This window comes from Chlamydotis macqueenii, chromosome 3, assembly GCF_036417535.1.
Source record: "Chlamydotis macqueenii isolate bChlMac1 chromosome 3, bChlMac1.mat, whole genome shotgun sequence".
Classification (NCBI taxonomy): domain Eukaryota; kingdom Metazoa; phylum Chordata; class Aves; order Otidiformes; family Otididae; genus Chlamydotis; species Chlamydotis macqueenii.
In genome coordinates, this window is record NC_141558.1 from 49031529 (window position 1) to 49175707 (window position 144179).

Genomic DNA, 144179 nt, shown 5'->3' on the forward strand with positions numbered 1-144179 from the left:
AAAATAAACTTCCCTCTGCTTCATATGCAGCACTCCTGAGCTTGGAGACTGAACTGGATCACGAGGCTGCTGGCGCAAGGTAGCTGCCTTGGAGGAGAGTTGCCAAACATTTACTCTCTGCAATTTTATAGCATCCATTACCACGCATGTTAGTAGTGGGATTTTGGATGTACTCCATCATAAGCTGTTATTTCGCCACAACTCCATGCAGCTGATGAAGTTGAGCAGGGATAATGGAGTGGAATCTGGTCCATTTTCCTCTGTCTAGATTTTAATAAAGAAAACAAACAGACAACCATACACAGAGTACGAAGGGACTATACAGCATTCTTCACAGCTTCTGGCAAGGGTCATGTGCTAACAAAGGTCAATAAAAAAAAAAAAACTGCAGAAATACGTTTTCGAATGCGGGTTTGTCCAGGCATCTGCTTTCTCGCGCGTGGGCAAAATACTGGTCCCAGTCCTGCCTGCATACATTGCTAGACATAAGGGAATAAGCAATTTTCATGCTTTTATGATAAGCCTGGCAATGGCTGACATTTTCAATTTCATGCTCCTTCAGGCCGGTGATAACGGAAGACTCCCTACTCTCTCTTTTTACAGAGAAGACTCAAAGCCCTCTCAGCCTAAAGATGTGGTCCAAGAGCATCCTCGTAGCTCAGAAAATATAAGGCAAGTAAAGCTTTGTTTGTTACTACAAACAACCACAAAGTTTTACAAAATCTACAAACTATGACATCTACAAATTTCTCATTACACTTCAAATCTCCAAACTTCAGAGCCCGGTGTGATTGGATTGGTCAGAGCTGACATTGCTGGGAATGAAATTGGGGCTGCTCACCCACATAGTGGGAAGGGTGCCACTTGATAGGAGCCTCTGGTGACAAGTGTCTGCAGCTGGAAGCTTCTCTGCTTCAAACTTCTTTCCCTAAGTTAAAACTTTGTAAGCTTGACTAATGAGCGACTCGCTTCTCTAGTCTTATCCAGTCAGTAGTTTACACAGTCTGCTGTAGGGTAAGAAAAACAGAGAGCTCCCAGCCCTAACCTCCGTTAAATGCATTTATTTGCAATATTAAAAACTAGTTTATTTTTAATAACACTAGTAGTATCTGCTCAGTTCAGACAGATCTATTACATATGACAAGACTTACAGATTGACTATAAAATTTCCAGTCTTCAACATTGGCAACGTACAACTCTCATGCAAACACTGAACCTCTAACATCAGATCAGAGCAAACCTGCAGTACCGTATTTACCATATTGTCCAGTGCTGCTGTGGTTACTCTCCCCGGGCATGCTCAGCCAGCTCAGGAACCACCTGAAAGCCTGCCATGGGGCTCTGATTTTTACCAAATAAAAGTCTCATGTGACTGCAGAGAGTGTACTTTCAGGGTTAAAAGCAACAGGCTTGCCACAGCAGGAGTCAAATGGAAAGGCTCTGTCTATCCTAAGCATCAGTCTTTTCCTTCTGTCTTCAGCAGTGTGCATTTTCCTCCCCATAGTGCTTTGTGAGGGACACCCTCGGTGTCTCTTCCACCTTCCAAAATTAAACATCCCCGGGAACATTCCCAGGCTGGCTGCAGTCAGGGAAGGGAAATGCAAGGTTTACACTGGATTTGGCACAAAAACCCAATATGAAAGCTCACTGCTTCCAGCTTTACATTTTGGTCTGCTTTAAACAAAGCCTGGCACCACAAACTTTCGTGGAGGAATTTGACAGAAGCCGAGGAAGAACGCCCAAGCCCAGGTTTGCTCCCTGCCTGGGGAAAAGCACTGGTTTCTACGGTGTGGGCTGCTGGTGGCCATGAGGCTGCGGGACAGAGGATACGGACTGGCATTGAACACCACACTGCGTTGCCTTTATCATGTTCTCCTTTGATGGTAAAGGCAGCTGGTGGCACCTCAGAAACTCTGAGAGTTAACAGCTCCCGAAGGAAAAGAGCCACAACCTAGAGCACTCCTTTGACTGAAATGTTGCTTTCTTCTGCAACTATTGAAGTATTAAACATGTGGTGGTCAGGAAATATGTTAAATATTAGCAATAACAATTTTTTTGTCCTCTCTCTGCTCTTGATGCTTGTGACACTGTCCTTTGGCAAAACCTCTTAAAACTCCTTGCCACATGTGCTGACACACAAGACCCCACTGGAGCGTTCACAAAGTGATCTCAGTGTAAAGTATTCAAATTGACACAGCAAAGACAAGAAGTCAGTTGCACTATACAAGCTGTTGTTATTACTTAATTACAAGCCCAACTGTGACTTGATTCTCCATTCTTGTACACTGAGGGAAAAGTTTACTGTGTTACGCTGCTGCAGATTCCAAAAGGCAAACGTGCTTCCCAGCAGTGGGGGAAGACAGTAGATGAGCAAAAACTGCTGCTGTCTGACAGTGGATGGTGACAGCACAACATCCTCTTACAGCCAGGAGAAAGCTCTTGGGCAGGCTGGAAAAACATGCCATCAAATTGTGGGTTGGCCAGGGAGGCCAGAGGGACAGAAGGGTTTGTCTGATTGTCCCTCAAAGTCAGGGTGTTACCTCGGAAGGGCTTTCCTGGGGCGGCTCTGACTGCTGCCACAGCCTGGGCTTGACCCACGGCTCAGCAGCTGGAAAGCTTGGTGGCTTCAAGGCAAGTTATGACAACTCGATGCAATTTAGAGGGCAAATTCAAGGAAGCAAATTACAGGCTACAAACAAAGGCACTGCCTCAGTTCAGGAAATCACTGTAGTACAAAGAACCTGGGAAAGCATTTTGGGAGGGAATTCAGTATATGTTTGCCCTGTCCTTGTACTTGCCCTAAGGCACCAGCTTTGGACAACCAAGGATGGTGCAGCTCCAGTCTGACCCGGTTCTATCATTTTCTTATTCTTAGTTTAAAAATAACAGCAGGAAACTGCTTTACATTTATGGCTTCTCATCACTTAATGCAGGGCTAGACACAGGGTAAGCTTTCCCTACTTGTCTCTCAGACATTGTCATCTGGAAATATAATTTCCAGCCCTGCCTCCCACATTGCCCCATCAGATCCCAGAGAGGAGGGAGCAGGGAAACCCCTCTCCCCACCCCAATGCCTGGGCGAGCGCTGCAGGAAGGGTGAACTCTTGTCCCCTCTGGGCAGGAGAGGTTCTGCTGTGACTTCAGAGGATCCTAAGGAGCACCCTGTGCACAGCAGTCTGCCTCCGTGGAAGGCATGGGATGGAAAGAAACACTTGCCCTGGGATCAACACTGGTGACCCATAGGATGTTTCTAACAACTCGTGCTTTGCACTGTGCTTATCATCATAGAATCTTAAGGCTGGAAAAGATCTCCAAGATCATCAAGTCCAACTGTCAACCTACCACCACCACGCCTACTAAACCATGTCCTGGAGTGCCAGGTCTACAGATTCTTTGAACACCTCCAGGGATGGTGACTCCACCACTTCCCTGGGCAGCCTGTTCCAGTGCCTGACCACTCTTTCAGTACAGAAGTGTTTCCTAATATCCAACCTAAACCTCCCCTGATGCAAACTTGAGGCCATTTCCCCTTGTCCTAGGCCATTTCCTGCTTGCCCTACATCATGTGTTGGTGCCTCTCTTGTATAATGAGCAGCACAGCTCACCATGCTGGCAACTCTAGCTGATAGCAGAGGGAGCTACGGTGCATTTTCTCCCAAGATGAGTAGTTTTGATGGACTGCAAAAATCCACTCTTAATAAAAATAAATGCCTGCAATAAATGCAGCTTTTAACCTGCACTCCAGTAACTGCAAGGGCTGAAGGTAAAAATATCACATTACATTTTATAACAGTAATTCCAGAGAATGATCTTTTAAACTTGTTTTATACCAGATCTCATGCAAACCCGTGCCTGGACTAGCACAGGGATGATGCATAGGGAAGGAACAAGCTATTCATGCCTTAAGCCAAAGGAAGGTGGAAAAATGCAGTTGAGTAGAAAACGTGCCCATTTCACAGCAACTGAAGGAGAATACTCTTCAATCCCAGTAGGGCCACTGGTCCCAGCTGCAGAAGGACTCTAGTGACCCAGGAGTCCCTGCCAGCACTTGCAGCCCTTGCCTCCAACTCCTGACAAGCTTCATGTCTCCCAGACCTACATACCCAACAGCCATCTGTGGAAAAGATACAAACTTCTTGTAATCCTGTCTGTCTTTCCTTCAGCTGTTCAGGAAAGCACATCCTGCAGGGGAATTTCGCTGTCATGGTTTAGCCCCACTCAGCAGCTAAAATACCACACCCTTGCACACTCAACTTGCCCCTCTGCCTCACCCCCCGCCACCATCCCCATTGGGATGGTGAGGACAATGAAGAACAAAAAGAAGGCAGAACTCCCAGGTTGAGATAAAAAAGCAGTTCAAGAGAACAACAGAGGATAAGAAAACAGATGGAAAACAAAACCAGAATATACTTAAGCACTTAATTTACAGCACAACAGTTCACAGTGGAGCCTGATGCCCAGCTCCCTCCCAGGTAGCAAAACCTGCCCCTCAGCACCGTCCCCACTTTATACACCGAGCATGATGTCACAGGGTGTGGAAGAGCCCTTTGGCTAATTTGGGTAAACTATCCCAGCTGTTGGCTAATTAGGTGACTGTCCCAGCTGTGTCCCCCAGCCACAGGAGCCTCCAGCTCCAGCTCCTCTCCCAGCTCAGGTGAAAATTAACTCCATCCTAGCCAGAACCAGGACACTCATGTTTCTAAATGGGACATGGAGGGGATACTTTTCAGCCAGTAACAGGACTATTTTCCCCAACTTCTCTGTGCACAGCAGGGCAGCCCTTTGATTGTGATCACTCAGAGATGGTGGTCTAAAGAGCAGGTGAGCAAAACAAGAAGCATTGCCTGATCTGGAAGCAAAACTCTATACCTGTATGCTCCTCTTGGGTAGTATTCAGGGACATGAGGCATTACGCATCTCCTCATCATGAATACCAAAGCAGCACCACATAGTACATGAAAGGTAAGTGTTTAGTGAAGCAGACAGCAGCAATTTTTGCTAATAAAAGCAATGAACCAACATTCTCTGCATGTCTGGATGTGATTGCCTAATGACATTGCATGGAGAGCACCCATCTCATCATTGCTCAAAGAAAGGTCAGGATCATTTTCAGCCGCGGCATTAAGTTCTTCTACAGCAATTTGCAAAGCTCTTCTCTTCTTCACTATTGCCTTTGGGATTGAAGTGAGAAGAAGCTGCTTCTCTGAGGAATTCTCTTGCCCATTTTGACCCCAGGAAGACAATTTCTACCTAAACTCCTTGAGACAGTCCAGCCAATGAGAACTGAGTAGAAAGGCTCATTTTCCCAAACCAATCATTAGAGAAGCAAACAGCACAAATATCTGTGCTAGCTGTGGGAACCAAGAATGGGATTCACTCCACCTAATTTCAAACCTCAGTTTGTTCCTCACTTCAGTATAGGTGCCTCTGGTCATTTCAGGTATGATCTCTCTTATACCCGATGTCACATCTGCCAAAATGTCTTGGGCACCTCAGGTCATCTCAGGTGGCACTAGATGACTATTTTAGGCAACGAGGCTTAGCTATAGGGAATAATTCAATAACAAATTAACACACCTAAATGCCTACATTCAGACCTTTGTATAGAGATGTCTCTGTGCCAGATATCTGACCTCCCATGGTATCAGCGGAGATCTAGCCAATATGGTTGAAGGTCTGCAGTCACTCTGCTGGCCAGATACAGATGTAGTCTGTGGTGGGCTTAGTGGCCCTAGGGTCCACTGACCAGGTGCAATCTGATGATCATGGGAGCTTTATCACTTCCTTGTAGAGACGTATATTTAGGTGTCTTAATCCAGAACTAATCCAATTTCTAAAAGTTTGGTTTGACTTTTCTATTTTACACCCAACATTAGGGTGAGGTTAATCATGTCCTAAGTGTACGTGTTTCTCCTGTTTATAAAATGAACCCAGGAAAACAAGCTCATATCTAGATACCTACAATGCTAAGGTGAGTCCCACCCTTGATCTCTCATGCCTACCTGCAATGGCCATCTATCTCTTATCCTGCATTCAGGATATTTCTGGTTAATAGTACATTGCATTGCAGAAGAAAGTGTTGCCTTTTTGGAAGTGGAAACTCAAGCTTCACAGGTGAGAAAGACTTGAGATTCCTGCGCTTGTCGCAGCCTCCCTGTGAGATCCCAAGGGAGGAACTTCCAACCCTTTCAGTGTCTCACGTCTCCCACATGTCCCACAGCATCCCTTCCAGGAGGCAGGAAGACAACCAGGCATGTGAAGTGACTTGCTTGGGACAAGGCCAGCTGATGGTAGGGTCCAGGCTCCTCACACTCCCATCATCCATATCCCAACCACTGCCATGTGTTGATTCTCAGGTAAAAGTGGGCAAAATGTTTCAGTACTTCTTGTTTGGACAAAATAATGTGTTTCTCCTCTTTGTTCCTAAAGTAGTTGAATTTTGGCACCTGTCCTGTGTTTTAAACATTCTCACAAGCAGTTTAGAAAAAGCTGGAGAAAATACAAGCGCCTTTTCTTCTGCTTGGAGCCACTCCCAAGGAGATTGATCCTCAGGTATTCAAAAGAGGTGTTTGTGAGTCTTCCCTACACAGAGCCATGCTACAGCGAAGCCTGCAAGCAGATACAAGGAGGAGTGAATGTGGTTTTGTTGTAGGCTGTAAAAATATGGATTTCTAATGAGCTGTAGTCTTCTGTTAGAGCTGGTAGCCATACACCATTATCTTCCTGCAGCACAGCAGAGATTTAACTCTCCATGATAGAACCAAAAGTAGTAGCAGCATCCAAACCAACGTATACCAGCATCCATCACTGCGTAGACTCTGTCTACCTTGCCCTGGAGCCATCATGTCAGCCAGTGAGACTATGGGAGGTAGCAGTGCCAGTGAGGGTAAGATGGGTGAGTTTTCCTTCAGTGACATCATTTTGTGCCCGAGACATGCGTCACAAAAAGGTGGTTCATTGTTGCTGATTTTTAAGTCTACATTCCTGCAGACTAAAAGTTCATGTATTCACACACTCGGGCTCTCCTTCACTCCTCATATGACTTTTGGATTTGTTGGCTCATGTCAAACAGACCTAACAGGCCACAAGAGCAAGGGGTGCAAAGGTGGAAGTGGAAAGGTGTAGAAGGCAGAGATGTCAGACCCTAGCTGTGCTCCCCCAGTTTTGGCCACCTGTCTTATGAGACAGTGAAAGCAGCAGACAGAACATAAAAGCTTCAATGCTGGGAAAAGCTCTTGTCAGACCTAACACCTTCTCAGACACCAGAATCAGGCAGTGACAGGGCACAAACCTGTAGAAAACCAAGTGTACTTCTCTCCTCTGCTCAGGGAACTATGTGGGACAGCGCTTTTAATTGCCCTGTGTAAGGCTTTATCCCTTGCTTCATGGGTGCAGCAGCCAGACTGGACACAGCTGGCACACTGCTCCTTGGCTATTCGCATCTCAGGAAACAGCATGTTCTCTTTGCAGCTAGTTTCAGCCCTTTTTACCTGCATGTCTCTAGCTGCAAAATATGCTGAATGTTACACTGCAATACCAATTGCATGGCACTTTATTAAATAATTTGCCAGAGGATGCAAATCAAACTGAGTTCAAACAGGAAAACATCTTGTTACTCTTGCGAATGTGTCCCAGTGCAGCAGAAACCCAGCAATGTTTCTGCCGTGGGTGCTTTGCCGGCTGCTCCAGGCTCACCAGCCTCTTCAGATGGGGTCCTGCAACAGGCTTGCTCTTCAGCTCTGAGAGCAGGTCCTGCAGAGATGCAGCTGGTATTTTCGCAGTCACTGCATCAGGGTGGGAAAGGACCAGGCATCGTGCAAGCAGCGTCCGGTGCTATACCTTGCCCTCTTCTCCCTGTCACGGTCTGGGTGCCTTAATGAAAGAGCAGGGGGCTGGTAGGAAACAGCACAGGATTCTTCAAAATCCAGACAAAAATTATTGATGGAGTCTGCTCCTTTCCTTGTTACTAAGAGCAAAAGAAAGGAAAAATGGTTCCTGGTGTCATCTTACAGCCTGATTATTATTTTTTTTTTTTTAAGTGAAATTCAGCAGCAGTGACAGTGCTGTCCTTGAGGAGGTGTTCTTTTGAAGGATAGCACCCTGGTGACAGCAGGTAGAGCAGTAGCTGCGTGCCCCTTCTCACTCAGGTTTGCTTAATGAGCCAGAAGAACTCGAAAACCCTGGCGAGAATGGGACCCCCAGGAGCAGCCGAGGCCAGCCTCGCCTCCTGATCTTACCTTTCTTCATTTGGGCTGACGGTTTTGTTGCAGATGAGCAGCCTGTGGTGGGGAATTGAGGAAATGAAACTTTACAGATAGCGAGCGAGTGCGGGAAGAGCACCAAAGAAAAGATGTGAAAAATGGATGCGATGAGACCACGTGAGTGGTGAGGGTCGGTCTGCTGAGGTAGACAAGCCAAATGTGCACAAAAAAAAAGGGAGAAAACAAAGGCAAGTCTTTCCCTCTCTCTCTCCTACATGGAGCTAGTAGCACCACTTCTGATATTGCGGAGAAACAAGAAGAAAAACAGTACCTGTATTCCATCTCCCACCTCAACAAGCTGCAGGAGAGGGTGGAGTTCCTCTTGCAGATCTTTGTCTCAGACTGTGGTTTCCCATTTGAAAGTCCTGGTAAAACTGCTTGAGTCCCTTCCCTCACTACCCCGAGGCCTCCTGCCTCAACATCTGGATATGCAGAGGTGCCATTTCAGTTTGCTAGAAAGAGCCTCTTAAAATCCCCTCTCCTGAAATTCTGAGGGTGGTAAAATACAGCAGGCTGCTGGTGGAGCAACCCAGGACCTGTGCAAAATTCCCTCTGTAAGCTTGGAGGGGCGGGATGGGGAGCTGAGGCCGAGGGCTGAGTAGAGAGGGAACATAACCCCAATTTTTAAAAAGGGGTGCAGGGCTGGGCCCAGCACGGACCCCTGAGGGACGCCACTCGTGACCGGTCTCCACATGGACACTGAGCCGTTGACCACCACTCTCTGAGCGCGGCCATCCAGCCAACTCCTTATCCACTGAGTGGTCCGTCCATCAAACCCATGTCTCTCTAGTTTAGAGAGAAGGATGTCATGCAGGACAGTGTCAAAAGCTTTGCACAAGTCCAGGTAGATGATGTCAGTTGCTCGTCTCTTGTCCACCGATGCCGTCACCCCATCATAGAAGGCCACCAAATTGGTCAGGCACGATCTGCCCTTGGTGAAGCCATGTTGGCTGTCACCAACCACCTCCTTGCTCTCCATGTGCCTTAGCATGGTTTCCAGGAGAATCTGCTCCATGACCTTGCCAGGCACAGAGGTGAGGCTGACCGGCCTGTAGTTACCCGGGTCTTCCTTATTCCCCTTTTTAAAAATTGGGGTTATGTTCCCTCTCTTCCAGTCATTGGGGACCTCACCAGACCGCCACAACTTCTCAAATACGATAGCCAGTGGCTTGACAACTTCATCCGCCAGTTCCCTCAGGACCCGCGGATGGATCTCATCAGGTCCCATGGACTTGTGCACCTTTAGGTTCACATGGTGGTGTTAGGTTGATGGTTGGACTTGATGATCTTGGAGGTATTTTCCAACCTTAAAGATTCTATGATTCTAGCTACCAGATATGATTTCCAGCACCAAGGTCCTTCAGCCTCACTTTCCCCAGCTCAAACCCTGAATGCTGGAGATGCAATTAGGCCCAGGATGTCAGTTATTAATTAATAAGATGACACTGGAACAAATGTTTCCTTAAATACGTCAATGTTTGTAGCCCTGTTAGGACTTCAGCCCCTAAAACTGAGGCTGAGTGATTCTGAACCAGCAATTAAATTTAAATTGGGCTTTGTATTGTAGCAGGTCCTATTTCACATTTTCAGCCAAGCGATTGCTAGTTCAGATGCCCTTGTTTCTGATCACGCACTTTGCCAGTGTAATTTACAGATTGCTTTCCACAAGTCTCCTCCCACCGTAAGCTTTGTTACCAGGGAACTTGCACGGTTAACAAGCTAACCCTCCTTAAACTACGGGCACACAGAGCAACATCTTATTTATCTACAGCCAGCGAAGAAAGCACCAACTTCTCTTTTGAATGCAGTTACTTTCTTTCTCATCTTCTGTGTCTTGTGCAGAAGCCAGATGCTTTCATCACCCATAAGCCATGGATCCTTTCTGCTGTCTGTTAAATTTTCAGGGGGAAAGATTTGGAACAAATGAATGTGAAATGAGCAACATTTATATGGTGGGCATTTCAGTTCTCCAGCTGAGTCTGTAACTGGCTGATACTTGTATCTTTTTCTCTCTCACTTGTCTGGCATTACTCCAGCCTCTTCTTTTATAAGTGCTTGCCTTTTTCCCTCCCCGCTACCCCCATTTTTCTATAGTTTTTACATTTATGGGACATCTTCAACTGATGTCTACCATAAATGGATAAGCCTCACAAAGCTGGCAGCTCGCTTCAAGGAAGGATCCAAATACTTAGACAATTTCCTTGAACTACTTCCAATGTTTTCTCAAACTTGCTATACATTGCCCTTCCTGCAGGAACAAAAAAAAAAGTTTGACGTTTATATGTAGCAGGAAGAAGGACCATGTACCTAACTCCGAAAAAGTCAATTTATTCAAGTCAGATGGTGGGAGATGGGCAGGGAGAAGAGATAATGTCCCCATACTTCCCGTTTTTCTGGATCTACATGCCCTCTCACCACAGAGAATCCCTCTCGGTTGCATTTGAAACAGGACAAGTCAAGTAGGAATTTTGTACACATTTCTGTGGAGGTGACAGAGAAAAGCAAATAGAAATAGACAGCAAAGAGAAAGTCTCACCAATGTGATGCAAACAAGCAGATGTGCAAGAATTCAGGATCCTTATCCCACTTGCCTGATGCATACTGCAATGAAAGCTGCCTGGGAATTTTTGGAAACCACTGTGTATAAAAAATTATCCTTTTTGAGTGAACATTTTGCAGTAAAGAGCAAGGTGCAACAAAACCCTTGTCAGAAAGCAGCAAAAGAAGCTATGTCAGGATTGAAGAGCTGGAAAGCTGCAAAAGAGGCAGACTCTTTTAGGCAATCCCCAGCACACGGGAGCATGAAACTCCAATCCCAGTCACACTCAGGACCAAGCAGGATTCCTCTAACTACAGCTACACTACTGAATAAAAGAGGAGCAGGACTAAAGCCCATCTCCAGGGCTTGGGGGCACAGCAGAGCTTGCATCCATGTGGCTAAGGTTGGCCCCGGAGCAGCAGGTTTGTCTTGGGAGAGCTGGATGGAGCAGCCTGGATGAAAGCCAGGGAAAAAGTTAATATTAAACAGAGTGGAGAAGACTGAGAGTCGTCCCCCTTTTCTACTTATGAAACAAGGTGGTCTATGACGAGAAGATGGCCCCTTGATGGCAGACTGTTACACAATGTGAGGTCCTAGCTTCTCATCGCCTGCTGTCATGGCTCTCCTATGTTGTATTCATCACAGAGTGACTCCATCCTGAGTGACTCCATCCTAGGACACTGGCTCGGTGACTTTCTCCCATGTACATCAAAATGGCTGTGATTTAAACCCAGCGCGAGATGAGAAAGAACCCTCCACCTCCAAAACAATGGCAGGACAGCAATCTGCTTCCCATCAACCTTGCAACAGTGCCCCAGCCTCAGCCTTTCCCCAATGCCTGCTGCGTGGGGCCCGACCTGGGCTGATCCCTGAAATAATCTGGCATTAGCAGCAAGAGTCACTAGCACAGTAATTGGAGACAAGTTGAAAAACTACCCGTCTTCTCCAGATCCAGTGGACCTCCAGTGGTTTAATAAGAAATATGAGTGAACTTTATAGTGGAAAAGAGAAAATTGTAATGATGAGCAGCTTGAGGTGGTCTGGATGTTTTTTGCTGGCATTTATTGCCTCCTGTGCTACTCTAGGCCTTTCATTATGGCTTCTGTGCTATCCTCCTCTGTTACTTTGCCAAGTAAATAACATTTTTAACAAAGAGACAGCCCCTTCCCTGGGTACAACCACCATCACTCCCTACCTTTCTTGAGCCCACAATATGCAATAAAACTTCTGTGCTTCCTTCCTTGCCATATTATGTCTGCTGCATGAAATCACCAAGGCTAATGTGCCCATTTTGGAAAAAGAGGTAGGATACCCCCCCTTTCCCATTAAAACGTGCTGTCCAGACAGTCTGAGCACTGAAGCAGCAGTTCACTGTTTCTCCTATCCCACAAAAATGATATCCCAGCAGTGTGCAGCTGTGTCCAGTCCCCCTGCTCTCATGTTGCCCCATGCTCTGCCTCCCTTTCTGTCACCATTAATACCCAGTCACTGACTCCGAGATGATTTCTCTCCAACACCAACATGCTTGGCTGGACCGTGCGTACCAGCTGATGTGCCTGCCACAGATATCTGTCCCAGGAAATAAATTAACCGCCTAAATCTGTAAATGTGATATTACAAAAGTCAATAGGGAAATATCTTTTCTTATACAGAGGGCAGGAATTTCACACATTTCTCACATAAAGTTATCCTTATTCCTTAGGGACCTGCTGCACTTTTATATTACATTTTGAGAAATAATACTTATAAAAGATTCATCCTTTTCTGGCAAAAACTAGAGTAGCTCTTATGTTTCTGTCTTTAGAGATTTCAGGGACCGCAGATTCTGAAGACGCTCTAAGCTTTCACTTCCACACACGAGAGATATGTTTATATTCAAGCCACATTTTAACATTGTAATTGGACAGCATAAATTAAAGGACACCCACTCAATCATCAAGTTCAGGAAAAAGAAAAGCATGTGCATCACTTGCTAGAGTCCACTGTGTTACCCAGGACTGCTTGGGAACTAGACAGTCACCTCACTGCTACCGCTTCCCACTCCAGAAGAAAAACTCTGGTGCCTAAGTGACCACTGGGCAAGTTGGTAGAGGCTGGCCATCAGCTGAGATTTTGCCCTGGCGCACTCCTCTTTGGGAAGGCGAGCTCATGCCGCTCGCCGGCTTGCTGTCTGCCTGGATGCTGGATCTGCCTTTGGGGGAGGCTGCAGGTGGCTCTCAAAATGCAGAGCGGACACATCTGGAATAAAAAACATGCTGGGAAACTGCAAAATATCCTGGACCTAAGACTGAACCGTGGAAACATCATGAGGCAAGTTAGCAAGGTGTGACTCACTCTGACTGGGGAGCAGAGCTTTGCTAACTGGGGCCAGTTACTAAATCATGCAGCACTCCAGAGTAAAGTTTTCCCCCATTTGATTATATCTGTAATTAATTTTCTAAATAAATATATAACCTTCACTTTTCAGAGCTGTTTTGATCCATTTCCCCCTCCAACGAACCACTATTTCCTGTTTTCTAGATGACTTTTACATTATGATTGGCAACAACCCTGTTTTCATCACCTAGAAACTCAATACTCAGAACAAAACCATTCCAGCTGGCTTGTGTGTCATCATCTGCATACCTTGGGCAATAGGTTTTGCAAAATTGTACTGATCAAAAGTCTGCTTTCACTGTTCTTTAAAAAAAAAACCACATCCCAGTTGAAAGGTCCCACTGAATGAATTTTCAGTGGGTTTGTACTTGCAGGTGCTGGTCAGTAGAAGGCACACTTCCAAACCAGCTGCAAGGGCGACTAATAGAAAGCTTTCAGGCACGTTATGGAAACTAATCACAAAGTTTGACCCTCATGTAATTCCGACACTAACTGGTGAGAGCAACACAAAGCACTAGCAGAAGGCATACATACTCTCACAGACCAGGTTAAGCCTCCAAAAGAGCACTCTGAAGGACCAGGGAGCTCATATTGTACACCCCTTGCGCTCTCCCAGGGAAGCAACGCACGGCCTTGACCGGTGGCACCTGTTTTCCCCCAGGAATGGAGACATCCACCACCTGTGGAGCACAGCGGGCGCTTGGGGAGAAGCGCTCAGGGTGCCTGCTCGAGCTCTGGTCAGGAAGGTGGTCTGCTCTGCTCCCCCATTCCACAGATCTCCCAAACTCAGAAGCCTTCATAAGCACCTTCAGGTCCTGGGCACATTTCTCACCTGCAGAATAATTTCAAAATTGTTCAGTAGAACCTTTCGACTTTTAATCCCTTTATTCTGCCAGTGAGAAAGCACAAGTGATTACAAGATGGATAAAATATCTCCAGGTCACAGTTCACTCTGCCTGCCCTTGCATAGGGGATGGGGACATTGGACGGAGGTACATCATTCTTTTTTTGGTTTGTGTGTGTGACCACAGTGCTCAGGGACATGTTGTAAGCTCTTCGGGGCAGTACAGTGTTTGAGGCAATTAGTATCTATCTCTTCATGAAATGTCTGTGAAATTGCAAAGGAAAGAAAACAGCAGATTGAAACGCTCCTTGTATGTCCCTTGGCAATCCAAGGCAGTGTCTAAGTTCTGGTGGATCAGGTGTGTTTCAGCAGAACAGGCAAAGTGCCCCTCTGCAAACTCGTCCCTCTGCACCTTAACACCCAAAGTCAGATTTACTCTCTTGCGTTGTAATTCATACATGATCCAACATCACCGATGGCATCATTATGCCCCAAATTCTTTGTCTGAAGACATTTTCTCCACTCAGAGTTTATCCTGGTTTTCCCCCCAAGCTTTCTTAGCTCCTTTATCATCTCTGAGAACAGATGATTTTAACATACTTAATTCAGAGAGATCTTACGTGCTTGCAAGGAGCCTGCAAGGGGCTGTGGCACAGTGCCATCCACAGCACATGATGAATGGAGCCTCGTGAATACCTGGAGGGATTTCAGACTTTATTTATTTTATTTTCCTTCCTCTTTCCTCTAATTTTTTATTCTCTTACAGAGCACGCTGTCCTGGCCTTCCCAGCACATCACTTCTCTCCTGATGCCTTAACACTCCTATGTTCATCAGCCTGAGCGGCTCTTTTTGCAATCAGCAGGCAGCAGGACCATAGCATCAAGCTTTTCACTGCCCCAAAATTAGCATTAGAAACTGGCACATTGACTGTGACTGTAGGCAAATATGACCTTTTCAGAGGCTGACGTTATTTATTTATTCTGTTGCCAATTATTTCTCTATTTTTTTTAAATTTTTTATATCATAAAAAAGTAGTGCCCTCTTTCCTGGAATTACTAACAACAATTACTAACAACTAACTAGCAACACCTCTTAATCAAACAGTAAGAAAGGCTGCACTTGCAGCCTGGGACACAGGCTGAGCACATCCAAGACCAACATTCCTAGTTGCAGTCCCTCTGCCCTTTCACTTAGCTGTTGAAGTGCCAGACGCAAGTGCCCCCACAGTTACACGCATACCCACATACTGGTGATGGCAGAAATAACTCAGGGGAAAGCATGGCATTTCCCTCACCACAGGCTCCTGCAGCACTCGCTGTCAGCCGCACTCCCGAAGCTGTGCCCCGAGTCCCCACGGGCACACGAGAGGGGCTGGATCCTCATGTCTCTCCCCTCCTGGTTCCCTGCCTGCTGTGAAGCTTTCACCCAGGCGGGATGATGGGCTCCTGTGTGCTCATCACCCCCCCCCGTATGTCCCTGTGCCTGAGACCTCAGTATCTGCAGAGCTAAATATTAATGTCTGGGAGAACTTCCCAGCTTCCAGATTAATTAGAGCCTCACTCCAAGAGGCCTCAATCAGTCCTGCTCTCCTTGTTTCACAGAGGAGGATGCTCCTGCGTGCCTCCCTCCACACTGCACACCCCGACCACCCTTCGTTTTCTCCTCAGCGTGGGGCAACCTCCTGCCAACCCAGGTAAATAAATACCTGCGTCAGTCCTTCCCAGGACAGATCTGCTTGCTGCACGTCATCTAAGCTGACGGAGAGACAAAAGCCCTGCCATGAGGTCAATGGTAGCTCACCTGAGCAGGCCTTTCTTTTCAGCAATGACAAGGAATTGAGTTTCTTTGCTGGTTCATCATCGGTCCCTGTTGTCAACAAAGACTGTCACGGCTAAGTGTGTAAAAATAATGGGTAGGGATAAAAGATCAATCATAATTTTTGCAATATTTTCTTCCAGTCTAATAACCTCGTTTAATTAGAAATCATAGGTAGCAGCCATGGCAGGTAAATTTAATGTAAGTTGTGAAACACCTGAGATTGCAGGAATTTTATAATCTCTAATATTCTTGTCAATAAAAATGTCTCTGAAGTTGAAAGTTTGCCCCAGGATTCTCCTCCCACACCGCACAGCTCAAAACCAGCCATCCTGGAGGGCTGAGACAGGCCACCAGCCCGCCTTCGTGCCTGCTGCAGGGTGCCCTGACACACACGAGCTCCTGAGTGCTCCTGTAGCGAACGCACAAACCTGTGGCCATGCAGAGATGAGACGGGACACGGCCACCTACTCAGCCAAGCTGCGTGGCACAAACACTCCAGTGCCTAAGCACCTCACAACAGCTAAAACTGCATTTTTACTGGTGTACGTTTTCTCAGCTGGCTCTGGGACGAGGGACAATTTTACTGCCCAGGATGAGGGGTGCTGGGTACCCCACCAGGCTGGCAAGGACAAGAGGCTGCCTCATGTCATGCCAGGTAACGAGCCCATCTCCAGCGTCCGACAGGGATTTGGAGAGATAGCTGCGGCTGTATGGCAAGCAGGCCAGAATAGTAACATTGTGATCAGCCCCATTAGCCTAATCACTTGTTTGGGGTTTTTTTCAGAGCAAATTTACCTTCATCTAGTCAGCTGTAAAGAACAGAAGAGCTACATTTTCTGGGATTTTTTTCTTTAGCATCCCCCAAAAAGCCCATGCTCTGAGAGGGAAGGATATTTGCACAGGCTTAACTTCAGCAGCCTGATATAACTACAGCAATCCCATGAGGAACAAAACGCATTAATATGTGCAAAATAAACACAATCAAGGAAAAAGCAAGAAGTGATCGATACCCCTGGACTATTTAGACCTGTGAGATGCCTCCTGAGCAGCGGGGCAGTGGTGCCACGTGCACCCATATGAGGGTCAAGATGCCCGCAGAGCTTGTCCTCTTACCACGAGGTTCTTGTCGTTCACCTGCCTGGCTTCTGTCTTCTCTGGCCAACAGGAAAAAGAAGATGCTGAGCACCACACAGGGCTTTGTGGCTGAGCACAGAGGCCAGCAAGGAGCATAGCATGGCCAGAAAGCCAGGAGCATCTTTTTCAGCTCACTGCTCTCCCGCAGCCCAGACAGCCGAGGGGACAGTAACTGCAGCTGAGGTTTGTCTGCCCAGTCCCAGCACTGGTCCCAGCCCTCGCCGGCAAGCCAAGAGAAGGGCTTCCCGGGGCAATACCTGCACCCACACTAATGGAGCAGGGGTCTATAGGAGGTGAGCCGGGCCCAGTGAGCTGTAGAAAGGGCAAGTTCAGATTAAAATACACCTCTGAGAAATAGCATGGCTCCATCTCACCGGGACTTGTAGGTTTTTGGTAACAAAAAGGCTCTTGCCCCAAGGCAGGCACACTGTTGCCCTTCACCCAGATGGGAAAGGCAAAAATTAGACATGCGGAGGGAGAGCAAAGCTGGTTTCTCCCCAGAGCACACCTTGCCTATGCCTGCAGCCTTGGCAGCGAGGCAGAGCCAGTCCAGCAGCCCCCAAGGGCTCCAGACTCAGCCCTGTAAAACTTTCTTCCCCCATGTCCCATGGAAGAGGAGGCTACAGCCACCTCCAAGCGTGTGCCAGCTCAGGTGTGACACAACACCTTACCTGAGCAGCACCCTCCCTTCCTGCATTTTAAGGAATATTGATTGAGTATCAGCACCAGAGCAGTGTTTTAAACTACTAAGCATCCTCTTGAACAACTAAAAGGCAGTGAGTAATATGTATTTACATACATTATGGTCTATTCCCCTGTTGGAAGGCGATTTGTGTAGATAACTTCCATTAACGTTAAAGGGAGTCATTCACATAAATCCTCGGCGTGTTAATGGCCGACTAGCCTCCTCTGTGTAGTATTTCGTGTTGCTGCATTTAGCGAGCGCAATATAAACGTGGCTGACTTAACATGCAAATAAATTCAAGTATTTACTGAGCCATAAGAGACAGTTACTAGGCACATCTCTCATTCATTGTTTATAGGGAAATAGATGGAGGCTGCCAGATGAAATAGGGAGATAAATGCTATAAACATTTTTTTAAGGCAACAGGGGAAAGGGTACTGAGTCCCACACATACATAAACAATGATCATAAACAGTTTCTTGAAGACATCCACTCTTCTGTTGATTTTTACTTTGCGTGTGTGTTTACTACACACCGGCACTGAAGCTCTGTTTGTCTCATGGCTCTTCCCTGCTGTTGGCACTGGAGTCCCTCCTGTCCCCCGGGGACAGAGCAGGGCCGTGCACTGTCCCAGCTCGCTTACCGTCCCCTCAGCAGCTGCCCAGCTGCAGGAAGGGAGCCTGCTTGCCTTGAAAAGGTGGGCCACCCACTGCAGCTCTCTTTAATCGGCACCAAAATATGAGCCCTTCCTTTAACGGCACCCGGCACAGGAAAGGGGACCATTTGCACCATTTCTTCCCATGGATGCTCTCTTGAGAAGCTTAATTTGACATTTGCAAGATAGACACGCCCCCCCCCCCCCCCTCCCAGGTCTGTGCTTTTCCAAGGCAGAAGAAAAACAACTTCTGTGGTAAATAAATCTTAAAAATGCATGAGATATGGTACTACTGAAGTCCTCCTTCAGTTCCCTGTGTAAGATTTTGAAGATGCTGTGCCAAATGGAGTGTCCTCCACAAGACATGTCCTCCACAAAATATTTCTTCCTAGTGGTAATAAATTAAGTAACATTGATTCACTTGTTTATCTTCCAGCTGGACAACAAGGAAAAATTCTTGGTCTCTATTGTGGAGTTCAGTGGGATGGTTCCTATGCACACACATGCTCATGGAAATATGCAGGTACACATATTAAAAGGCCTTATCTACCATTAGGCTCCACAGCACTCTGCTGGGCTCACCCCTATTGAACACTGCGAGGCTTTTCTGTAGGAGTCACCAGCAATCCTCTGAGGCCTTTCCAGCATCCCCATGTCAGCTCTGAGCTGGTGTGTCTGTCCAAGCCTGAGGGTACGGCAGTACGGGCACGCAGGCATCTCCCCGCAGAGCCAGGTGAGAGTCAAGACAGAGCAGCGAGTACCACCACTGAGCTTGCCTGGCTGTCTGGCAGGACAGCCCAGCATGGCCAGGTGCAGCAGCAGCTCAGCCCCAAACAGAAATGATGGCTGAGCGAAAAAATACTGAGCAATCTCTGTTCTTAATGGGCAATCTCCTCTTGTAATGTTGCCCTTTGGGTTTGTCCTCAGCCAAGACTCCCCTTTCTTGAGTTCAGTTACTACCAGCACAGGGCTGTGAGCAACCTGATCTGGTCGAAGGTGTCCCCACTCCTTGCAGGGGGGTTGGACTAGTTGGCCTTTTAAGGTCCCTTCCAACCCAAACTATTCTATGATTCTGCCTCTTCCTTCAAAATATCTTCTGTCCAAGTACTGTTTCTGGCCAGGTTTGAAGCCCCTCCTGAATCTGTGCTCTCTCTCCTGAAGCATGTTTCTTTCCCCATAGTGCCTGCAGGTGCAGACGGCTGCAAACCTCCCATGTATGCTTTGGAAATCAGATCATTTCACACACTAATTCTATTAAACGGAGCCCCCACCCCAAACCTGCTTGTGCCCATCCCAGCATTGCCGTTCCCATCCCAGCATTGCTATGCCCCTCCGCTGCCTCCCTGGGAGAGCCTCCACCACCCCTCACAGGGTGCAGTGCCAGCCTCACAGCTGAGGTGTGCCTGCTCTGCCCCAAATCCAGGCTGCTCTGCGGGGCCAGGGAGCAGTGGGAGGCTCTCACGGAGCAGGAGAGCACCTGAGAGACTGATTTTGTGGTGAGGGGACAGGAGGTTGCAATGGGACACCCAGCAAACCAGACCAGTGATGGTCCCTCGCTCCCACCTTTCCTCTCTCCTGCCTTGATAGCCAGGCAGTGTTTGAGTGACACATTCCCTCTGACCCTAAGCTTATAGAGTGCCTAAACCTGCGCTGGAGCCTCTCAGGATCACAAGGACCATAACTCTCAATGAATCTGCCTATGGAATACTCTCTTTGGCCAGTCTGGATCAATTATTCTGTCTGTCTTTCGCCCAGCTTCCCACATCTGCACGTTAACGAGACTTGGAAAGCCAGACAGTGTCCTTGGTCTCATTAACAACAACTCGTATCATCAGAATGTTTTTATCAACATTCTTCACACACGAAATCCAAAACACACCGGCTACTGAGAAGAAAATTAACTCCATCCCTGCTGAAACCAGGACAATCACGAGACAAGGTCTTGGGTTAAAAACCTACCTGTCCGTGGTGTCCTCTCTGGCAGGCAGCAGAAAGAAATCTTTGGGGGCCAATGCTGCTTAGGGGCTTTCATTTCACCAAGGGCTTCTCCTGCGTTATGGGGATGTGGCAGCTAATGCAGACCACCACCAAGAGCCCCTTGCACAGGCAGCTGCCTGCAAGCCAGCCTGCTCGGCTATCAGTGGCATCTTCCTCCGGGGAGCTGTTTTGGGAGAACTTTCCTTGTAGGAAAGGCTCACTGCAGCCTGCAGACAGCCCTGTCGGCTGTGGGGAAATTGACTTTCGGGAGCCTGCCCTGCAAGGCCTGGGATGTGGGGACAGCGTGTCCTCACTTGCCATTAGATCTAAATCATTAAATCTAACTCACAATTCCCTTCTGTACTGAAACCTCAGGTGCATCACGCCTGCGGGGAGATGGGGTGGAAGAAGAAAGCATCTCACACCTTCCCTGCATCTCCCACCAAATAAAACATGCTGCATTTTGTGGAACCTCCTTCACCCCATTGACAGATGAGCGGAAGCATGGAGAGATGGAGGAAAAATCCATCAGGAAAAGGTATTTACAAAACAGAGAGGTAGAGCAGCTCTTGGAGTACAGTCCCTCAGCAAAAGACGCATGCACACATGCTGCTGACGTTCAAGGAGCACGTCAAAGACAAATACAGCTGATTTTTTTTTTTTAAATTACCTGTGCTGCTTGAGATCATGGAGGATATTGTGAGGAATTACCTATCATTGCACATGCTGCGACATTAACCTTCTGCAGCTCTCCCTGGGAAATCAAGGCTTGCAGAGGTGCTAGCAGAGCTCTGGCAGCCGAACTGCCCCAGTTCCAGATGGGGAGAAAAACATGTCTTTACTGGCATGCATTTAGGGTAGAGCTGCAGGTGGCCTCAGCTGGGACCCAGGACTTGCAATGTGGTGGCAGGAAGGGTTAATGGAGGAGCGAGACCTTGGGCTTCCCCAAGGGGCTATGACAAGTGCATCCCGCCCTAGCCGCTGCGTGGGCACCCATGGTCCACGTGTGCCAGGACACAGGTGGGAGCAGACCCTCTGCGAGGAGCATGGCAACCAATGCGCCAAAAGCAATTCAGGGCACAACCCTGAGGGCTCAGTTTCAGTCACACCTGTCATAAATCAAGAAAATGCCGGGCAATACTCCTGGGAGTCCCACATTATGTAAATATTCAAAGAAACAAGAGCAACAGCTGGCCCCTGCGAAAGCATTTGTCGGTCTGACATTTCGAACGCCGAGCACACCGGTGGCCGCACACGTGCCAGGTAAAAGGAGCAGGAAACCAGAGGCATATTCCTGGCCCTGCTGCTGACTGGGAGTGGAAAGGAAACCCCAGCTTTTCTCTCTCACGTCCAAATTCAGCAGAGCAACAAACTCAGACGGGTGGAGAGCAAAAGGCTGGCATTTATAGCACCATTTCTCCTGTACAATGAGCATCACCTTTAAAGATGGGGTTGCAGGGCAACGGCAAACTGTTCGGTTCAAGAGGAATTATTCATCCTTCAGCAGAACATAATTACACATCCAGACTCTCTCTGGGCAATTCTTTATTCAGGCCAAATTTACACTAGCTCCTGAAGGGAGCAGTCAATCTTAATGAACGACTTAGAGTTTCATCATCTTTATAAGGCTTTATTAAAAAAAAAAAGTATATGAGAAGTTTAGATCTTTAATTAGTAAATTTTAACCCCACCTTCACTGCACATCAGCCTGTCTTTTGCCGATTCCTTCGTTCTCATCAATAGGAAAACTCATTGCAAAGATGCTAGCTTAGATTGTAAATTATTTTCAATTTTGTCGGTCAATAGCAAATTGAGCCAGTACCTTTAATGCACCCATATATCGTGATGCTGTTTGGCAAAGCAGTCTGTAATCCCCTGATAAACAATTTTGAAGGAGATTTTTTTTAAGGCACAGCAAAATAAAGACAAAATTTTGCTTCCTTTGCACAGGAAACCAATTCCTCATGAGGCAACCTGTTATGACAGAATTAATACATGTAATTCATTTTTCCCCTTAAGGTCAGCCTGGAACATTTTTCTTTGTATAAGTAAACCAATTATTTGTTCATTCTCACTGCAGGGAGACTGGTGGTGACAGTGGTGACCATCACCTGTTAAATACTGTAGCTGCTCTTAATGGTCAGCTGGAGAACTCAGCAGGGAGTGTTTTATGTAAATAAAGCTGACTCCTCCTTTGCACCATTTTAAAGCTGTAGGGAGAGAAGTAGGGCAGGATTTTAGGGAATTGGAGTATTTCTTTTCATCCTTATGTTCTTCTTTCAAAAAACACCATGATGCCACTGAGTATACTTTATGAAAGTGAACTAAATCCCCCTGAAGTTAACCAGGCTTTGCTGACTTCAGTGTTATCAAACAAAAACATTTTGCTCCATTCAATTTTTTAACAGAAATCATTGCTGTCTTACTCTCACCAATTATTTCCTGGTGGTCTTCATTACCTGAACCATGCTTTTATGGTTTGTGTTTATTTGCCAGGCTTGTGTGGGTTCCCCATCACTTGCAGGAGCAGAGCATGCCTCAGTTTCTAGTTTAAAGTACCCTGGATATTTTCAAACTAATGCTAGGAATATTAACTAGCCTTAGTGATGTGAGTTTGGTCTGCAATAGGAAAGGAGCCCCTGGGTACCCCTGTTCAGAGCCCAGCAAGAAGTGGTGATGCTGGAGAATTGGTTAAATCATCCCCTTTCCTGCTGCAGGATTTGGGCCGGCTCTCACCAGAGCTGGGCACTGGGAGACCCTGCAAAGGTGCTGACAGGTCCCAGCATGGCCAGGGATGGGAGGGTAGACATGTCCCCACCAAGGGCAGCAGCCCACATCCCAACAGCGAGCCCTCACTCGACTGCCTCATCTCTGTGGGGTTAGGTGAGGGAGCGAGCAGGAGCCCAGGTGGCAGGGCTTGCCTGTCTCCTGCTCCCAGGCTGTGAATGGCAAACCATCCCACACTCCTCTTCCTCGCTTCGCCCTACAACCTGTGCCCTCTGTTGCTTTTTTTCTTTTTTTTTTTTTTTTTTTTTTTTGTGTTGCCTTAAATTCGAGGGAGGGAAGACATCAGAGAGACATCTGTGTAAGGTTGTATCTCAGGCTCCTGAAAGCGCCCAGTGTGTCACCCACGTACCATGATAGGGTGCTCGATGGTGTTTCTCTTTTAAACTTTTTTATTTTAATATGTATCAAAAAGCCAAATTTTTCTGTCAAGCACAAAACTAAGGGAATGGCTGAGGGAAAAGCATCCTACTGCAATTTCTTCTTTCTAGGTACCATAGCCACCATCAACCACCCGTACAGTCATGTGTTCTTAGCAGGTGAGAAACCTCAGGGCAAGGCACTGATTGCCCCAGAAAGAAAATTTTCTCTTTTTACTCACTCTTTTCCACAAATTACAGGAAAGTGCTCAAGTTAAACATTTCCAATAAACAAAATAACAGAAAAGTCAGAGTTACCCTACTGCATCAAAGGCTTTCTCAAGGTATACCCTCTGCAGAGTTTATGAGCTAATTCAGCACATGTACTTCTTCTGCTGGTAGATTTTTCCCAGTCCCTCTTTCACACTCCATTATTAAAGAGCTCATGTCCCTGCCAGCCTTTCTAGTCTGAAGAACACGTGCATCGGCTAAATAACTTTTATGATGGGGCAGAGGGACTCTGCCTTATCAGGAAAATCAGTGTGTCATCTGAATTAAAATAAAAAGTCACCTGCTGCCAGAGAGAACTGGGAGACACTGCATCTAAATAAGATTAAAAAAAACCCTGAACTTGCACATCTCCAAGCCACATCCTCAGCTGGTGCCAGGTGAGGCTGGACCCAAGGAAGCTGTGCTGATTTACACCACCAGCTGATTGAGCCCAACGTGCTTTGCTGGACCGGGGACCGGCACCACAGCAGTGGAGGATGCTCTAAGTACTCCTGTGGCACAAAGACACTTTTCAGACTCCAGCCCTGCTCCCACAAATAACAACACCCCTGGGCTGCCCAAGTATTTGTTACTTAACCCTCCTTTACATGCTTTACATTTCCCATTGTGCCTTTATTCAATTCTAAAAGCCCCTGGTCTATCCTTGAGCAAAGTGTCTTCAGAAGCCTCTTGAAACAAACCCAGGATTAAACAGAAATCCCCCTCCAAGCAGAGAATTCAAACAACTTTCCTCCTGCAGCTCACCAGATTAACTTTATACTGCTGCCACAAGCCTCGCATGCACCAAAACCAAAAGCAACTTCTGACTGCCAGACTGCTGCTGTCAGATGAACCCGAGGCAAAGAAACCATCGCTCAGAGCCATTCACCTGCTATGGAAAAAGAAACGGCTCCCAGATCTCAAAGGCTGAGGTACTCACTGAACCGCACCGGGCTTCACCTTCCGTCCGTCAGTGAGCGGTGGGCTGCGGGCTGGGGCGGTGGCAGGGGCTTGGAGAGCTAGGGAAGGACTGGCAGGGCACGCATACGCATTTCATCCCCGTGCTCTGTTCTGTCTCAAAGTTACCTTTAAGACACCTGGAAAGACAAAGAGAAACAACTCTGCTCAAGTACGCTTCTCAGTGACTCTCATAAGGTAGGTGCCTGTTAGTCTCGAAGGAAAAGCCCAGGATATAAACAGTATCACTTCCTTCAGCTTTCATAAAAATTCAGCTTAGCAACTGGTTTGAAGATATGAGGAGATTATAATTAAACTAATTGCTCTGTGAACTAAACTAGTATTAATACTGCCTGCTAAGTATATTGCAAAATAAGTTGCTTTTAAAATGGAAGAGGCATTTACCTGTCAGCAAAAAAAACCCAACACTTCTGCTTGGATTCAGGTTTGGAAAAGCCCGAAGACACTCCGCATGCAGAGCAGTCTGTAGTCAGAAGTCTCCATCAACTAGTGCGCTCACACACACTCACACACACGCACACACACACGTATGCACGCTCCCGCCGCCGCCCAGCGCAAGCCGGCGGCACACGCCGATCTGCTGCCCCTCTCCTCGCCCAAAGTGCTCCCAGAGCTAGGGAAGGGTGTGCTTTGGTGAAGCGAGGCTTCAACCGAGGAGCTGGAAAGTTACCGTATGGACGAGCGGAACGAGAGCTGCCCCGACGAGGCTCAACGACAAACATCAGGCAGAGAAGAAGAAGAAGCATGCTTTCCCCTTACCTATTGCTTAGGTTAAAACACTGAGCAGTGTCTTTAGAGAGCCCGGGCACTGGGACCCGAAGGGCAGAGGAGTTTCAGCACAGTCACACAGAGCCCGGCAAAAGCCGTCTTCTCCCTGTCTCTTAGCACAGTGCAAGCCTCCAGCAGCTCGGCTCTCCAGCTGCAAACATCTCATTAGACTAATGCATTCAGCACAGGCAGAAAACTCGATTTACCATAGCTACAGCAATGAATTTCCATTACGATGACAGCTTCAACCACATCATGTCCGGAAAAGCAGCCAACCACTGCCTTTTAAAGAACACACACGTTTTACACGCAGAAAACGAGGCCTGCGCGTCGGGTTTCCTTTCTCTTCGCAGCTACACCAAGAAAAAAATTTGCCATTTCTTTTTATTTCAGAAACTCCGCAAGCTGAAAGGTAAAGGCGTTTGGACTCTTTTTCCGCCCCTCCCCTCCCAAACAGCAGTATCTTTCGCAGTACTGTGCATTGGGTATGTGATGAGCAGAAGGGATGTTTGCAACATTTCTGGTTTCACTATCCCTCCTCTGTTGCCATGGAAACCGGAGTGTAGCATCAGCCCTTTGTCCCGCTCCTGCAGCAGCCTGGCCCGATGCTGAGCTTACGTGATGCCACACATGGGAAGGACCAGTCACTTCATTTTGGATAATTTACGTGGAAACTGGGGGAATAGTGGTGGTAACAGTAGGTGTGCATGTGCAGTTTTACTCATGCACACACACACCTGTACAGAAAGCCAGAATCATCTGCGTGGATAATGGTACAGGTATGGCCAGGCAGTGCTATACATGATATGTAGAAATATCAGTTATCACAGTTGTGCCATGGCATTTGGGCAGGATGCAGGAGTGGCTGTTCGCTGCATTTCCAGTCACTCATCGCAGAAAGCACTGGGTCTTCCTTTATTTAGCACAGCACTGGCAGCTCTTACCACTGAAAAAGAATATCTGTAATACATATAATAAATAATGATCATAATAATCCTGCCATGCTTCATTGACTGTGCTCGATCAAATTATACCAGCAAAGGGGTTTGTCCCAGTTGTTTGCGAGTGTTGCACAGCTCCCCGCTGCCCACTTCGCATGCTCACAAGTATTGTTATTCAGTATTTATCACAAGCCAAAATGTGCTCCTCACCTCTTTTTGCTCCCGCTTGTCTGAATGCCTCGTCAGATGAGCTTGCAGCCATGGCCACTGGTTTTGCTGGTTTTGTGGCTCCTGGTGCTGGTTTTGTGCTAGCCTGGCTTTGCAGGTTTTCCAGCAGTTACTTTGGGCTTGTCACCAAGGAAGATGAGGTGAGCATTAAACCTGTTATATTTACCGAGGAAGAAGAGGAAAAGCAAGGAACCCCAGATCCTGGACTGTTCACACCTGTAAGAGCTAGGGCTGTGCTGGTGCCCTTCCCCAGCTGCGGGGAGGAGGGCAAGCACCTGCCCACCAACAACTGTGAGCAAGGTGAGATGCTTGAGCTCACATCACTGGTCCCTTGCAAACAAAATAAGGGTGGGAGGATGGCTGATATGTTTATTTCTTTCTTTAAACCACAGCTAGAGAAAAACTTTGTACCTTTAAAGAAAAAAAAAATTAAGTTGGGTAGATTCAGGAGAAACAAGGCAGAATTTTTTCTTTTTTTTTTTTTTTTTTGCTTGCATTGCTACAAATTTGACAGAAAAACCATATTAGCAACACAGAATTGAAACAAACAACTGTTTTCTGTCTTCCACTACTGGTGTATGAAACCCATGGTACTTGCAAACACACTGGGTAAGGAAGTAGCCAAGCACTCCTTGGCCCAGCCTGCATCCTGGCAAAAATCTGTAATCTCCTTTTTTCCCCTCTTTCTTTTTCTTTTTTTTTTGAAAAAATCAAGGTCAGTGGGTGAGCACTAGTGGTCTCTCATACCAGAGTAAAATGGAGGGAACAGAAGCACCATGCAAATTCCAGTTGTAAGTTCCCTCATGGGATAAATGGGGAAAAGTATCAGTGATAAAGAAAAACCGTGACACAATCTTTTTAAAAGCCTGCCTTCTCTTTTAAGCTGTTTAAAATTTGGAGCATGAGTCTCAGCTATCCCTGTCATTTCCCATTGCCTCGGCAGCAGTGCTGCTGCTGCGGCTTGTCACACCCGCTGCCGTTGGTTGTGTCACACCATGTCACTGATGGTGCTGCCTGTGCGGGTGGCAAAAACTAATATGATATTAACACAATGCAACACAATAGCAAAGTGTTGGGAAGGGGATTGGTAATTTTTTTTTTTTTTTGACATTGTGGCTGTTAATGCCGTGCATAATTTTGCAGGCCTCAAAACAGCCAAATCTGTGGGAGCAAGTTTTGCTCAGGTAAGGATTGCAAAGTTCTTTGGACTGTGCTCTTTGCAGGGCTTATTTGACAGCCCTTAATTTAAAGAGTCTTGAATTTTGTTTTAAAAGACACAGCTGGTCTGTAGGGCAGCTCAAAGTGGCTAAAAGCAAGGAAGGATGAGCACGCACTGGAGGAACGGATCAAAGCATTTACATCTGCCATGAAGTCAAATGCAGGGCTCATTTCCAGATCTTGGGTGCCACAAGAGTGGGGCGAGGGGCAAAGGGAGATGAGCCAGAGGTGGGGCTGAGGGGAAGGTCTTGCCCAGGACGGTTTGGGGGAACACTCTGTTTGCACAAGCATCAGGCTCCATGTGAGCAGCCACGGTGGCCCATTGGTGGCTTCGACCCAACTCTGGCCCTTCCGGCCCGAGGATGGCCCGCGTCGCTCTCCCACGCAGAGACACGCCTGACTGCGGGGCCTGGGGGAGATGGAGGAGGCAGGGGAGCTTTAAATCACCGCGCAAGTAAATCTGCCCACTGAGCAATAGAAATGCGTTTGAGCAACATCATCACTCACTTCATTTCCAAATAGAAATAAAAAAGCTGATTAAGTGGAGGGAAAAAAAATAAAGTCTTGTTTACCTCAAGCCCTTGGTGTCAGCTAGCCTCAAAAATGCTAAAACGCTTTCCTCTGTAGGCATAGGGTTTGCAAATGAAGATGACACTGCAGAGAAATAGAAAGGATCTCTGCACAGAGAGGCAGGCACTAACAGAGCAAGGAGCACGACTGAAGTCTCCTGCCTCTTGTCACTGTTTCCCCAACTATTTCACCCACGGGCCACCGTCAATCTGTAAAATATTTTTTTCCAGATACAAATCTTTTTCATTGAGTCCTCCATCCCCCTCTGCGCTCTTTTCACCAGTGTCCAGATATTCATCTTTCACCTATTTTCTATCAGTTATTTTTCAACCCTTCCCTCCGCTGCTTGTCCTCACAGCCTCCTCTGAGGAGGAACAGACCTTATATGTGGGAGTGAAGCATTTGGGGCAGACAGTGGCATGGCGAGGGGTGCGGGACCAGGGCTTTAGTGACCAGCTAGGAGGCAGCCTGACACCCTGGGTTTGGACACAAATTTTTCAGTGCTGGATTAGCCCCTAGCTCACCCGGCTGCCTGAGTGCAAGGGCTTTGCTTGTCTGCCTCCAGACTTGCTGGGTACTTTTCTGTGCCACTGGTACAAATTTTACCCTAAATTTACCCTTGGTTGCCTGCAGTTACATCTGAAATACCAGCAGCCACACCAAAGCCCTGCCCTGCTGTCTGCTGTGGGCTCCTTTTTTTGCTAGCAACACTAGTTGGGGGTCGCAGATACCCATCACCATCCATGTGGATATGGGGAACGGGTACAAGAACAACCCTTATCCCCAAGGTAATCTCTGTCACCCTCCCATAGATGCCCTGAAACACTCGCAAAGAGGGACCAGCCCACCAGCTTTGCTGAAATGCCTGGGCCATTTCAGATGGAGGACAAACCCTGGGCTCTCCCAGTGAAGGCTCAGCATCACAGAGGGTTGCTGCCCATGACCTCACGCCATTGTCCCTCCCCGGCCGCTGGCTCCCTGGCACACACACCCCGCAGCCCTGCGCTGGGTGGGGTGGCACACAGCCCTCCAACTGCTCTCCATCCACCACCAGAACTCCCACAGATTGTCAGTTTATTTCAAGCATTACCCTATAATTTAAATAATTCAATTATTTAAACAATTACATTCAATTACCTTCAGATTTCTATGAAATCAGAAAGCATTCAGGGTAAGTGAGAAAGGAAATTAAATATCCCAAAACAGCCTATGTGCATGCAGCCCTACCTGTTATTTGGGCAGAAGATAAGAGGGGAGGGGGGAACTTGGAGCACTTCTTTCAGAAACTTAAACTTTCAGGCTGGCCCAAGGATGGATTGAGAGCAGCTCTGAGGAGAAGGACTTGGGAGTGATGGTGGATGAGAAGCTTAACATGAGCCGGCAATGCGCCCTTGCAGCCCAGAAAGCCAACTGCGTCCTGGGCTGCATCAAAAGAAGCGTGGCCAGCAGGTCGAGACAGGTGATTCTCCCCCTCTACTCTGCTCTTGTGAGACCCCACCTGGAGAACTGTATTCAGCTCTGGAGCCCCCAACATAAGAAGGACATGGACCAGACGGAGAGGGTCCAGAGGAGGCCACAAAGAGGATCAGAGGGCTGGAGCACCTCTCTTACGAGGACAGGCTGGGAGAGTTGGGGCTGTTCAGCCTGGAGAAGAGAAGGCTCCAGGGAGACCTTATAACAACCTTCCAGTACCTAAAGGGGGCCTACAGGAAAGATGGGGAGAAACTCTTCAGCAGGGCCTGTTGTGAAAGGACGAGGGGTAATGGTTTTAAAATAGAGGGAGGTAGATTCTGACTCAGTACAAGGAAAAGTTTTTTTACAGAGAGGGTGGTGGAACATTGGAACAGGTTGCCCAGAGAGGTGGTGGAAGCCCCATCCCTGGAAACGTTCAAGGCCAGGTTGGATGGGGCTCTGAGGAACCTGATCTGGTTGCAGATGTCCCTGCTTCTTGCAGGGGGGTTGGACTAGATGGCCTTGAAAGGTCCCTTCCAACCTTATCTATTCTATGGTTCTATGATTCTTTCAGCCACCAGCAAAGGCCTGTCTGCAGAGGTGACATTCGCCCTGTCAGTCATAGCTGCACAAAAGGCAGTGGCAGCAGCGGTGGGTCTTTCAGGGTGGCTGCCTGCCCAGGTTGTGCCCTGTATGCGATTTTTCCCCCCCTTTCTTTCTTTATCAGGCATTTCAGTTTAACAAGATTTTTACCTATAAATCTTTGCTGAATCAATCTTGTGACACCTGCCTCAACCTTCCTCAACCCCCCTTGTGCTTGTGTAGGTTTGGGTATGATGGGGTCCAGTTTAAGGGAATGAATTTAAACAATTACCTTAATTACAAGAGCGGTATCATCTTTCAAGCAAGCAGGTCTCCAGGGAGGAGGACAGCTGCGGAGAAGTCATTTAGATGTATGAGCCTTTGAAAACAGCGGTGAGAGGGGCTGTGACTCCAGCCCTGGCTGCCACCGCTCGCTGCTCACATCCTGGCTCCTTCCCGCTTTCCCGCTGGACAAGGCGAGGTGGGATGGCAGTGCCGGCGCAAGCAAGAGACCTCCAGGCCACCTGGAAGTCACCTCCTGCCCAGCCTGTCCGTGGAGGTCACCTTTTGTTTGGGCATGTTGCCTAAATGTGAATAAAGCCACGGAGACTTACTGATGTGCTCCAGCAATTTGCTCAAGGGGCTGAGCTGGAAGTTAAGCCTGTGCCTGAGCACGCTGCAGAAGAGGCAAAGGGAAACTCCCAAATAAAAGCCTGGCAGTGGCCTGGATGGGCAAGGGGCAGCAGGGCAGGGTTCCCACCCTGCTCAAACCCCCAACCCAGCCCAGCCTGCACCCCCCAGCTGCCCCGCAGCCCCCTTTGCCCCTGGGACGAGCTCCCTACCAGCTCTGCAAGCCCCTGCAAGGTCACCAAGCCACCCCTTCCGCCCCAACTCGCTGCTCGCTGCAGGACATGATTATTTCCCAAATCACTAAACATCAGGAGCAGCTTTGTCATTTGCTCGGTTCTTTACTACATTTATTGATTTTAAAATATTTTAATGGCTCATTTATTGCTGTGTTAAAGGGCTCAGAAAGGCAATAAAGTTGCACAGCATCCTTAGCGATACAAGAAATCTGCTGAGCTGCAGGAATCGTGTCTTCTCCCTTCCCCTCTGAGCTTCTTTCAAGCAAAAAACAAAGAGCAACAGCAGCAAAGAGGCCGAGGGTCTGGGCAAAATCCCCTGCAACCAAAGCAGGCAGGTAGAATAAGGTGTAATAAGCAGTAGCCGAAACTCTGGAGCACCAAAGCAACCTGCTGCAGCCAGGAAGTGAGGAGGAGGAGCTTGATACACACGGCCCTTTCTCCCCTCTGGCCCCTGGCCCCGCTTCCAGCCTTGTGCTGTGGGGTAACACCTTCACTGGTCAGCACCTGGGTGCAGCTGGAGGAGTCACCTGTGGTTTTCGGCAACCTAGCAAACCCTCCTGTGAAGGGGCAGAACTAGCAGAAGGATGGCCCCGCAGGGATGAGGTGCCAGCCTTGGGCCTCTGCGTTGGCAAACCTTTCTGTACAGCTGACAGAGCTCCCGCTGGCTCCAGAATCAGTGTCTCCGCAGAATTTTCCCAGGAGACCAGACACGCTGCTGTGGCATGGTGCTCAGCAGATGCTGGGCAGAGGGGCTTGCTCCAGGAACACTGAGATGGATTACAATTACCACACCTCATTCCATGTAAAGATGAAGGAAAAGTCAGGATTATTTTTTTTGCCTGACTTTCTGCCGCTAATTAGACGAGAAATGCCTGACTGGGGAAAGGAATTGAAAGGCTGGATTAGAAACTCTTCACAGACTACGCAGCAGAACTGTTATTTGTGAAGCAACACACTGAAACATTAGCTTTTTCTTGTAAGAATGGCAATAATATACAGACAGAGGGTTTTCAGGCAGCCAATATGTTGTGTTCAACCCCCCAGGTACTGTACCTGCCACCAGGCACAGCCAGCACCGCTCTCCCCTCAGGCCGGCCAGGGCAGAACCAGCGGTGACCTTGCAGCGGACGCAGCCCATTTCCCTCCCACACCCAGAGCGCAAGGCATGGCACAAAAGGTATTTGTCCTCACAGCAGTGCTCGTGCGATGGAGCTTGGGTGCAATTTGGGTGTGTGTTTTACAGCAGCTCGTGCCTTGCAGAAAAGCTTGTGTACTGCTTTTACAGGGAAAAATTCAGTCATTCTCTTACAATCGTGCGAAGCAAAATCGTTTAAACAGCATCAGGGTACCTTTCCTAAAAGGATATCTTTCCTAAATGGGATTTTCCCTGCTTTTGGGAAATTTCCAGGACTAGATTCACCAGCATCTTATTTCTTAAATTTTGACTTTTGTATATTGAGGGATTGTGAGCTGGGAAGTGTTATCATCTGGCAAATAAAAAAGATCTGTTTTAAGAAATATGATATCATAGTACAATAATAAATTCAAGTAATAGCTCAATGAAATCAAAACAGAAGCAGCGATATAAACATTTCCTCTTCTGAGTATCTTTCTCAAATAACTTCCCTCAAATACCCTAACTTTCTCCAGAAGAGATAACTGGGTCTGGGCAGTAATTAAAAAAAACCATCCTCCAGATGAGGGATTTTGTTCCTTGGATTACTCTACTGGTTTTCCAGCCCAGCGCCTCCCCAGGCACTTAACCAATTAAACACCCACAGCCCAGCAGCAACCGGCAGCTCCCAGCTCGGCAGCAGGAGACGGTGGCCAGCAAAGCCCGTTCCTGCGCAAGGTACCACCGGGTTTCGCTAATGGGTCCCGGGTCAGCACGCGGGCAGTGTAGATGCCTACGCGCTGCTTCCCTGCCTGCCTGGCCCTGCCTTACAGACGCAAAGCCTGAGCTGCTGGGCTTGCTGCATGGCTGCAATTAAAAGAGAAGCAATGGAGAGCTGTTCAGCAGATGCAGATATCGGTTGCCATGGTGCATGCCATGCCCTTGTGTGGGCTCTTCCCCCCTGAGCCAGGGCACCCTTCCCGCCTTCCCTGTCTCCTCCCTTCGGCTTGGAAAACTGCTCTGGCACTGGGAAAGCAGATGTTATTCCCTTCCTGAAAAATACAGCATTCCTCAGAGTGTATTAGCACAGAAATCCTGGAGGAAACCATGCTGAAGATGCTTCATGTCACACCTGAGAAAGTTGAGGGCCAAGAAAGCCATTCCTAGCCAAGGGTTCAGTCCCAAAAAGTTGGTCTCTGAATATTAATGACTGCAGCAGTGCCATGGTTTAACCCCAGCTGGCAACTAAGCACCACAGCTGCTCACTCACTCCGCCCCGGTGGGATGGAGTGAGTATCGGAAGAGTAAAAGTGAGAAAATTCACAAGTTGAGACAAAGACAGTTTAATAACTAAAGAAAAAGCCACACATGAAAGCACTACTTCCCATTGCCAGGCAGGTGTTCAGCCATCTCCAGGAAAGCAGGGCTCCATCATGCATAACAGTTACTTGGGAAGACAAATGCCATCACTACGAATGTCCTTCCCTTCCTCCTTCTTCGCCTTTTGGTCAGTTTGCATCAGCTGTCCTGGCTGTGTCCCCTCCCAACTTCTTATGCACCCCCAGCCCACTCACTGGTGGGGTGGTGTGAGGGGTTTTGCCTCTGTAAGCAAGGCCTTGGCTCTGTAAGCGTTGCTCAGCAGTAAGGAAAACGTCCCTATGTTATCAGCACTGTTTTCAGCACAAATTCAAAATGTAGCCCCATACCAGCCACTGTGATCAAAATTAACCTGTCCCAGCCAAAACCAGCACTACACTTCCATTGCAGGCTCTCTCCAGCAGCCTCTGCGGGACCAAGTCACGCAGAAAGCCTCTCTTCCCCAGCCTGAGCATTTGCTCGCACACCAGAAACAAGCAGAAGGCGAGGTGCGATGGTGCCATCTCCTGATTCCTGCGAGAGGAGCACTGCATCTCACTAGCTGGGGTGGGCTCAGCTGCCACCCTCAAGCAAAACTCATCAGGGAGAAAGCCATTAATAGGAATTGCATGTAACAAAATTTTATACAAATGTCCAAGTCCAGTAGATTTGATTTTTCTCCATTGCTAAAAGAGCAGTAAAGATATATATCTCTATATAAGCTGTGTTTGCATACTCCGTTTCCTTAATTCAATTGGAAAAAAAAAATCTGTCACTATCCAAATTCACTGTAATTATCTCTTTTTTCTCTTGGCAACTGTTATTTTTAGTCAATACGCATGCATAGTCATACTATAGCATAGCTATTTTTCAAATTACATATGCCAGTGTCATTTATAGATTTTAATTAGCCGGGGAGTTGGATAGCCATCAGCAGCCAGGAGCTGTATGTTGTTTGCATACAAACTCAGTTGAGAAACTTCCCCACGCAGCATCTGCTTGTACGACTGAGGAGGGGCAGAGCCTCTCCGGCAGCCGAACCCTGGTACAGTTTAGACCCTGTTGAATGGTCATCGGGATCCAAGGGCTCAAATGCCACGGCTCTTCACTTGGAGAAAGGGGGCCTGGGTAAAAGAGGGTACATCAGTGATGAGCGTGGATTTAGGAACACAAATGCAACGCTCCACTTCCTAAAAACCTGACAGATGGTAGGTGGGATGGGTGTCCTTCCTCTGCTAGTATGTCAAAATGCCATGGCCAATACTGGTCATAGAGGCCTGTTTCTGCCCAGGGCATGCCATGCATATGCCAAAGCAGGAGCCAATACAGACACCCCCCTCCGTAAACACATCGGGGGCTGGTGATGGCCATGAGCGACACAATGAGCCCCCGGCACGCTGCCGGTGGGTGCGATACCCACGAGTAGAGCTGGGGAGCAGGGCTGTCCTGCCACTGGAGTGAAATGCAGCTGCACACATTTGCCTTTCTGACAAAGACATGAGCTACATCTCTTGGCCATACACCATTTTTCTTAAAAAAAAAATACTAGCAGAGATCAGAAATACATCAAAGTTTCATCATTCATTTAGCTTCTGATGATGATCTGTATCTGGATTTTATGTTACTGGTAGTGGGGGAAGTACTTTGCTATAGCTTAGCCCCAAAGCACACCAAAGTTGCATGAAATCCAGAATCCCAGGACAGGCTCTGTTGTCCTTCATCCGCATGTAGCTCTGCAGAGACTTGTTGGATCCCATCGCAGGCGAGCAATCAGTCGACCTAGCAAAGGAGGTTTAAAGTTTACAAGTGGCCTCTGCTCTATTCCAGAGATGGGATATATTTTCTTTCCAACTGTGGAATAGCTGCCAACAGAAAAAAGGAAAAAAAAAATAATCCAGAACCAAAATATACTTCCCAGTGGTTATCTGAGCTACTTGATTAATTGCTAAACTTCAGAAGTCATATTGTGGTTATAATAAAAATAATCTAATTTTAGTGTGATTTAAAAAAAAAATAAAGACTTGATTTTAGCATTTTTCCTTATATTTTCCCTCCTCTGCTGTATTGTCACTTCTATCATTTTTGAGGCTGGCATGATGTGCATATCAAAAAGCCTTGCCTGTGTCTAACAAGCCGAATTATTTTACTATCGCCTAGCATACAACCTCGCGTCCACAAAGACCTGGATTACAAAGGCTGGTGTCAGCCTCCACATTGGTGCTGCTGTAATATTTAACACTGAGCACTTACATAACGATTCAAAGCAGTGTGGCGATTAATTGCTGTCATTCCTGTGAGTTTCCTAGGCTCACATTTGACCGAGAGGGCCATGCTTCCCTTTTAAGAAACGCCGGGGTCTGAACAATGTGGCTCTATTTTTTTGTGCTAATTGGCTTTTAGCAGTGAGCGCGGAAGACGCTGCGCTGGGCAGGGCCGGCCGGGCAGCATGCAGGCAGCTCATACTGACCTGCGGCTGCTGCCTGGCGCTAACGTCCCGGTGACATCGTGAAGGCACCACTCAAGGCATTTCCATCAACAGCCTTCTGGAGAAAAAGGTTAGAGGTGCACCGCGCAGGGATAGCTTCGGCGGTGATGCTGCAAGGAGGCAATGGACTGGACAAACTGTGTTGTTTTCATCCCAGTTATTTCTCTTTTAAGCCTTCTGCTTCTATTGAGCTCATAATGAAGATGGTCTGGTCTCCCTGGCCTCACCACTCGTTCTTCTCTTGCCTTTAATGCTCTCATTGCTTCCATAGTGCTCAATGCAGCACCCTGCCCACTGCTGCATACCTGGCAGAGCCAGCTCTGGTGTCACCACAGGAACGACAACGTCATCATGCGAGGGGCAGCAGCACCCAGCCATCCCCCACCAACACTCTCTTTCCAAAAGAGGCAATCCTTCAGGTGGTGGGGGCCATCATCCTGACGGCCATGGCTACCAGGCAAAAACACCGATGGGAGAAGAGGTTCTGCACTAGTCCAAAACAGCCCAACCCCCCCACGCTGGGACACAGTAGCAGAGGGTGTCTGGGGGTGGACGAGGTGGGGAACGAGCGGGTGACACGGGTGCTTGCACTCCACTGTAAGGTCCAACCCCATCTGCCCTGCCTGATCACCTCCAGGTCTTCTAATCTTGCTGAGAGATGGGTCAGACCTTTTTCAGGCAGTTTTTGCCAAAAAATGAAGAGCCTATGTATTTCAAATCACCAGTAACTTTTAGCATACATACTATATATTAAATGTGAATTTGAATGTAAAATATAATGGGGTTGCCTTTCATCATCTAAATGAACTATGCAGCCCCAATTGCAATGAAGGATGGGAAAAAAAAAAAGGATCAAATACCCCTAACAAATCTACGTCAGGAGGGAACCATAAAAAGATACAACCAAGATAAAACCTTATGTGAGGAACTTAACTGTGGAGAGTAAATCCTCATAACTTTCAGAAGAAGTACCTGTACACAGCAGCCCCTTCTACTATGTGATGCTTAAGAGAAGCTAACGATGTAGATGAGGCTGCTCAAATTGCCTGGTGATGGGAAGCTGCCACCCATGCCTTGTACGTGGGACCAAGAGACCAACAGGCTCTCTTGCATCTGAACTGATTTGGAGGGACCTGCACAGCCAGGCGGACCAGCAGCTAGGCGCAAAACGAAGCAAGAACTATCACATTTCATCTGGTCATTTGAAGAGACCAAAGTGATTGTCACCTCAGCCTCCAGATCTCGCCACTCTGTCATGGACAGTGTCTATTTTACAGCCATTATAACCTAATCTCAGCTAATGTGATTTACACAGAGTAATTAATGGAGCTTCAGCTGTAAGGAAATTGGTCATTCAATTTGAGTTTAATTTACTGCACGCACATACATTAGAAAGCACAAATTCCATAGCTGTGATCTGGGCACGGAGAAAGGATTATATGCTGGGAAGGAAAAAACAAAACATCCAATAAACAATACGCCGCTGGCCTTCCACACCTCTTGCCCCTGAAGTGTCTCCTTGATGGGAAAGTGGCACACCAGTAAATCCAGGCATCTCAGTACGGATGCTTGGAGGTACGAAGGCAAAGTCACTGCTGTCACTGCTATCCCGTTTTCCAGTTGCAGGAAACATCAGCCTGGCGTATTGGTGAGTACGGCATCGTTCTGATACCAGCATGTATCTGGGGAGTGTATCCGTCGGAAAGAGCAAGGTGGGTTGATAGGGAATAATGGTACGGGGTTTGATGGCACAGGGTGTAAAGGCTACAAAAGATGCTGTATCTGCGACATGAACAACTCCAGTGATGGAAAACCACGTCTAAAAGCCAGGACAACCTTTCACAGCAAGGACAGCATTTCATTTTCAGCCAAAGGTGGCCTCACACCAGCCTGGCCTTTGGAGCATCTAATAACCGTGCCTGAGCAAAGCCTGGGCAATCCTCACTGGCCCACGTGGGACTGAGAATGCTGGGGCGGCACCAGGGCTCTCCCAGGTCAGGGAGAGCAGGTCTCCTTCCCCTGCAGGAGACACCTGCAAGATGTCCAGCTTTTCTGGGGTTTATCCCCAGAATGCCTCCAGCTTTGTGCCATGAAGCATCTAGCTACATCGTTTGCATAAAAACGAAAGCACACACACCTTATTTTAAAGTGGACGAATTAAAAACAATTGCTCAGGGTGGTCCACGCAGACTCCTTTGTGCTACTAAATTCCACACATGCAACGTTACTGTCACGCCTTCCCTCTTTAATTATTAGAGCATACACGTGGAAGGCTTATATACAGTGAAAGCTTGAAAATACTTCCTGATTCAGCACACATTTGAAATAAATTCTAGGTAAAGTGTATGCAATTCAGCTTAAAAAATACTATCATTAGCTTTACAATCTATTGTGCTAATTAGATTTATTAATAGGCTTCATTGTCAGTAACAGTTTGTTATTTAACTGAATGATAAATAAAATAATTTTGGCAGAAAATTATTTCTACCAACTAAATAGTGTCTGTGTGGCTCAAATTGCATCTTTAGACAAAACATTGACATGAAAGAAATTAAGTGCACGCCACAAACATCACCCAGATGGACAGCGTGTACAAATTTGGTATCCTGACAAGAGTTCGATACTGAACACAAGTCATTCAAAGTTAGAATCACAGAATGGTTTGGGTTGGAAGAGACCTTTAAAGGTCATCTAGTCCAACGCCCCTGTAAGAAGCAGGGACATCCCCGACTAGATCAGGTTGCTCAGAGCCTCATCCAGCCTGGCCTTGAATGTTTCCAGGGATGGGGCTTCCACCACCTCTCTGGGCAACCTGTTCCAGTGTTCTACAACTCACATTGTGAAAAATTTTTTCCTGATATCCAATCTAAATCTACTTCCCTCTATTTTAAAACCATTAGCCCTCGTCCCGTTGCAATAGACCCTACTGAAGAGTTTCTCCCTGTCTTTCCTGTAGGCCCCCTGAAGTCCTCTCTTCCATTTGTTCCCTGACTTGCTAAGGCCCCAGCATAGCACAGCCAACAAAGTACCTGCTTACCTTACGGAATAGAAACGCGTTTACGCACAGCCTCAATCACTAATCCAGTACTCGGGTGCTCTGCCAAGTCCTCGACAAACCCTAAGGAAAGAGAATGTCATCACCCAGTGCAGGTTTTAAAGGTGGTACTGCTGAGGGCATTTCTAAATACACCTCTCAGAATGTAAAACTGGAGTGACCACGGCACGCTGCGGATGCGGGCAGCTGCCCGCGAGGCCCCCCGAGTACCCTGTAAATCAGCTCTTTGAGGTATGGGCTTCCTCATGGTAGAACCACCTAACGTGCTTCTCACTTTGCAGGGCTTAAAATACAGCTGAATTAGATACCATCACGATGTCCACCTTGCGCAAATGCTTTTCCAAAAATTACTACAAAGCAACATTACGGTTCAAAATGAACTCATTAACACTCCAAGTCTTGCTACAAAAGGAAGCTCTGCCTGCCTTTCTTGGCCAGGTTTTTATTTTTAAATAATTAAATAATAATAATAATAATTTAAATACATCTTAAAATGGATTTCCTTCAGCAGTTCTTTAAATGAAGTCAGCAAGGAGTTTGGGGAGAAAAAAAAAACCCCACAGATCTAAAAATAGAGGGAAGGCATATGTAACTGTAGACTTTCTTTAAAAGAAAAGAAAAAAGACAAAAGAAACCTCCATCTATGCTTTCCCCCTCCAGAAAGAGGGAGAACAAAACCGCACCTACAGCTCAGAAGAGGCCAGGTATCTCCGGGAGGAATCCCAGGGTTTCCTGCAGAATTCCATGCCCCTGCCTCCCCCTGCCGAGCGCAGCCCGGAACTGCACCCGCTCGCTTGGAAGAGCACCTGCTCTCCTCCACAGCTCAAGGGTTCCCACCCCTCACAATGCATTTGCGATTTAGAGAGGGTTTATAAGGTTTTGTTTTTGAGCAAGTGTAACTTTCTAGTCACCCAGCATCAGGTTAGAACAAAAGTGAAGTTTCCTTTAATATTAACCGGCCACTTTCAATATTTTGGGAGGGGCAGAAGGGTTAACTCATTTTACACAAACAAATCCCATTTTTATAACTTAAAACTGCTGAAGCCGTACTAGACGCTCCCAAATTATGCTTGGGCCACTATTGCACAAAGGGTGCAGAAGCAAAGTAGAGTTTATTTCTAGAACTTAGGACAAGGAGTAATGGTTTTAAAATAGAGGGAAGTAGATTTAGATTGGATATTAGGAAAAATTTTTTTACAGTGAGGGTTGTAGAACATTGGAACAGGTTGCCCAGAGAGGTGGTGGAAGCCCCATCCCTGGGAACGTTCAAGGCCAGGCTGGACGGGGCTCTGAGCAACCTGATCTGGTTGGAGATGTCCCTGCTCCTTGCAGGGGGGTTGGACTAGATGACCTTTGAAGGGCCCTTCCAGCTCTAACCATTCTATGATTCTATGAACTTTTTTTACTCTTCAGTTACTGTTCCAGGGTTTCTGAAGAGTTAGGTGTAAAATCAGTTGAACTAATTCCTAGACCCCATCAAAAAGCAAGACATACACAGCAGTGAACACAGAACGTTGCCTCTTTTGGTAAAGTTTTACCCATCTTGGTAACTGTTTTTCAAGAGACAGTTAACTGCTTATTTGAGTGACAGTTCAAATTTTTCTTCAAAAAAATGGTTATTGTCACACTACATGACAGACCAACAGTTCAATAATGTAGTAACACTCACAAAAGTTGTGCAGCTGCAGTTGGTGTTTTTAATTGTGTGAAGCTCTTAAACACATCCTCAGACCCATTTTTGCACCTGTCTTGGAAGGTGTTGTAAAATGGTACTTTTAGGAGAGAAAGTATCAGCATGCCTTCTTTACCTTATGAAGATTCCAATACCACTGCAATTCTTTTCCTCACATCCTCTGTTAAGTTACCTTGACTACAGAGGAGACCCACATTTGAAGAAGCATTAGATTTAGCCTTTGTTAGCTCAACAGAATTATCCTTGGTTTGCAGACTTTCAGCGTAATCCCAGCTGTCAGCTTCAATCTTTAAGAAGAAAATACTTCAGTGTTCAAACCAGGGATGTGAGTTTGTCATCTTTTTTTTTTTCCTTTTTTTTTTTTTCCTTTTTTTTTTTTTTTAAATCACATCAATGTATTCGCATCTTGCAAGTATACATCTTGATTTTCAGTAATAAATCAGTAGTCAGAGCACTCCCTGTCCCCCTGCTCTTATTATCAATTACAACTCCTAATTGTCACCACTTCCCAACTTTTAACAATCGCAGAAGTTCACTGTGAATTGTTCTGGCAGAACGCAGTAAGTTGAGCGTTCATCCTGTCTACTTGATAATAAGGAGTCCAGTGACTCTTCCTCAAGCATTACTCTCATCAGTGCAGTATTTCGCTTGAAAGCCTATGGAAGGCAACTAGTGCTTTTTTATTGTTATTTCGCTACTGTATTTTGCAAACAGAAAGTGGAGTTAACAGGAATAGAATTTAAACCTGGTCTTCATTCTTGAGTTTGAACACCTGACACTGCTTATGCTTTACAAGAGTTTTTCCTAGACAATACACACTTCCAAAGTCCTTTGAAAGATACCATAATCTCATTTACAATGTTTTCAAACTTTATTTGCAACTATTGCAATTACAAAGAATATAACAATGTAAATTTGCATTTAAAGTGACAACCCTTTCTAATATACAAGGTCACAAATTAGTGTACAACTATTCTGGCTTTGGGCAATTTTCACAGGTTGGAAATTTTCCTGCATGACAATTTGTCACGTTTCACAGCACTGCATTTTCATAGTTCAATATATAGGAACAGAATGCTCCTGTTTGCAAAACACTCATATGTATTTCTGAAATACAGAAATACAACTTTTAACTAAGCACTTTCATTTGTTTTATTGAGAAGAAGAAAAGGAAGAATCCATCCATGGCTCTTGTCAAGTCATATGATACACTAACAGCCCTGATTCTCTCCTCTCTGAATTTATTCTCTAATTATTTGTTTGGTTTTTTTTTTTTTTAAGCAGGGGTAGGGATAGAATCACTGTCTTGTTTACAGCCCTGCAGGAGGCTAAGGTAAAAAAAAAAAACTCGAGATGCACACTATTACAAATGCAAACAGCTATCAAATTGTCCAGTTTATTGATGGGAATTCAAAATTGATACAAAACATGCCCTCTTTGCATGTTGTATTTCACCCTTAAAATGTTTCCCAACACTGTCAGGTAGATTCAGAGTTAAGAATGAACTTCAGCTTTCAGCACGTACCTCTCAAAAAGGTACTACACAAAAGCCACCAAGTTAGATAACACATGGTCCCAAAATTGCTTTCAGACATTTTGTTTATCAAAAGACTCAGATCTTCTGCTGACCTGATGAAATAAAGGCTTAAAAATGTTTTAAGCCATTAATAAGTATCCTATGGCAGAGTTAAAAATCGATGATTTCCATTATAGTCTTGAGCATTAAAAGGCAACAGTCCTAAAAAAGCAGCCCTCCAGAATATATGGAACGTGGCAATGGGTATGATGCCAATTTATAATGATCTAGTTAAGTAAAACAGATTTTTTAAGCTATGAATGATGTGAGCAGTATCACAGCAAAATATTTAATGAATACCACAGAACCAATCAAGTTTGAAAGTCGAGCAGATGTTGTTTCAATCAACACAGATTTGTAATGTCAAATATACCAAAATGTTTCCTAAAATAAATTCCTAATGAGGAAAAATTGCTTTAAAGTTTGCTCCTAGCTAATAGTACCTTTTATTTAAATTGGACCCTAAACTGATCAGACAATACATAGCCCACACTTTTGGACATTTATAATAAAAAAGCTTTTATTTTCAATTGAAACAAATGCACCATCCTGCACTGGAAGGCTGTAAGGAGCCATAAGCATATTCCAAGGTGTATCAATGGCAACAGATTTGTTTCACCTCCACTGAGAAGTTATATAATGCACTCTTAATTGGTAAAGAAAAATTAAACTCAGCCTTCTCAAAGCTTCTGCACTGTGTTTCTTTGTTATTGTACAGTTCCACAGTTAGACCAAGAGTTTGCAGTGTGTGCAGATACCGTAGTCAATTAATAGCATTGTTTAATCATCGTCTTCCTCCTCTTCCTCCTCCTCCTCAAAACTGTCTTCGAAGCCCTCGCTGTCTTCCTGGTCCTCATCACCTTCTATTGCTGTATCCCATTGTGGATGATTTTCTGGCACTGGTTTTGCTTCATGAACTTCCAGCTATAATTGGATAAAGAAAAGGAAAAGAAGAAGAAGGGTTACAGACAATACATGTAAATTTGGGAAAACAAACAAACAAAAAAACCCCAAAACAAACCTCAAACAAATGACACACCACACAAAACTGGCAATTAAAAAAAAACCCACAAACAAAAAAAAACCCACACCAATTCAGAAAACCCAAAACAAAACCATCAACTGCTTACAGAAACAAAGCATGCCAGATTTTTCTCATTAACTGGACATATCTAGAACAAAGGGCAGGGAAAGAGCACAGCAAACCTTAAGGTATAAAGCCAGAGCCAACCATACTGCAGAAATTGAACAGATATGAGAAAAAGTGTATTCAAATATGCAGACACTGAAAAGCACTGCAAACTTTAGTCCCATTTAATTCATCATAAAATCATCACTATTGACATCACGCAGAAACCGCCTGTTCCTCCTTGCCACTGTTTTAAAATTAGGACAGCTTGAATTCTTAAAGATAATAGGACTCTTGGGGTTTTACTTGTCATACCAAGCAGCTTTCAATCTAATACAAATATATAACACAATTAAACATCACCTTCAATGGTTTAATCTGGTCCAATCCCATATATGAATCCGATCTTAAATAAACTGTGTACTGATAGTTTCCAGGCTTGCCTGGTGCTGGGAACTTCAGCTCTACCTACAAAACAGAATTCATGCCGTAAGTTCTTACTGCTTTCAAGTGACATATTAAAACAAGTACCTGAGTACTCTAATGAGCAATAAATACTACTACAGAATATTTTTTTTTCTTAAAGAGTTTTAGTTTCTTAGAAGTGACACTTTGACAATCTCTACATAATAAAATACCTGCAGAAAAGAGACAGAATAGGCAAGCACACCTTCCATGAAAGATGAATCATTGAGCTGCACTTTTTTCCTGAATTAGACCAAAGTAACTCTACATTAAGTACACAATTTCACCCTCTTGTATCCTTCTGAAATCTCAAAACCCCAAATAGGTTAAAATATTTAGTCTGCTGAAAGTATTAGCGTAACTCTACTGTTACTTGAAATGGAACACAAAATCTAGTTTGAAAGAACAAAATACATCAAATCGCCATTTTTCAGAAAAGCAAAGAACACAGCCAAAGGTTACAGTCTCAGAAAGGCTCATACGAGCTGAGGCTAATTAATTTGTCACAGCCTGTGCTTTACAGAAAAAGAACACTTAGTATTTCTCACATATTTGAATAACTTTCTTGAAGAATGATCATTGTGTATGGATACTGTTCTTCATCAGCTTTTGATATCAGGAAAAAAAAAACCATTCTGCAAAGGAACTTGAAAGTCGTCTTAAATTGTTTTGTTTTTTTTCATTCTCCATTACCAATTTTCACAGTTAAAAGGCTCTTCTCTACTTTTATCAGGAGAGTAAAATTTGTTTTCCATCTTAAGATACAAGTATGAAAAAATTAATATCTAAATGTATTTGCATACCATAAGACACTTCAGTACAGTTTTGTAATACACCAGAAGAAAATTCTTCAAGTACTTTACCTCTTCTTTATCTTTTAGTGTACAAACATGGTATGGCATACATATTAGCATCTGCTCCTTCCGATCTGCAATATATAGCCACCACCACTCTTGTTTTTCCTTTCATAAAAGAAAAAAAAAATAATAAAAAGACACACAAAAAAACCCCAGGATTAGTTAAGTCATATAAAACAATGTCCCTACACTTTATAACAGGTAATTAGGATTCACTGGTCCTTATAACACAGATAGAAAGGAGATGGACTGGAGGGTGCTGTCAGATGGAGGGGTTGGTTTGTTTGGTTTTTTAAACTCTTGGATGTGTATGAATAAAACATACAGTATTTCCTGCACACTGAATACAAACAGGCTACCACAAGTAACTTTCAGCCTCAAAAGGCTTCATTCTGTGTATTCAGCCTAAGCTACTATGTGAGACACGGAATCATTTTGAAGAATTGTGTCCACTGAGGATTAATGAGCAATTTCATGCAGTGTAATACTACCTTAGGTCCTTCAACAGAAATCCATCCTGGATAAAAAGGTCAGTATATAAAGCAAGGTATGCCAGAAGACAGATAGAGTATTTCTCCTAGTAAACAACCTTCTTTTCAGGAAAATACGTTTTGCCCCACCACTCTTCTCCTCCAAAAAGTGGGAATCTGATGAAAGTTGGAATTTGGACATAGAGAGATTTCACTTCAAGGAAGCATGAACCACAGACAATATTTGTATTTGTAAAGGATACCAAACAACTACTGCCTATCAGGCAGAGCTTCCAAATAGCTACAGATCTCAGAGGTCTTGCCACTGCAGGCATTAAGGCAGAGATCCTAAACTAAATGAAATTACATGAGTGCAGTTCTTCATAAAAGACAGCAGCACTGTACAAAAATAATAGTTTATCCCTGAATTAGAATCAGATTTTTAAGACTGTGGTGCAGTTCAGCAGCATAGACACAATTATTCTCAAATGGGAAAGACAATAGCTCTTCACCATCAACTGCCCTTCATCTAAACACTTTTTGGTTAACCCTTTCTACTGCAAAGAAGTTAGTTTAGTACTGCAAAGCAAGTTTCCGTTCCTTCACCTCCTTAAGCCTTTTCCTTAAAAAGGTACAGGAGGGGAGGGGGAAGACTTATTTATGAAGTATTTTAGTCAACAAGTAACAGTCATAATAGCATAATCTTACCCCTAGGGAGAAACGAAAAAAAAAAAAATTGAAAAACCCACACCTTTTAGACAACCCAAATGTTAGATTACTGAACTGTGTTCCAAAACAATTTTTACCCACTCCTTCTGGTCTGGTAACTGATCACCTTTACAACAGACTGGAGCCCTAAAGAGTGCATCTTATAGCAGCTACAAGTCAAGCTCCAAAACAGGAGGTTAATTTTTATGTATTTACACCAACGAGGTAGTTGCTTCAGCACCACACGAAAGCGTCTATTTTGTTTCAGTTTTAATCTGAGAGCATTAGAAGGAATGAATGAAAGGATACAGTGGACTTGAACACCACCACTGAGCCCCTTCCAAATTCCACAGGTGGGAAGCAAATGCCATTAATATGTAGAATTTGAAAAATTTTTGTCACTACTGAAAGAATCAAAATTCAGTAGTTTTCGTGTGTTGTTTTGTTTTTAAACACTTCAGCAGCCAATGTTTAGTGATCTAGAATTTAAGTAATGCAGGTTGAAAAATTACAAAACCTAAATTAACTCCTTTTCTCTTTTGAAGTGACTATTTGTTATGCTAGCAAATAATTACCACCATCTCACTGAAATATTCAGCTAGTAAACTGCAGATTTACAACAGCAAGACACTCACACCAGCAACCAAAACACCCTGATTAGCACTGCTGAGGCCCAGAGCAGAGGAGTGTAAGATTAACTCAGTATGTTAATACCCATTTTATAGCATATGAAAGTAAAAGCAATTGCATCACAGTAAAGCAACAGCACTCACATGTTTAGGCGCTGAGAACTGAACAAAAAACTATTCATACACTATTTAAGACCAGAATGTGTAGAATTACAAGAAGTCCTTTTTACAACTATTCCAAGTGATTTTCTTCATGAAAAACCATCCCATGTGATTATAAGGCATAAGTTATTTATCTGTAAGTTTCAACAATAAATATATTGTCAATCTGCTTGACAGCTGTAGCAAAGAAGAATCTTATGCAGCTGAAGTGTTTATTTCCTAGCCAAGTGGCCTCCTAGGAACAGAAGGATAAACAGTGTAAATAGTACAGATGAACAAGAACTACAGAAGCTAGATCCATTACAGAAATGGCTACTTACCATTCTGGGCCTATAATGACCCTGAACAGAGAAAAAATTATCTGCATTTGTATCAATACCTTATTTTTAATGTTACCAAAACACTGTGCTGACTTACTATCCAGCGTGTATGTTTCTATCACTTTCAATGGCAAGGAATAATTTTTTAGCACAAAGATCAAAACTGCCAATTGGATTTCCACGAAAACTGGTAAAAGTAACATTCAAGGGGGGAAAGAAATACCAGAACGAGTGACATTCATTGATCTAAGGCTCAAAGGAATCCACAGAGTAAACTCTTTGGAAGTAAAGCTCCTGACCCCAAAGTACCACTGCTTTTTTATAGAAAGGACAACTGTGCAGGAGTGTCATTTTCCTCTCTCTTATTGGATGGAATTTGAAGTTTATGCCTGTGAGAATCTGGCAAGCTAACAGGCAAGCGGGCAAAATGCCCTTTAACAGATGGGTGCAAGGTTTGGCATGCCAGGGAACCAGTATGTTCATGAAATTGGAACACCAGGGCCAGTTTCTACCTAAAAATGTCAAAACTACAATCTGTGCAGTTTCTGGATCCATGGATGCAGGAGCAGAAGATAATTATTTAGGAACCTGCATAGATGAAAGATGCATCTCTGGCAGAATAATCAACTACCCCAAAACTTAGATAAAGTGTTAAAGCTACTTCCTGAGAACAAGTATATTAGGCTCAGCTACACTCAAACATCAGTAAATTCTGGAAATATAGATTCCTATCACTACGGCACTTCGTCCTTAACTCTGCATCTCAATACTGGACATGACCACAACACTTGTAATACTCTAAATCACAGATGAAGAAACACCTGGAGAGTACTATGGGTTTTATTCTTCAGACCATTGCAAATCAACTCTGAACAAACGCCAACTGCAACTACAGTACTAAGTACAGCTGCATTCAACTTTCAGGAAATCAGTGAAGAGAGGTTGGAAAATATACAGTTGAAGCACCATGAAATAATTTGTGTGTATCTTTGAAGTTCAAGTATTCAGTTTAGCCCCAGAGGTTTTTTTAGCATAGCATTTATGTTTTATCATAAAATCCATCAGCAGCTTGGTGACACACAGCTGAAGCTTAAGCAGTTTTGTACAGAGGATGTATAAGCGAAGTCTTCGAAAGAGCCCTCAGTGCAGTAAAAAAGAAATACGAACAGTTAGCACCCCTGTGGCATCAGGCACAGCACATGCTCACTGTTTGAGCTTAGACTGATGAACAAAGCCAGCTGCCTTCGCAGCAAGGAGGTATTAAGACTCTGCTGCCTATTTGACATGATCCAAGGCAGCCAGAAGAGCAGAATGTCAGTACACCTTTTCCTGTTACGCTGGCGTACTGCTGGAACCTGTATTGAGAGATGGGAGGGTACCTAACAATGCCAGGAAAATGCAGCATATTAAGATCAGCCGTTACAAAACTAGATGTTGTGAGGCCACACAACTCTCAGATAAGGCCGTCAGGAAAACAATTGCTTTGGTTTGTTTGTATATCTTGTCTGGCTCCTTTGCAACAGGTCTTGCTTCCCATACTTTGCTTTCTAATGATGCCAGAACCCAGTAAAACCAGCAGGAACAGTATGGGGACAACACAGGCACGGGGTCAACGGAATATGTTTTTCACACACAACAAACTGTACAGGGTATAGACATAAAGAGCCTTGGAGACTGAAAAGAGAGTAAATATACAGTGTCTTCCTGTTTTGTCCTGTTTTCCTGTTCTTCCCCATCTCAGTCACCTGCTTTAAACCACAAGAGGAAGCATAACCCTTGCATTCCCCCTGCCTATTACTGGAGAGAGCATTATGAAAGAGAAGAGATCCTAGATTAGCTCCCTAGTCAGACAGCAGGGAAGCAAAGGAAACCCTCTGAACCACTGGCCTGGAAAGAAAGTGTGGCCAAATACTCCTTCCTCCTGGTTCCAGTCTGGTCGCTTCTCAAAGGCCTAACTTTTTTGCTTGGAACACAAAACTAATGCCTTGAAAAACACCATGTTTTTCAAGGTTTCATTACTGTAATGGGTTTTCAGACATCTATTGAGGGGTTAGTTGTCTCTATAAGTAACAACTGGTGTATCAGAACATACTTTCAACACCAAAGGCTGGTGTAGAGCCACCTGATATACTGAGTAACCCACTCAAAATGCATTCCTTTCTCCAATATCCATCTATACTGATCTTGTATTTTTGAGCTCTATATGAAAGACTGTTCCACAATTGGCTTCCACCACTTCCAGACTACACCGTGGTGGAGAGAGTGCTTTGCCAACCCTCTCCATCTTCCACAGCTGCACGCTATGTTGCCACCATGCTGTTGCATTGAGACTTGAAGTCAAGCAACAAGCCAAAACAATCAGCTGATCCAAATGACTCCCAAACTCTCCTGTCATTACTGTTAACACAGGAGGGGTCAGAACCTCCCCTGCTCACAGATACTTGTAGTTAGATAAAGAGCAAGTAATATAGCATCAGGGGTAGAGTATTAGAGCCACTGCCATGCTTTCACATTCCACAGAAAGAAAGAGGGGGGAGCACTAGAAACAAGATTCCTATATATCTGAAAGGTTTCATTCTGAATCTACCTAGATGTAGCAGATCAGCAGAAAAAACCTTCAGTATTATTGCCATTGAAAAGGAACCTTAAATTCTATACAAGTTTGCAAGTCTCTAGGAATAGAAAAAAATAACACATTAGAAGTTTTTAGGAAAGTATCTGAAGGAGCTTAAGAGGATTTTTGTAAATTAAGACTTTTTAAAGTTAAAATTAACAATTTTTTCAAGTATTAGACTTTTTTATATTTTTACTGTAAATACTGGGCTTTTAAAGAGTAATTAATTTGTGTTCTATTAATCCTCATGTTTCACAACTGCAATGTTTTCTATGACTGACCTCAGGAAAAAAAAGACTGTAAACAGGATGCGTTATCTTCGACTTCGTTTCAAGAAGGGCTCGTTCCTTTCTCTGTATACTTTGCTGTAACTCTTGCCACTCCTGTCAAAGACAAGTTTAAGTAGTTATTGTGCAGTAGCCATCTACTGCATTGAAAAAGAAAGAAATTTTAGCCCACAGAAATGATACGTATGACAAGTTCTTGTGCTACACTACACATTATAAAAGGGAAAGGCACGTAGAGATTAAGTTATACAGTATGATTAAAAGCCAAAAAACCCCATCAAGCAACAATAAAACTAAAGAGACCATTCATGTAAATATTAAAAAAAAAAAAAACCCAAACCACAGATCTGTGGGGCTTGCACACATTCTTCAAAACTCACTTCCACAGCACTGCCTATTAACACTCACTACCTGAGCTGTAAGAACCCTGATTAGAAGGTGTGACAACTCTTTTCCCATCAGAAGCTTATTCTTACCCTTACCCAGCTGAAAGTACAGGACTTCCAGCTGTTACTCAAGTCTTACATTTTAAGACCTGAGGTGCAGAAATCTACCACCACAATGCCTCATTCTCAATCACAATTACAGTTTTGAACAACTAAATTATTAACAGTCACTAGATTTTAGTAAGCACACGTACAAGTTTGGCGAACTACTGCATGCTTATAGTATGCATTATGCAGTATCCAACAGCCACTGCACGTAAAGAACAAAGTTCAAAGGAGAGAAACTTTATCTCACAAAATCTGCAGCAGGTAGTAATAAAGTTAAGCTGAAAGAAACATTACAATCTTTCCCTGAAGTTAAGCTATGTTTCTCATGCCATTTTTAAGTTTTCTGCCTATGTCGCCCAGACTCTACACTGCTCTCTCTGAAACAGCTTTGCAATGACAAAGCTCTTATGCCAGAATGAGTTCTGAAAATCTCTGCAGAACTGATATTACTCCTTTATCCTAGTGTTGCCTAGCCTGAGGGGATGCTAGAGGATTAAAATGCATTTTCTCTCAACCCCAGAGACAACATTACCCTTCAATATAAAGTAAGGCTTACAGCTTCATCATCTTTGTTTTGCTTCTCATCTTGTTCTCTGTCAGAGTCTCTGTCACTTCCATCATCTTTTTCACTTTGAGAGTCCCTGTTTGTTTCATCTTCTTCAGATTCACTTCCTTTATCAGAGACCTCCTCCTCTTCTTCCTTCACAACTACTTCCTAATGGGAAAGAAAAAAAAAAAAAACAAACAAACAAAACAAGCAAAAACCTCTAACTTAGTTTGTCTGCATTATTGTAGTACGCAGCATTCACAGCACCTGGCTTAAGGTCATAGCCCTTATTTCCTATTTTGATCTATACTCTTCATGTGTCACAGAGCACGTCCACAGTGAAGATTAATCCCTTCCAATTCATGTGCTAACAGGAGCAGGGAAGAAATTTTACTTCTCCATATGGCACCCACAACATGAATAGGTGAAAACAGTATTTGATTCTGGGGTCACATTTCAAAAAGTAGTAAGAAAATTAGAGAGAATATAAGAAAGTACCTACAGCATAGCCCATGAGGTGGAGAAAACAACATGTAGCGGGAGCATAAAGGTACTAAATTACTTAATTTACCAGAAGAAAGTCTCATTTCAGTTTTTCCTTTAAAGGAAAAGTAGAAGATACAGAACAATTCACCTCACAGGATGTAGCATAACAAGAATTAATAAGAAGGGGCTATGAAGCCAGACTTCTAAAGCATTTGGGCACAACTTTCAGCAGGCCACTGGAAACATTACTGTGGTGGTTCCCCCATTATTTTACCAGTAATTTTTAAATGTAAAAAAAAAAGTTATTTTAGGATATATTGTTTACAAAAGCATAGAATGAAATGTAACAGTCAGATACAAAAATCTCATCAGCTTTGGACTGAAATTGAACAAAACACTAAAATATCAACGAATGTATGAGCTACCCCATTAGCTTGTTTTTGCTTCTGTTGCTTTGGTGGCTGCAATGAAGGTGGTACCGGTTTCTTTTTCAATGGCTTCTTTTTCTTTGATTTTGAAGCTTTCTTGGTTCCTTTATTCTTTTGCTGCCATCCTTTGCTCTTAACTTTGTTGGCATCTCCTTGCTGTAGGAAAGCAGTATTTAAAATATTTATTCTGCTCATTAAATTTCAGGCATTCACTGTACTTTAAGCGTTTTAAGCTGAGAACTAGAGTTATAAAGCATAGCTCAAGAGACACTTCAGTAGGCATTTCTGAAAAAAAAAAAAAATCCTTGAGAAGTGCACAATTAGCAACCTAAGATCTGAAAGAAAGTTCTCTTTAGCTAGCAAGAGGAACATTCATTCTTCACTTACCCCGTCTTCCGCTGGTTGCTCTTCTGCTGCACATATAGATTGTTCCTTTTCAAACACTTCCTGATTCGAGAAAGATATGAGAATTATAAATGCCTCTGTACCAAATGAGCAAATTATTATTTTATGTTTGAACTTAAACTAAATCACCTTAATCGAGTCTGAAGGTTTTACTCATTACGGCAAATTCTTTTATCAGTGACAAACACAACAGGGGATTAACAGACCAAAATTAAACACTATTTCAAACATTTGGTGTAGGATTTTTCCATCACTAGCATTACAAAGAAATTCAGTAACAACATACCATCTTGTTCCAAAGGATCTACTTGTTTTACAAAGCACAGAAATGCTGTATCACAAAAGCAAGCAGTAGTAAAATACAAATTCTGCTCCAGTTGCCAGAGCATTAAAAACTTCAACAGCTGCACTGCTACTCAGGCACACAGGACAACAAATCAAACCAGAAATATGAAACATTAAGACAAAACACAATGTTAGTATTATGTAGCCTAGAACATCTCTATGCAAATGGAATTTTTTTCATGCATTCCTTTCTTCAAAACATACTATACACCATTTAAAAAAAAAAAAAAAAAAAAAAAAAAAAAGGAGTTGTCTTACGTGAAAGATGGCAAATACAAGATATCACCACAAAATCATCATAAAAAAAGGCTCGCTCTAGCTTTTAGGTATTTTATCTCAACGCAGACTGCCTAGTGGAATTCACATAGAAAATATCTTCAACAAGTTTTCTAGATGCTGTCAGATGTTTTAATTAATTTCTAAGTACAGTTCAATATGCTCATTTTTTTCAGTTTCCTTCATTTTTAAGATCCAGCATGGTGATACGGTGCTTTTACCTTCTGCATTCTCAGTTATCATTGAGATTCTGCATTTGGAAATTCCATAGCACAAACACATGGTACTTATATATATATATATACAGTCTGCTTTCTGCTGAACTGGCTTCAAAAGCTAGTCTGATCCTCAACTGTAACACTCACACTTGTACACCTTACCTTAGGGGCATAACTCAGACTTGCTGTTTATTAGACAATTATCTGAATAGTACAGATGCAAAAATTGACACTGTAGGCTTTGTTAGGTAAAAATTTGTTTAGTTTCTGTGCACTATTTTTTTTTTTTTTTCAAAGAAAGTCATTACTGTGTTTTAAGCTAAAAATTAAGCATGAATCAAAAGTTTAACTACCAGGGTGTAGTATTATTTTGGTTATGCCACATAGCTACCCATTCAGCAGTCCATTTTCTTCATGCAGTACTGATGTACCTCCTTTAGATTAGGTTATGCATATTCCGCATTCTGCTGGAATGCATTTCTTTCATAAAAGTGTCTAAAACACCCAAGAGATCTGTAACATTATGAGCCCACATAAAGTGAAATCAAACACCGTCCTAAGGACCTGAGTGAATACTTTATTCTAGCTCAAGAACTGAGTTTCTGAATGCCTCTTTTCCTGTTATTTACAAACCTCAGGGCAATATCACTTGCCATATTCTTTTACTGTTCCCTAGACAACTGCAACGGGTCAGACTGAACTTTGGGTTGATTCCAGGAAAACTTTCTCATTCAGAAACAAAAACATAAGGGAGGATTAAAAGCACAAGTTCTCAATTTCAAGTCTTAATTTTACAGTTGTATTTACAAAACACTACGTTAGCTTGCAAAGAAGAAATGCTTGTTTATTAGCACATACTTGCAGTTAGCCTGAAAGAACATGCATTCTTAATACTTACTGCCATGGTCTGTCTTGTTAGCGTGACCAGAACAGTGACAAGAGAACCTACAGTAATGTTGTTGCTGTCTTCATCATCCAAAACTAGTGTAAAAAGAAAAGTAACACATCTATTAAACTTCTTCAAAGCCTTTTTTTTCCCCCCCATTAAACATTGTTTCTGCTACATCTAACTATAAGCACACAAATTCTAGAATTTTTAAACAAAAAAAATAATTTCAAAATACTATTAAATAAGTCTCTTACAACCTCAAATATACCATCAGGATGAGGGCTGGTAATTCAGTGAACTATAAAACAGCAACATTGAGTTTGAAATTTTAATTGCATGAAAGTTAGAAAATTCAAAGTTATAGCTGCTGTGGGAACCATAACTCTAATATTGTGCATTATATATTAAAGCATAAAACTTCAGAAACATGAAATACCACACATGACCAAAGGGACCTCGTTATATTTGTTCTGGGAATCATAACTTTGATTTTCCTGACTTTCATATGATTAACAACTCAATTTCAATGTCATATTAACAATCATGCATTTAATTCTTTTTTTTTTAAGTAGAAGGCAAAGGAAAATAAAAGAACAGCAATTATTATTTTAACGAAAACATAAAACCCACAGGGAAGCCTCTGAGGAGTTTATATCTCCAATCTACGAACTGGAGAAATGTCCTAGGTTGGGGAAGAATAGTTATATCCCAGTGTAGAAGTTTTATTCCCTCCACCCGAGAAAGCAGTTTTACTATTCACTAGTTCTACAAATATGTTTTATTTTATGGCAACACTGAGCTAAACAGAAAAGCATATGCACTGTGTAACCTGACATACCACACCTGAGTACAGTTGTGTGACAAATGAAGACTACAGGCAGAAAAGGGTTGCTTGCCAAAATATGGGAAGGTACTCCAAGACTGAATTTTTAGCAGATTAACAGGACTGTGTACAACCTTGTGCTATAGTAAGATAAAGTCTTTTGTTTGCTTGTTTTTAACAAAAACACAAACAACACTTAGAAATACCAAGATAAACAGACATTTACTTCCTTAAAGGATATTTCCATTAACATTTGCTTCTCACAGAGGACTAGGCATAAGCCAAATTACAAATTGGGCCACCCAAAACATACCACATTTTGAATTTGATCATTGCAGCCACAGTAACAATATAAATTAGAAACAAGTATTAGAACAACCCTTCAAATACCTCACATTCACTAGCACTGACCTTCTACAAAGGAAAGGAGACCACAGAACCAATTCACTTTCCACTGAAAGGCTGCCTAACAGGAACTGCTTAACAACAATATACCTCATCTTCAGAGAGGAAGAGCACAACACATTCACAGAAAAAGTGCACACAAAAGGTAGCTAAGCAGAGCATGGACAAGCTCTGCCAGGTATAAAAACCATACAATGATTATCACAAAGGAACCCATGAATATTTAGTTATCAGGGTCTCCAATTCAAAATCTCACAAAGGACTCTCCACGCTTGAGTAAGCTGAGCATAAATTCTGGAATAAGCACAACTTTTTAAGATAGCTAATAAAAGTGGTATTTCAACCAGAATTCCACATTGCTCATGAAATATTAAATCAACAGATGAAATATCAGATAAGGTCCTGTAGGAGAAACTATAGCTGGCTTGGGAATCTGTGAAATGTTTCAATATACTTTACCTCCTCAGACTATAAATCTCATGTACAAGAATCCGCCACTCAAAAAAGTATGTTGTTTCCAGGCCACATAAATAACAGCGAGTTGTGTTTCAGCGTCCTCCAACAGCTTAGCGCCAACAGACTATCAAAGTGTCAGAAGAGCAACATACACAAAACAAAAGGATCTCCCACTCACCCTGCGGTTTTATATCCATAGTGACATATGGAAAGCTGCCAAGGACAGCCATAACTTCATCATATTTCTTATCTTCTAGGAAGTGTAGTAAATTGCGACGATCAGAATCTTTCAAACTCACCAAATCCTGAATACTTTTGATTTTATACTAATTTAAAAAAGAAAAAAAAAAAAGAAAAAAGGAAGTCACATGGTAGCAGAGAACACAGTCCACAAATAAACTCTTGATAATACATCACTTGTGTCCCCACATTACTAATACATACACACCATTTGATCTGTTCTTAAAAAGAAACATACTTTAGGATATTATCAAGCACACATTTTGAGAAACAATAAAATGAAGAGGTTGCATTCAAATCTGCTAAATAGCGCTACTTGGGACATCAATGTATTGCATACTATGTCATCCCTTAGAAATTGAATACATTCCTTATAAAAATATTACTTCAGCCAGCTTTTTTGGAAAGCTGAGCCAAGAAATTGTACTAATTGGATTCTTTATTTAGAGTACTTCAGTGCTTTGAAATTTATACTAGCAGGAACAACCAAGTTACTTTTTAATACTGAATTGCAAACAAATCTCAACCCATTTCTTTCAGGACCTGAAGAGCAGAGTGAAAAGGATAAAACAGATTTGTCTGAACCCTTGATTACTTCAGCCCATTAGAAAAGTGTGTATTTCATTTAAAACAACTTCATGCATCTAGATAGATTGAACCATAGGCCCACTCTAGGGGACAGTAATTTTGAAGAGTGTAATGCACAGAAATCCTGTATAAACAAGCCAAATAAGTTTGTCTCATCCCTCTTTTCGGGGAAAGGCAGGTGAGATTACGAGAGAGCCAAATTCTTTATTTCTGTATTTTGTTACACTGCATATGCCAAAAAACACATCTAAAATCATGTACTTTTTTTGTATGCTCCCTGGAGTTTATGGTTGGGTTAAGAAAAGTGTGCTTGATGATACCTATAATAGAATAATTATTTTACTTCATTCAAAGGAAGAGACTACTTGACTATTTGATGAATAAGTACCTTCAAAGGAGATTAAAAAAAAAAAAAGCAGTACTGAAGAATTCTTTATCTTCACACTAACACAGAAACCTTTAAGCATCACCTAAGGTGGTAAAGCTAAACAAAACTTCCATTAAATAAAAATACTATTTTCAAGAGTGATAAGAATTAACCATTGTAATAAGACTATCACAAAGTCAACAACTTCTCCTAGAAGAGAGCTGCTTGTTTCTAACCAGGCATTCCTAGAAGATACACTACAGTCAAACAAAGAAGTAGGTTTGAATACAGTGATATAGTCAGCGCAACAGGAGTGAAGACACATATGCAGGTATTCAGACAAGATTATTCTTTTTTTTGTCCTTAAATCCTACAAATACCAACACTTATCCAACTACGTAGCAATAGCTTTCTAAAGCATCCTCTTTCATACATAAAGGATCACAAAGTCTGAAATAGTTCCCAGAATAACTGGTTTTTTTTTCCTTTTATGAACTCCTCTGTGCTACCTTCCAAATACATTTTCTGTCAAACTAGATTAAGAATTATGTAAAGCCAAAGAAGGCGGGAAAAAAAAATCCCAGTAGGATATTCCAGCTATATTCTGGAAAAATGTTATATTAAATAGGAGATAGAATTTCGTTCTTATTACAGGTCACTATTTCTTCTGTTTGTGAGGTCCATGTTGACTGATCTTCTACACTTACAAGATCTCTGATCTTAATTTCCACCTCCTGAGATGAACTTTAAAGAAACATAGATCTAGGAAGTATCATACTGAATTCCTTTAACAATAAATACATTTTTATTCTCTTAGTTAATTCATTACCTTGCTTCCTTATAGGCAAATAGGTAAAAGAAATAACAGAAAATGTTTTAAGACTTAACCAAGTATCATTCATAGTTTTATACCTTTTTATGATTGGAGACCCGTCTAAGGTTGTCCTCTTCAATGTGAGGCAGCTGCAAAAGGGGAGACTTGTACTGCTGAAGTCCCTGGACAGTCATCTGTGAAAGCCTCATGCAATTTTCCAAAGATCCCAAAGATGGAGCACGGAACTCCCTTTCTTGGGGAGAATGAAACAGATGACAATTTTTTTTTTTTCTTACAATTTTACAATGTATACTTATGTTACAGACTCCAGAAAACCTTGTTTTCAGTCAAGCAAAAGAAATAGGCATCTTAAAATATTCAGCATAATTAACCAGGCAGCCTTTTTATTCTCATTGCTGTCACACAGGTCAGCAGACATTTTCTTCCTTCTCTTTAGACTATCACAGCTGAACATTAAGAAAGGGAAAAACTTCCATTTAACATTGTCCCAGGGAGCAACAGCACAACATATCTATGCAATTATTATAAAGACTCCATCACTTAAGGTTTTTGTTTGGTTTTGTTTTGTTTTTTAAAAAAAAAAAAAGGCAGCATCAAAACTGACTTGTTTTAAATTTGTCTGTTTTATACGTGTGTGTGTGTGTATAACGCGTTTCACTCTACTTTGGAAGCATATTAAATATAGCTTATCATTAAACATTAATCTTTTACAATACAATACATTATTTATAAGATTTTTATCTTGAGAGATGAACATAAAGGTAGCAGCCAACTACATGCAAGAAAAAAAATGTAGGTTTAACTGAGGCTAAGCAAGGCATATTACATTACAAGGCAGTACAAATAGCTGTAAAAATATCAAAGGCATGGCTTTTACCAGTAAACCCAAAGGTTACAAAGGGGTGTCTGAGTAAACATCTATTTTACTTTTATTTTAGAAATTATCTATAATTCCTTTAATTTCTTAAAGTACTAAGAAGTATACACTCCACATAATTAAAATAATTAAAAGACACACAAGGAAAGTCGTAACCAGAACACAGCAAAAGAAAAAAAAAAAAGTCATTTAATATTCTTCATTATGTCTGCAAATAAATGAAAAAGCAAAGCAGACTGGTTTCCACATACTGCCATTAACTTTGTTAGAGAACTGTCCATTCACAAACAAGACTTCTCAAAACCCTGTTTAGAAAACTAATTTCAGAATTCCCCTGCAGCTCGAGAGCTGCTGCAAGTCCAGAACTGGTAATGTTTGGCTTTCTCTATGTACACTTTGCCATGAAAGAGAAAAATAAGTTTGATTCTCTTCAGAGAGCCAAGAGGAATTTAAGCTATTAAATTTTTCTGAAATCATATGTGGCATATGAAAGAACTGAAGGCAATTTTAAACAAGTATTACAGAAATCGTCTGTAATTTACAATGTCTGTCATTTTATTTAAGAATCAGCATGTGTGTTTTCCCTATACCTTAAAATCTTTTCTTAGGAAAACAAACAAACAAAAAAATTATCTTGATTACCTTGGCTGTTACAGTTATACTCTGCATAAAAATGCATTTTTAAAGTGTGAATACAAATACCTGTGCTTGTACATACACAAATATATTCCTATACCTATACAAGTAGGTATTTTTGGTATGGTCGTATTTGGCTGGTATCAGTGTAATTTGGGACACTACAACAGGGGCACAGAGGCATCTTTCAGTAGATGGATTAGACAGGTGGTCAGAAGGAATATGGCCACTCTGTTAGGGCTGTGTGACCAAGCTTACCACACTATCAAGGCAATTACAGATGGGGATAAAAGCAGGTTTACTTACACCTGGGTGAGAAGGGAGACAGGCTGTAATCTGCACCTGACCAAAAGGGTACCAAAGCAAAAATTGCCAGATGTTTAATTTAAGTGCCAATGGGCATATGTTTTGATAAAAAGCAAGTTTAAGTGAATTTTAAAACATTTGACAGAGGAAATACAAAAAGGTAACAAGTTTGACCAAAAAAAAACAACCCAAATTTTATCTCTTCAAATGTGTCTCCTCCTTCAGCATGTTAAATGCAAATGAACGATCATTCCATCACCTCTGCTCCACCTGCTCTTGTCCCCTCAAATGGCCTGTTCATTCATTAATTACACCAAGCTACAAATATGATCAGCTATCAAATCAAAATTACATGGCAGGAGCTGTGTTAGGTTTTTTTTAAACCCATTATATTAATAAACACTGAAGATTATACACAAAGCAAAGAGAAAAACAACACCAGAGGGATTATAAATAGAACTCCCCAGCTCGAAATACTGACAATTAAAAAAGATGTAACTTCTACCTTTTTTTTTTTTTTAAAAAAAAGGTAGTAATGGAAAGACTAATTTCCCAACTAAGTAGCAAAAAATGTTTACTTTCCATCTTACCTATCTTCTACCTCCCCCATAAGTTTTTTGGCTGTTACTAAGGAAAGCCACAGGATTTTTTTAAATTTAAAAAAAACCACACTGCAAACCAAGTTAATAAAAGAATCCTACATATTCTCTGACAAACTGGCTTTTGCAGGAAATTCACCTACAGCTTTGAGACCACAGAGCACTAGTCACAGTAGAAATTCTCTTCTTTCTTAAAGAATTGACTCATCATCCCTATGACAGTAGAAAAATATTTTGGAGAATATTGTTTTGGTTTCCTGAAAATAACACAGGAGTTTATATTCCCTGGGAGTGGACTTGAGGAGAGATAGTGTGGCATTTAACAACACCCAACTTCCCCACCATAAAATGAATGCCATTACTGCCCACATTTTGACAGCTTCTGCTTGTCAAAGTGCAGAAGACAGGATGACCTTTAATCTAAGGTCATAAAGTCATTCAAAACATATGACACTAAAGTAGTCAATCACAAATTTAAATGTAATTCATAGTTGCTTGTGAAGGAATGGTATGCACCTGGGTCAAACCACAACCTCTACATTACATTGCAGCTTCCAACCAGAATTAAGAAACACACTTAGGCCAAACTGAGCCCACCCTTTCTGCAGACTAGAGCACATTCCATAGTTTTGGCAAACATCTCACTGTCTACTTATGATACTTAACGATGATCTAAAGAAGCCATCAAGATAATTTAGATCTGCTGATCTAAATGATGAATAACTACCAGTTAATCATCACAAAACGATGGATACAAGCAAAAAGAAAGTCTCACAGACTGCACAGGCAAGAGAGTGCAAGACATTTTATCTAAAGGTAGCTCACAATTGTCACATCTTCCACCAGGCCAGAAAAAGCTTAGCAGTAGCTAAAAACTGACAGGACTGAAATGAAATTAGTATCAATTTTGTTTTTATGAAAGCAAATTAACAAATAACGAATTTACAAATAACAAAACCTAATAATAACAAATCCAAACTCATCTGCAAGGAATTATAGTTTTGTTAAAAATTAAGAAGCAACCACAATTAAATTATTTTTATGCTAAACCTACATTCATTCTTTCATGATAAATTATTTCTAATAGAGTTTGATAAGAAAGGCAGTGCCCGTGGCTTTTATGAGGATTCATAAGCAGCCTGAGGTACCACTTCTTCCTATCTGTGGAGGCAGGATGTTTGTCCCTGTGAAGGGCTCAAACAGCAGAGCTTCATAAATCTCATTCTGTGATATGCTGTCCTTAGTGTTTTTCAGGTGGTCTTGCATCTCCTTCAAGAACAGCTGATACTGGGCCAACAAGTGAATGCTACATGGACATATTTAAAACAACTACGAAAACTAAGTGCAAAGATTTTGAAGATTTATCCAAGGTGCTTTACTTCAGAAGTCTTGCTTACAAACTATGCATAGATGGTTATGGATATTTTAAAGCTAATAATAATAATACAGGGTATTTTAAAGACATAAATGAATACAGTGCAAAATGAGTCTCCTCATCCCACCATCTACTTAGGTTTCACAAAATAAGATTTGTCTCCAAAATATTTCTTTAGATAATATTAATGCATGCCACCATCTCTGTATTTTCACAGATCAGGACTGCTGAACATCTGTGGCTAATAATAGCATGTAATAATTTTACGTACCATGACAAGGCTGATCTAAGTGAAAGTTAGAACTAAATTCAGAAACATGTGTAGTTAAGTTTTAAGCTACTTAAAATTATGTTAAGATTATAAATAAACAAACTTAAACAAAACAGTCTCTCAAAAATTTCACTAAGTTTGATTTTATTCATATCTTAAAAAAAATAAACAATGGGATCTTTTCAATTTCCAGTGTTTCCCAACAATAGTCAGCAGGAGGTAAAATTCTCTCTACACGTACGGTCATCAAAAATAGGGTCAACATTTTAAATTTGCTAAGTGATAAGTAGCAAAAATGGTGATTTTCCTTTAGATCAAAGACAAAAATTCTGAAACAGTTTACCCTTCAGGTCCTCAAATCCATTATTTTTGACCTGATGGGCAACTGTTTGGTAACATCTTCCCTTTCATGCTTTGTAGTGAGAGCAGCAGCATGGAAGTGAACGGAAATGTTTGGTACAAATGTCTGAATACTGCCATTTTAAAACCTCGGAAATAATTTTGAGAAAATCTGCTGAAGAAATACCAAACAAATATTCAGCTGTACCTATGATAGGCTTCTACTTCCAAATATACGGAAGTAACTTCTACCGTACATAAATGACGGCTATAAATTCTCCTTGACTTTCAGAGACCGATTGAGGTTGGAAGGGATCATGACAATCTCTAGAAATTGTTAGTAATAGAGGTTGTTTAGGTGTTTTTTTTTTTTTAATAACCACCACTTTCATTTCATGTGCTAATGGAAAATTAGTTTACACTACTGCCTTCCAAAATACTGATTTTTTTTTTTTATTTTAGTTTAAGCTAAATTCTAAATTTTCTGGAACTTCAAAGCAGTTTATTAAATACACTGTATGTATAAATAATCCTTTTACTGTCAAATTTAAAATGTATCTCCATGTACATACAGAACTAGAGGAGAATACAGCTACTGGAGGTCATTCAAGTTGTAAAGCATATCATACATCCTGTTAAGTATCTTATTTCACCTTTTACAAGAAGAGTTATAGCCATTCTTCATTTTTCAAAGACTTCCAGTTCTCTTGCATTAAAAAAAAAAAGCTTCTGGCTGTATTACTCTGGTTTCATTTTGCACAAGAGAAAAGTATTTGCTAGACAACTAATAGACACATAGGCCATCTCAAAAGACATATTTCAAATGTTTGAAGCATTTTTACAAAAAAACTCAGATAAAAAAAAGACCTACATTGGGCATACACAAGGGCTTATAAACAAGTAAAAAGATGTCTTCATTCAAGCAGTTTTCATAATTAGCTATAACATGTGGACTTGGTCTGGCTGAGCTAGCAAAACTTTTAAAAAAGAAAAAAAAAACAACCCCACACACTTCTGAAACAGCAACTTACCTTTTTATGAAATAAATTATTAAACTATTAACATAATAAAGTTTCACAGCATACCTTTGCAACTTTGTTACAGTGCTAGTCTGGAGAATAGTCACAAATAACATATCTACAATATAATATTCATTAATAAATATAATTTAATGTTAGGTGACATTTGCAGTGTAAAGAAACAATCTTCAGCGTAATTGTCTTTTTAAGGTAAAAATAAAAAAGCTTAAATATTAAATTTCAATGAAATTGTAATTTCTACTGTAATTACGACAAAGCACCTGTCCCTATAAGTTCAGGAAAAAAAATACAACAAAAACCTACATAGCAGGCTAAACAGCATAGGATCCTGAAATAAAGAAATATGAGCAACATACAAAGAAATTATGACAAATTATCTAAAAAACAAGTGACAGTTACAACAGGAGAGGAAGAACTGTAAAAGTGCAGATGAAAAGATGGAGGAACGTAAGGTTTAATTTGTGTTATACCAAGTGCTTTGCTACCAAAAATGGACAAGATCATTAAAAGGTTTTAAATTGCATTTAAGGATAAACTTTTAATTGCAAAAATTACAAGCTGAAAACACATACTCAAGATTTCAGAACAGGGCTTGACAGTGGCAGCAGCATTTCAATCCTTAAAACAGAGAACTCTCTCACTACAGTAAAAAGCGCAAAAGTGCACTTAGGCATTTCTAAATATCACAGGATAAGTCTTGCACAAGAACCAGAGACTTTATAAAGTACTGCAATGAAGAATCATATTTACTAGTTTTAATTATACAGTTTCTTTTCTTACCTTCCCGGCTTCGAGCCATTATTATTAGCTGGCAGATCACGTTAATCATTTCTTGAAGTAGCGCCGGACTCTTTTTCAGGATAAACTGCTGATCTGCAAGACATAACTGGCTGCAATTATGCTACACTTCTATTAGGAAAAAAAAAAGGAGGCAGTTGACATGAACTGGACATTTAACAGTGCAGACTTAGTTTCTATTCATTCTTTTATTATTGAAAATATCACTTTATTCTCATTGGTACGTGCATCTGTAACAGTCCCTAACAAAACAGGCAAGAGCAAGTACTAAGAGGGAACACAAATTTTGTATGTCAGACAAGCAGCTTCCACACCAAATTAATCCATCTAAAAAAGCAACAGCATGGCACAGACAATTTACCAGTATTATTAAAATAGCATGAATTCTTAGGTAATCACTGGTTAAAAAAAGGAATTTTTAATTTTAAGATGATCAGAGGGCTGGAGCACCCCTCCTATGAAGACAGGCTGAGAAAGCTGGGGCTGTTCAGCCTGGAGAGTGACCTTCCAGTACCTAAAGCGGGCCTAAAGGGAAGATGGGGAGAAACTCTTCAGCAGGGCCTGCTGCAATAAGACAAGGAGTAATGGTTTTAAAATAGAAAGAGGTAGATTCAGACTCAGTACAAGGAAAAGGTTTTTTACAGAGAGGGTGGTGGAACATTGGGACAGGTTGCCCAGAGAGGTGGTGGATGCCCCATCCCTGGAAACATTCAAGGCCAGGTTGGATGGGGCTCTGAGCAACCTGATCTGGTTGGAGATGTCCCTGCTCCTTGCACAGGGGGGTTGGACTAGATGGCCTTGAAAGGTCCCTTCCAACCCAAACTATTCTATTATTCTATGAAACATCAGTTTTAGGAAAAACATTATTTGCGAAGTACTAACTACTTTTGAATACAGATCTGTGAAGCTGTAAGTACAAACAGTAATTAAGCATCAGGGAAGATGAGAGATTTTTAGTGACTATTTAAAACTGATTATTTTTATTTTGAAAGAAACTGGAAAATTTGAATCAAAGCATCTTCACTGGTTTGTCGGGTTTTTTTGGGTTTTGTTTAGGGTTGTGGTTTTTTTTTTTTTAATTTGCATTAAAATACAGAACATCTCAAGTTTACTGATCAGCCTAAGAAACTATGAGTTTCACAACTGAAACTTTAGAACCGCATTTAGAAACATTTCAGTTTGTATATTTACAAGTATGAAAAATTGTAAAGCACAAACTGAAGCTCATATATAACTGGTATTTAAAGTTCTAATTTTAACATCTTTCCTCCACATAGTGGGCTAAAAGATTCCAAAAATAACCATGCATGGAAATGTTATAGAGAGCAATACTATGCTTATCTTGGATTTCCTTACTCTGAAAAGCAAATATATACTTCACATGTTTATCTTTTTATTCTATTACAAAGAGAAAAAAAAAATATTATCAAAGTCCTATTTCCAGCCAAAAAGCACTAAAAAGTAGGATACCAGTATTACACAGCTGTCAAGAGAATGAGTAAATGCTAAGTAAATGTTTTAAAGAGTCATTAAAGTTGAAAAACTGAGTACACTGCATAGAGATTACTGAGCAGAGATCTATACAAACTCTTTAACGGACAAGAATTATGAGTAGAGTAGCATGCAAGGTGTTGGTCTGTTGCCAATAATATCCGATTAGGGGAGAAGCCATTACCTTCTTCAAGGACCTCAGGAACTTTCATCCTGGCAAGATGAGTCAACAGCAGAACTCTGGCTTTCAGGCTGTAAGGGCAGGTGAGTGGAGGCTCATTCTTCTTTAAATTTATGCCACCAATTTCTCTGATTAGCTAAAATAAAATAGTTAAACACAAATAGCTATTTTGGTGCTAAAGAGAAACAAATACAGGAGAACAGTTTACAAGGTAAAAAAGCTACATTCATAAAAGCAAGTCTTAAGTAACTTTTTCCTAGAAAGTTCTGTAGAGATGAACATTAGCCATTATTATTCATAATCCTGCTCCAAAAAGTGTCTTTAAGTACTTTGTTTCAATGTGGGATTGAGTGGGGAAGTAAAGATCTGCACCCAAGAAACTTGTCTTGAATAGCTTTGGGTAAGTTTGTATTGATAGATAAATATTTTTAAAATCTGATTTTATCGCCAAGGTTTACTAGATTCAATCATACTTCTAAGGTATTTATATTAAACTCAATATGCACCAGTAACAGCATCATCTTGAGACCTCTCCCCAATCTAAGACCCAGCCAAGTTCCTTAGAAATAGTCTCAGGTATCACAGGAACAAGGGTTATAAGCCTGAACTCCCTGGTAGGCTGAAGATCAAGGATTTTAACTTATTTATAAACAGCACCAACTTGAAAAAAAGCATGGTGTTCTTTATTAAGGATGACCTATCTTGCTCCTGACTAGATCAAGATGCACCGTTCAAACAGGTGTGTCTCATCTGAACTTGTTGAAGACCCTGGAGGGAGAGACTGCAAAGCTGAGCAACAGAAGCTCATAGTTTATAAGAATCAATACACAGCCCAGAAGTTTCGCTTTAGGTCAACAAGTTACCTGAGGAGAGACTGAGCTTCCAAAATCTCCAGCCACAAAGGGAAGTTAGGATATCAACAGCCAGGCTACACTGACCTTTGACCAGTCTTTCCCCACACTTGAAAAACAAGATCTCCTAACAAGACGCTTCTTATAAGCACATCCTAGTATAACACCACACCAAGACAACTAAAACTTTAGTAAGAAAACTTTTATAAAAAGTATCAATACTAGGTTTATGACAAAACTGTGGAATAGAAATGGGAACAATGATCATGGCCTCAAAAGCAGAATACACTAACAAAATCATTAACAAAACCCTTCTGTATTGATGCTTCAGAGACTTGTACTGCCACATACTCAGAAAAAAAGAACACAGATGACATTGATTACTGTAGCTTTAGAAATAGCACAAAATCCAATAGCATGAAATGCAAGGTCATGCACTTGCATACTAACAAGAACTGCAGCTCGAAGATGGGAGCTTGTTAGCTGAAAAATGGAGGTATATAAGACAAGAGAAATCCCAAAAACGTAGCAATCCCACACTAGTTGTATTAAACAACCCCATGAAACAGTAGTAAAAAACAGTATGCTAAAAGTGATTCCCTGAAGAAATACAGGAATAGCAGTGCCACCAACTAAGGCAATATTGTGGATAATTCTGAGCAGATAAAATAAAAAAAATAATGTAAAATTTAGAAATATATCAACTGGGAACAGTACTCCATTCAGCACGTAGCAGAATGAGGGAAATTAAGACCATTTTGGGAAACACAGGATTAAAAGACAGTAGCTTTTCCAGTTTAGCAAAATAAAGACAGAAAGAGAATAAATGGGCTATTGCTCCTGTCTGTAAATGCATTAAAGATACACACAGCAAGAATCATTTAGACTCAAGAATAATGATCACAAAAAACACGGATATAAATTGGTCACAAATGAGACTCCTAACCACGAGAACAGCACGTTCTGGAACAGCTTCTCAGTAGGATATGGTTACAGGAGGCTTCACTGCCTTTTAAATAAAGAATGATTAAATTTAAAGGGCTTGCACAACGCCAATGCTTGCAACAGCACAAGAGAAGAACTGATGATCAAGGCGACCTTTCCCGGCCACGTGCTCTCACTGCTGAAAAATCTCTCCTAACCGCAATTCCGGCTCCTTCTCTTAAAGTTCACAAGACAATAAAGAATTTGTAAAAGAGACAAAGACAATTAAGTAAAGAGGTATCTCAGTCTACTTTCTTTATGTTTAGTACATGAAAGTATGTTTACGACTTGAAAATTCAATTCTGTGCATGCACAGGTTACATCTGTGAGACTACCCACCCCTCCTCATTTTGCAAACTCAAAATATTGTCACTGGAGCATTTTGTATACTGTTCTTTAAACTTCTTAAAACAAAAATGTTAATTTCTGACAAATAAAACTTCCTAAAACTCTGCTAGCAATATTTACTTGCCACAGTATGCATTATGGTATCTCTGTTGGGAAGACTGAGTGGAAATGAAAATAAAAGGCAACCAGAAGGCAACTGACATTTATGGAGGAATCTTTATAATATTTTTAAAAGATTATTAACTCAGACATGAGATAATAATTTTATTTCAGTATTAACATATTTAACCAGATCTGTGTTAATGATTTAAAAGAACTTTATCAAACACCAATCACGTCCTTATATCAATACTGAAAATTTGTAAGGACTGACACTCTTATTCCCTATTTAGTTCACCCCTCCCCAAAAATGCAACCTAGTAGTCTATAAACTAAACTAATTCCATTTAAGCCAAGCATTATCACGAATTAATGTTAACTTTCCTTTTTAAAAAAAATTAAATCAAGTCTAGCTTCTAATTCCTAGAGATACAGTTGCATGTCAACAAAACTAATGTCTTGAGAGCTTGAATTCTGACAGCTGGTCACCTAGAAGCACCATCTCCCTCTTCCCTTGAAAGTGTCAATTATTTATAAAACATCTCTTGATTTAACTAACCTGTGGTATCTGAATGTTGTCTGCCGGTCTGCTTGTAGCATCTTTGTTGTACTGAGGATCAAATTCAGATGCCCCTGCTAAAACCATGATAAGCCCTGCAAAAATAATTGGAGGCAGGCAGAGAAAGTGTCAGCAACATCCCGTGCCACTGAGTGATTTCTTCAGAACCCTCAACCATAAAACTTATTCTCAGTCTTCCCCCAACAACTATGAATATCCATGTCCTCTGTTTAGTGGATCAGATACTACTGCCACAGGGCAGAGGAGACAAGAACCAATGCCTGGCACAAGACAGAAGAGATCCCTCAAGGCTCCATTTTCCCTGGCATTAAGTCCAGCATTTGAGTCTAAATCTCTTCACAAAAACAAAGTTAGGCTTATTTAGGACTGGTAGACGTCACTGCACAGCACTTTGACTGCTTCTGCATGCTCACAGAACCATTCTCAGCAATTCCTGGCCTGTGGCAACACCACAATGTGTGTACTGGAGTGGAAGGCAGGAAGGATAAAATTTCAACTCAATTTTCTGTTCAGCCAGCATTGAAAATTCACAAAAATATTCTTTTAATTATTAGGAAAGCAGTTCAACAAATACCCCTGCAAACAAATCCCATGAATATGATGGGCTGCTCTTTCCTAATGCAATTAGGAAAATCCATACTACCTCGAAATATTCTGTTGTGTAATTAAGATTAAAGACTATATCATGGAGTATTTTAGCCCTATTATGAGATTTCTGCTCATGAACATATCAGACTCCTCAGCCATAGACAGTAAGAGAAAGCTCATCTCATCATTTGCTCCAGTTAATTTTAACTTTTCCAGCAATAGTTACTCAAGTTTAATTCTAAAATTTTGAGCAAGACAAAGTTATTTTTGCCTACTTGCAGTGCAGTGAATTCCACCTACTAACTATTAGTCAAGCTCCCTGAGCATCAATTTTTATTTCCGTTCTTAATTATCTATTTATTTCCTGAGCGGAGCATATGGAAGATTTTCAGACAACTATAAATTATTTTCTGTTATTTAAGATCACAACTGTGGATCCTCAAGAAAGGAAGTTTTAAAAACTCATTTGTATTGAAACCTAAAAAAAATATCTAACACAAGGCAAGCCACACAGATCTGTCTCACCATTTCCCTAGCCCAGTTTGATTACGTCTGCCCAGGCTTAAGGCTTGAGTTTTGGCACTGGTACCTTACACCACTGTGGAATTCACAACCAAGCAAAAGCTCTACCTGATCACTGTGTGGTTTGTCTAAGGCACCTCGTTTTTCATTCAGACAGCACAACAGACCTCTGTGGAAAAACCTGACCTGCCTCTGACCCCAGGACTCCCTGAAAGCGTTAAGTCCTTAAATAAGGCCACTTAAACTTTGGGTTAACTTTTTAACCAGTCTGTAGGAGAGCCAAGGTAAGCCTCAAAGCTATGGTTCTGAGCAGGGTTCAACATGAAATAATTTACTGTTGACAAGTTGGGAGAAAGAAGATAACACTTTTGCAGCGACCTCCCTGAACTTCAAAGAAGTCTCACCTACTCCCATTTCTCCTTTCTCACCTAGCTGTTTGGAGTCGGGGAAAAAGCATCAGTGTGACAAGGTGGAAAGATTAAACTGGTCTGAATTAAACCCACACACTTAAACCCACATGTGCTATGACTGAAAGTGAACATATTTCTATACTCTTTATCTCCTAGACCTCTTGGATTATCTGTGAGGCATTCCTGTTCAGTAGCAAGGGGATGTATCAAGTGTGGATGCTTCCACCAATTTTCCAGCAAATCTAAAGCTGAATAACAGCGCAATTTAAAGGAGCAAGAGAATATATATTGATGAATCCCTTTCAGAGGTTTTGGTTTTTGTTTTGTTTTGTTTTTTTTAAACTGTGCTTTCAAATTGCTCTGAGCATGTGATCCAGTAAAAATCTAATCTAGAACTAATTAGTACCAGGCTAATTTTTCAAGCTCATGCCAGCCTCCAAACTGAAAGATCCAATTCTGCACCAATGTAACACATCTACAGATTTCCCCAGAAAAAAGGGAGTTTTATTCCTTTAAAAGTAAGCAGACAAGAAAAATAAGCATATCAAAAACTGTAAGTGAGTAACAAAGTAACGTGAAATTGATAGGAAGCAAAATTTCTAAACAGAAATTTAGCTATAACATAACAAATAACAATGGAGAACCAAAAATGCTACTTCATTCTTTGGCAATATAAAAATTTTATGACAGCCCTTAGAAAATTCCCAAAGCCTATTTTGTTACACTAACAGAAGAAATACACAGATAGAGGCTGCACTCCTAGTGGCCACATAGTAACTCAGGACTACAGGCAGGTTTTTCCCAACGTAGACAGACATAAATATAGATAGATAGATATATATATATACAATTCCCTCTCCCAAATACTTAAGTCTTCTTACAGAGTACTCTTCATCTGCAATAAAATGAAGTTTTTAAAAACACTTTAAAAGAATCAGAAACATTATTTTAACCTAACAAGGGCTTATAAAGCAGAAGCATTTAAACATCAGTTAATCGACATTTCCAGATGAACACATCAACATTTCAAGAAGCCTTTTACTTACGTTTCATGTCCATGTTCCGTGTTTTATAGACAAAATATGTATATATTTGAGTTGTCCGAATGAGAATCTGATCTCCACTGTATCGTATTGATCGGTACCACCAAGAACCCTGAGACATTTAACAAGAACAAAATTACATCAGCTGCAATGAAGCATTGAAACAGTTGTGCTGGATCACCTCATGTCTGTTCACAACCAGGTAACTCAGCCCAATTGATTCTATCTATGTTAAGGTCAACTGAATTTCAGAAAGGAGAAGGAAACAAAAAAAATTTTTGCCAATACAAATTTTAAAGGCACACCAATATATTAATCGGAGAGGATATAATGCTAAAAATTTTTAGATTATATCTAGCCTACAGAATTCCCCTCAACACACATGCACACACATACAAACTGCTTTTGGTTTATTTAGATTATAACCCCATAGCTATCAAGTTTTTATCTAAATAGAGGTACTGGAAGAAAAATATAACTATAGCCAGTCCAAATCTACATCAAAGAGGCTGCTTTTGCAGATACAGCTCGTCTCTCTCTGCTCACATACAGAACATTTAGGTCAGTGCAGGTCTAGGAAGAACTACATATCAGTATTTTCCTTTTTTGTTGATCGGGATTCAAAGGGTGGAACTAGCCTTACTTTATTTTAGATGCCTATCTCAGATGCAGATGACTACATTGTAGTTAACTTCAGCTTCTTTATTGATTCACAAAAGAGAAACAGACCCATAAAAGGCATGAATCATCTTGTAAGTATACCTTAGAATGAAATGACAAAATAACTTGCCCCATAAAAATGACTATTCCTCTTCACTGACTATAAAAGAAATTTACAGCGACAAGCCTGAACACAGAAGTCTACATCCGGCATAAGGGCAAGAAAAGGCAGATTATTTTTTTCTCTGCTCAGGACATTTCTTCATAACAACAGAAAGGATGTTTACTTTCACTTGAGCTATGATAAACCTGGTATAAATCACTAAAATTACATGTATATAAAAAAGCATCAACAGACAGCAACTGAAACCTAAAAGGAAAGATGGAAAAAAAAAAAATGTAGACATTGTACCCTAGATTTCACACGTATTCAACAACTTGTTGAAATCCCCATATCTAATTTTCTATACTAAATCTTCAAGTATGCAGAAAGACTCTCAAAAGAGAAGGGATGCCTGGCTGAGCCTCTGCACAGAGAGATGCAAGCAGTTGCCAAGACCCCAGGACACCTTCTCAAATGAAACACCTTCTTCCCAAGACCATGAAGGTTCTGGGTGTCAATTTTCTGAGTCTTTCTTCATGTCATACCTCAAATCACGGGACAACGGACATAGTTCAAAAGCAATACTATAGGGCAAGCCTGAGCCCTGAAATACCATTCACCTAGCAATTGATTCCTCACACAAAAAAAATCTCAAGGGCAGACATCTCGTGATGTACAGAAGAGCAATAAAAATTGAAATTAGGAAAACAAAGGCAGCCAGGAGAAACCAAAGCAACAACCTGTTACACATGCCGTAATCATTCTAGTACCACCAGCGATAGACATCTCAGTCTTAGCTCTACAGTAACACCACTGAATATACTCTTGAGTTCATCACATCATATTCATTTTCACATGGTGAATGATGGAAGGTACAAGACAAATCACGTAACTCAGTCTCTAACTCTTGTCATAGCTAGTATTTTCCATACAGCACTCTCTGTTTAGGCCAGCTTTGTTTACAGAGGGTAGAATACTAATTAGAAAATACTTACCACAACAACTGGAAGAATAACCATAAATGCTAATCCATACACAAGCAAAACCTGAAGAGAAATTATGAAACATACTGCATGAGATACTTCAGTTACTTAATACCACTCTTGTTTAATCTTTATTCTAAAACACAGTCAAGTAGTATTACAATAAGCCTACTACAAATTAAGGTAAGCTTATTGCATAATAACTGTCATTATTTCTGAAGAACAATTAAAAAGTAATCTAATCAGTTAGGTAAGGTTTAAGTAAGGAGTATCAGTTTAGTGTAAGTAATCTTTTAAATCATCCACAAATTGTCTCAGGTGAGTTTCTTTAATAATTTAGAGTTGGCAGCTAAACTATGATTCAGTGGACAGAGATGATTACCACATTAAAAGAAATCAAACGGGTAGGCCAAATACCTTGCAGCAACAAACCAACGGAAAGAACATGCAGACACCGTATGATTACAGCATCACTAACAAACCAAATGGAAATCCAGGAAAGAGTTCTACATATGCTTCCTTGCAACAGCACGCAGACACACGTTGTAGCATGGGTGAGTACAGTACCATGTCATTATCATTGCAATGAGATCCTTCCAAGCATACTAACACTTTAATCTCAAAGGTTAGATTTAAGCTACTCTAACACTTTTGACTCCTGAAATTTATTTCAAACACGTGCATTTGGACCAAACTATTATTAACTATGTGTTTTGACTAAAATGCACAGTATTAAGCACAAACATTTTAAGGTAAACACTCGACCTAAGTAAGCTGACTCACCAAAATTGAATTTTTCTGATCCACAATCCAAGCTGGCAAAGCTATACCGAAGCTTGTAGCTGTAGGATCAAAGAAAATAAATTTACTATAAAACATTAAAAAACTGTTTAAAAATCACATTAAGTCTAACAAACAAACCCCAACAAAACCACCAACCTGCCAAAAAACTCTCATGTTTATCATTTCAATAAGCCAAATTCTAACAAATTCAGTAAAATTCTAAAAAAATGAGAAATACACTCAAGTATGCAATAAAATAACAAGACTTAAATGCAACATCAGAAATACCAAAGATTTTAGCTTAACATATTGCAGCGAAATAGATATGCAAGATTTATTAATATATTAAAAAAAGAGAGAAAGATTTCACAGATGGGAAGATTTATGAGCTTTGCCTTGTAGAGTTTTCAGCAGTTTAAATACATACAGTTCAGTAAATACACGACATGCAAGAAAGCTGTCTGAGCAAATGAGTTCTATGGAAAGCGTTTTATTAGTTTGTAACTTCGGAAGAGTGTTCTAAGCTGCAAATTGTAAAAACAAAACCCTCTGCCAGTTCAAATTTCAGTGCGACTGGTAGAAAGAGAAGGGAACACTTTCCAAATCAAAAGGAGTTAGGCCGCAGAAAAGAGAAGACATGATTCTCTAACAACAACATCTACAGTACACAGATCTGAATACAGAATAGCACAAAACAGCTTGTCTTCAGACACTTTAGCAGTAATATATTGAACTTCACAAACGCTACCTATCTCAACACTAGGAAACCAAGAAAATAAAGAAAAAAAAAACCTACCCACCTTTACCAATTTCTAGGGCCTGCTCACAAAAAAAAAAAACCCAAAACAAAACAACCAACCAAAAAAAACCCCCAACACCACAGCAAAACCGATGCTTTCCTCAGTACTAGCAGGTATCGATGAAGAGTATTGCCTTATAATAAAGACAGACTAGGATCCCCTACGTACTTAGATACTATTCTGATACTGTCACCAACAGGCTGTGACAGTCATCACTTCAGAAGACAATCAGTTGTTACACACAAACCTAATGTGACTTCTGTGTAGTTAAGTTGGAAACCACGATTTGTTAGGACTCAAGTTAAACATCTGACCAACACAGCCATGCCTCAAGCTTAGGATTTCAAGAGAATAACATGCAGTAGATGTACCACATTAAGTTATAGGAAATGCCCTGCTCTGGAGAAGAGTCTGGAGACACTTCCCTATCTGTTAATGGTTATGGATTTTTTAGAACAATCTGTTAAAAACGTAATGTGTCTTTTACTGGTGGTATCAATTTCAGTTTCCCACAATATTTTTGACCTTTAGGACTGTAGCTTCAAAGTGTTCCAGGAACAGAAGTATTCAGTATAAAGCTCTTTCTCTTCTGATCCGAGAGTCTCCTTCCCCAATCCATGCTTGCTGAGCTGAAGCACTAGCAAATATCAAGGGGAAACAGTCTACTAAAACTGCCTTACATTACTAAAAGCATATCTTCTTACTCTCCAGGTCTCCTCACCTGCTTTTAAACACTCTTCAAAAGATTTTGCACATTCAGTATTTTATTTTTAGTAAAGGAGCAAGTCATGTTGAAGACAAGATCTGTTTGCCTGCTTCTAACCTCCATGCTGCTTCAGTTGGACAGAGAGGAACACTGCTTGTTGCTCCTTTGTGCTGAGCACAGACGGCGAGATGTACCTCATCTAACTTGGTTAGATGTCTAGCACCAAATGTGTTTCGTCTCATCCCAGAATACACCTCTGAAAGGGACTGTCTCCATTCTTTGACTACACAGAAGTAAAAAAACTAGAACGCATAGCCTGGATACAGATTTTTACTCTACAGGTGCATAAACGAAGAGAAGACAAATTTCACTAAATTAGAAAGCTCCTCGCACTTCAATGTGGGACAAGGTTACAGAACAGGAAGAGAGTGAAAATTTCAGGCTTCTTCCCACCCTTCAGATGAAGCAACAATGAGAGACCTAGAAGCAAAGCAGAGAACTCCAACTCCACTGTACTATGAGTTAGGGTTTCAGAAGAGCTGGAAGCTTCACACTCAAATTACGAACTGCTGCCCCACCAAAAAATCATTTAACTTTGCCCTTTGCGAATCTAGAGTCCCTGAAGTTTGTGAAGGCGAACTCTGAGCCAACTGCAAAAGGATCTTCAAGCTTTTAAATCCTCAGCTTTTGGCCGTGTTTTCTTTTGAAGTCAGCTTCGGGTCCGTTCAAGGATGCTGACATACTGACTAACTTGAAATCCTATAATTTAGCAATACTAAGTTAGTAGCTCATGGATGCAAAAAACAATTCAGCATCAGGAAAGGTCCTAGGAAAGCTATTTGTGCATATACCAGGCTAAGATTTAGAATGCCATTTTGCCAATACTGTGACAGCATTTCTGAAGCAAGATCTTATTTGTATTTTGCAGCAAGAGGGACAGTGTCCTCCTACTTACCTGGCTAGGAAACCAAAGAGAAGCTAGGGGCTGAAAGAAATGCGCTATGCTATAAAACACAGTGGTTAAAGAAACTGAACCACCACCTACTAAGGTGGCATTTCACCATCAGAAATGCCTTTGTCAGACTACGATTTAGTTGGCACAGTTATTTTTTTGAAGGGAGAGGGAAGATAATTTATTTGAAACACTGTTTCAGGGGCTGGGGGTTCCCCCCCGCCTTTTAAAATCAATTACCCATGTTGGATGGTTATAATTCAGAAGAATTTCCAGCAGCGAGTTCTCTTACATCATCCTGTAACTTAATTATGAAGTTACAAATTCCATTTACTACTTACAAGCTGGTCTTAACTCATTCCATGTAGATATGCAGTGTAACTTACTCCCGCAAAGTGCAGGGCATCAACAAGCAGATATCTATGGAGGCCTGTCCTAACAGATGGCGGCTTTCCTTTTGGCTTGTAATGAGCACAGCTAGAAATATACAATATTCTTCCTCACAACTAGTCCACTTAAACAATGGTCATAAAGATGTTATACAAGTGGCTCATGCAACTGCAAACAGGAGAGGGGGGGAAAAGAAAAATCTATTAACTTTCAGTCTTAAATTGTTTTCGTTTTTATCATCTACTGTAAAACTTTAACACACTTTCATCAGGATAATTCCCATGTAGCTACCTGCTCAGGAACAATCTACCAGGACCAGGATAATCACCAGGACTCCTCAAGATGAAGGTGTCATAGAGCTACACTCAAACAGTACTGCTTCCAGCAATCTGAATGCAGATGTGTATACAGTATTTATTTAAATATATACGTATTCTCACATACATCCCTTTGAAAAGTGTGTTTATTGCATTACAGCTAGTTGTTAATTTTTAAACATACATTTGTAGTATCTGATTATAAATATCAAGAAATGTTTAAAATTGGCAAGTTCCTGATGAGTAATATTCTATTTTTTGTTTATACCTCCTTTAATATTGGCCAGTCTCTCCCAATACTTACTGAAGCGGACTAATAAAAAAAAAAAAAAATACTCTTCTTTTTCCCCAGTGAGAAGTTTGAGAAATGTGAAAGTAAACTCTTTCCTGTCTTGCCCTCCCACTGCCACCTCAGAGTCAGTTTCACAAGTAAAGAATTGATCCAATGCGTTTCTCCTAATCAAAGGAAAAAACATATTTTATATACATTAAGACCTGACTGCTTCTCAAATTATCAGCTATTACACAGCTCAATACACAGAAATTACAAGACTTCCATCATTCACTATTGTTACCTTGTGGTCCATCTGGATTACCAAATTCTTCCCAATTTTTTCGTGATTCTTCATCAGTTAAGCTAGTTTCAAGAAAAGACATTAAATTAAAACAGAAGTAAAAAATTTCTCTAAATCCCTAACAAACAGAAACAGAATGCCACAGAAATGTGGCACTTATGCTGTCCTTCAGAGATGGTTTGACAAGCTAAACAGCTTCTGCTGTTGTTTGTATGAAATCTCATATAAAACAATACTGCTGTACTCCATGATACACCGGCAAATTCTTTTAGCACTCTGACAGCAAGAGAAATCAGACACCAAAGGTGCACCCTCATACTGGAGATGGAAGAATCACATCTCCCTTTCATGACAGTGACTGCATACCCATAACATACTGCATATCAGCATAAAGCATTTTTCAATGCCTGGTTACCGTACAGCAAATTTTGAAAGACAACAAAGGCTGAAAACATTATTTTTTTGGAAGTAAGGTAAATATGCAAGATGAGTTCATACAGCAGAAGTTGTCCATACAGGCTGTTACTCTCTTACCCTAGATTTTTAGCCTTTGATAGCACATTTGTTTGGCTGTTGTTCTCTCCTGGAACTCCCTAGTTTCATATTTAAGAAGAGAGAAATAAATTTATGATTCTATGAAATTAAGACATCACCTCTTAAATCTTACAGTTTCTATGCCTGTTCTGTAATGAGTTTCTCAGCAATAATATACCATCTCAAACAGAATCCCTGTTACTACAGAGAAGAACATTGCTTTAGGAAATAGAACATCACACATTCACTATATGGAAGATTTTGTCTCACAGAAGAAAATCAGTGAGTCAGACATCTCCTGATCATTTTTAAGTCTCACACTTGTTAGACTCATTGAATGGGTAGCTTTTATATTCAAGACAGCATGGCTAAGGAACTTCATAGTGATTTACTTCAAGATATGCCTCTGCTACAGCCCTTGCACTAGTGTTTGAAGTATCAAACTATTACCAAGCATTTGAGTGCTAGTTTGCAAAGAAGTGAGATGTTTCAGGAGTTCAGAAAGCAATACCAGAATATCCTCCTGAAGAGACTTTCACAGTGATGCAGAGGCGTTTAAGCAGAAAGTATGATTTCAAAATTGGTCAAGTGAGCATGGTGCTGGTTCTCCTTCTCACCTCACCCCAAAAAAGACTCTCAAGCAGTTAAGTCAACCAAGACAACTGACTTTTAAAACAATTGACTTAAAAGCAGAAATCACCAACTTGATAGGTTCTCCAATGATGTGACCCTACAATGGAAAAAGGCTCAGAGGGGATTAGCAAGGGTGATGTGCCATGAAGCTCAGACTGACCACAGTGACTCACCACACCTGCTGCAAAGAAGCTGACTATCACAGAGGGAACCAGAGAGTGGCCTTTGTTTTGGATAAACACCTATCAACAGTTGATGGGATCAACTGGTGGTGTAAACATTTCTCGTTTGAGTTCATCAAAAAGTATCAATATCTCCCCAGGTCTGCCAGACCAGGACGGGGGGAGTGCACACTTGGCTCAGTCCAGCATACAGTATAAAAACTAGACAACTAGCAAAAGAATTTTGAAGATAATTGGCTCGAGCTGGCCTCAACCTAATATTAGAATCATAGAATCGTAGAATGGTTAGGGTTGGAAGGGACCTTCAAAGGTCATCTAGTCCAACCCCCCTGCAAGGAGCAGGGACATCCCTGACCAGATCAGGTTGCTCAGAGCCTCATCCAGCCTGGCCTTGAACGTTTCCAGGGATGGGGCCTCCACCACCTCTCTGGGCAACCTGTTCCAGTGTTCTATAACTCGCATCGTAAAAAATTTTTTCCTAATTTCCAATCTAAATCTACCCCCCTCTATTTTAAAACCATTACCTCTTGTCCTATCGCAACAGGCCCTACTAAACAGCCTTTCCCCGTCTTTCTTATAAGCCCCCTTGAGGTACTGGAAGACCGCTATCGGGTCTCCCCGGAGCCTCCTCTTCTCCAGGCTGAGCAGCCCCAACTCTCTCAGCCTGTCCTCATAAGAGAGGTGCTCCAGCCCTTTTATAATCTTCGTGGCCCTCCTCTGGACCTTCTCCAACTGGTCCATGTCCTTCTTGTGTTGGGGGCTCCAGAACTGGACACAGTACTCCAGGTGGGGTCTCACCACGGCAGAGTAGAGGGGGAGAATCACCTCCCTCGACCTGCTGGCCACGCTCCTCTTGATGCAGCCCAGGATGCGGTTGGCCTTCTGGGCCGCAAGGGCGCATTGCCTGCTCATGTTAAGCTTCTCATCCACCAGCACTCCCAAGTCCTTCTCCTCAGGGCTGCTCTCAATCCATTCCCTGCCCAGCCTGTATTTGTGCCTGGGATTGCCATGACCCAGGTGCAGGACCTTGCACTTGGCCTGGTTGAACTTCATGAGGTTGGCACGGGCCCACCTCTCCAGCCTGTCAAGGTCCCTCTGGATGGCATCCCTCCCTTCCAGCGTGTCGACGGCATCACACAACTTGGTGTCGTCGGCGAACTTGCTGAGGGTGCACTCTATCCCACTGTCCATGTCACCGACAAAGATGTTGAACAGGGCCAGGCCCAGCACAGACCCCTGAGGGACGCCACATTAGACATTAGACTAGACATTATCTCTCAGATTAAAAAAAAAAAAAAAACCTAAAAGCAGAGCTAAGGCCAAAAAACACACTGGAGGAAAAGAGGATTCAGCTTTTAAGAACTACACAGGTAATATGAAACAGTCAGAGAGTGAAAAAACAGGACTGCAAGGCAAGCGCAAATGAAACAGGGAGCTGTGAGAAAACTGAGTCAGAACCAGAAAAAAATATGTTTGTCATTAGATGGGAACAGAGTTAAAATACTGTCTCATACTCTTTGGCTTTATTACCAAGTAAAATGAACAGCGTATCTATTCTCTAAACAATGCTTCAGAATTGCTGCAACAGGGTTGGTTGGCTGAAAACTGCAACACCCATTTTGTTCTTTGTCACCCTGGAGATTTAATATGTATCGCACTGGAAACACTTTCGACATGGAAGTTTACTACAAAGACCTAACACCTTACAATATTCTGACAGTTGCTAAACAACTAAGTTATCCTTCCTAACTTGTAAAGAACAAGTATGCACTGAACTGAGACATGTTTTTACTTTCATTACATATCCAAACACATTTTCCCTGGCCACTTAGGTTATCCCTGCTATTACCTTAGACATCTCCCTCCCAATAATATCAAGTTCCCATTTTTTGTAGGCAAAAAAGAAACTTACGCTGCATAGGCCTTAGCAATCCTCATGAACATAACCTCATCTCCTCCTTTATCTGGATGGTATTTTAGTGATAGTGCACGGTATTGTTTCTTAATTTCCGATATACTTGCACCCTTAAAAAGGAAAGTTTTGAGTTATTAATGAATACCTCAAATTAAATCCATTCTTCTATATCTATATTCTAAAGTATATTGTGCAATGTTTCTCTGAACCATTCATTGAACTAAAGAATTATGTTCTAATATAATATTATCACAAAACTACATATGAATTTCCTGGAAACATGATTATTATTTTTCTAATAACATTTTTATAACAGTTATATTTTTAAAACAATTAGAAGTCATAGTCTAACAAAAAGACATTCAGATGGCTGAGTATTGGTTTTTTTCTAGATTATTTTGTTTATCCATCCACAGAAAAAAAAAATGTAAGGCCGCTTTATGTGTTTGACAAATCTTATCTTTCCTTAAACTCTTAAACATATTCATAAATACAAGGAATTCTCACTTGCAGTATTCTTCTTTTTAAGCAAAGAATTCATAGATCAACTATGATGGTTCACCTGCAGCTTGTAGGCAGAAATAAATCTGTCAGTCACCAGGAACAGTAGTTTGCCCTGCCGCATAACAGTGCCTTTGACTAGAATCATCCTACCCACAAATTATTTCAAACTTCCTGAACAAAGAGAATACATTACCTGTACCTGAGAAAGAGATCAATTTTTATTCTACTGCAGCACGCTGTTAAATGCCAGCAACACAGCCCTTTGTGCATTAACTTTCAGGTTGGACTGTGAGCTCTACTACTCAAGAAAACTCACAAAACTTTACAGTAAGTGCAGATAAAGTTCTTCTAGTAAACTACCTGCTAAGTTTGACAGAACCATTACCATAGGGCTTTTCAACATTTTGTGGTAGAGTGGCCTAGCACGCTGACTTTAACTGTATAATAAACACAAAAGAAGTTTAAAATGATGGTACTGTTTCAATAAATTCAAACCAAAAATTAAACTACCCTGATGCTTCATTTGCTCTTACTTTATCTCTCTTTATACAATGTGTCTATCATTTTCCAACACTTCTTTTCAAAAACATGCCTGCCTCATTTAATGCTCAGTATGAATTTACTCCATAATAAACCAGACTTCAAATAAAAACAGCCATTTCAAGACTAGATGAAGAACACCAGTTGAGTAGCAGAAGCTGGAAAGTAGAAAAAAAAAAAATCAGGTTGCTGGAGAAGAGATGGGCTTTCATGGCTCACATAAATGCTGCCAAAAAAAAAAAAAAAAAGAAAAAAGAAAAATCCTACTTTTTTTCTCCCTCTGTCACAGAGGTTGCACATGATCCCTGACAAACTGATGACAAGTTTTCTATCTATCATTAATTGCTTACTTCTCATTTTTCAAAAGCTAGGCTACAGAGGTTAGACCTGACTTACAGAAATGCTTCGCAGCCTAGGACAGTTAGTATCAGTCAGCACTCTGCTCGGAACACAGAGCTTCCCTGTAATAACTACTTACAAAAAAAAAAAAAAAAACCAAAAAAAAACGAAGGTGCTGATTGTCTTACATTAAGAAACCAAAATTATAATCAGCTTTGAGCTTCATCTTTCTGTCTTGGATCCCACCTGTAAAATGGCAGTAAGGACACTTTTTCAACAAATCTGAGTGCCTTATGTATCAGTGAATTTAAGTGATGCTCTCCAAAAAGAGTTATCCTGTGTTCAAAACAAGGTGCTGATATTTTATGTAAAATAAGGTGCATGTCCATTATCTGGACTTTGTTCATGTTGTGGTTCTCCTCTGGAGGAAAAAAGTTTCTTATTATAAGCTAATATGCTAACATAAGACTAAAAAGAAAAAATCTTGGACACAGTGTGAATGTAAATGAGCAAAAGAATTACTGTGTACCAAAACTTTCAAGTGCTTGTGTCTGCAACCCCTCCTCTCTTTTTTTTAAGTTTGAGGCGTACTGTTTTTATTTTAACAGCAACATTTCCATTATCTAACAACACTTTAACATCTGTATCACTTCAATATCAGCAGAGCTGCCAATAACTAGAAGTTCCACTTGAATGGTAACAGAAGAAAGCTGCTAACTTCCATTTAGTCTGAACTAGAAGTTTTTCAAGGGGATTTAACAGAAATCCTCTGACAGCACAGAAATACAAAAAACACACACACTCTGGAATCTCAGACTATCTTGAGTCCTACTTCAACTGATCTATCTTCACACCCATCTCTTCACACCCCTTGTAACATCTCCGGTTTTAATTCAACTTGTACTTATGACAATATGCTCCATCCCTCTATCTGTTCTCAGGGCATTCCAGTATTGGTTTCTTTGCCTGGATAAGCTGCATGTGTCTTGAGCATACATACAAGTCTTCATCAATAACATGAAGTTACAATTCACTATACACATACTTTTTCCCCACTCAGAGTTGTTTCTTGTAGAAATGGCCAAAGACAATAAAAGAAAATCCTCTGATGACTTAATCCCTTGCCCGATTTGCTTAACCAAAGTTAACTCAGATACATGAACATTTAAACTGCACAGTGCCAACCGATGCCATTCAATAGTAAAAATTTACCTTGTTCCTGTGTGTCAGTGAGAGAACGCAAGTCAACAAGCAGTTATTCACAGAGGAATAAACTCAGCAGAGGTTGAATTTAAATAACTTGCCTCCGCATATGACAGGCAGGTCTTGTTCTACCTGCCTCACTAGAAACAGGCTGGTGTCTACTCACCTGCTATAATGGCTTTCTGAGCATAGAAAAGTAGTATCAGTGACACCTATCCCTATGCTAACAAGCCACTAACAGCAAGTGATGTATTTGTTAGTGTTCATGTACATATTAAGCTCTCCCACACTAGCACACACATCAAGTTTAATCAAAATGAGTGAATTCAGAGTTCTTCCATATTCTTCTGTTGAGCTGCATCTACAGTGTTATTTCCTTAGACTGCAGAGTAAAATATACATCAGACTTCAGAACTGAAAAGACTACTATTACTCAAAAGAGGAGTTTTGTATCAGGAAATAATTACCGTTAAGTATAGAATTTGCTTGAGGTATTGTGGTTAAGATGAAGAAGAGTTTGACAAAACTAAATAAGAGTTTAAGAGATGTCCAGAACGTCTGTCTCCTCAGCATATAGAACTTTTTATATCCATTTTGAATCAGACCTTCAATATAAAACACAGCATCTGTTTTCTAGATAAACACTATGTCCTCTTTTTTTTCCCAGTTTAACAAACCAATTGGCTGGTATTGTTACTTAGAATTTGTTGTTTGCATTCACAGATGCAACTGAGATCCCAGGTAACCTTTACTACAGCAAACTGGGCATCACCAACACCTTTTAGTGAAACCTTTCATTTACAAGAGAAATATTGCCATATGACAACTGTAAATCAAATGAATCCACGTTCTTGTTTACACAGATTATTCAGCAGCATCCCTAAAAATGGCTGTGGAGAGGATTTTCACAGGCCATACAAGGCAACATGACTTTTTCCTATACCAAGTGAGGAAAACAACACACTAAGATTCAAAACATATTTTAAAAAATCCGTCTCACTATTAAGAAAATCATTAGAATTTTGAAGGAGTTAGACACAGAAGTTATAAATCAGTACAGATATAGGCAATAAATATCTAATGACTGACTTCACAATAAGCAGCAGCAACTTTCAGACACCAAAAAAAAAAGAAACTACTAGATACATTCCAAAAGTTAACTTATTTTGTTTAAAAAAACAAGTCTTAAATTTGAGATCTAGACATAGAATACACAGTTATATTAGTACAGACCAGTGAAATGTGTTATTACTTACAGGATCCAAATGTAAAACCTCATAAGGGTTGTACTCTTGATATTCTCGGTCTGTTTTGGAAACTTTGTAAGCAAGAAACAAAAATAATGCCCAGCCAGCAAGGAGGACTATCTTCCTGTTTGGAAGAAAGAATTGTTTAAATGTACAAATCCACTAGCTCTAGTATAATTCTACAAACAACATAAGAAGCCATTTGATATCAGTCTTCAAGACACAATATTAAAATAGTAAGAAATATTAAAGCCCTTTTAAAGCAAGTACGAGTATTTCAGTTATAACACCATCTTTTACACAGATGAGACAGCTGCTCTAACATCTAATTAATTTCTTTTCTCTCTTTTTTTTTTTTTAAACACAGGCAAGTCACTACCAACACAGACTCTTTTCATTTTTTAACTGTCTGTCCTCAGCAGGTATACAACAGTATTTCCTGTTTTTAAAGGATGACTTTAACCTGATCATAGACAAAGTCAATGTTAAAAAAAAAAAAGCTGCAACAGATACATAAAAGACAGCAAAATATTTTAAGGGTAGCTTTACTAAACAAAGAACTGAAGCACATAAAACCATAAACTTTGAACATACAGATTATTACTACTGTATATTTGAATGCATATGTTTACATATTAAATATTTAAATGAAAAGACATCGCTAGCACTGATAATTTCAGTGAGGGAGGATTATTTTTTTAAACAAATAAATGCATTGTTTACTAATTTATTAGTGCTGAGGTTCACTGGTTTCATTTAGCAGGTATTTTATGAAGGACAAACAGTACCCATCTTGATTTCAAGTCCTACTAGATAATAATGATAAATTATTAACTATTTAAATATAACAGACTGCAAATGTCTCTTCTCTGACACAAAACCCACTATTATATAACTAATTCCAGCTACTTTGATTACAAAGAAAAAAGTATTTTTATAAAAACAACAATGTAGGAATTGCTTAAATGGAAAGTCATGCAAATGAAACATACTTACTTTACTGTAGGAATTATGTTTTGTTGTGGTTTCAACAGTCGCAAACGATACCACAAGCATCTTCCATATACGTTTCTTATATTCTTTAATCGAATTTGCTCTATAAAAATAAAGAGAAAGAGTGTGATTAACCAATTTGACAAAAAACAGAATGATAAACATGCTCACTTCATCCCGGAGCAGGTAGTACAAGGTCAGTTGGAAGACTAACAAAGGCCCAGCGATATTGGAGTAAAGAATGTTTTTTTATCCATTTAAGTGACACTGCACATCCTTAAACACAGGAAGTTGCTCAAATTACTCTCTGCTACCTAAAAGGAATCCACTCTATCTTCAGGATGCCACATAGCTACCATTGTGAACCCAGCAACGCTTATGAACCCAGCTTTCGCCTGGCTAATGTACCCCTGTAAATTGTACTTCTGCCATTTTAACTCCAACAAGTCACTCATTTTGCTATGTCAGCTACCGTGTGCAGGAAAAACAACCAACCAACCACCTAACCCACACGCAAAACAGTGTCTGTATACAACCAAAGGATGCGGCTGGAGCGATAGCTACTTCCTGAATTCAAAAATGATGCATTTTCCTCCTCTTTGCAATATCTGCTTTTTAGAAGTTGCCTTCATTTAGGCTTCTCCTGTTGAAGGGGAAAGGAAGGAAGAGTACGATAACAGCTATTTGTAAACCACGTAGCTCAGTAATACAGGCCCCTGGCAAGACAGTATATGCACTAATGACAAACTAACCAAGAAGATTTCCTCCCATGTCCTTTCAGGACAGGATTAGGCTGGAAGGAAACTGTATTTTTACTGTCAGCATCACCATGATAAGGCATGGAAGCTCTCTCAAGAGAGTTTTAGTTGTATTTCAGAGTTAATTAAGACCAACTTAGTCAAAGTGTTTTATGCTAAGAAAAATACAGTGGAAAGCAAACAGCTTGTACAGAATTTCGTAAGGACTGAAATTATATTTTATAAAGTTACTTCCACCCTGTTTATCTTTTAAGTAACTTGTCTATCCATAGACTATGCTGTCTGACATGCAACACTTCTGAAGTGAGGAGGTCACTGTAATGACCTTACCCACAAAACAGTAAGACCAATTGGCCCTTTTCAGACTAAAGGAGAAAACATTGGTGGGGGGGAGAGGGGGGATCAACCTGTCACATTTAGATAGCGCTGATGAACAAAGTGACTAAATTTGCCAAGTCAAAAGAAGTTTGTGAATTATCTAAATGCAGGAATTATATTAACAACTTTGATCCAAAGCATGTGTCAATCATATCTTAAAGTCTTAAATCTCCACTTTGCACTTTTAACAAAGCGATGTCCTCATCTTAACTAAAATAGCAGTTATGATACATGGAAACATTTTTCTTTGCAAATTTCCAAAAGGTGATTGTGGAAGACAGTGACAACCTCTATTTAGTTATTCTGAACTAACTATTCTGAACACTGGGAGGTGGGATATGGTGCCCAGTGATCTACTTGAATTTCTAAGTAAGCATGCAATTCAGATGAAACATCTAGAACTTCAATTTACAGTCACCTATCTGAGGTGACCATAAATGACAATACTGTGCACCAGACCAACCACAAGTTCAGACTTAACCCAATCAGATGTAGGGACAGGATGGTATTTTAAATGCTGACTGATTTGGCAGAAGTAGAGTGGAAACACAGATGATACCTGGCCACCCACAAATTAGTAAAGCAGACAAATACTAAAGCTTGCAGAGACAAGCTACTAGAACAAGTGTATCAGCTTATTCTGAACTGCTTAATTCTATAAAGTATATCTTCCCCAAAACTCAATATGGCATTAAGTCATTAAGTTTGATGGGATTCCTTGAGAAGATCAGATTAGTAGTCCCATCACCCCCAAAGAGGGAGAGATGGCAATAAGGGAGGATCATTCTCTCCCTTGCATCTCATCCAGCTCTTGCACGGCTTCAAAATAAGCTTCCAAACTTGTCTCACAATTTTCTGCAAGAGGCAAACCACACAAGTATTTTGCAGTTCCTCTGATCTGCAAAGATTGTTCACATACTTAAAACAGGTACTAAACAAGAAACTTTCTAAACAAAAAGGATATGACTAATATTTGGTTAAGCACCTGCCCACTTAGTTTCACTTGTCTAAGGCTTTAGAAAGCACTGTGAAGGAAAAAATCAGAAGCTAATGAAAACAGAGTTAAAATGCAACACTGACTCCATACTGGTAGACTGCAAATTAATTTGGCATTTTCTCTTTGCATTTTTTTTTCTTTTAAGACAAAAATTGGGAGAGATCTCTATTGGTTCAGAACTGGATCAACCACAACTAGAAGTGAGCTAATTGTTGCTTAAAATTTAACTACAATTTTTAATGCAAAACTGAGAAACATTACCAGTACATAGAACCAGCATTTCAAAAAAAGCTGATGGCATTAAAGACTAGACAGATGATTAAGTTACAAGGGCTAAAGAGCTCTGCTACAGAAACAGGGAAGAAAACGTTCTGAGAGTCAGTCACCGCACAACTATGAGCTATAGTGTGACCTTTTATGAAAAGGTCACAGATGATACTTTAAACAAATCAAGCATCACAATCTTCATAAAAGACGTGCTTATGTTAAGTATAAATCAGTTATTTCAAATATTATTGATAAATTCAATTGTGCAGTGCTGAAGCAAGATGAAGCCAACTATTCACTTCAACCACACTGACCCAGATCAGCTACTTGATCCATTCCGTATCACGTCCCACAGACATTTCTGCAGCACAACCGAGACATTAACCGACTATGCTGCTCGCAGAAATACCTACAACTAATGTGAAAACAGATTACCAGTCCTCTTGGAGAAACAGAAGGCGAGTAAGAGAACTTTGTTTACTTAATCCTGTAAAATTAAGTCTAACAGGATATGACTCCTTTCAGTGTTTTTGCTGGGATGTTTTTAACAAGCTTCTGTGCCTTGTCTTTAAAAATCTGTACCACCGTGTGACACAATATCCCAGTTCTCAAACCTGTTGACTGTCCAGCCCTGCGAGCACCAGATTACCCTCTCCATTCTCCCCTCTACATCCTCTCCACACGAACAGTCAATACCCTTCATCTTACCATGAAGACGCCAAAAAGCTTCCAAAAGGCCCTTAGGGGAAGGCACCGTGGAGAAAAGAAACGCACTTGTGCAAGGTAAATTAAAGAGCTGGCATAAGATCAAATAAATACTGACCACAGGGGAAAACGAGGCTAGAAACTAAATGTGTTTTATAAAAACCAGAGAACCAAAGTTTTCGTACAGCCTTCCAGTAACAGCTGCAGGAGTCACATTTTATGAACAGTCTGACATGAGGTGCGGGGGCGGGGGGGGAACAAAACACCAAACAAACCACCAACAAAAAAAAAAAAAAAAAACAACCAAAAAAAAACCCCAAAAGGGCTCACACCAAGCCAAGTGGTATGAGCAAAAATTAAGCCCTTTGGATAAATAAACACCACACACCTAAGCCAGTTAAAGCACCCATGGCAATGACATCCTGGAACAGCTGTGCTGTACGGGGAGACCTCCTCAGATAAATACTGAATTAAGACATGATGCTAAGCAGCCATTGCATTTTACACATGCATATGAACAAGTCTAGATCAAATCTAATTACAGTTGATTAAACCATATCAAAGCAAAAGCATCTCATTAATTTCTTTCTGATCTTTGGAGGGCAATGGTCTTATTTGATTAACAATCCCAAAAGGAAACAGGACACTAAAAAGATGAATGATTGTTTATAATTATCTGTCTGGAACATAGACAGAGAATCAAATCCTTCCGAAGTTGAAGTCCTGACTATTCAGAGCTATCCTGAGGCACTTCCTCTGTCACATGTCATCATTAACACACATTAACTTGTGGAATTCAAAAACAGGCAGCTACTTGGGAGAAAGAAGGAGAGTACAGACAGCATCACTCCCAGCTTAGGCAGAAAGCCACTGGCAAAACATCACCCTGAGTAAGAAAGTTATATTCCTGTTGTGTTCAGGAAAAACAGATTTCCTGTTTATTTACAGACAACGTATTGTGATTGCATCAAAGAAAATACTTATCTTGTTAGGAAGAAATTGGTTGAAGCGGGAGGGGAAAAAAAAAAAAAAAAAAAAAGAAAAAAGGCTATCAAGAGCCAGAATATCAGATAATTACTGTGCTTAACAAAAGCAGCAATGTATTCCTAATGAGCAAGTTGTGGATAAATCAGGTCCTTTTTTGATTTTCTGTCCTCTCCCAAGGAGCTTTCTTTCACACAAGTGGATTTGCCGTGCCACAGAACTGGCACTCTGCCCCTGCAATATCCTGCAGACCCTGGGCACGCAGGAGTAAATACATTACATGGTGCTCAGGGTAAAGCTTTGCAGTGAAATGGGAATTGTACCTTCTTTGGATTTCAGGTCTGGAATACTTACTCTGTCAGGGAAAGAGGTCCAGAGTCTGAAAAGCAGATAAGACTTCTCTGTTTCTTCTCACTTCAGATCATGGCTTCCCATTAAAGCATAAGAGCACTTCAGACACCATCCTTTGATACGGGATTACAGGGAGACAAGGTGGGGGAAAAATGCTTTTCTTCTAGTCAAACTGACTTCTCATTTGACAGATAAAACCCTTAACAATAGTGAATCTCTTCTATGGCTTCAAAAATAGGTATTAAACACCCTTGAAAGGCGTAATGCATCTGTGGGCTTTTGAATTAATCTCACAAACAATAATCCATGTATCAAAGTATTGTTAAAGCACCCCTATCAGAGGAGGATGTAGAGAGTTCATTTCTGTAAATAATCTGGGGAAGAATCCCATGCTTCCTCCATTTCCTCCTAAATGTTAGGGATGCATCCAAAGTTCCCGAGATTCAAAAGCAATTTTTCATCAATATAACTCTTACTTTCAGAGAGTTCTCACCAATGCCTATTATAACATCTTAACAAATGTATGTGAATATCCAGTCAAAACTACATCTTAACACATCCTTCAAGTTCTCAAGAAATAGAACAACTACTGGTACAAAAGGAAACTTCGAGTGCCATCTTTTTCAATTACTCTGAAAGAGCTAGTCAGGCCCTCCAGTGATACTAGTATTTTAATCCAACATTGTCTAAAGCTTTTAAGCAAATGAAAGGAAAAAAAAGAAAAAAAAAAATCAAGATCCTAGTACAGCTAGGCTTTTAATAACTAAAGGGGGGAAAAGTTCATTTGTACACTAATCTGCTTACTACTTTTAGACAAAAATAAAGTTATTAACAAGTATTTTAGACTTTTGCTTCCTTAAAGGTAGTGTGTGGTTTCCAAAAGGCTTTTGAAAGATTCTGCCTAAAAGTCCTTCAGGACAACCATTTAATTATTGCAAAAATAAGTATGTGACTAGAAGACAGAGTGAATGGCCAGTTCTCATAACAGAAGGAGTTCTGCAGGAATCTGTGTTGAAACTACGATACTCACATTTCACTAACAAGTAACCTGGGTAAAGGAGTGAGCAGTAAAATAAAGCTTCTGGATAATATTAACCTATTCTGTGTAACAAGGGCAAGGGTATCATGAAGAACTGCAAATTCAAGCAAGTGGACTACAGAAAGGCACGTGGAATTCAGGGTATGAACATGTAAAGAGTAATGGAGACTATACTAATTTTATTTATATATAATTATATATATATAAGGATGAGCTTGGGGCTGACCTTTACTTCTCAGGAATGCGATCTTGGTGCTGTGAGAAATTGTTCTTCCTCAGCTGAATGCTTATTAGTTATAAAAAGCAAAGCAAGTATTTACAGCATTCCTCTGAGGAAAGGAAAAGAACATTATTCCACCACATAAGCTTAAGCTATGTACAACCTTGAGTATGATGCACTGTCCTAGTGGCCACTTTTCAAAGAGGGGCAACTAGAAAACATTCAATTAAGGTGAACAAGGGCCATCGAACGTATCAGAGAATTTATGTCCAAAACAGAAGCTACAAATCTTTCGGCTGGGAGAGACAGAAGTGCAAGGAGAGGTAACGGAAAGCTGTAAAAAAACGAAGTGACAGTCTGGACAGACGGGATTGAATGTTTACTGCCGCTTCCAGTAGAGCAAATAAGGATCATCAAATAAAATCAGAAGCAGATGCAAACCAAAGGTGATTATATGCAGTGAAGGCAACAGAGCTGGCGAACTCCTTCCTATAGGATGGTATAGATGATACACTAAAAGAGAGTCATTGAACTGAAAGGCATTGGAAACTAGGAGAATATGGAAAGGAAGCATCATTTATGCTTGTCCTGTTATTCCCTTCTTAAGGTATACACCCTTGTAATACCATGTATATAAGACATCTGACCTGACCTAGTATATCCACTCTTTTGTTTAAAAATAATAATAATAATAATAATTAAATAAATAAAATTTTTAAAAAATATATATATAATTGGTATTTGAAACTTTATTGGCAAGCCTTCGTAGAAGTCACAATGCTAGCAAATATCCTAGTTTCAAATAGTTCAACCAGCCAACCAAGATAAAGGCATCTTTTGAATCCAAAATACATCTCCTCCAATAGATATGTATTTAGAATGCTTCTAAGTTATTTTCTGTACAAGGGAAACATTAAGTGAAAATCTGAAATCACCTCTTCAGTCTTCTCAGTAGTACACTTATTTAAAACCTGGTGCAGACACAAATCTTTTTCCTCAAGAAAGAAATTAAGTACCTATTTTGGGCTTCTCCCTACTCTTGATGTGGGCCAGGCAGCATGACCTCCCTCACCGTGAAATGAAGGCACATGTGTGCCAGGTCCTGACTAACTGAGGGAAAGGACTACCACTCCCTCAGTGGGAGAAGGCAGCACCGCAGGACGAAAGGATGCGGCAGCAGCCCCGGTCTAGATTTGTGCAAAACGCTGCAGATCTGCACCCTTCTTCACAGGCATGAATATGAAGGGAAAAAAACCAAACCACACCCACACAACACACCACTAAACACCACATCAAAACCACCAAACCTACTCAATTTAGAATCACCATTGATCTTGTTCCTCACAATTTACCTCACTTCTCTCTCAAGTTCCTGCTCTTACTGCAAGAACAGTTGAGCCGCTCATGAAACTATAACTGAACCATCACACTTTGCCCTTGAATGTATCAGTTTAAAGAGCACTAACTTGCATTCTATAATACCTAGCCTGTACATCCTTGTAGTTCAGCAGCATCTACATGAGCAGTCGAGATATCCCTGCAGGAAGTACAAAATGAAGAACAAGGTATATAATGCAACTTTTACAATGCTATTTTCATAAGCTTCCATAACAAAGGTTGACTTTTAAAAAAATAGAAACAGCTTTATTTTCATGTACATACAATGAGAGATAAAGTTCTTGTAATAGCTTGATCTTTATCTTGCAACAAAAAGCTCCTCAGAATTAAGTGTTCTGGACAGTCTTGGAGCTACTCAACTAATCTATAATACAAGGTTATTAATTTTATTTTACTGCTAGGAGGCTATGATGCTTATCATAAGATTAAAATACTTCAAAAAAATTTCATGAAAAGACATGCCTTTTTTTCATAATAACAGAGCCGTTTAGAAAACTCTGTCCAAACGTTTTGTTTTGAAAAGTATTTTTAGCTATAATTGCTAGGCATTACTAATGACAGCTCATGATGTTTGCCCTTTCTTCAAATGTTTCTGAAAAAACCCTACTGCTTCAAAATAGAAATACAGTCAAAAATTAACAAAATAACATTAAGTATCACCATCATGCTCTTGTTCTCCCCTTTTAATAAGCTGTATTTTTATGAATTTGAAATAGTTTAAGTTAACCATACTACACTCAATCTCTCAATACCTAAAAAAAATAATTTCTTTGTAGTAACAGTTCTAAATGAATGAGTTCCACTGACTCTCCTCCCATTTCCTGACACAATGCTCAAAGGTTATATTAACAGGAAAGGATAAGCACATGCACATATGGGCACAAAATGCTTATATTCACAGACATCAAGTTTTCACATCCATGCTCATCCACCATAAGCATTAGCAATGAGCATGGCACCCTGTCCTTTACCAGCATCCTGTACTTTCATCTTGTACTACCAGATACCAAAACACTGAAATACTTCTGAGGTAAGGTTAATGAGATTTCAATAAGCTGTGAGCAAGGACAGAGGTCACAGCCGACCCACTTCAACCAGTCTTATCTCACCAGCAGATTAGAAGCAGCACCGAAGAATTTTACCAGGGAGTGGGAGCAGCAGTATTAGGTAGTACCAAGATGCCCTTCCTCTCCCTCAGCTGCTGTAACGTACAAGCGCTTACTACTCCATTACAGATAAAACGGAAGAAATGCTGCCTGCACTTTCTACATTGGCTTGAGTCACATCCAAGTTGCAGATTCACTGTTTGTCCTTAAACAGCCAAATAAATTTTATATCCTCAGTTCCTCTACTTCCATCTTAAAGGATGGGATTCATACAGATCTCTGAAGATAGCTTCGAGATCTACAGACGAAAAATGCACCAAAAAAATCACAGAGAAACCTTCATATTTACACTACTACATATGGATATCCAGTAGAGTGGGCAGATACACAGAGATGTATGGTTGCTAACACAGTAAACCTTGACAGAAGGACTTTCTCAGGACTTCTGTTCAAGGTTTTGAACGCTGGTGCCACTTACTACCTATCTATAGCAGTAGGCAAAAAACCCTACTGCTTCAAAATAGCAATATAGTAAAACAATTAACAAAATAGCATTAAGTGTCACTCTTATACTCTATTATCCCTTTTAACAGTCACCTAATAAGCTATATTTTTAAAGTATTTCTGTACTTTGCCCAGCCTCAATGCAAAAAGGCCAGACTAGAACAGGGATTCCCAAACTGCCTATGCTACTTCCTAGCGGCATGGCATCAAAGATTAGCAGGGAACAGCCTCCTAAAGGATATTTTTAAAAGTTTTTATTTGTATTAACCCAGTGTTCTTCAAGAAAACTTTTGCTACATCTCAAACAGAAACACTTGAGACGGGACAGTGAAGGGGAAAAAGGTTAGTGAGCAACAGGTTAGTGACAAAATACAGCTGGGGGGAACTATCAAAAAAAAAAAAAAAAACACCCCACCCCTTTAATATGGATTTCCATCACAATTAAAGTAAACTGAACAGCTTTTATTCATTTTATATCAATACTTTTTCACAGATATCAAAATGCAGCAGCTATTTTTTTTTCCATTCCTACAGTAGGTTTTTCTGTTCTTACACTTCCACAAGAACTGTTCCAAGCAGAATAGCTCCTACAACCGCTTTTCTTTCAGACGAGATTGCAAGAGAAAACTTCCATTAATGTTATCCCTGCATTCATAGCTATTATTCTTTAGAATTTCTGAACTGTTGTCAACATCTTGTTTTGTTCAAGTTACTGTAAAGGACTCAGGATAGAGACTTTTATTCTTCCCAGCAGCTTTGTAACACATTATGAATACCCAGTGCTCTAAAACACGATAATTTAGCTAATGTAGACCTAAATAAACTCAAAAATTGGACAGAACTACAAGCTTTCACACATACACGTACTTAACTACAAAGTACATCACAGTCTATGACCACCTGTTTCAGTACAGCCTTATAATTATGTGTCTCAATTCAGCAGCACAGGTCTAAGTCAACAAGTACACAAAGTTCAGCAAATACATAAGCATTGTGTAACAACTGGCACATTATCCAACTAAATTCACTCACCTTTTGCTCTCCATTTCCTTTTTAGATGCTGATATTTAATCCACACAAGCCTACAGTGAAACTGGTTCAAAGCAAATTCAACAACACTAAGACACTTTGATGGGCATTTATCCATCCCTAATTGCTGAGAAAAAAAACATCTTTGCTTCAACTCTCACAATCAACTTTTTGAAAATCAAGTTGAAAATTACCATTTCAGAAAACAGTTTTTAGTTAAGTCAATCTGCACCAGAATAACCATATCTTTAGCAACTGTATTTTTTGTTCCAAATGAAGAACAATTCTTGCAATAGTTTTCCTCACAGTCATTATGTTAGTTATACCAACATTTATTGAAAATACAAATAATCCACAAAAGTATGAACTGGTTTGTTTTTTTAATAGTGAAACACACATATGTTTTAAATATACAAGTCAAAGATAAACAACATGGTAGTTTCACCATCACCTGATCCATCAGCAGCACCAAAAGAACCAGTCTTCTCCCCTTCCAGCTAACAGTCACATCCTGCACCATCCCAGGCATTCACAAAGCGAGTCCTACCCAAAAACTAATGCACATTAGAAGAAAGACCCCCCCAAAAAAAAAAAAATTTGGTTTAGCTCAAATGAGTTTCTTCCAGTGCTCCACACCGCCCAGGTGCTCTATTTGGCACAAGGGAGGAGGAGAAATACCAGACTTGCTCTGATAGCGCACTGCTGCCTTGAAGCAATTATGAAACTGCAGCCCAAGACACAAAGCTGAACAATTAACCTTTTACAAAAGCCTTATTAGCTCTACAGTGAACACCAAGAAGATAAAGTCATTGGGACAAATCCCTTTTACAAAGTTAGTTACCTGCTTGTTTAGTTTACCAAAGCTGAGGTAATGAAATTATAGGACCGTTCATACCACAGCAAAATCCTCCCAAATATAAATATTGATCCCCACTGCAGGCTGCAGCAATACTTTATAGGGACTTTCTCAGAATGCCTTCAGGAAGCTGGTTTAGGCATCCAGGAAATAAAAGCACTTCAAATTTTACTCAAGACTTGACAGACACAAAAAGTTAAATCACCCTTTTTTCAATACACTAGTATCAAAAAGGCCTTTCAAAGTTTATTTTAAAAATAACCAAGAGCAAACTCTTCATGGCTTGCCAAAAAGCTACCCTACCAAAAAACTGACAATAGGTAACACATTTTGAGTTTTCTCTAAGTAGTAAAGCAATATAGATATATTCTTAATTTCCAATCTTCACTATGGTGAAAAACAAACACTGAGGTTTTTTTTTTTTCTTTAATTTATTCTGTGGGCACTTACTACAAAACCACAGCACAGAACAAATCCTAAAATGTTACAGACCATCATTACTTGAAGAGAGCTGTGAACATTTTGCACTCTCACTTCTCCCCCTCTGCTGGCACACTCTATTGTATCAAGTACCAGCAATCTACGGCAGAGCACTCGTAGAAGGAAGCATCAGGCACCAAAGGCTCAATCTCCCCGCTATAAGCATTTCACTCTTGCTCCAGACTAGCTCTAGTCTGCTCTCACAAAACAATGTGGCCGAAACACATCCTCCAACCTAATTTTTACCAAAAAAGGAATCCGCTCTGTGTCTTTTGGGTGCTCTGGTTCGCTCAGGGAACAGGTCTTGAAATGAGGAAGGCAGGCATGTGATTTGCTTCAAAATTTCCCTCTGATCCAGTCTTCTCACTCCTGGCAGGCTCTGCTGCAGCTGGAGCCAAAACACCTAGCTAGTCCACCTGGACCTCACCAACTGCACGCCCAGGGCCACAAAGGGATCTCTATGCTGGACTCCCTAGCACAGGTAGCACAAAATCCTATTTCAGATGAAAAGCGTTAGTTGGTCCTACACAGAGAGACCAGAGATTTCAGCACAGCTTACTCCGTTTGGTCCACTACTGTGCTTCACTGGTTGGGAAACCTGCTCTAAATTAGTATCAAAATTAACATCTCTTACCAAAGTCCAGATATTCCTGCTCATTACAAGAATCAGAAGCTAGCAGTGCTGGAAAACTTCTCTTCTGAAGACAGAGGTCTTCTCTTAGCTTCCAAAATTACACATGTGTTTTAGTTTGTTGGGGTTTTTTTAATGAACTATTCAGAACACAAGAAGTCACGGCTAAACAATCAGTACTTTGCATTATCACAAGGTTTTAAGTCATTCCTGAAATCCGTTTCAAATGCTGGAACAGGTATGGTTGAATACATATGAAGCTATGTGAAGACTATTCAGAGGATTTTGCTGGAAGTGAGTCGCACAAGAGCCATGCACTTAAACAACTAGAACACCACAATGAAGCACGGGAGCGCTCCAGTAGTCCTGAATGTCATCTGTGCAACGGCTCAACTCTTTATTTGAAAAGAGTCTGCAGAATAGAACCCAACCAGGAGATGGTAGGCATGCTAATAAACCATATGCTGAGAATTGGACTATACTCACATGTTAAAATCCATTAAGACAATTACGAGGCAGAAATAATTCTTCCATTTCCATTCATTGCCATGCCTGGTGATTTTGACTTAGTTGACTCATTTTTGTAGCAACAGAATAATAAAATTTACCTTGTGTTTTGGAAAGCATGGTTTGATAGGGCTTTGTAAGAATCCAGCACTAACTGCAGAATGCTATGCAGCAGGCCCTCCACACACATGACAATGCTGGCTAGAGGGAAAGAAATGAGTAATGTTTAATGGCAAGCCTATTTGGAAACTAGGAACAATCCATATAGCCATATTCCAAAGTTCGGTTTTCATCTTTTGCCATTCTGTAAGAATAACTGAAGATCAAATATAAGACTAGTAAAGTGTTTCAAAGTTTGACAACACTTCTGCGGCTTTTACTGCTGCTGTCAGCCCCTTGAAACTGTGAAGTTAACAGCACTGAGTGTCACTGCTGGCCATACCATTTTGCACAGCATCTCAACTAAGTCACAGCAGTTTTCCTAAGAAGCAGCTGCTAAGAACTACAGAGGAAGTAAAACACTATTCAAGAGACAGAGGGATTTGCTTCCCCCACTGCCTCCCACTCCTCACCAGAACAAAAATAAAACAAAAATCTTGAGTTTTGGAGAAAGGTTACAGAAGTAATTCACTCCTTAAAAACAACCCAGAGATTACAAGATGTCTTCAGCAACAGTAACGCCTCCCTCTTGCAACAATCAGGACTCGGCAAGACAACGCAGAGAAACCTTTCTTGCCAACAGAAAGAACTAACTCCACATCCATACAACAGGTAGTAATCTGGAGGGCAGAGATCAATCTTCTAAAGAGGTTATACCTAGTCAGTGCCCCATCAGAACGCACAGGCATGTTTGTCAACAACCAAGATTGATTATAAACAGCTGTGATTTAACACCAGACTAACATTTGTTCTATCACTTTTGTTCTACCTACTCCTTACTAGGAAGGTACAGGAGTAAGATTGTTGAGTATTTCTTTCACATATGAAACTGAGTTAAACTGAACCACACAAGCCATTTCAAATGGCATCCAGAAACACTAAATAACCACTAGACACTGAACGTAAAAAGATGCAGTGAACAACACAGATTTTTCTCAGGTTGCAAAGCACAAGTGTTCTTAAAAGGTCAGTAGCTTCGGTGACAGGAATCAGCATCGAGCATCCCTGTACTACCGAACATTTACTATCCTGCCTTTAAGCACAATTTCTACAGCCTTTTTCCATCTCAAAACCACAGTTAAAAGCATGTTCCTGGCAGCCCATATACCAAAATGCCTTCTCCCTCCAAGAATAAAGGGACGTAGGAAAGACAGAGTGAGAAGTGACTGTGGAAAAGAAATTTAGAAGTATTCACAGAAACTTTCTAACACCACCTGGACCAGAAGACATCACCTAAGAGGAACAGAAATTCAGCGCTTAGGACACTGCATGACTTGCAATGGGGAAAAAATTCAAGCCCCATTTTCACACTCGCTATGACCTTACAGCGTACAAAAGCAGAGCCTGGTAACTTTTCCTCTCTGGCCTCAACTCCAAAGCAACGTTCAATAGTTTACCCTTTTCCCACAACGAAAATTTAGGTCATCCACCCTGAAACACGGCGGGAAAGAAAAACAAAAAAAAAACCAAAAAAAAAACCCAAAAAAAAAACCCCAAACAACAAAACCACACCCACAAAAAAAAAACCAAAACAAAGCATCAGCCCCGGCGCAGCAATGACTCTGCAGGAGCAGAGGCGCGGAGCTGAGCGGGCTTTCGAGGATGGGGGCTGAGACCCTCCCGTTTGCCGCCTGTCCCCCGCCGGGCACCGCTCACCGCCTGACAGCGACCGCACCGCCCGCCCCTCGGGAGCGGCAGCCCCCGGGCCCGCGCTCCGCCGGGCTCCCCGCAGGGCCGGCCGGGCGCCGCAGGCGAGGCGGAGCGGCGACGGTGCGGGCCCGGCACGGCGGGAGGCCCGGCCCGGCCCCGCTTTGCCGCGGCGCGGGGGCGGCGGAGGAGCGGGGGAGGCGGAGGCCCGTGGCGGCAGGCGGAGGCCGGGCCCGGGCCCGGGGCAGGGCCGCTCACCGGCGTGCTGGTCCCGCGGCCACAGGTAGTAGGTGGCGGGGATGACGATGAGCCCCACGAAGCTGGTGAGGAAGTAGAAGAACGTGTTGCCGCTGTCGTCGTACTGGAACTGCTGCCCCGCCATGGCCTCTCAGCGCCGCGCCGACCGACCGTGCCGCCCCCGCGCCGCTGGCGCCCCCGCCGGCGGCCCGGTCTCTCCCTCCCGGCTACGCGCGGGGCCGAGCCAGCCCCTCCGCGATCCCGCGAGAACGGGCACTCCCCCGCCCCCTTCGCCGCCGCGGAAGGAGACGTGTCACTGTGCAGCCACCATAGGCGTCCCGGCGTCACCGGCGGCGCGCAAGCGCGCCCCCGCCCACACCCTCTCCCGGCGGCTGCTTGGCCCGCCGAAAGCCCCGCCCCTCGCTTTCCACCGCCCAGCGAAAGCCGCCTGAGGAGGGGCACGGTGTGGGGGGCGGTGTGAGTGCTGTTTCCTCACGTCCCCGTCCCTGTCCCTGTCCCCGTCCCCGTCCCCGTCCCCATCCCCATCCCGAAGGGCGCCGTGACCCCCGTCCGGCTTCCGCGGGTGGGTGGCGGAAAGCGATGGCCAACGGGGAGCTGGCCCCCGGGCCGCCACCGCTTCCCCGCAAGATGGCGCCCCTGCCCCGGCGTAGGCCGCCTCCTGTCGTTCCCCGCCCGAAATAGGTGTCCCCGGGCGTTGCTGGGGGCCGGGGAGGGCCGCCGCTGGCGTTTTGCGGCTTGCCGAGGGTGTTATCCCCGGTGGGACTGAAGCCGGGCTGTTCTGGAGGTTTGCGCTGGGCGTCGGGCAGTGAGGTCTGCGACGGGAGCAGGGACGGCGGCAGGAATAGGGCAAGGGAAGGGAGAAAGGCAATGGGAGTAGAAGCCTGGAAGCAGCATTCAGGGGGTAAACAAAGGCCCAGAAGGCACAGTTTTCTTCAGATGTGTAAGAACTTGGCTAAGGAAAGTAGCCCTCCAATCCCTCTGGATTTGGAGGGTGGACCCTCAAGAATCGTGTGAGGGCAAACATTTAAAATGTGTCTAATTCTGAGTTTAATTGCAGGACTGATCATACTCTACAAGAGGATGTGACCCTAGAGGTGTGAAATCGAAAGTCAGATACTGTGTTAGCATTCGTCACATTAATGGCAGGTTACCTTTTTGAAGCAGAAAGGGCTGCTAATAATGTCCATTCATGAGGGCTGCTAATAATGTCCATTCATGAGAAGCTCTACAGCTTCACAGTCAAGTGTACGGCCACTCATAAATGTCATCTCGTAAATGTCTCAGAGTTTCAGTACTTGTAAGTTCAGAGTATGGGAAGACATGACACAGAAGTTGTGACGGCATCACATGCAAGGGAGGCACTAGGCAGACCTTGGTGGGAAAGCAGTGCTGTCCCAGCGTTAAGTAAGACTGAGGTGGGAAGTAGAGAGAAAGGTAATAATGCCACAGCCAATGAGTGGCACCACATGTCCTGGTGCCATGATACATTAGTCCATAGATGGAAGAAATCTCTAAATTTTCTGGGGAATGATTTTGTGTGAATTAAAAAGTTTTTTTAAATATTTTTTGTTACCAGTTAGATCCTTGTAAAGGATTGTTACCAGTTAGATCCTTGTAAAGTTCACAGGCGGATTTTAAGATATTTCCTTTTATGTCCTATGGTACATACACTGCTTTTGATTATTGTACACCCTCTGCAGTGACGACAACTCTTGCAGTAGCTGTTTTGGAAGATACTCAAATGCATGAAACTCGCCTTGCTCTGTAGGTTTCTAGTCCTTAATATTTCACAGCGAGGCAGTTAAAAGCTGCTGTACAGTAAAAGAGATGCAAGACAGCTAAAAACCTGCACGTGTGCTGAGCCCAGTTTCGTAAGCAGACAAAATGCTCTTTCTGCAACTGTATTCAGCTGCTGTCTGTTACTTCAGTCAGGTAAAGAGGCAGAGCTCTCAAAGACGATAACGTTCCTACAGGTTTTGTGAAAGCAACCTGTTAGATGAGGAAGGCTCATGGGTGGACCAGCTTGAAGGCCCAGCAGTGGGTGAGCTAAGATACTAGACACTGTAAAATCCACGTGGGAGACAGTCTGGCTAAGTACCCCTAGAAAATCTCTGGTCGATGTGTTCAGCTGATCACAGGAGCCAGATCAGGAGGAAAGCAGGCATCACTCATGTTGCAGATCATAAAACTGCTTCTTAATGCCATTGTTTTGGAGCCCAGCTATGGACTTTCTGTCAGTTGTTGGCAACATCACTCCTCTGCCCATTTGGCTTGTGAGGGGGTTGCCTGTGGCATTAACTGACGCAGTGAGGGGATCCTAGAGGGCTTCTCTCGGCCTCATCTTGTTTCTGCTTTCCCCCTGCCAGCCTGTTCCAGCTAGTAGCTAGGAGCCACTGGAAAGGAGAACCAAAGAAAAATAATTCCTGCTGGCTCTGGTAGTGCAGGGCTCCCCAGGCAGAAGGTGCCCAGTAATTGAACAGCAGGGAATTGAATGCCATTCTAACGTAAACCTCAATGGTTTGCTTGAGTGCCACTCCTTACGTACAAAATTTCCCTATGAACAGTGATGGTGATCCCTTGCTTCTCAGGGGAAAAGGAGAAGCAATGTTGCTTTTTCCACTCATGGCCTGTCTGGAAGGTAATCTGAGGTAAAAAAAAAAAATGCACTTGCTTGGATTTCAGGGGCTGCTGGGGCTGCTGGGAGCGAAGACAGCATTATTGGAGCTCCCCAGTAGATAACTGTTTCTAAACTACAGGAATTTGATCTTCCCAAAATGCTTTCAGTATACTTTAAGCACCTATTGTGTCTACTCAGAAAAGCACTCTTTGTCACGACGCAGCACAGTCGTGCTACTAGCAGTCACAGTGGACCCTTCCACATGGCAGAGTCTGTGCAAATGGGTTACTGTGGCCAGGGGGGCTGCCCCCAGCATCTCCCAGCACACTTCTGCGGCTTGCCTGGCTTCCCTTCAGCACCCTGCACCAGCTTCAAATTGCTCAGTGTTATGCACATGGTCATTTGCACAGTGGTTTGACATACATAGAATCATAGAATGGTTTGGGTTGGAAAAGGACCTTCAAAGGCCATCTAGTCCAACCCCCCTGCAAGGAGCAGGGACATCTCCAACCAGATCAGGTTGCTCAGAGCCTCGTCCAACCTGGCCTTGAATGTTTCCAGGGATGGGGCATCCACCACCTCTTTGGGCAACCTGTGCCAGTGTTCCACCACCCTCATTGTAAAACATTTTTTCCTTATGTCCAGTCTGAATCTACCTCTTTCTATTTTAAAACCATTACCCCTGTCCTATCACAACAGACCCTGCTAAAGCATTTCTCCCAGTCTTTCTTAAAAGCCCCCTTCAGGTACTGGAAGGCAGCTACTTACAGCCTTTTAGTCTTCCTGGAGCCTTCTCTTCTCCAAGCTGAACAGCCCCAGCTCTCTCAGCCTGCCAATGCAGTCACTAGCATCTCTCTTGCACATCCACTTGTAATGTTTCCAATCTCATGGGAGATTGTCAGCTGCTGATCACCTCTACCAAGTGTGCACCTTCAAGCTTTTATCAAGAGAACGTTACAAAAATGTATCCTACTCAGTTCAATCCTGCCTTAATTCCTAACCACACAAACCAGAGACCCAAATTGCTGGCAGGAGGAAGAGTGCTTTGACAAGATCCCATAACCTCTGTGGAAGAAAAGCAGTGACAAACCTGGTGAGGAGCCACAGATGATGGTCAGACTGGTTTAGCAAGTAGGAATGGTGAAATTTAGAACATTTCAGGTGTAACAGATGGTTATAGTTTCCAAAATGGTTAATAGTTTCCAAATGGAATGGAAGACTTTATGATTGTGAAACTGAGATTACAATCTAGCACATGCACCTACCGCTGTGGAAACTTGTATCCCAGATGTCATGACCTTCCTAATCTTCTCTGAGCTGGTGCACAGCCTTCCACAGCCGATGGAGTCTGCAGAGCAGGCATTTCCAGAGGCAGGGACTGGCTGGCAGATGGTGTTATAGAAATTACATATGCCAGGCACCATAACAGGGTTCAACTCTAGATTTCTGCTGAATCAATAAGCCGAAAAGAGACTCTTTTATAGTCTTTTTTATTAACAGCACTACAGCTCAAGCTGGGTGCCTCCAAAGAAGGACCTCAAACACAGAAATCCCAAATCGTAGCCTTACAATTTCAGTTCCCCACCCCCCACACAACAGTTCACACCAATAGTAGTAGTAAGCTCTGAGGTCTTCTTGGTTTTTAATGGTTTGATTTGCTTGCTGTTTTGTTACTAAGCAGTTGCTAAGTGGTCATCTTAAAACTAACTTCACTGCGAGTTGATGAGCCAGGGCTTTCACTGCTATGTCAGCTAAGGCATTCCCTTTGTGGATTACAGTAGTGTCCCTTGTATGGGCTGAATGGTGAACCACAACAGTCTCTTTGGGAAGCTGAATTGCATCCAACAAATCCTGAATTTCTATTCCATTAGCCACAGCTTTTCCCAAGGAGGTTAGAAACTCCCATTCTTTCCACAATATGCCTATTCCATGGCATATGCCAAAAAGCATACTTTGAATCTGTCTAGATGGTTACTCACTTTCCACTTCCCAGGCAAGCTGCTCAGGCTAACACAATTAACTCTACCTCTTGAACACAAACTTGCTGGAAGCGGTCAGGTATCTACAACCTGCCATTGGTCCGCAATTGCGTAGCCAATCTTCCGTTGCCTGCGTAAAGAGTAGGACAATCCATTTGTGAATAAAACAAGATCTGGGTTTTGTAAGGGGAGGTTGGTGAGATCTGCTTGTGGCTTACTAATAGTCTGGATTGCCATGTCACATCGGTGATGTTCTTCCCCTTCTCCAGGTATTGGTAGTAATGTTGCTGTGTTCAACATATCACACCTATTCAGAGTCACATTATCTGCATTTGAAAGAGCTAGTTTGTATTTATGTGCACAGTGGGGAGACAAGGCTTGCATCACATATTGCGTGAGAAGTAAATCAACTTTGTGTGGCATACGGATTGTAATTGGGTGCCCTAATACTAAAGATCAGGTTTTTCAACTATTGTAGCAGTCACTGACCACTGATCTGATGCCATGTTGAAGTTCAGCTGCCACCTGATACGGTTGAATAGAATAATATGCCACAGGTTTTTGATGAGGTCCTAATTTCTGTGTAAACACTAGCCACCCATTTTTTGTTCATGTATGTAGAGATCAAAAGGTTTTGCACAGTCTGGAAGTCCTAAAGCTGAAGCCAAAGCCCCTGTTAAAGCTCTAAAGGTTTTTCCCTGTTCTGGCCCCCATGTAATGGGTTCTATTTCATAGTTTTTTGTTGTCTTTGTCAGAGGTTTGGTTAGTTCCCCTAATCCTAGTATCCATGGTCAGCAAAACCTAACTGCACCTAAAGCCCTCATAGCTGTTTTTTCGTAACTGGTTGAGGAATGTCAATTATAGCTTTTACTCTTTCTGGATCTAGTACCCGCTGTTGTTCCTTTCAGATGAATCCCAGATATTTTACGTCCTTTTGACACAGCTGGAGCTTGGATGGAGAGGCGTGATGTCCCGTGGTTGCTAAGGCGGTACCTAAATGTATAGTACTTTTTAAACAGTCACTATGATTTCTACTAGCTATTAGTAAGTCATGAACATATTGCACTAAAACTGATCCACCAGGTAACTCAGCATCCTTTAAATCTTCTTTTAATACCCAAGAAAACATGGTGGGAAACCCAGTAAAGCCCCGTGGAAGGCAAGTCCACGTCAACTGTTGCCTCTCCCAAGTGAAAGCAAACAAGTGTTGGCTTTCTTCATCTATGGGAATACTGAAGAATGCTGCGGTCAATTCAATCACAGTAAAACACTTCATCTTAGGTTAATTGCTTTCAAATCTTGAACAAATTGGAACTCAGGATCCCCATCTTTATCCAACCTCTTTTTTCTTACTGGTGACATTGAGGTATTTATTATATGGGGATTCACACACTTTCAAGATTCCTTGGGCAAGGTACTGATGATCTGTTTGGGTTTTGAAGATTTTTCTCTGCTTCCCGGGGACAGGAGACCACTTTTCAGCAGATGGCGTGCCTCCCCTTGCTTTCGCCTGTACCGCTTGTGCCGGTTTCAGCAGTCCCGCAGCAGTTCTCAATTCACTCCACCATTCCCTGGGCACTGCTCCCAGGGGTTTTGGTGTCTCTAGGTCGGGATCCTGAGTTCGGATATCACGCGTACCCCTATCAAATCAGTACCCCTGAGTGATAGATGTAGTTGTGCATCCAGGGTTTGGAGGAGATCTCTTCCTAATAAACAAACTGGGTACTCCCCTGCTGCGACAAATCTTCCCCACACCCCTTTATTTCCTGCTGTTAGTCGTAATTAATGGTTTACTTAAAACGTGTTCTCCTTTTTCCCATTCCCCCTTGAACTAAAACTTTGTCCTATGATACAAATCCCTTTGGTACTAAATTTTAAAGTTACAGTGTTGCGTCTGTGTCGACTAAAAATTCAACTTCCTTTCCTTTTATTTTCCCAATTATATGCCTCTTACGATTCAGCTGAGCTTTCCACATCCCATAGACTCCAATTTCCACAGAGACTTCAGACTCCCCTGCCTTCAGTCATTGTGTATTACTTCTTGATTGCTGTCTCACATGTCCCGTGTCCAGCTCCCTTCAAGGCCCCCTCGAATAAAGCAGCCACTCTTTGCCAGCAATTAAGTTTCTCACAGTAACAACACCTTTCCTCCCAGTTATTTCCAAGTCTTACCATTCCTCTTTCAAATCTCTGGTCTGACCTACCTCGTCCCCTGTTTTGTTCTCTTGGATGGGGAAATTCCCTCCCTCACCCTCTTAGTTGTAAACTCCGAGCTGGTGCTGCCGCTAAAAGACTGGCTTCTTGTTGCTTTTCCTCTTTATTTTTCCTTGGCAAGTTCAGCTCTATGTTTTTCCTCTTGCCCATCGAACATAAATACTGCCACACTTAGGGTCTTTTGCAATTTCTCCTTTTGCCACCCAGTCCTATGTTCTTTAAAATATTTCCATATATCCATGGTGGCTTGATCAACAAATACACTTGCCGCTAGCTCATTGTTAAAGTTCTGCACAGTCATTCCTCCATATTGTAATAAAGCTCACCGTAGTCGTCCCCAGTAGTCACTAGGGTGTTCATCTAGCCTCTGCCTACATTCCTGTACTTTCATCCAGTTCACTCCCAATTCTCCACAAGGTCTAATAGCTTCCACTAAATTCCAAATCGCTGTTTGTCAGTTGGTTCTGTCTCCTGCATTGTTATAATCCCAATTTCGATAATTTGCCGGACAAGGATTCCAGTTTTCCCCAGCCTGTCGCATCAATTCTGTGTAATTTTCAATTATTTTATCCCTTCCATCAGGTCAAAATAACTCCATCAATAATATTTTAGTATCCCCTCATGATGGATTATATCCAGTGAAAATAATTGGGCACACCAATCTGCATCTTCCCTCAATCTGGGCATTTTACTCCCCCACACAGCTAAATCTCCTGGATTCCAGGGTTGATTAGTAAATACATGCAATACTGGAGGAGGAGCATTAGCTCACTCTGCTACAGGCTGCATCGCAGCTGGATTTGGAAGAACGTTGGCAGAAGCAGTAGCTGGAGGAGTGGTGGAAGCAGCAGCAAAAGATGGGTTAGAAGAAAGCAGAGAGGAGAGTGCACAGGGCGAAGCAGATTCCACAAGCATGTCTGTTGGATCACTCACAACTGCTGCAGCTTAAGTCATAACCTGGGTTCTCTATGAACTTTTCCGACCACCTTCTTTATGGCGTTCATATGCCCAGTTGTCCCATACATACCAAAAATGCATTTGATAAGGTTTTTCACCTTCTAGAATATGTCATAGTAAAGTTAATTTATTTTGGTTGAAGGATCCTTCAGGGGCCACCCACCTGTTATTCGCTCATCATTGGCCAAAGTTCCCAGGTTAACTCACCCAATGCCAGCAGTTGGACATTTGGGGACGAAAGGATCCGACATCTAGTGGTGGTTGCCTAGAGTCCCAGCTGGGGCACCAAACTGTTGTGGATATTACACATGCCAGCCACTGAATCAATAAGCAAAAAAAAGATTCTTCTATAAACTCATTTTTATTAATGGTGCTACAGCTTGAGCTGGGTGCCTCCAAAGAAGGACCCCGAACAAAGAAATCCCAAATCATACCCTTACAATCTCAATTCCTCACTCCTCACGCGGCAGTTTGCACCAATGGTAATATTAAGGTCTGGCATCTTCTTGTTCTTTATTGGTTTGATTTGCTTGCTGTTTTGTTACTAAGCGGTTGCTAAGTGGTCATCTTCTTATACACTATGCAGTGGTTCTGTACCCCATTTCACATCTTCTGAGGTCAGTTTCGGACAGTTCTGTAGTTAGCTATCCGGCATGTTGTACAATTGTTACAGTTCATATACCACAATCTATAGGCTTTGTCTACTTTAGCTATTCATGTTTAAGCTGCTAGTCCTAAGTTTCTGCTAACTTTTTCTACAAAAACAGCAATCCAACACAGCACTGGGAAGTTCTCCAGCTCACGCCATTGCCAAACAAGTCTGATAAGAAGGTGACAAATTTCCAACGGTTTGCCAGTTTTATAGGTGTATTAGTTTCCAGCAAAATGCAATGTGACATTACATAAAGTCTAGCATATCTGGCCCATTAAATCAACAAAGGAAGAAGGCTTTTAGTGTGTGTAGGTGAGAGAGAGAGAAGATAACAGGTTTGCATGGCGTATTTCATTGAAATGGGCATTGCTAACAAAATAGGTCTTTGTAAGAGCTTCAGAAGCACCTGTAGCTGTGGAAAAGCTACAGGCAGGAGAAAGGCAGCAAGATCTGCACTGCACGAGTAGCTGGGATCCACCTCAGGCTGTCTGGCAGCACTGGGTGGCCAGGCAGATCCCTGCCTTTGCTCTGCTCCTGGTCCGCTCTGCAGGCAGTGTCACACAGGAGTCATTGTGTTTGGCCTAGCTGTTTCAGAAATGTTCTTCCTCTGAGGGCGTCTTGTGACACAAGATGGTCCATTCAATTAGTTCCAGTTAGTAAAAGTTGCTTGTGACCAACCTGAAGAGTCGTGAACCAAAAAAAAAGAGCCTCTCATGAAGAGAAATAGGCTGTGGCAGGGAAGATGCCTGCAGTGAGTTCCACTGTGGCAGGTGAGTGCGTGCATCCACGTCCGTGCAAACATCACTGCCCTTGTCACTGGCACTTCTTATTGCTGCTGTTTTACTTATTTCTGGCAGAGAAGCCAAATTCAAATTGATGGCCCAGTGATCCAGCCTGGGACCACAGTGGACCTCTCTTCTTCATATTTGCATGGTGGTTTTGATGGGAAGAAAACTGGCAGTTGCCCGGACCACAGCTTTGTTGAGCTGTTCAACACATCTAACATGGCCATACAAAGAAGAAAGGTCTCATGTTTTAACCTCTTCTTGGGGTGCCCACAAGAGTGTAACTCCCTCTGGTTGGGATTACCACATTCCTGCATCCCCCAAAGTCCGATTTACTTCCAAACAGGGGTGAGAACAGATATGTGTCGTATTCTCTTTGGCATGCTTCCACAGCCACAATTCTTCCTGGCATAAGGATTAGGCCAGACCAATAATGATTGGATGGGGGAGACAGCAGTGCAGTGGTGTGGAAATCGGTAGGATAGGGAGACAGAGCTTTCCTGGGCAGCACGCTGAGTACTGCAGAACTTCATGCAGTGGGGAGTTACAGATGACAGGAAACTGGGAGTTTTTCCTGTTGAGAGGTGACAAATTGAGGAATAAGGTACTGGCAGTTTGTATCTCAGTTGTGTAGAGGTTAATGGCAACCCAAAACCCCACAGTGCTCCTGAACAGAGCACAGTACCAGAAGAGCCAGAAGAGTGGGAAGATGAGAGCTTCTGCGCCTCGTAGGCTCATCTGTGGCATTTGAGCTGTGACTCCCTGGAGTCTTACCCTTAGCAGAAAATCCAACGATTGAGTTACATCAGGAATCAGTTCAGTTGGCATTTTGTCCTACTTTCTTCTTTCCTGTTGGGCGCAAGGGAGTAACTGTGGGGATGCAGTACTGAAGCTGAGCAGTGCTTTAGGGGTTGAGGGTTTCCACTGACCTAGGTCCAAAATGCTAAGCTGTAGCACATTGTCCAAGGGAGGTCTCTCTCCAGTCTTTCTAGGCCCTTGGTGAAGATAAACCCCTTCTCTCTTGCTTTTCTTTCTCTCCTTCTTTCTGTCTTTCTCCTCTTTCTCCTCTTGCTTCTTTCTCTTTTCTCATCTTTCTCTCTTCCTCTCTTTTTTTCTCTCCTTCTCTTCTTTCTCTCTCTCCTTTTCTCTACCTTTCCTTCAGCTTCACACAGGGAGCAGCAGTGAGGGTTTTGCCCTTGAGGAGGTGCAAGCTTTGCCACAGGGCTTCACAGGCAGCAGAGCAAGGCACTAATGCTGGGAATACTAACGATGAAAGCTGTAGCGCAGCTGCTGCTTCTCTGGAAATTATTAAGTGTTATGGTTAAATCCAGCAACTGGGACTCAGGGGTATTACGAGGATAGGCACAACAAAGATGCAGTAAGTAGATTATCTGAAAAGTCCTCCCCCCACTTTTTTCCTCAGAGTTTCCCATTTTTGTTTAAATTAGCTACTTTACGTCATCATTTTGAACATGGCCTAAAAATGATGCAGTAGCACTGCCTTTAGAAACAGAAAATCATTAGTAAATTATGCTTACTACTTGGCACTCAGCGCTCTTCAAACAATATCCATTTTGATAGTTGACCTTGCAAACTGGGGAAGACAGAAGTAAGTCACAGAGATTCCTGGGGGTTAAACTATTTTCCAAGCTGATTATGAAGCTTAGAGCTCAAATGGTCTTTGCACAGAAACTCACAAAATACCTTTTCTTTTTAAAGGGTTATCACCACCTAATTCACTTTACCTCTGATTTCGCATTAGAGGTATTGTTTACTCCTCTGCTGCCCAGAAAATGCTCAGGAAGTGTGATATTATGGTCTACCCCGCAAGCCCGCTCCAAGGTACAGCAGCTTAGCACAGCACAACGCTGCCGTCTGTTCGCCACGGCTGGGCTTTGCGAACGAGTATCGTTTGAATGTTTAAGAAGGGCTTTCCCTGACATTTTATTTATTCCTCAATAATCTCAAGCATGCCTGCAGTGATCAGGCGAAATTCGCATTGACACCATTGCCTGGCTGCTGCCGGTGCAAGGTTTGCCCAAGAAATCGTCACAAAACCATGACTGCAATGTTACACACAGGGGCTTGCGCTGGCTTCCAGAGAGTTTTTATCAGCTTTAATGATTTGCAGTTAACTACAGTTCTCTGGTTTACTTTGTCCTCTGCTTATTTTTAAGGGGCAAGAGTGTCTGGGTTTAGATTAAAGTGTCAGAAGGCAAAGGATAAAAATTGGTTTTTGTTAAGATTAGAAAGCAATTAATATGAAAGAGAAGTCACGGGAAAAATAAAAGGGACATTTAAAACAGTACCTACTGGCTGAACTGATCTACACCTCACGTTTGTGGCTAAAGCAGACACTCATTGGTGTGTACCCTTGATATAGAAAGCGGAGCTAGAGGAGGCACAGGGAACGGCAACTGAACTGGTCAAGGAGATCTTACGTCATCTTACTGGATGAGGAGGCTGGCTGGGACTCTGCGGAGGAAGTGACCGAGAAAGGAGGTGTTGGAGGTTACACAGCTTGGGCAACAACAGCCAAGCAGAAGAGCAGCTCGCAAATATCGCAACATCGTCCTGGGGAAAACTGGAAGAAACTAGTAGAATAATGGTTTAAAACAGACGTTCTTTGTACAGATGGTACTGGACTTTTGTTACTGGCAGCTACATGAGGCTGAGGGGGTCCAACAGTGTCAGCAAGTTGATAAAGGGATCAGATGGACCATAGATCCATGGATGGATACGAAAAGGACTAGGCCAGGACATACTTCTGAACCTCGCTAGCACAGCAGCGCTAGATGCAGCACAGAAAAGGGGCAAGGTGGCTAGGTTCCTATGCTCCCTCCTGTTTGCCTCTCCTATTGCCTCTGTCCAGTGCAAACAGCAACATGTGTGCTTATATTCATGCATACCCACTGACTTCAGCCCACTTCTTCTCATATAAAGGTTTCTTTGCTTCAAAAAAAAAACCTTTTTTTTTTCCATTAACAGCCTTCTTGTCTGCAGGGTAATCAAAAGACTCCTGAGGACACAATGACTTTTCTGCTTCTGTGTCAGAAGTGCCCAGCCCAAGGTGATTTCCACTTGGTTCCAACCATCCCAGCTGAGACCTTTCCTGCAAAAAGAATTGGCTGCAGGATCAGCCTGGCCACATGTCCTTCACTGCTGCTCACAGTAAGAGGTGGGAGTCTACAGTAGACGAAGATGGGATGAAGCCTCTTTTGTAAGCAGTGGAGCCAGGGAGTGCTCTGAAACCATCCTGGTCCATCACAGCAGCAGCCCAAGCTGTCACACTCCTGGTATGGGGCAGCTGCAGCAGTAAGATTTGCTGGTGAGGAGCTGAGAAAACTTGTGATAAAACAGAACACCAGCAACTGATAGCTGGGCACCTCTGGGCACGCTGAGTGCCTGCCTGAGTTGTGTACCCAGAGCATCAGGAGCAAGACGGCCTTTGGTGCCAGACTCTGATCTTCTCCTCAGTGAGCTAAAATAATGATCATGGGAGAGTCAGGCGCAGGAGGCAGGGAGTGCAGGTAAATGTTTGAATCAGAGGGATTTAGCCTAACCGAGGGGTTAGGGGCAAGCACGTCTTTGCTACGGAAAGGGCCAGGCCACCACACCAGGAGGTCCTGGCCACTGAGTGATTCATGCTGGGTCAGCAGATACACAGTAGCCTCAGCCCAGCTAAACACAACTCTCACAGCTTCAATGGGGACAGAATACCCAGAGAACAGCCTTGATGTCTGCCAATCTGTGTGAGGTAAAGACCTGTAAAAACACCATTATGTGTTTTCATATTTATTTTCCCTTCACTGATTTCCAGTTCACCTTTTTTTTTTTCCTTCTTCAGCTGTCAGGCTGACAAATTCGAAGCTGTATTGTATTCTCCATCTTCTATGTCAGGCACCAGGTGATAAAGATCTGTTAACCAAATGCAGAGGCTGTGCAAGCATAATGAAGGGAATAATGTAATTCTGTAGAACTTTTATTATCACTCCTCATGAAAGCGCTGTACTCAGTGACACAAGTCTGCGACCACAACCTTTTCAAGCATGGGCTTCTGTAGAGGGTTATTACTTAGGTGAGGTGAGTATGTAAGGTTGATCTGTACAATGTCATTATATGACTCCATTACCGGTATTTATTTTCTAAGCTTTTCCTTATACAAGTCATTTACCTTTTTAAACTACCATTGCAAATGGAAGTGCCACATCTGCAGCTGTACTTGGGCTCACCGGTGTAGCACACACCCCCTGCCCAAACTGCGCCGAGCGTTTCACGTTGTTCTTTCAAATGCCTGCTGCTCTGCGTTTTGCTACAATGAGATCATTTTCTGATTTAGTGTGGAAAAAGGAAAATGTACTGACGTATGGTTCTGTGCGCTCCTTACAACCTACTTAAAATTGATTGAGCAGATTTTTAAAGGACCTTTAGTGCTCTTCTCCAACTCTGTCAAAGGATTAACAGCGACTGCCACGAGGCTGAGACTTTTTGTGGGGTTATATTGATTTTTTTTCACAGCTGAGCTATATATTTCCAAACAGCAGGGCTTCTAATGCAAATGCTCCAGCCATTCACTTAGAGGAGCAATGCTATGATTTTAATAAAGCTGTCAGATTAAGTGACTGCATGGTTACACCGTGATACTAATACACGTTCTTAACTGTCAATTAGTTAACTGGCTAATAAAAAGAGCCTAGCTTATAGGATTTTACTAATGAATATAATGCTTTGTTTCTGGGCAAAACATATGCTTTGGATATATAATTAGAAAAAGCCCCCCTCTCTCTCCCCCATCAAGAGAGCATGTGCAGCTTGAATAAAGGAGCTCATTATACCTGCGAGGGGTCAAAGTCTGTGGATCTGTAGCTTATGGTATTATGACAGATTACAAAATCACTCTATTATGTTAGTCAATCTGTTTCCAAGCACAAACTAGTGGGGAGCAGGGCACTAGAACCTCCTGAGCAGGGCGCCCGTTGGCTTTCCCCGGAGGTCTTATGATGGGTCAGCTGGTGGTGACACCACCTCTGACAGCTCACATGTCAGACCTTCCCTGCCTGACTTCTGCCTTTGTTATTGCAGAGCCTCTTCACCGACAATCCGTCTCTGCTTCAGGTTGCAAAGAACTCCCAATAAGAGCTGAAACAAAGTTGAAATCCATGGGTAGCCATCACTTGCGCTAATGAAAGAGAAAAGGGGAGAACTTATGCTCCAGCTGACCTCTCTCAGGCTCCTGCCTTAAAAAAAAAAAAAAATAAAAATAAAAATAAAAAAGTTTTTAAGCAGAAAGCAACAGCTGGGAGGGAAAGCATTTGGTTCAGCTTTAGTTCATTTGCCAGTTTAAAAGGAAAAAAAAGTAATTCGTATGTGGGATAAAGAGATTTCAGACATGATAGAGATCCTAAGAAATATTTGACTTTCCTAATCTTTCTGGGAAATTATTCTGTGGTCTTATCCAGTCAACTCAGCATAAAATTCCTCGGTACCAAGGGGAAAGAAAATCCTCTTGTATTTGAGAAACACAGCAGTAGTCAGCGCTGTGGGCACATTATGTTTCTGATGGACTGCACCTTTCTGAGATCCTACTGAAGATGGGTGGTTCCACCACTGCCTCAGGCTGGTTATTTCGCCCTCAGTCTGGCAGCTGCACTGGGGCCAGGAGGGCCCCAGCACACAGAAAAACTGGGGGTAAACCAGAACCAGCACACTGGCTTAGGTGGTCCTCTGAGGACTGGAACCAGCAAACCACATCTCTGCCCCGTGGTCAATTGACTGTGGTGCCCAGGAAGATGCAAAATCTGACTGAGGCCTTCCCTGCAGCTGGGACTTGTACAGGCTCCGTCGTGTGGGACTTTGTCACGTCTAACCAACAGCGAGGTCAGGCTGCAGCCTTTCTGAGGGGCAATTTCTAGGTACTTCCTTTCCCCTTCTCAGCTGCCCTTGTCATGAAACTCACAGGAACTCATTTCTCTTTGCATCTTCTCCCCCGAGTCCAGCTGATGAAGATTTGCCAAGAGATTCAGAAGCTAGGAGCGTGTAATCTGCATTCACACTGTGAGCACGCAAGCTGGGTTTCCCCAGAAAGCCAAGCTCAGGCATGTGCTCTCCCTGTTACTCATTGAAGGCTTTTTTTTTGTTGAAATACCATGTTGAGAACACACTTTTAACCATCTGATGTTTACAACAGGCCCTGAGGGTCACACAGCAGGAGCAGCAATAGTGGCAGCAGCTTCTGTCATAGTTAAAAAGGGACCTGGGTTAGGGCTGGCCCCAAAACGGAGGACTGCCGCCATGCAGGTGCCCCTGCGTTCACCCTGGATTCACCCAAGCATTTAAGGAGCTGTTGGGCTCACCCTGAAGCAGACACAGGGCTCCTGGCTGCTGCATGATGAACCACCCAGACCTCCAGGGACCACAGCAGGTGCTTCAACACCAAACCCACACAACATCCCTCCAGGAGACACCTGTGTTTGGAGCCAGATGCCATCAGAAATACAGCGCAGGACAGCTGCGCTGTCAGGAGCCATAGCCATCAGAAGGAGCCATAGCCCCTGGAGGAAGTGGGGTAACCAAGAAGAGATTTTTGTAGGATGATGTTGGACACCATCCTGCCCCAGCAAGGAGACAAGCACAGGGTCTGACACCCAGTGGCCCCTTCTCAGCACTTTCCTGGAGCCACTGGGTTCACTTTCAGAGGTGCCTCTGCAAATATGGGTAACTGGGAAGTTCAGCACAGACTCACCTTGGGGCAACTGTCTCTAGGTGGCCCTACCTGAGCAGGGGAAGTTGGACCAGATGACTTCCAGAGGTCCCTTCCACCCTCAACCATTCTGTGGTCCTGTGATACTGTGAGGAAGACCAGCATATCTTTGACATATATAACAATACTGAGATGTGGATTCATTTCATAGCTTGCATGAAGGGCTATGATTCTAGAATCAAACCACCGTTGGAGCTATGGTGGATGAAGCTTCAAAGTCACCTCTGAGGGCTCACACAGCAGCAGGAACTGGAGGGCTGCTTGTGGACATGGCTGAAATGCTGCAAGGAAGCATTCGAGGGAAGAACCAAGGACTTGTGTCAAAGGTGGGTAGAAGAAGCCGCTTACAGGACACGGTGAGGGGTTTCTTCTTACTTCAGGAGCTGTGCCAGCTGTCCTGCCCTGAGCACACACATCTGTGAAGAGGTGGACCACTGCTGAGACACCCAACCCTGAGCAACCCACGCACTGCTCCGAGCTCTCGCTTCCCCTCCATGTGCCTGCACGGTTTGGCAGCGATTTCCTCAGCATGGTGGCTCCCTGGTGGCCCACAGTCAGCAAGCCTGCAGCTGGCAGCCCATGGTAAGTGGCTGTGGTTGTTCTGGGGACCCCAATGTTAACCTCTCCCACCGACTCCTCCTGGCTGCACCCTGGAGCTTCCTTGGCTTGCTCAGCGTTCACCAAGCATTCACGCCAGCCCTGCTCCTGCTAATAAACTTCACTGCAGCTGCAAAACATCCTTGTGGCTTTAATGTTGCCCTTTTCAGTACCCCTCCAAATTAGCTGGAAAGCTCTGAAGTAAAACACAGGGTGAAAAATCAAAGTAGGAAACCTCTTCCTTTCTCTTTTAACCATCAGCTCAGGTGAGGTGGGTGAGAATTTCCAGTAATCGATCTTTGCTGTTATTACAATGACACCTGAAGGAAACTTCTTTACCAGGGAGCAGCCTTCCCTGGCAAGCACCAGGAAGTCAAAATCAGAGTATTCGGAGCAAAGTGAAGTTTTGAATAAAACTTAGCAGGTTTTTAGACAGATTTGTTTGTTTTTTGTTTTTTTTTTTCCTCGGAATCATCTCAAAGATAAAACAGCCTGTCATGCTCTTTATCTTGGAGGTAGTATCTGTTGTATTTCAGGAGCTAGCTGTCCTTCTCAAATACATTCACAGACTTTTCAAACACATTTTTGCCATTTCTTTGCAGAATGTACAGCATTACTGGTCTTACAAAAACCTTGTTAATCCCCAGAGGCTAAATCCAGTCATGGCGAAAGTCAGTTCATGTCTCTGGAGAACAGCAGAGGGACACCAGCTTACACTGGGCAACAATTTGGTTCATACGCTCTGATGTATCTGGCTAGCAGCTGAGGAGTTCATGACTTTTATATGTTCCAACAAAAGCTGTTGAAAAGAGCTTTTGATATGGGTATTTGGTGAAAGAGATCAAACGTTTCCCCTTTGCATTAATCCTTTTCATGTTTTCAGTATGTAAACTAATTTTTAAAAATCCTCATCCTGCAGGTGTTCAGGCACGTGGTTGGAGAAATCGATATTTGGGGCATATGCCAACCGAGGCGACTGCAGAAGAGAAGTGGCAGAGGTTTATGAAATCATGGAGAATGTGAACCAAAAATGATGAGTCCTACCCGTCACACTAGAACTGGCAGGCATGGTGGAGACGGGCTCCTGGACGAGAGATGACCCACTCGGCAGCTCTTACACAGTTGCCACCCTAAAGCTCATTCCTGTAAAGCTACAAATGCCCAGGACATGCATTTCAACAAAACGAGGAACATATCCAAGTGGCCCCAATTAGGTAGCGTATGAGCAGTGTCAGGCTGCTCAGGCAGCCGGGACCCTGCCTGGCTGCTCCCAAGCTCACCAGCCCAGGCTTGGGCAGGCATGGGTTTGCCGGTGCATGTGCAGACCCAGCAGCTCTCCTCCTCCCGGAGCACCCCTCCTGGCGTGGGGCGAGGGCAGAAGCGCTCCTGCTTCCACAGGGGCAAATCTGGAGTGGGTGCCTCTGAAACTGGTGGGCACAGGAGGGTTTGCCTGAGGGTCGGGAGAGGCTGAATTAATTTACCCACCGCTCAGCATTTGTTTTCTGACCTCTGCAGCCCCTTTGGGAGCCCCCGATAGCACTTGTTTGTATGAGCACGGCTATTGTACACGTGCTGGACTTCACTGCTGTTCTTGAAAGCTGCCCCCAAAATGAGATTTACTTCTAAGAAATAACAAAACCCAGGCAGGCAGTCTCTCTTCATCTTTCCTGGGTTTTTGATTTCTTTTTAAATGACCCAAAAAATATTTTCCCATTAAAGCAAGGTCTATTTTTAAGCTACCAATATCATTTAATTAGTCATTTTTCACAAGAGGCACATCTGACTGGAATTTATGGTCTTTTCATCCCCTTTTAGCAGCACACACATTTTTTTCTACCAGTGAGTAAGACGAGGTCTCTTAGTCTTAGGTCTAACAATCTCTACCTTTTTTTTCCTTTTCCCTCAGATGGTGGAAGTGAGTACAGTCTGTGCACTCCTATTTCACAGATCGTCTGACTTATGGTACAGGAGCTAAGAAGTAATGCTCTCTGAAATCAAGAAGATGCCCTTAGCAGAAAACAGCATACATACATTTTTTTCAATCTATTTTAGACATTTTTATCTGTCACTTCTATACCTGTCCATGTTGTCTTAAGCTTATGGTCCCCTTGGAATAAGTTTCCAGTGTAAAGATATGACAGTTTCATAGTGTCAGACCATTAAGATAACATACAGCTTAATTTCTGCCCCAATTACATAAAGGATGATGCTGTTCCTTTACTCAACACTCGCGGGCAGGTCAACATATGTTTGGGAAAAAAAATGTGCAGATCTTGAATTGAAACATTCGCAAATACAAACCATAGCAGAGAAGAAAACATGGTTTTGCCCAGCTTAAGTGCCTTCAAGATCTTCGAGCTGATTCAGAATAGTTAGGTCAAACATGGAGCACATGGGTCACATCCTGGCATCATCATACTGAACGTCTGTGCATCCAAATCCCTGTGATGTGGCCATTTTGCTCACAGTCTTCTAGACATGGCAGCAGCAAAAACCTTGACAAGGTGAGAGATCAGGCAGAGGCAGAGCACATCTGTAAATGCTTTGCTTTTTTCTTGAGGTTACCTACACATATGCAAGACCACTGGCTGCTGTACAGCGCAGTGTGTGCTGCGGGGCGGTCACCCTGCCTGGGGATAAACCCCCAGTCTGAGGCAGAAGCCTGGGCCCCCTCCCAGAGCTGTCGTCCCTCTGCATCGCTGGCGGAAAGTGAAGAACAAGTGGCTTTACTTCTTACCTCTTACTGTGGGGGTGCTTTTCCTTGAGCTAAAGTAAGTGGATGTCTAGCCCCACGTTAAAGTTTGCTTCCCAGATTTGTGGGCAGCTTTTCGTTCAGCCCTGTGCCACAAGAACGCGTAGGAACAGCCTCTGCCTGCTAAGGACCACAGTTCCCCGCAGCGCTCTGCACTGATTTGTAGCAATCAGTCACTGGCAACTTGGAGTTACTGTTGAATGAGAGGCAGAGCACATCCGTAAATGCTTCGCTTTTACATGCTGGAGAAAATCCCAGTGTTCAGGTGTAAAGCTCTTTTTGAAGTGTCTGGGTACCTAGGAACAAGCCATCATCTGCTTGTGCTGCAAGACACCAAGTGCTGCAAGATCATCTTTGCTCAGCACTTTGGGACACAATCTATGTAAACTTGCTCTCATTTCCAGTAGTCTCTCTTGCCCTCTAAGGCTATGGACTTCTCTTTGCTTTCTGACCCTAGTGATTGTGAATCTCTGCTGTCCCTCGCAGTCAGCCGAACACTTCCTCAGGAAAGCTGCCATGGTCATTTGCACTATCGTGAGAACCCAGCTCCCATTTGGTGAAACCGCAGGAAGCTGCACCCACCCTGCCTGAATCAGGATTGCAAATATTAAAGATAAAGGAGCAACCACAGGGTACAGAAACCATTTCAGAGATGGCAAATGTTACTCCATCACCTTGCAGTATTATGGAGCCAGAAGAACCAGCAAACATCATGGGCTTTAGAGCTGGGAGAGTTGACACCAAGGCCTGGGAGAACAGGAGAACACCAGAAAGGTGTTGATTGTGGATTTTTAAGCCAGAGGAAACAGTCAGAGAAGCTGAGGATGGTCTGGTGCAGAGCACCGGTCAGGGAGGTCAGGATGCTCACCCTTACATTGACCCTAACAGCCTGCGGTTGAGTTGGAGTTGTGGTTTTCAACCTTAAGGGTGCCACACATTGTGCAGAAGGGCTCCGAGAGAGGTGACCAGCAAAAGCAAGTTCACATCATCTGTACAGCAAACCCTGAGTAAAGCAAGTTCAAAGCACAACTAGTGAAAAAACAGGAGACTATCAATTGAAATAAGGTTGACAAACATGAAATAAAGACCATTTGAATGCTGAACTTGACCAAGTATTTTCAAACATACCTTACAGCTGAAAAAGAGGAATATTCTCCAGAAATAATAAGTCTCATAGGAGCTCAAGTCCTGCTTTCACAGTGGCTTGGCTATTGGGATGCTACACTGGACCACGGCTTTGACCACACTTCTGAAGGCTGGATTTGGACTCCCAAGTCAGTAATGGGGAAAACAGTTATTGTCCTACCTGTTCCTCGGTGAATACGATAGAGGTGGGGACAGCTGACAGAGGGAAAGATGCCTTAAAGCTGCAGGTGTAAAACCAGGTTGCTGGGCTTTGGCAGGCCCGCCAGCGAGTCAGACTCCAGCAGCTGCCCAGTGCACAAAGGTGCGGCAGCGCTGCTGATGGCAGGCAGAGGCCAGAGACCTCACCTTACCACGAATGAAAATCCAGAAGACAGAAAGCTCTGAAGTTCCTGGAGAAACTGAGCTCTGGTAAGTCCTGTAGCCTTTCAAGCAGTGAGAGATCCATTTTATTTAGGGAGCTTACAGTTGCTTTGCTAAACTGAAAGGTGTTGTTATATTTATCACATTTTTTCTTTCCCTCCCCAACAGTGCTGTTACCAGCAGAGAACAGTCACCATTTCTGGTGGACGGTGAACCCCTTGCCAATGGCATTCTCTGGCGCGATGCTGCTGTGGGACTCCATGGGGGAAGCCGGGCACATGCTGGGCTGCCTTTTACAGAGTACAGCCGGCTGAATATCGTAGAAATAAACGGGTGAGGTTGCTTTGGCCATGCCAGCCAGCCAACAGGCAAGCTGAAAGCCAAGGAAATTGTTGCAGGAAAAAGAAAGAAAAGCAAAGCTTAATCTCAGTAAAAATATAGTCCCTGAGCACTGGCAGGGTCAGGGTCAGATTGGGTTACGTGTTGTATAAGCCCCCATTATACAAGCCAAGGCAGGGCAGAGGCTTTCCCAGGACTATTCAGTCCTGCTTTCTGTTGCTCCCTCATTCAGTCTTTCTCACTGTCCCTCCTCCTGATGTTTGCTCAGACATCAAACAGGTCAGTCCCAGTGCTTGCATCGGTATGATTTAGGAGACCAAACAAATCACTTGGTCTTTAAATAAAATATGAGTGTGGGAGCTTATGAGTGGACCTAAAGTAACTCACATACGTGGCTGCAATAAAGACAGCTCCTTATATGCTGCTTATCTGTGTAACACAGCAAAAAAAAAACCTGCTATAATGTCGGGGCTAGATGCAAGCATCAAGCAAACCCCAGGGGCTAGATGCAAGCATCAATTAGACCTGTGCAGTCTGGACAACAACAGCAAACGGTGCTGGTGGGGGGGCTCCTGATATATATGCATATTTCACAGAAATACCATGACTGTTATGATTTATCCCCTGACCAACTTTAAACCAGCTGTTCAGGATATTATTCTCCCCTTGAAGCATGCATGCTCCTCTCAGGACACTCCTCTCCTCCCATTCAGACTGAGATTCTGTTTTTCCATGGAAAAAGTGTCCTAACAGTGGCAAATTAATATCTTTGCCAATGCTCACTGGCCCTCTCTTTGCACCCCAGCTCTCACTCTTCAGATGTTTAGAAAGCATCTTTAGGTTGTGGTTTTTTATTTTTTTTTCCCAATGGAGCAATGCAAAGTAGGGCTGCTCTTCCTAACAGACTTCCAGAGTGCACTCCCTCCTGCTGAAATAGCTGCTTTCAATCCTTCAACTCTCCCTTTGCCAAATCACTTCCGATTCTCTCTTCTGATCAACTGGAGAAAAGCAGCATTCACCAGAAGAAACATGTGCTTTCCAGAGCCAGAACCACAACCTCCATTTGAAAACCTACTCCAGCACAGTGCAAACACAGTACTTTTGACATTTTTTTTCTCATTTTTATATGTTTTGAGTAATTGCTCTCAGCTCAACACACTTCTGCAATACTTCGAAGCTTATCTCTCTGGCTTTAATGTTCTAAGTTTGACTCCAAGCCCCCAAAAAGCTGCTGAAATATATACTGGCAACTCATCACAGTCTTCCAAAGAAAAAGAAATATAACATCGTACTGCAAAGAGAAAATTAATTGCAATTTTTAGAACTATGGAGAATATATGGATGCCCTAACAAATACAACTTGCTTCTTAATCAACCAGAAGGGAAGGTAATTATCTAAAGCAGTCTTTCACAACAGAGGGAAAGAATAAAACAGTAACTGAAACCCACTGACTTTAGAGAATCCCAGTTGAGGCTTGTCCCTGTAGCAGGAAGAGAAGAACACAGAGTTTTACCTGGAAACTGGAGAGCTTAAACTTTTCAGACCTGGCCAGTATTATAGAGTAGAACAGACTTTCTATTATACATTATACAACACTGGCCAAGTGTAAAATATCTTTATCACTCATATTTCTCTGCCCCCTTCTATACGCTCCTTGGAAAAAGGAGCCTTTACCACAGCTATCTTAGAACGTTTCCTTGCAAAACCAAGACACCCACTGCTTGCAGTCTATTTTTTCTGCAGCACAGTAAATTGCTACTGTTTCAAATGCTTGAAAAAAAATTTTTGAATGAAGTCCAAAGGAATACTCTGATTGCCGGTGGCTGTTCTCACTGTCTTAACCTAGATCAGTTTGACATAAGCCATTTACTTCATGGTTAACCCCGGAAAAATCCTGCAGGGAATATAAATTCATGCATTAATCCTGCTCACCAGTTAGGTTCCACTTAGGTTTGGATGAAGGAGGTGCCACGTTGCAACCCTGACTCAAATTTACTGCTTCGAATGCTTTAACAAAACACCACTCCAGAGCCCTTTGTGATCCTCACACAAACTCTTTAATGCAGAGGAGAGAAAGAGACAACACCATAAGTGCTGAGCATTACAATGAAACATAAAGCAGCATTAAAGTTGCTCTGTGCTTAATGCTGCGGTTTAAGCAGCTAATCTTGTTTCGGTTGAATGGCATGTTCATTACAGCAAATAAATCAGTAACGTGTAGGATTATTGAAGAGGAAAGACATATTAAACCAGTTTAGGGCATCATATTGATTTTTTTTTTTTTTTTTTTAGTGTCTGATTTAGCTTGGCGTTTTTCAACAGTCAGTTCTAATAAACGCTTGTATAGCACAGATTAAGCAGGTGGGAACGCTGCCCAGGAAGAGTATTATGAATAACTTAAGGCACTGGTTTAATTGCAGCAATCCATGATACTTACTGTGCTGGCACCAGAGGGGAATTTTCAGTATTAGAAGTTAAAACTTCAACCAGCTACTTCAAGAGCTACTAAGCGACTGCCTCTCTTTTATTAAATATCTGAAAGAGCTTTCCAGTACTTTCACCTCAGATGGGAGTAGGGGAAGATTCAGAGTTCATTTAACTATTTAACTTCTTTCCATCACAACTCATTAAGTTATTTTTAAAAAATAATTAGCAGTTTTCTCGATGCAACTTTGTGTTTCTGACTCTGCGAAACACTGCAGCAGCATCCCTACTGTCCTGCCACCCGGCCAGCCCTACTCTGCCCAGTCCCATTTGCAAGAAAGAGACACAGAAGTGGAAAAGCCCAAACCCAGGTCATGCTTCAAGCAGCAGTGTCCTTTCAAAGCCATACTATACTGTATTCCCATATTCCTTTCCCACAGTACCAGTTCCCTGGCCCTAGCCTTGCCACAGCTCAGAAAAATGAGTAGGAGCAACTTGATCCAACTTTGGAGATGGCCCTGCTCCAGCAGGGACTTGGACTAGGTGACCTCTAGACATCTCAAAGTAGGGCTAACAGGAGGAGAAGAAACACAGTTAAGGTTTAGGCAAAAGCCAAGTGTCCCCCTATGCTAGACAGCCTCCCCTCAGCAATTTGTCTATGTCCACGTAGAGTAGAGATATCAATGACATTTGCAGTAAGCAAGCTCCCATCCTGCACACCACACACAAACACACCAAAGCAAGGATCCAGCAGGAAACAGGCGTGGGGAAGATGTTTTATATGGGGGGAAAGCTACAGTTTTTTCTTCTCTGTATAAGGCTGAAAGTAACAAAAACTCGTTGCAAAACAAAAACCTCCCTCTTCCTTCACCTCTAACCTGTGCAAGGTATGAAGGGCCACGTTCATACACTGCGCCTCCAGAGAAGTGTGTGTGCTCCCACACACTCATGTTAGCCAGCACAAATGAGAAGTGCCCCATGCAGCTCTTCAGGCCCCAAAGCAGATGGTAGGGGAAACCAGTTTGGACCAGCCCCACCTTTCAAGCAGAGCAGTTGCAAGGGCTTGAAGCTGTGTGCCATACCAGAAGGCACTGGTCAGACAGCTCCTCAAGCCCACACCCGGTCCCAGGTACGGATCATGCCAGAAACCTTCCTGATGGCCAGCAGAAATGCTGGTATCTCTGTATTAAAAACCTGCACTTGGAAAGAGGTTATCACACAATCGACTCTGGTCATCAACCACCTCACCTCCTGTTTTCTTCCTTTACATGTTATTTTTGCCTTGGATTAGACCAGGGTCTCCAAGACAGCAACTGCATTTCAACTCTCGGCACAACACAGGGCCACTAGTTACACATGAATCATCCTGGCTGGCTCCAGCAAGTAGCAACAGACACTGATCGCAATGCTGGGAGAAGCAACGCTTCAAAGAAGCTGCAGAATTTATTGGCTCCGCTCTTCCAACGTGTAAGTTTTCACACTGGGAAAAATACAGACGGTGCATCCTGCACAGACTTAACGAAGATCAAGCTGAAAATGCTTACATCAGTCCCAGAAGGAAAATTTACACTAAAATATGAACAAAAATTGGTAAGTTACCCACACACTCTGATTAGGAGTGCGGTGACTTTGCTGATCATGCAGCTTATCATTCCAGAGAAACTGTATTCAGGGCATGAAAGCTAATGTATAAATTAGCAGAAATGCAAGTAGATTTGATGGTACTTGATTAACCGGACAGTAAGCACCAGACGTAAAACACTTCGAAACAGAAGCCATTTTGTGATTGTAGCAGGCACTTAATAAAAATGAGGGAAAAGAACAGCCATTACACAAAACCCAAGTATTTTCTGTTCATTTTAAAGAAAAAAAAGTCCCCTGTTTAGTACTAAATAGGAGCCCTCACTCAGTCTGGAATAAAACAGGAGCTTTGTAAAGAGCCTTTGAATCAGGATTACCTCAACACCACCCACAGCATCACACAATTCAGGTAGCCTTCCAAAAAAAGCAGTTGCTTTTAAGTAGCTCTCAAGTAAGTCCCTGTTGCCTCCGTTTGCTCCTGTTCCCAACCTGCACAAGCAGCCCGCATGCATGTCCCATCACAGACCAGTGGGGAACATGGGCTCACCTCCTCTGTCTCCCTGCTACTAGTCCCCAACCTCACAGCCACCTAAAAGCCAGAGCCTCCCCTTTCCAGCTCAGCTGCAATCAAGGCTTTATTTGTACCCTCTTTTCTAAGGGTCTTTCAACCACCTGGGAACTTTAGCATCCTCTCCCTCCAAAACCTACCACTAGTGCACAAGGCTACATGCATCAGGTGAGACACCTGGCTCTCTCCATGATGAGGCACTGCACTGCCATTTTCAAAGGAATCTTCTAGCTCAACAGCAATCCAACACTGTGCCTGCTGAGACTGAAAGAGTGGCCAGTGCAGGCAACCAAAAGCCTTCCCACAAAGACAGCAGGTCATCCCCACTAGCCTTACCCACGCACACCCATCCAAGAAACTCCAATGCAACCTACAGGAGCCTTTCCATATAGTTCAGGAGGCTTTGCCTGAGCTGAAACTCCACCCTCTCTCAGCAGTCGCAGTTCATTTGTTCTGTCATTCAGCACAGCACTGCTTTGAAAACATCTTTCTGATGCTGTTTTCCTGCAAATGGCATAATGAGGAATAATAAGCAGGTGCTACTGAACACAAACCCCAAACAGCAGGAGTATAAAACTACTATAAATGAAGCAATTAAGTAACCACACTGTTCGCTGTTTATTGACAGTCTTTATTAGAGCTGACTTTGTGTTCAGAGGTTTTCTAGTAAGTATAAATATTAATCAAAGTGCTACCCCACAGTAAGAAATCTTTATTTGCACAAAAAGATACAAACAACTATTATTTCAAAGTTCATCCTAGTTAGTACACGTAATACCAAAAAGGCAAAAATAAACCAAGATGAAAGACTAGCAGCAAAAAGAATTCTAGTTTTCCTTCAACACCATCTGTGTGCTTCCACATTTCTCTAGGAAACAGAGTATAAAGAGAATTCAATCATTTATTTATGAAATATTCTACCAAAAATATAACACTGTAAAGAAAGTTAGTAGTACAAATTTTGGAAAAAAAAATAAAAAGGAGAAAATAGCAGATGTAATATTAAGATCTCAAGTGTAAACTTTACTGCTGCTTTAAAATAAAAAACAAAAGTCACATGAGTATTTCCGTTTGGCTCAGCAGCCAGAAAAATAAGAAAAGCTGATTTTTTTTTTAAAGTGCTTTACCACCATATCCAAAAGTAATGACTTTGAGACCCACTTAACATGAATGTGCTCAAAAAGCCACTGCTTACAGTATAAAAGCTGTCATTCTGAAACGCTGCACACACAAACTGGCTTTATCTGCACAAATGAAAGATTGCTTTGAACAGCTCTCAATCATATGATGTCCCAAATCAATGTAATGCTATTAGAGCCGGCAGCTGAATAAGTCCCAGAGAAGTTGAAGTTTAAGAATAAAGATATTTAAAAAAACAAAAACTTTTTTTTTTTCCAAAGGCAGCATGCCTCTCCCAGCCGCAAGAAGGTAACTTTATGTAACAAGAAAGATAAACACATTTTTGTGTTATTGTTGTAAACTACCTAGAACAAACTGACCATTGACATGTTTAACAGAGAGAGATAAATACTTCTTACTGATAAAAAAAAACAAAAGGCAATCATGGGGGTGGGACCAATCACTAACACAGTATTTTACTTAATTTTAAACATACTGTCAACTTGACTTTAAAACTGACAATACGTCCTAACTCAAAAAACCACAAAAAATAACAAGAAAAACAATGACTTGAAGAGCTTCAGGACTGTTTTGTTACATTGTTATGTATTTATTTGAGCCTTAGTGCAAAGGAAAAATCTAACATTCTAGGCTCCAAAGCAAGTCAAACACATAAGACTTTCATAGGGGTTTTTGACAGACATCAGACACACAGATTCCAAGACAAATTCAATTTTTCTGTTGTAACGGCCATTCATTCTCAAGGTTAGAAAACATCTTTTTAAATGGGAGCAAAGACTCTGGCACTCATTAACCTCAAGTACAGCTATAAATCGTTTCAGCCCCAGCACTCTCCCAAATCATGGCTGTGATAACCAAACTGAACCGTCGGTGCTGCTGCAGCTGTTGAATTGTACCCACAGCCTGGCAGCAGCACTACCCATCCCCGCAGCTACTGTACAAATTTCTCCACCAGCTTTAGAATCCTGCAAGCTTGAATTTGTGTACGCTCATTTATTTCACTGGTCTAATTTTTGAAACTATTTCTTCAAAGTCATCAATTCCCAACACAGTATCTTCACTGTCCTTCAGGACAGTTTTTAAGTTAGAGAATCGCCAGGATCATTTACCACTAAAATACATATTATCTAGAAAAGGTAACTTTTCCCCTACAAAGTTCCTGTAAACACCTCTGTATTAATCCATAGCAAGCTATAGACCAGGAAATTCAGCATCTCCAGTGACTCGACTTTACCTCACTTCTCTTTTGCAAAACCAAACCCCTCTCCCCCACAAAAAAAAAAAAACTAACCCTTGATAATTAAAAAGGAAAGGAAATAACACAAACAGACAAACAGTGAAGCATTCAGTTACCCAAGCAGACATCTAAAATAAGCCTCTGAATATTTAACATTTGAAAAGCAATTATTTTAGTGGTTAAAGTGTGCAAATGACTAAATACATCGCCTGTTTCAGGGATAAATGAATACTGCAGTCATCAATGATTATTATTCACGTCTAGCACTGGCAGTTCTGTTGCTTTTGTTGCTGGCTTTGGACATTATATCATCCCTTTCTCTGCATATTTCATGCCTTTTTTTTTTAAACAGAGACCAGCAGCATGACTTTAGAGAAAGGTATCAGAAAGATTGGAACTTTTTTCTTTTTTTAAAGGTTTCCTGTCCATCCCAAGTCTGTCAAGACTGAATATTACGTGGAATTAAACAATGTTTCAAGTAGGAATATCAAATATTATGTCAAGTTTTGTCTGTCTAAGAAAATCACCTCAAAAAGATTAAGAATCTCAGGTTTCTGTGAAACAAATATGATAAATATACAAAAAAACCATGCAAGGAAAGTGTAGCTATTCTGCTGATGAAAAGTACAAAAGCTTAGAAACAGAAAAACAACAGCTTCAGCCCAAGACTGAAAAAATCCACAGATTTTTCAAAACCAGAGTCCATACAGTGTCACACAGCCCTGCCTTGTCATGTTTGTTAATATCCTCGCTTAGAAGTCAGACAGCATTTTGTTTAACTTGTGTTGCTCTGTATCATTACACTAAACCATAATTAACTCCTCTTTTGTGCCGGCCTCATTCCAACACAATTGTACCCACTGTATACCAGCAGCAGTTCTCAGGTTTTGTTTTGCAGCTCAGCTGTATTTTTCTTGGATGTTCACAAGACTGGCATTTGACTGGATGCGCTTGGCTGGAAAGGGAAAAATTATATGAAAATTAAACACAAAGAATTCCACAAAACTAGTCTCTCCACTCCCTCTATTTGTCTGACACAGACTTGCAAACAGCTTTCTGTTCACGTCCAGAAACTTTAATGAAAAGATATGGCTGAAGCTCTTCACTACCCTTCTTCAGGGGACAGCAGCAGACTAATAGTCGCTATTAGCGCCGTCAGCACAGCTGCAGGCAGATCTGGGTCCCCTCTCCAAGAGCCAAGCGAGTCTCTGGCACCACCCAACTCTAACAGTGAAATGACAGCACCATCACTTACGCAAAATGAGTATCCGTTTCTTCTGCTTCGAGTGAAGGAAGCTACTAAGATAAAAAACAATAGGTAGGAAGAGAATAAAGGATGAAACTGCAATCACTGGGACTGTATCACTGCAGGGAACAGAACAGTTGAAGGTCCTGCTCCAGAGCTTCCGAGTGATGTTCATCTAAAAGAAAAACATAAGCAAGTCATGAAAGCGAGCACATGCATTATTGCTGTGCAGCACGGCAAACACTCAGGCCTTAAGTAGTCAAATATAACCTCAGAAAACAACACTTTAACTGATCTCACCCCCAAAAGCAAGCAAATTCCTAGAAATGTAGAAACTGACAATTTAAAGGGAGCCAATATTTCACATCAAAACTTTTACAAGCTTCAAAAACAGACTATTCTCAGATATGCTGTAGACATTGCCACATGACTGTTTCCCAGAGAACTCACTGACAGCCTGCGGGGACAGAGCTAATCCCGTACTTTAGACGGCACTTCTTTTGCCCAACCACTTAAAACCCCACAATATAAAGCTTTTTCCAAACATATGTCACCAATGCTGAGGACCCCTGGAAACAGCTGCTGTAATAAGGAATCAATTATTACGTTGGCTAGAACAATAGCAGTAAAGCTTCACATTAAAAGGCAGAAAATCAAGAGATGCATTTTTTTTTAAATCCATCCCCTTCACAGTAACAAAAAATTATAGTGCAGCTACTCAAACTGGAACGCACTCAGGTGATCAGGAGCTTCAGTCACTCTCCTGCTGCACTAACTGAGGACAGGACCTAGCAAGACAGCCCCACCAAGCCGGCTTCCCCCACAGGACATCAGCCTACCAAAGGCACTGATGCCCATACTGTCCCACACTGAAAGGGAAAAGGCAACCTCTTGCAAGACAAGTGCAAAGAGCTCCAATTAATAAAGACCTCCCCAACAAGCTCTCCCTGTTGAGTATTAATAAATACTTACTGCGTCTTCCACATCGATACACAAATGCGCAGAATGCCCAGACTCACCACCTTGCCTGTTCATTCTTTGCAAGTTGTTATACAGGTCATTCAACATTCTGTAGGTTTCGTTGCAATTTCTACAGACTTCTGTGTAGTTATTTGGTGACAGATAGAAGGTTTGTCCCTAGGGTTATAAACCAGCATTCATACAGAGTTTTAAGACATTATAAATAAAAAAAAAAAAAAAAAACCTCAAAAACCAGAGGCAAATTTGAACCAAAACCCAGATTTCTAGCATCCTAGATCAAGTAGAGTCCCAGTCAGACAACTCACATTAGAACGCGGGAGGAAAACTGTAATTCACTAGGGACAGCATCCATCTCCTGCAGATTATGCATCTCAAACTGCTCCCTGAACTAGCACTTCATTTTTAAAGTATCAGTTCCCAGAAGGAAAAAATAAAAATTACTAGGAATTAAATGTTATTCGGGAGCCAGAGATCAGGTTTCTTAATACTGTGCTTTGTTTTTCATTTCCCCATACCTAACAAGTAACTGTTGTTACTGCTGAGCTATATTGACAGGGACAGACTGTGCCATAGTAAGAAATCCTTTCATCTGTGGCCTTCACCACCCCTGAATGCAATACAACACACTTGAAAACAAAACTACAGTGTCTAAAGATATTCCAACACAATAATCGTTGTATCGGCCAGCCACCAACCACCAGGTTAAGTTCTAGTTCAGACACTTGAACTGATCAATAGGCCAGTCCACACTGCTCCTGGCCAAGGCCTATAAAGGCACACTTCCTAGAAGCCATTAATAATAAAATAGCAGAGAGTCTCCTCAGAGATTGTTTCATACTCAGAATTTCCCACTTTTACCATTGAACGATCCCAGAACTCGGCCAGTTTCTGATTGAATACGTGCAGTTTCTTAGCCTATTTAGGGCATTTGCTTTGAGGACAATTACCACATTTATTTCAATAAGTGAATTATGCTGCCTTTGCAATATGGACAAACTTTGTCTACCCATAATTTTACTAGTCAGAAGAATTCTTATAGTGATTTAAGGTACTGGCCTTTCTGAACTAGTCTATATTATCAAAAGGCTATTTAAAGATTGACTCGTTAAGTCAGAAGACAACGGTTTTCCGAAGAGGTAGAAAAAAAGACTTACAGCATGCAGACATGCCATTTCCCACTGTATAATTATCAACTATTGTCAATTCAGAAATTCTGATGTGAAGTAGCATTGCAATTACATACAAAATGAAGTCAAGGTGAATATGAACTAGAATTAATTTTAGGCTCTCAATTTGTAAACATCTGTATTTTACAGATCACTGCTTTATCTGCGTAAAATTCACAAACCCACCAGCAGTTTGTCTGCCTAATACATATCTGCAGTTTATTCAGCATAAATAAAATTTTGCTAGCAATTAGAGGATTTAGCAGTTCTCTTAAGTACACAACATAAATACCTGAAGGTTATGTTCAAAACATGTCAGAGATTTATTGAACAAATCCAGGAATTCTACAGTAGAATTTGATAATCCCTCACTGTTGTTCTTTAAACAATCTGTCAAAGAGAGGAAAAAAAAAAAAAAATCAGGATATTGTAATTTCTAACATTTCCATAGCCGACAAGCCCCAGACACTCCACTCCTGCAAAAAGAGCTCTCGACTATAAAAGATGGCTCTAGTCAACACTGCAGTTTCCTTATCTGCCTACCATTGATGTCTCAGACCTGCTGACCTAACTCTTCATCGAGAAGATATTTCAGAATTAATTGGCCTTGATTAAGTGAAAGATGAAGACTATCATCAAGAGCTTTCTGAAGAGGGGGTCTGAATTATCTTTGGACTTTAAGACAAAACAAGACATTACTTTTATTTTCTAGCCTGCAAATCTGGCTTCGCCCAGTAACAGCCATTACATGAAAGCAAAAGCACCTGCAGTGGAGATGAAACAGAGAGCACCCCAGAAACAGCTAGACCATGAACACAAGAGTAGAAATCAGAGTGTAGGTTATCATTGTTTAAGAAAAGAGCTGACCATTTCACCAACTTTGAGGGGAGCCCTGGGGCTTTCCTCTCAGTCACAGGCTCAACCCTACCATGTTACTGCTTCTATCCATCTCACCCCACTTCAAGTGCTCTAACCAGACAGACCCTTGAGAACAACAGTGGTTTAGGAATTTAGATGTCCAGCATCAGCACCGTGAGAGCACGTCAACATCCTAGGAAAATTCTCCTGAAAGAAGGAAGCACCATCAGTACAGAGAGCAAGCACTCGGCTGGACACTGGGCAGGCAGCACGCAGGTCCCAGGCTAAGCACGGCAGGACAGCACAGACCACAGAGCTGCTCCGGTACTGCCTTTCCAGCCCTCCCACAGCCCAGACTCACAAATGAAAATAAACTCTTCCAGGCTCTCAAGGGACTCTGCAGCAAACCCAGCGTCTCCAACACAACTCCATAGCGCTATTCCCACTGTTTTCTAGTGCACCTATTAGCACAGGGTCCCACTTCCCACACCAGGGGAATGGCAAAAAGCCAAAGTTTTACTGTAAGCGTGGCACAGCACCATCAGCATGGGGACAGCGAGATACAGTGACAGACTTGGACACTCTCCACCCACAAAAAGAAATTAAAAGCATTGCTGTGGAGGGAGATACTGCTCAATGGGTAAGCAGTCCAGAGTTACTGACTTTATTAACAAACAAGGAAAAGTTTCTTATGTGAGTTTTTTTTTTAAATGGGAAGACTGAAAAAAAAAAACAGAAGAAACTGCAATGAAGCTAAGGAAAGTCTCCAGCACAGTCTGTAGATCACAAAGAAAACTAACATGACTACCTTTTGAAAGAATAGCCTAAAAGAAATATTTATATATTTCTAGACTAGCGCCTTCAGATTTTGCAGTGTCCCTTACAAAATAAAAAGCTCCTGCACCCCTCACTGGAGTGGCTCCAGTTCAGGATTTTTATGTTATATACTGTCTGTATTTAAATAAATACATACAATTCTGATCTGTGCAAATTTTAGAGGCCAAGTCATAACAGCAGCATGAAAGCTACAGAACGAGTCACATACTTGCACAGTTGGCTGCTTCCCAGGTTTCGTTAAAGAACTGCGAAAGGGTCACAACTATCTGCAGTCTGTCTGAGGTCAAGATGCTTTTGGCACAATTATGGCTCTCAGAAGAATTCTAGAAGTAAAAAGGAAACAACAAAAAAAGAAATCAAGTGGTAAAAAATACAAAGGGAAAATTTTGAAACATATTTTAGACAAGGACAGCTAAACAATCACATCTCATCACATTGATATTTCTAGAATAGACAGAGTAGACTTGATGGAACAATAAAAATATTTTGATCCTCCAATTCATACTATGTGCAACATAGCTTATTGCATACAGTCTTTGAAAACCTACTAGGACTGCATGCAAGTTATTCAAAAATATGTGACACAAGGGAGGGAAAAAAAAAAAAAAAAAAGGCAAGCAGAGAAACAGGGCCGCCTCTGCCAGGAAGCTCATATGCATCCATTTCTGGGCTGCTGCCCTAAAGTACAAGCAGTCAGAGAGACAGTTGTCAGACTGCAGGAATATTTGAAGGAGCTGAACCAACAGACTGGCCTCAAAACAAAACAAACCCAACCAGCAGAAGACAACATCCAAAACCACTGTACCAACGTACTGTATCAGCAGCAAACTTCCCCGTGATGCAGCAATACCAGGAACACAGTTCTCTGCCAAGCAGCGCCTACGGCCACTCCCCCCCCACGTCTATGACCAGGCCAGGCTCTTGTCCACTCCTGACATAGGTACCAAACTCACCTGGTCTTAGCAAGCCACCCAACACACCCCATCGTCAAAGCAGGCACTGGCACAACTCTTATGGCAGCTTATTCTCTGGACCAAGTTAATAAAAAAAAAATACAAAGCAACTATAAAAGCAGTTACAGAACAAACAGGAAGTATCACTAACAGAATTCAGAAGAATGCTTTTCTCCTTCAAAGCTTTATTTTCTCCCTCAAATCATTGATACAAAACCATGATCTCCAGTCAGCTGACTCCTGTGCTCTAGCTCCTGGTTTCTGGCTGCTAAATTGACTTAAGCACTTCTCAAAATGGTCAAAAGCCTCTTTGATAAGTGACATGGGACATACGAGAAAATAATCTCTTTAACGAGAAACATGCTCCTTAAAGAGCTTTACAAGAGATCCAGTTTCCACCTCTCTTTGTTAAAACAGGTTTATTTTTTAAATAAGAAGTTTCCCTTTAAGACTCAGCTGCAGAAGTTTAATATTGCCGCATCTGGTAATTCTTACATGCACCTGCTTTCATTTCTACTAAATTACAAACAGATATGCCAGCAAGCTATTTCTGTGGGAAACTCTCTGGTTGCTTCATGAAGGCCTCTAACTGTGAAACTTCCTCACCAGCTGGACTTATGAGTGGGGAAAAAAGCACTTCAAATACAAAACTGAATCAAGTAGACCTGTATCATTCCTTAAATATGTTTGCCCAATTTATTCTTTACTTAGTCTACTGAGGAGAGTTTTACATTTCAGAGATGTCCAAAACTTAACTTGGCTGCTTCTTTCATGTTGCGCTCTAACTATTGTAGGACAGCAAAGATAAAAACCATCAGATATCTGACTACTTGAGATGGACTGAGGTTGCAAAAGGTCACCTCACTTGGTTAATTCATCCACACACAGAAGGAAAGCCAAACGCTCTCTAACACAGATGTGCCTTCCAGATCACATACTGGACCAGTCCTCCCAGTACTCAAGAACAGCAGCTGCAATAAGTTCATACATCTTCTAAGTACTGGGATACATTTGGCAACCTAATCCTAGCCAAACCATCATGCTGAAAGCATCAAAGAGAATCACATACTTAATTTCTTGCTTTCACGTTACCTGGTCACTGGTACAGAACAGTTTTCATATGAGAAATAAACAAACAGACTAGAGGTTTTTAAACTAAAACAAGAGACCACTGGCTAGATATTTGCTCTGGAGAAGACAATTACCAAAGGAAAATCCATGTGCTTTTCCAATACAAGCACTGGGGTGGTGAGGGGAAACTGGCAGACAATGCATCAAAACCAGAAAGTGATTTTTCTTCATACAACAGGTAAGAAAACTGTGAAATAGTTCACAACAGGTCACCAAAAGTTTACTTGGGTTTAAAGAGCAACAGGTTCTTCTTGTCAACGGCGATTCTAAATAGGTTCAGAAATACCAGGACTGGAACAACAATTCAGAGAACACACTGGTCTAAGCTTGCTCTCTGTTTGCACTCTTACCAGGGCACCCACTTCTAGCCATCATCAGAGAACAGACAAAGGTCCTTTAGTCTGATCCACTATTGTCATCCTCGTACCATCCCAGGGACTAACTTTTACAAATGGATAAACTGGATGAGAACATGCAACACTACTCACGAACCACCTCCAACACTAAGAAATGAGAAAACAGAACAAAACAAACAAACAAACAAAAATTAATAAGAGTCTAGAGGATGTAAACAGAAGACCCAGCTTCAGTCAGGCTTTCCCACTGGTGGGATCCATGAACTCCAGCCAGTGCTCAGGACTTCTAGTTTGCTGCCACACACTCCCCCCAGCTTTGGAGCCAAGAACGCTGTGACATGGCTCCCCACAGACAACGTGCATCACTCGCCACAACTTCAGAGATCATCAATTTTCCAAGAAGTGCCGGGCAACTAAGTGCTGGTGGTGTTTCTCCTTAGCGCTGTACAACAACAACCTGCAAGCCAGGGCACTGCTTTACTTGTTGCTACATCAGCAAGAACAACTCAAGTTTTTCCACTTGCACAGAGGAGCAAAGCTTTTATTCTGCAGGTGGAGCTACTCACCCCTAACCACGCTGGCGGGAGCTGGCTGCACCACCAGGCAGGAAGGCAGCCATCGCCAGCAGTGACGCTTCCCAAACATTCCCAGCCTCCACCAAACCACCTTCCGCACCCACCCGGTAGGGCTTAGAGGGTGGGAACCGACCTTCACAGGCTTAACCCAAAACACGGCCTTGGAGTCACCAGTCACCCCGCCAGCTGCGCCCAGGCCCAGCCTAAGGCCACGCTGCCTCTCTTCACCCTCCCCACGGGTGACACCCGCTGCCAGGCCGCAGGGAAGGGCGAAGGTGCCCCGAGTTGGGGGGAACCCACCCGCCTTCGGGAGGAAGGCCCGACTCGCACGACTGGAGGCCTCAAGGAAACAGCCCAGGCCCCACACAACCCGGCGCCGGTGCGGGAAAGGCCGCACGCCGGGCCCCCGCCCCGGGCAGCCTCGCCACCCGCCCTCTCCCCACCCCCCCGCCGCCTTCGCCCTCCCCGGTCCCGCGGACGCACCCCGACGGCGCGGTCGATGGTGCGGTACTGCGCGAGGAGCAGGCGGTAGTGGCGGTGGCAGCCCTGGCAGAGCCGCACCGGGCGGGCTCGGCGGGCCAGGCAGCCGGTCAGCGCCGCGCTGCTCTCCGCGAAGGCGGCGAGGAGACGGCGGCACTCCGGCTCCAGCTCGGGCAGGTCGCCGGGCAGCCCCGCGCCCCACAGCTCCTCCGCCAGCTCCTCCGCCTCGCCCAGCGCCAGGGGCCAGCGCGGCTCCTCGGTGGCGGGGCCGAGGGCAAGCGCCAGGAAGGGCAGAAGCAGCAGCAGCGGCGACGGCAGCAACCGGCAAGACAGCGGCGCCATGGCGGCCGCGCCGAGGAAGCGGAAGCGCCGCGTCGGGAAACGGCCCGCCTCCGCCGCGGAGAGCAGCCGCTCATTGGCCGAGGCGGGGAGGGGGCGGGGAAAGAGGCGGGGCCGCGGCAGGGCGCGGCGTGGGCTCCTCCCGGGGCGTGGGGCTGGGCCGTGTGCGGGCCCCGGCGTGGGGAGGGGCCGCGCGGCCTGTGGGGAGGGCAACTTCCGAGCCCTGTGTTTCAACCAGGTCACACCCTTTTAGTCCGAAAAGGGGATTTTAAAGTATCTGGAGCGTGGGAAGTGGCTTTGAAATACACCGACAGTACGGGAACAACTAGGGAATCCCCAAACCAGAGAAAGGGTCGGAAGGGACCTTCAAAGGTCACCTAGTCCAACCCCCCTGCAAGGAGCAGGGACATCTCCAACCAGATCAGGTTGCTCAGAGCCCTGTCCAACCTGGCCTTGAATGTTTCCAGGGACATCTACCGCCTCTCTGGGCAACCTGTCCCACTGTACCTTCAGCGTGAAAAGTTTTTCCTTTTGGCTACGATATTTTGTGCAGATGACTCGTTAGCGTACGTGTGGCACCAGTGATGGGAGGCAGCGCTGGCTGGTGGTGGTGTGACGGCTGTGGCAGCTGTCAGGAGTTCAGCGCTGCTTGAATTGGCTGCCTGTGCGCCCAGCTGTACCCAGCTGGGCCAGCTCCGTGACACCTGGCCCAGGTGGCCTTAAATGTGTGCCAGTCACGCGGTAAAACATCACAGCGTGGAAACGTCCCGGATGGATTTGTGCTGTCAGGTGAAAAGACGACTGCGAAGGTGACAATAAAGATGCCATCGGGCAGGCAAACCGCCCAACAGATGGGTGACAACAAACAAAAACCGCGTCACAGGTGTGACACAGAGAAATGACAGCACGCGGGCAAAAATGTACCGGGTTGCCTGTACTCACAAACTGATTAGGGTGAGGGTCCCGGTTTGGGTGCCGGCCCTTTGCTGCGCCCCACTGACCCGCCTCCCAGCGAGGTTTTGGCCGAGGCCAGGCCATGCCCTCCCTTGCGGGTTTGGGGATGGAGTTTGGCAAGGCGACCGCCTTCCCCGCAGGGGACAGGGTGGTCCCGCACTGTAGCCCCCTGGGGCTGGGCCGTGGGCAGGGTCTGGCCCGGCCACGTCCCCCCAGGAGAGGGCAGCAGCACCCGGGCGCATCGCCCAGCCGAGGGTCGTCCCACGCCGCCCCGACAGCACCCGCATCCCCCCGGGGAGCGACGGTAAAATCCCCCCCGGGGCAGCCCCTCGGCCTCCTCACTGGGGCTGCACGGGTATTGGGGGGGGGGAGGGGAGGGCGGGGACGACGGCAGAGCTGTGCCTTCGTCTTCGCGGGTCAAGGGGGATGCATTTTCCCGCGTCTGGAGCGAGTTAAATATTCTTCTTCGGGAGAATGTGTTCTTCCCGTGCGTGGAAAACTGGTCTCAGGGGAAAAAAAAAAAAAATTAAAAAAAAATTTTAAAAGGAAAAAAGGAAAGGGAGGGAGAAAAGGAAAAAAGAAAAAAATAAAAGAAAAATATTTAAAAGAAAAAATAAAAAGAAGAAAAACAAAAAAGAAGACAATAAAAAAAAAGAAAAAGAAGAAGAAAGAAATAGGAAAAAAAAAGAAATAGAAAAAAAAAAGAAAAAACGAAAAAGAAAAAAGAAGAAAGAGCAAAAAGAAAAAAGAAGAAAAAATGGAGGAAAGAAAAAGAAGAAGAAAAAGATAAAAGAAAAAAGAGAAATATATAAAGGATAAGAGAAAACAAAGGAGAAAAAAAAAAGAAAAGAAAAAAAAAGAGAAAAAGGAGGGAAAAAAAGAAAAAAAAATCACTTAAGAGTTTCAGATGAAATCTCTAAGACATGACCAGAATATAAATATTTCTAGTATTAATAAATGCATTGCTGCAGACCTGTAAGGAAGACATCTGGTCATTATGTACTTCTCATTTTTATAATAACAACTGTGTCACTAACTTTTTCAGCTGTGGTTCAGAAACAGGGCCTGAGGAAGTCATGGGCCTCTTCTCTGATAACAGATGAATTCTGTAACCAGGCAGAAATCAGTCTTCACCCTAACTGACAACTCAGCTGTTGAGCAAACTTGGTTGGTTTTCCTACACGAGTGGTGCCATCACCTTTCTGCTCAGCCTCTTCAAAGGGGTTTTACTCACAACTAAAGCAAGTGGGATTTGGCCCTGGCCAGGAAATCTCAGAAATAACTCTAAGAATATCAGACGTCTTGTGTGGTTATCTAGTCCCAGTTATTCTTGACAACACATCCAAGTATTTCAACACCTGCCCTGACTACAGGAAAACGTAGGCATCGTTCAGCAGAAGGAAGAGTCTTACCTTCACGACGAAGAAACAGAGCACAGCAAATGAATATTGATTTCCTGTGCCGTCTTGCTGGATCTGTGGAGCCAGCAGTATCAACCAGGGAAAATGAGCAGTTTGAAGCCATCAACCAAGTTCTCCTCTCTGAGGTTGTGAAAATGGAAATATTTTTATTTTTTTAATCTTCACTAATTTTGTTTCAAAGATGGCAAAGCTCGACATGAGCAAAGGATCAGCTTATTACATCTTCTTTGCACAACCATCCCCTGCCTGTGGAGAGATTTTCTTCCCTGTCTCCATTGCAGCCCTGCATGTCCCCTCTTAATTCACAGGCCAGCATTGGCTCTGTCGTGTGCTGCTCGTGGCTGATGCCGAAGCCTAACAGTGGGTCACCCGATTCAGTGACCATTTTCCAGACTCCGCAGAGCATCAGAAGGCAGTCAAGAAGACAGTTGCACAAAAGTAATAAATTAATGTCGTGCACACATCCTCATTGCACCCAAGAAAATGAACTTGTGAGGAAATAAGTCTATTAAATAAATTATTGGCATATAGACTCAGTTTTGGTTAATTGCAAGTGACAATCATCCCAGCAATGTTGTGTAATGATCTGAAACAATTCTTATTTTCAAAAGATTATGGGAGCTTTGTTTAAAAATGATTGACAAATGCTTGTCTAGCTGTGCTATTTCTGACCAGCCGGAGCCACTGTGCCTGTTAGCACAGTCCTGTGGGAGCATTATTTTTCCACATACATAGCAAAGCATGAAAGCATTTTCACTCAGAGCAAGAAGACAGAGTCAAGTCTGCACTAAATCACGGAGAACGAGCAAAATAACAAGTCCATTAAAAAAAAAAAGCAGTTGATTTGCAATCATTTCAGTCTTTAATTCAGAAGAACCTCCAAAATTTGTCAGTGGCTTTGCAAATCTGATCCCAAATCCTGTCCTTCAGCCTCGAGCATTCCGGAGCAATGACACTGCAACGGCTACTTCGGAATCAAGAAAGATCAGACACCAGAAATGTGGAGACACACATCATTCTCTGGGTGAGTACAAGAAACTGCCATTACCAGCTAAAACTTCAGGCATTTTAGACTTACAGAAAATGGGTATCAGTGCCTCATACAGCATGCTTTTTTTAGGAACGCCCTGCAAACTCAGGGCTTGTTTCCTGAAATTACCGAATGAAATGGGGAAGGACTAACAGCAGCGAGGTTTTCCAAAGAGCTGTTGACTAGATTTACCGTGCCTGACTGACCAATTCGACAAGGATCTGCAATGTGTTTGAATTGGTCAATTATACGGCAATTTGTGAGGAGAAAATTTTCCCACCCTAATCCAAACCGGCACGTTCTCGCCTTGAAGAATCGTGAACCTCCTCCTTGACAAAGTAAGGTTTAATTGGAGTTAAATGCCACCTAGTCCATCCAACTCCTCCTTCCGGCATGGCTGGTTCACTTGAGGGGAGGCTGAACCTCCAGCTGACATCCTGAAGGGATCAGAGGTTACTTTTCTGCCTGCCACTGTCCGTGGAGACCTCTCCAGGGCTCGGCTGCATTTCTGCATAGCCACCTGCTCCTAGAGCCTGTGGCTTTTGTAACCTCTGATGGGCACCCAGGCCACCTCAGCCAAAGCAACTGGGTGGAGGAGTCCTGGACACTCCTGTTCCTGGGGCTAAGGTGTCAGAAGGAACCAAAGTCACCCTTTCCAAACAGATACACAGAGAACACCAAGACAGGCCATCCATTAGCTAACTCTCTTCCCTATTTAGCACCATTGCACTTCTGAAGAGGGAAAACAACCCCACATCTTCGTTTGAAGGTTTTTATTTTCTCTAAGTGTATAACACTGCAATAGCTTGAGAAATTCTAGATAGTTCCATATGATTTTTGCTTAGACCTTAGATATTTGCATATAATATTGTCTATAAAGCCAATGTACAGAGATGTCATTTCCACACACCTGTCTGAATTTTTGCTGTGGGGGAAAAAAAAAAGTGCATTATATATTTAGACTCGTGACTAGAAAACAATTCACTGTCAGTAGGCAAGCATGCCAGTTTGAAAAGATCCGGCTTGAAATAAGTTTATGGGGGTGGTTTTACTTCTTTTTTTTTTTTTTTTCTTCAGGATGCTGCACTTGAGCAATTGAATAGTACCACATTTAAGGTCCTGCATGGCATGCCATTTTCTTACTCATAAGCATCCAATTAAGTCTTAATTATGCCATTTGTCATGAAATTAAAGAAGAGCTGTTAGACTGGATATCTTTCGTGACAGTAAGACAGGATGATACCGATTAAATAGCTAACATATCGAAAAAGAATGAAGGTATGTTGGGGAAAAAAATGGACTTTTGAATATAATGATGTTTAGAACACAGCAGAAACATAAGAAGCAGCATAATCGTGAAATTACCACAAGTAACTTCTTGATCAACACAAATATTATGAAAGGTACTTTCTTTTTATAGCTCACTGAAGCATGGATGGCTGTCCACAGTCAGAAATACCCAGTGAGCCAAATTCTGCCTTTAGGTAGCCTGGTGTGGGTGTGGTATCATCCCAGGCTCCTCTTCAGAAGGAAGCAACCCAAAACCCTTCTTCTCTTTTGCACAGATTGTTTCTTGCTACCTTTATATCCCCACTGAGTGTCATCGAGTTCCCAAAGCACAGGCCTAAAACACAGCTCACAGGGGGAGTGACGGGCCAGGCTTCAGCAGACGTTGGGTTCCCTTCTGCACCCGTCAGGTTTCACTCCATTTCAGGTTATTATAACAGCAAGGTGCCTGCTAGTGAGGAGTCAGCAGAGGCAGCACCGGAGGGGACAGCCTGGGGCATGGCTGCTTTCCACCTGGCCTGGGCCAGCTGCAGCCACCACACCCCAAAACAGGCCAGAGGCTCCAAGCCCCATGCCTCAGGAAAGCTGTGGGCTGGCCGGGCTGGGGCTATTGGGACCTGTGAGGGACTTGGGAAGAGCCAAGGGTTGTTACTGCCTAGGGTTCATCACCAGCATTGGTCCATTGTGGTTTCCCCAAAGGGCCTAACTTTCTCAGCTGTGAATTTGCAAATCTGCTCAAGCGAGTTCACCAAGGATGGATGTGTAGAAGAAAGGGAACACGCTCTGGTCAAGGGGATATAAACACAATATTGAATAGCAGATGGCTTTCCTTACACTCGTGAGAGCCAACAGGCACTTCCAAAGGGCTACAGGCAGTTGAAGACTCTTGGTGTAATTTTAGAAGAAGTTGCCATCGCACCTCATAGTGTTCATTGCCGTGTTTCAGTCCTGGGCCCTCTGCTGTGACCTGACAGCCACCACCCCTCTTCCAAGGATTCACATGGAATTTATTTTAAAACTCTACAAATAGTATCTCAGAAGTAAATATCACAAGTAGTGAATGCACCTTATACTGCTGGGATTATATGTATGGATATTTTGGTTGTAGTAGCTTATTTTTTCCACTTATAATGTTTTCATTAAAAAAAAAAAAAACAACTATGTTACTTTCCCTGTAAAAGGCAACCCCAACCAACAACAACAGAAAAAAAACCTGCACAACCTGTTCCCAGTCTTAAAACTGATCTGATACTGCGTACTCAATCTTTCTTTGCTGGGAGGAGCTGTACAAGCCTCCCTGCAGAGCCAGGGCAGGCGACCTAGCCACGCTGGTCACAACACGCCCCTGCAGTCTCTGGCTGGCAGGATTTAGCCCTATTCCACATCCAAGGGGACAGTCACACTGTCTCTTTCCAGGGCTGAGGGACCCCAAGGAAATCATTCTATCGAGAAGGGAAGTTGCAGCCGCAGAGAAGAGGCCAGGCTGCAGGAGTTGAGAAAATAATATTTTATTTTCCTGCTTTTCCTAGACTGTATTAATTTAAGTGTTTGGAAGAGAAGAGATACTCATTCAACACCACAACAGGGCCTGTTGTGAAAGGACAAGGGGTAATGGTTTTAAAATAGAGGGAGGTAGATTTAGATTAGACGTCAGGAAAAAAAATTTTCCAGTGAGGGTGGTGAAATAGTGGAACAGGTTGCCCACGGAGGTGGTGGATGCCCCATCCCTGGAAACATTCAAGGCCAGGTTGGACGGGGCTCTGAGCAACCTGATCTGGTTGCAGATGTCCCTGCTCCTTGCTGGGGGGTTGGACTAGATGGCCTTTAAAGGTCCCTTCCAACCCTAACCATTCTATGATTCTGTGATTCTAACACGAACCTAGAAATTCTTCACCAGCTTCAGGAAGCCTTTCTCAGCAGCAAAGGACTGGGTTTGCCAATGGCTTGGGCCGTCTGACAGGAATGGATGTCCTACCATCTTCCAGCTACTCAGAGACTGTGTATCTTTGTCCACAAATGATTAAAAACAAACCAAACCAAAACAAAACAACAAACAAACCTAAAAAAAAAAGGAAACGGGTGATCCCGGGAATTCCCTACCGAGTTTTCCAACATCTTTGCTCCCAATGAAAGCACGGGGGCACGGAGTAGGGGGTGGACTGGTGAGTCCCCAACATCGACTGGGGCCAGCCCCTGCTTTCCCTGAGCTCCATCCGACAGCCGGACACGATCGGCGAGACCCCTAGAGCCCTCCCTCCCCAGAGCCTGGCTACGAGGCGCCGGGCCTCGGGGTCGCGGGTGAAGGCACCCACCCGTGGGAGCCCTCCCGCTCGCCCGGGTGGGGGGTGGATGAGTGCCCGAACGGAAGGACAGATGGATGGACAGGCTTCAGGTGTGCCCTTCCTCTCACTCAGGGCTCTGTCTCGACGAGGGGGGCAGTCCCCCCACCCCCTACGG

The 144179-nt window shown here is 42.6% G+C and overlaps 2 protein-coding genes across 2 annotated transcripts; both read right to left on the reverse strand.

Annotated features, from left to right (window-relative positions):
* Positions 1-42174: 42174 nt before the first annotated feature.
* SEC63 (SEC63 protein translocation regulator) lies at positions 42175-100198 on the reverse strand. Its single transcript, XM_086745226.1, has 21 exons — positions 100000-100198; positions 85729-85828; positions 84742-84856; positions 80897-81009; positions 77636-77697; positions 73896-73954; positions 73125-73175; positions 71370-71478; positions 68783-68877; positions 65945-66077; positions 64252-64344; positions 58106-58260; positions 56177-56324; positions 54324-54406; positions 52569-52628; positions 52179-52337; positions 51277-51435; positions 50221-50322; positions 45043-45141; positions 44078-44182; positions 42175-43509 (listed from the first exon to the last, which is right to left on the reverse strand). Exons 1-21 carry the CDS (start codon positions 100121-100123, stop codon positions 43366-43368), a joined length of 2268 nt encoding a protein of 755 aa, XP_086601352.1. The 5' UTR covers positions 100124-100198; the 3' UTR covers positions 42175-43365.
* Positions 100199-126341: 26143 nt separating this feature from the next.
* Positions 126342-137033, reverse strand: OSTM1 (osteoclastogenesis associated transmembrane protein 1). The gene is made up of 6 exons (XM_086744591.1): positions 136695-137033; positions 133405-133519; positions 131794-131891; positions 130327-130491; positions 129364-129529; positions 126342-129063 (listed from the first exon to the last, which is right to left on the reverse strand). Exons 1-6 carry the CDS (start codon positions 137031-137033, stop codon positions 129008-129010), a joined length of 939 nt encoding a protein of 312 aa, XP_086600717.1. The 3' UTR covers positions 126342-129007.
* Positions 137034-144179: the final 7146 nt, after the last annotated feature.

Excerpts from the sequence above, each read along its gene's own strand:
- SEC63 (XM_086745226.1), bottom strand. The coding sequence starts at position 100,123 with ATGGCGGGGCAGCAGTTCCAGTACGACGACAGCGGCAACACGTTCTTC. Across the intron at positions 77,698-80,896 it reads ATTGCTAAGGCCTATGCAGC|CTTAACTGATGAAGAATCAC; the intron begins GTAAGTTTCTTT and ends TCTTGAAACTAG. Across the intron at positions 73,176-73,895 it reads ATCAGAAAAATTCAATTTTG|GTTTTGCTTGTGTATGGATT; the intron begins GTGAGTCAGCTT and ends ATTTCTCTTCAG.
- OSTM1 (XM_086744591.1), bottom strand. The coding sequence starts at position 137,033 with ATGGCGCCGCTGTCTTGCCGGTTGCTGCCGTCGCCGCTGCTGCTGCTT. Across the intron at positions 133,520-136,694 it reads CCATCGACCGCGCCGTCGGG|AATTCTTCTGAGAGCCATAA; the intron begins GTGCGTCCGCGG and ends TTTTACTTCTAG. Across the intron at positions 129,530-130,326 it reads GTATCGATGTGGAAGACGCA|ATGAACATCACTCGGAAGCT; the intron begins GTAAGTATTTAT and ends TTTTTCTTTTAG.